Source organism: Temnothorax longispinosus, chromosome 8 (genome assembly GCF_030848805.1).
Source record: "Temnothorax longispinosus isolate EJ_2023e chromosome 8, Tlon_JGU_v1, whole genome shotgun sequence".
NCBI lineage: Eukaryota > Metazoa > Arthropoda > Insecta > Hymenoptera > Formicidae > Temnothorax > Temnothorax longispinosus.
The window spans coordinates 12,179,933-12,324,111 of NC_092365.1; the positions used below are offsets into that span (position 1 = coordinate 12,179,933).

The 144,179-nt window shown below is 36.7% G+C and overlaps 12 protein-coding genes, 7 long non-coding RNA genes and 4 pseudogenes across 20 annotated transcripts; 9 read left to right on the plus strand and 14 right to left on the minus strand.

Moving 5' to 3' along the window:
- The first annotated feature begins 1,177 nt into the window (after positions 1 to 1,177).
- Positions 1,178 to 4,028, plus strand: LOC139818300 (uncharacterized). Its single transcript, XM_071786918.1, has 2 exons — positions 1,178 to 3,823; positions 4,017 to 4,028. The coding sequence occupies exons 1-2, from the start codon at positions 1,178 to 1,180 to the stop codon at positions 4,026 to 4,028; spliced, it is 2,658 nt and encodes an 885-aa protein (XP_071643019.1).
- Positions 4,029 to 5,278: 1,250 nt separating this feature from the next.
- On the plus strand, positions 5,279 to 6,772 carry LOC139817643 (uncharacterized). Its single transcript, XR_011733286.1, has 2 exons — positions 5,279 to 5,530; positions 5,851 to 6,772. It is a non-coding gene; the product is annotated as an uncharacterized lncRNA (long non-coding RNA).
- On the minus strand, positions 6,282 to 10,332 carry LOC139817644 (uncharacterized). The gene is made up of 2 exons (XR_011733287.1): positions 7,632 to 10,332; positions 6,282 to 7,457 (listed from the first exon to the last, which is right to left on the minus strand). It is a non-coding gene; the product is annotated as an uncharacterized lncRNA (long non-coding RNA).
- A 164-nt stretch (positions 10,333 to 10,496) lies between these two features.
- Positions 10,497 to 14,551, plus strand: LOC139818138 (uncharacterized; annotated as a pseudogene).
- Positions 14,552 to 23,689: 9,138 nt separating this feature from the next.
- Positions 23,690 to 28,186, minus strand: LOC139817492 (uncharacterized). 2 transcript variants are annotated; one of them, XM_071785631.1, is made up of 8 exons: positions 27,912 to 28,186; positions 27,414 to 27,617; positions 27,135 to 27,320; positions 26,724 to 26,885; positions 26,541 to 26,624; positions 26,315 to 26,392; positions 24,000 to 24,217; positions 23,690 to 23,903 (listed from the first exon to the last, which is right to left on the minus strand). In XM_071785631.1, exons 1-8 carry the CDS (start codon positions 28,180 to 28,182, stop codon positions 23,709 to 23,711), a joined length of 1,398 nt encoding a protein of 465 aa, XP_071641732.1. In that variant the 5' UTR covers positions 28,183 to 28,186; the 3' UTR covers positions 23,690 to 23,708. The 2 variants fall into 2 exon arrangements, with proteins under 2 accessions (XP_071641732.1, XP_071641733.1); XM_071785632.1 differs by lacking the exon at positions 26,315 to 26,392.
- Positions 28,187 to 43,313: 15,127 nt separating this feature from the next.
- LOC139818301 (uncharacterized) lies at positions 43,314 to 50,501 on the minus strand (annotated as a pseudogene).
- A 1,332-nt stretch (positions 50,502 to 51,833) lies between these two features.
- Positions 51,834 to 52,424, minus strand: LOC139818302 (uncharacterized). The gene has a single exon (XM_071786919.1). The coding sequence runs from the start codon at positions 52,422 to 52,424 to the stop codon at positions 51,834 to 51,836; it is 591 nt and encodes a 196-aa protein (XP_071643020.1).
- Positions 52,425 to 58,719: 6,295 nt separating this feature from the next.
- On the minus strand, positions 58,720 to 59,202 carry LOC139818303 (uncharacterized). Its single transcript, XM_071786921.1, has one exon. The coding sequence runs from the start codon at positions 59,200 to 59,202 to the stop codon at positions 58,720 to 58,722; it is 483 nt and encodes a 160-aa protein (XP_071643022.1).
- Positions 59,203 to 60,252: 1,050 nt separating this feature from the next.
- Positions 60,253 to 62,400, minus strand: LOC139818304 (uncharacterized). Its single transcript, XM_071786922.1, has one exon. The coding sequence runs from the start codon at positions 62,398 to 62,400 to the stop codon at positions 60,253 to 60,255; it is 2,148 nt and encodes a 715-aa protein (XP_071643023.1).
- Positions 62,401 to 65,208: 2,808 nt separating this feature from the next.
- Positions 65,209 to 66,657, plus strand: LOC139818305 (uncharacterized). Its single transcript, XM_071786923.1, has 5 exons — positions 65,209 to 65,232; positions 65,499 to 65,625; positions 65,694 to 65,930; positions 66,115 to 66,291; positions 66,374 to 66,657. Exons 1-5 carry the CDS (start codon positions 65,209 to 65,211, stop codon positions 66,655 to 66,657), a joined length of 849 nt encoding a protein of 282 aa, XP_071643024.1.
- Positions 66,658 to 69,269: 2,612 nt separating this feature from the next.
- LOC139817651 (putative nuclease HARBI1) lies at positions 69,270 to 71,401 on the minus strand. The gene is made up of 5 exons (XM_071785897.1): positions 71,157 to 71,401; positions 70,867 to 71,067; positions 70,461 to 70,718; positions 69,823 to 70,038; positions 69,270 to 69,741 (listed from the first exon to the last, which is right to left on the minus strand). The coding sequence occupies exons 1-5, from the start codon at positions 71,266 to 71,268 to the stop codon at positions 69,335 to 69,337; spliced, it is 1,194 nt and encodes a 397-aa protein (XP_071641998.1). The 5' UTR covers positions 71,269 to 71,401; the 3' UTR covers positions 69,270 to 69,334.
- A 6,525-nt stretch (positions 71,402 to 77,926) lies between these two features.
- On the plus strand, positions 77,927 to 79,911 carry LOC139817649 (putative nuclease HARBI1; annotated as a pseudogene).
- Positions 79,912 to 80,315: 404 nt separating this feature from the next.
- On the plus strand, positions 80,316 to 81,213 carry LOC139817654 (uncharacterized). The gene is made up of 2 exons (XR_011733288.1): positions 80,316 to 80,416; positions 80,558 to 81,213. It is a non-coding gene; the product is annotated as an uncharacterized lncRNA (long non-coding RNA).
- A 1,070-nt stretch (positions 81,214 to 82,283) lies between these two features.
- LOC139817700 (myb/SANT-like DNA-binding domain-containing protein 3) lies at positions 82,284 to 85,340 on the plus strand. Its single transcript, XM_071785964.1, has 4 exons — positions 82,284 to 83,888; positions 84,122 to 84,232; positions 84,527 to 84,588; positions 84,674 to 85,340. The coding sequence occupies exons 1-4, from the start codon at positions 83,597 to 83,599 to the stop codon at positions 84,707 to 84,709; spliced, it is 501 nt and encodes a 166-aa protein (XP_071642065.1). The 5' UTR covers positions 82,284 to 83,596; the 3' UTR covers positions 84,710 to 85,340.
- A 1,769-nt stretch (positions 85,341 to 87,109) lies between these two features.
- LOC139817650 (putative nuclease HARBI1) lies at positions 87,110 to 89,348 on the minus strand. Its single transcript, XM_071785896.1, has 3 exons — positions 89,129 to 89,348; positions 88,459 to 88,745; positions 87,110 to 87,798 (listed from the first exon to the last, which is right to left on the minus strand). The coding sequence occupies exons 1-3, from the start codon at positions 89,332 to 89,334 to the stop codon at positions 87,215 to 87,217; spliced, it is 1,077 nt and encodes a 358-aa protein (XP_071641997.1). The 5' UTR covers positions 89,335 to 89,348; the 3' UTR covers positions 87,110 to 87,214.
- Positions 89,349 to 89,780: 432 nt separating this feature from the next.
- LOC139817653 (uncharacterized) lies at positions 89,781 to 91,102 on the minus strand. Its single transcript, XM_071785898.1, has 4 exons — positions 90,625 to 91,102; positions 90,403 to 90,542; positions 90,151 to 90,284; positions 89,781 to 90,076 (listed from the first exon to the last, which is right to left on the minus strand). Exons 1-4 carry the CDS (start codon positions 91,035 to 91,037, stop codon positions 89,786 to 89,788), a joined length of 978 nt encoding a protein of 325 aa, XP_071641999.1. The 5' UTR covers positions 91,038 to 91,102; the 3' UTR covers positions 89,781 to 89,785.
- Positions 91,103 to 91,467: 365 nt separating this feature from the next.
- Positions 91,468 to 91,961, minus strand: LOC139818183 (uncharacterized). The gene is made up of 3 exons (XR_011733409.1): positions 91,835 to 91,961; positions 91,652 to 91,742; positions 91,468 to 91,569 (listed from the first exon to the last, which is right to left on the minus strand). It is a non-coding gene; the product is annotated as an uncharacterized lncRNA (long non-coding RNA).
- A 1,861-nt stretch (positions 91,962 to 93,822) lies between these two features.
- Positions 93,823 to 95,127, minus strand: LOC139817546 (uncharacterized). Its single transcript, XR_011733260.1, has 4 exons — positions 94,993 to 95,127; positions 94,717 to 94,897; positions 94,364 to 94,464; positions 93,823 to 93,947 (listed from the first exon to the last, which is right to left on the minus strand). It is a non-coding gene; the product is annotated as an uncharacterized lncRNA (long non-coding RNA).
- Positions 95,128 to 102,830: 7,703 nt separating this feature from the next.
- On the plus strand, positions 102,831 to 103,850 carry LOC139817813 (uncharacterized). Its single transcript, XR_011733311.1, has 4 exons — positions 102,831 to 103,106; positions 103,166 to 103,344; positions 103,421 to 103,601; positions 103,671 to 103,850. It is a non-coding gene; the product is annotated as an uncharacterized lncRNA (long non-coding RNA).
- A 226-nt stretch (positions 103,851 to 104,076) lies between these two features.
- LOC139817902 (uncharacterized) lies at positions 104,077 to 105,497 on the plus strand. The gene is made up of 3 exons (XM_071786181.1): positions 104,077 to 104,303; positions 104,384 to 104,733; positions 104,819 to 105,497. Exons 1-3 carry the CDS (start codon positions 104,194 to 104,196, stop codon positions 105,460 to 105,462), a joined length of 1,104 nt encoding a protein of 367 aa, XP_071642282.1. The 5' UTR covers positions 104,077 to 104,193; the 3' UTR covers positions 105,463 to 105,497.
- Positions 105,498 to 105,893: 396 nt separating this feature from the next.
- LOC139817903 (uncharacterized) lies at positions 105,894 to 107,793 on the minus strand. Its single transcript, XM_071786182.1, has 3 exons — positions 107,561 to 107,793; positions 107,305 to 107,479; positions 105,894 to 107,224 (listed from the first exon to the last, which is right to left on the minus strand). The coding sequence occupies exons 1-3, from the start codon at positions 107,787 to 107,789 to the stop codon at positions 106,984 to 106,986; spliced, it is 645 nt and encodes a 214-aa protein (XP_071642283.1). The 5' UTR covers positions 107,790 to 107,793; the 3' UTR covers positions 105,894 to 106,983.
- A 600-nt stretch (positions 107,794 to 108,393) lies between these two features.
- LOC139817894 (uncharacterized) lies at positions 108,394 to 109,651 on the minus strand. Its single transcript, XR_011733327.1, has 4 exons — positions 109,022 to 109,651; positions 108,762 to 108,945; positions 108,501 to 108,685; positions 108,394 to 108,422 (listed from the first exon to the last, which is right to left on the minus strand). It is a non-coding gene; the product is annotated as an uncharacterized lncRNA (long non-coding RNA).
- Positions 109,652 to 109,739: 88 nt separating this feature from the next.
- LOC139817901 (uncharacterized) lies at positions 109,740 to 112,586 on the minus strand (annotated as a pseudogene).
- Between the last annotated feature and the right edge of the window lie 31,593 nt (positions 112,587 to 144,179).

Here is a 144,179-nt window from a genome sequence, read left to right on the forward strand (position 1 = left end):
AAAAAAGTAATTCGAACAGTTGAAGAAGAAGAAGAATTTCAACGTAATAAACGAGAAAGAAAAGCACAATCTCAGGCTAATAGGCGGGAAGCAAAGCGAATAAGAATTAATGAAAACTGTCAATCTTTTTCAAATATTAGTGAGATTTGTTCAAATATAACACAACCTTCTACAAGCTTTTCGAAAAATATAGTAATAGATTATCATACTTCTATTTCATCTATGAAAGTAGTATATCCAACAACTGAAACAGTTACTACTGCATTGCAAGCAATTAGTACATCAACAATTACAAATTTTCCTATAATAAGAAATAGTAATGATGTTACTGCGATAAATGATAGTATGAAATTGTTTAATGTTAATGATAATATTGAAATAACTCAGAATACTTGTAACTTAACTACTGAAGTTCTAAATAATAATATTATTTCCCCTATACCTAGCACATCAAATGAATTAATAAATTTAGATGATAATAACAGATTCGAAAATTTAGTTATTTTAAATAAAGTATCATTGCAAAATGTAACAAATGATAAAACAGTAAAACAAAAAACAATACATCCTAACGATAAACAGATAAGGTGGAATGAAAGAAATCGAGCTTTAAACAAGGGATACACAGATATTGATACATCTCACCTTACTCAATTAAAAAATGTCATAGAACACTACATAGGAGAAATGAATGCATATTGCGAACATTGCGGTGCAAAACATTTTAATTCCGAAAAAGTAGCTAATAAAGGTAATTCATTTAACGATTGTTGTAGTCATGGTTCTGTTAAGTTAGATCCTTTACCACAACCTCCATGTGAACTTTACAAACTGTTTACAAGAAATCATCCAAAATCAAACCATTTTTACAATCGTATTCGTGGTTATAATAATACATTTTCATTCGCATCGTTTAATGCAAATATATCAAATTTTAGTGTTAAAAAGACGTGGACCTTATTGTTTTAAAATTCAAGGACAAGTTTATTATCAAATTAATACTGCGTTATATCCTGCACCAAGTGAAATGCCAAGCTATGGTCAACTATTTATTGTAGATAACAATGAAGCAACAGAGTGTCGGTTACATCGAAATTCAAATCTTGATGAAGAAATTTTGCTTTTAATAGATAACATAATGCGTACAAATAATATATTTGCACAATCTTATCGAATGATGCACGAAGAAATTCAAGTACAACAGCAAACGTCTAATAATATACGTGAATTACAATTAGGATTTCTAACAAAAAGGGGAATTGATCGTGGCCGATACAATGTGCAAAAGGTAAATGAAGTTGCAGCTGTTTTTTCTACTACAGCAGATGGTGAAATTCCGGAAACTTACGTGACAATTTATAATAAATGTAACAAGACATTACAACAAGTCAGTACAATGAATCCAAATGTAGAACCATGGATTTATCCATTGTACTATCCGTACGGTACTCAAGGTTGGCATGGTAATTTACGACGCAAAGATAGTAATAAACGAATAAGTAGAGCTGCATACGTAAAATATCGAATAGCTATACGTGATAATTTTAATATTTTTGTCATGGGAAGACGATTATTTCAGCAGTGGCTTGTAGATAGTTATGTTAAAATTGAGAAGGACCGAATTAATTATTGTAAACAGAATCAAAAACAATTGCGAGTTGAGACTTATCAAGGATTGATTGATTATTTAGCACACGCTGCTAATAATAATGATGCTCACATTGGGAAGATGGTTATACTTCCATCAACATTTGTAGGTTCACCGCGTAATATGTTGCAACATTATCAAGATGCGATGGCTATTGTTCGAAAGTATGGAAAACCAGATATTTTTATTACTATGACTTGTAATCCAAATTGGCGCGAAATTAGAGAGAATTTACTTCCGGGTCAACAACCTGCAGATAGGCCAGATATATGTGCTCGTGTATTTAATATAAAGAAAGATTATTTGATTGACGTTATCGTTAGACAAAAATTTTTTGGTGAAGTTTTAGCATATGTTTACGTAATAGAATTTCAAAAACGTGGATTACCACACATACATTTGTTGATTACATTAAAACGAAACTGTAAAATATTAAATCCTGAAACAGTTGATAGATTTATCTCTGCAGAAATTCCTGATCCTAATGAAAATGAAAGTTTACACAATGTTGTTATGAAACATATGATTCATGGGCCATGTGGAGATTGGTGTCTAATAAATGATAAATGTTCGAAACATTTTCCAAAACCATTTCGACCTGAGACGACTATGGATGAAGATGGTTATCCGCAATATCGTCGAAGAAATAATGGATTGCTATATGAAAGACCTGGAAGATACGTTGTTGATAACCGATATGTTGTACCATACAATCCAACACTTTTACTTTTATTTAACAGCCACATTAATGTTGAAATAGTTACAAGCATACGATCTGTAAAATATTTGTATAAATATATTTATAAAGGTCATGACGCTGCATCCGTAATCATTGGAGAGAATATAGATAAAACAATAATTCATGACGAAATTCAAGATTTTATCGAAGCTCGTTATGTCGGGCCCGTGGAAGCATGTTGGCGCATTTTAAGCAAATCTTTGCAAGAAAAAAGTCACGCTATATTTCGTTTACCGGTTCATTTACCAAACGAACATAATGTAATAATCGATGAAAACGTTAATAATGATGCGATAAGATCTGCTGTAGAACGAGTAACAATGTTATTAGATTATTTTCAGTTAAATGCTCGAGATGAGGAAGCAAGACAATATCTATATAGTGATATTCCATCTCATTATGTATTTAAAAAAGTTACAATTAATGGCAGAACTGTTAATCGTTGGGAGAAACGTCAAAGATACTTTAATTGTATTGGTCGTATGTATTCCGTCAGTCCGTCTCAGATAGAATTGTTTCATTTACGTATACTTTTATTACATGTTAGAGGAGCTACGAGTTTTCAAGAATTAAAAACAGTTGATAATGAAATACATCAAACTTTTACCGCTGCATGTTTAGCATTAGGACTCATAGAAGATGATGAAGAATGGTATCGTGCGATGAACGAAGCGAAAATTTGGATGATGCCAAGACGACTTCGTAATTTATTCGTGCGAATTTTAATTCATTGTCAACCAATTGATCCAAAAAAATTATGGGATGAGTTTAAAAAAGATATGTCGGAAGATTATATAAGACGATTTGGGCTTATAATGGGAATAAAGAAAGCCTATAATTACATTATTAATTTACTTCAAATGGAAGGATCTAACATTATTAATTTTTCTGATATGGAACAAATAACAGAGGAACAAGAAATAAATGAAGAAGCACAGATTGAGGATATGTCAATAGGTATGCAACAATATAAACAATTAAACGTAGAACAAAAACAAATTGTTGATACTATATTAGAAGTAACAACAAGTAACAATAGTAATAATAGATGTTTCTATATCGACGGTCCAGGTGGTTCTGGTAAAACTTTTATTTATACAACTTTGTATTATTTACTTAAAAGTAAAGGAAACATAGTAAGTACAATGGCATTTACCGGAATTGCTGCGACATTACTTCCAAATGGAAAAACAATACACAAAGTTTTTGGATTACCTGTACCTCTTTTTGCCGATTCTACATCGAACATTAAAGTTCAGTCTAAAGAAGCTGAAAATTTAAAACTTGTGGATGTTTTTGTTGTAGATGAAGCTCCTATGGCACCACGTTATGTATTAGAAATAATGGATCGAACATTACGCGATATAATGCAAAACGACTTATATTTTGGTGGTAAAATTGTTCTTCTCGGTGGAGATTTTAGACAATTATTACCTGTAAAGAAAAGAGCTACGCGTAGTGAAATTATAAATTTATCGATAAAATTTAGTGTTTTATGGAAACAATTTAAAATATTTTCATTGACACAAAATATGAGAACTTTACCACAAGAAAAAGAATTTGCACAATTTTTACTAAATTTAGGTAACGGATCTTTAAATGATCACTCAGATAATGTTGATATTCCAGAAAAATGTATAGCAAACGCTAACTCAGATATGATAAAGGACATGTATGAAAACATTATAACACAAAGACGATATAAAACTATGGCTAATCATGTAATATTATCTTCAAGAAATGTCGATGTTGATGAAATAAATCAAAAAGTAATAAATTTGTTAGATGAAAAAACAGAGAGAGTTTATACAAGCGTAGATACTCTTGAAACCACTGGAGATAATGAAGATATACATGAAACAATTCCAATAGAATATATCAACTCTTTAAACCCGACGTGTCTTCCACCTCATGAATTACGTTTAAGGAAATACACTGTTGTCATGCTTATTAGAAATCTTAATATCAGTGAAGGTTTATGCAATGGTACCAGATTATTAGTTTTAGATTTAGCTAATAACTTATTACGTTGCGAAATTTTAACAGGTAATAAAGTTGGAGAAATAGTTTATCTCAATCGTATCACTTTATATTGTGAAAATATATATCCGTTTACTTTTAAAAGAAGACAATTTCCGGTGAAATTAGCATTTGCTATGACCATAAATAAATCACAAGGACAAACTTTCGACAAAATTGCAATAGATCTTCGAAAAGATGTATTCAGTCATGGACAACTGTATGTTGCGTTATCAAGAATTCGTTCTTGGGAATCATTGAAAATTTATATAAAGAATGATAATCTATCTAATAAAGTAAAAAATTATGTTTATAAAGAAATATTTCAATAATGAGAAATAAAAAGATATTTTTGCTAAATTGTTAAATTTGATCAAAAATAAATTTCAAATTAATTTTGTTAAAGAGCATTGGAATGATTTATAAAATAATTTATGAAATGAATTCTAATTTAAATTGAAATTTACTTGGATTTTATTTTGACTTATATTGAAATTAATTTTGACTAAAATTGGTTTTGACTTTGATTAAAATTAGCTTTCATTCGAATTAAAATTAACTTTAACTTGAATTAAAGCTAATCTTAACCTGAACTGAAATCGGCTTTGACTTGAATTATTCTTTGTTTAATTTGGATTGAAATTAACTTTAACTTGGGTAGAAGTTAACTTTCATTAAGATTATTGGATGAAAATTTAATTTAAATGAATACAAAAGCTAAAGATAAGTTATACGAAAATAAATTTAAGAGAAAAAAAATTTATAAAAATTTAGTCAGAAAAAAAGAAAAAATTAGTTAATTTTCCAAATAAGATAAAATAAAAATTTTGAATAATATTATGCAAGAAAAATTTAAAAGGAAATTGTATATACCCCTGGTAGAAATTTTGACTGGGCGCTTGCCTGGCACTGACCAGCGTTCCACACTGCCACTTCAGGAGCTGGCATGGCACGCTGGTAAGCGCCATCCGCGAAACGTCACGTTTTTCCCGCTAGCGCCACAGATCTGATGTGGTGCTGGCACGGCGCTAACATGGCGGCAATAAGGTACTATCATAATGCAGACATGGGGCTAGCGAGTTTTTAACGTGGCACGTGTATGGCGCTAATATGGCGCCAATAAGGTACAATTTCTAAATTTATATAATGCATTTATTTAAAGATTATTCATTAATTAGTTATTTTTAACAGACTGTCAATTGAACTAATAATATTTACTACTCCTAAATTAACTACTATCTCATAAATTAGGAAACATGAAAATAAATATGTATTAAACATTGACAAACGTGACTCTATATCAACGAGATAAAGGAAGTGGTATTAAGTTCAATAGGGTGATAAAATGACACCATTATAATTAAAAATAAAATACCTTAATATTTGGCAAATAATCACAGTCTTACATCGACAGTTTTACATTTAATAATTTCCTATGTTCCAGATAAAAACAAAAACTTTGTACTTCTTTTCACCTAACACTATAAGGCCTTTATTCACGAGTAGGACATCGCAGCGAAATTAAACGAACAAATATTCGCTGGTCTCTAGGTAGTCTTACACATCTTTGTTGCACTTGATTCGGTTTGATTTTGGTAATGTAGGTAGTGTAAAAGTCTTTGTTGAAGGATTTTTAACAGTTTATCCAGATGTACGAACGGAATCTTACATTCAATAGCCCACACCCGTAGTTTCGATATTTCTTCAATTTCTTCTACATCTATTATATTATGCTCGTCCACATCACTCTGATCGCTATCGTTATTATCGATTTCTTCATTTACAATGTGTTTGCACAAGCTCGCGCACGAGCCTGATCTCGAGAATTTGTTGAGGAAGGAAAAAATAAAAAGAATCCGTTTATTGAGAGAGAGATTGCGTTTCGTGATTTATGTAATTAAGAAAATTTAGATTGGGCAGAACTATACAAAGAATACCAACATTTGTTGCATAGGGGAAGGGAAACTGCCCTAAAACCTTCCCAGTATTCGTGAACAAAATTATACATTTGTAATAGAAAAATACAATATGAGTAAAATAAATGTATCAAATACACAAAAGAAAAAATGAATGGTTATCGTAGAACAGTCCTTTCTTTTGAATTATGAAAAAAGAAATATATTTCTTATATTCCTTGATAGAATTCTGTATCATTAGACAATGTTATTTATAAAAGGAATTGAACTTAGTATGTACGCATATAATGTATATTGACGAAGTCAAGCTCAGAATTAGTTGTTAGTTATCAAAGAAAGGATCGTTCAAAACATCGACATAACTCAAATTAAAAACATGAATATCAGTGTAGATATAATTCAAACAATCAGGGAAATAATGCATCAATCGTTTAGTTAAATCATAAATAATGGTTATCGGCCTTGTGGATAATATTCTTCGTGATTTGAATGTTAACTGAGTATTACAAAACTTGAGTATAAATCACGACAAAGGAATATTTTACCTCATGAGCTTTTACTACGACACGAGCGATAATTACGACAAGAGCAACTACAAAGGCAATGAATGCAACACAAGCATTTAATACGATACAGGTAATAATTTTCAAATGAGTGTATTGAATTACACTTTTAAAAGGCCTTCCTCTTTGATTGACACATTAACTCACCATAGAATAAACGTAATATTAGATAATTAATAATTCGCAAACTAATCACTAGGATAATATAAAGTAATTGAGTAAAAGATTTTATCGCAACGCAAGCAAACGGTTATTTGATAATGTTATTACAACGCCTGAAACGATTTATATGTATTTCGCAAGTAAAACATTCTAAGTTAGTAGTGAATGTAACGAATGTACGCAAGTTAACGTAATTAACTACAAAATATATTATAGAATTGATTATAACGAATTAATCGCACAAAAGAAAAAAGTAAAAGTTTTTCATTGTAAATAAATAGTTGCAACCAAACAATTAATTAATTTATGGACTTTTAGACTGAGCTCAGTGTTACAATTAAACTCGAGATGAAATCCTAATATCTTTTCAAAAGGCGAGGAAGTCTTCCTCTCGCTTGCTCTCGTGAATTCTGCAAGCAATAACCGCAAAGGGTAACCTTGAGAGGATTGAAAATCCCTCTCGTAACGGTAGACGATAGTCTAACGTTCTCACCTCGTAACGGTAGACGAGAGTCTAACGTTCTCACCTCGTAACGGTAGACGAGAGTCTAACGTTCTCACTCATGTATATTGATAAAAGTTACCTTTTGATTGAAGATAACATCACATAGGATGTTCACACAATGAATATATGTCGAAAGGACCAAGCCAAAAACCCATTTATCCAAGACTTCGAAAGGGCGTTTTATATCATGCCGAAAAGGCTTTCTCGAACGTTCCAGAAAATGGCTGCCTTCCTCGAGCTTTCCACGTGCCGGCAAGGCTCGCTGGGATGTATCTCACTGGCTTCCTTTCTGCGACGACAGTTGTTGTCCTTTATTTGCTGCGTATACGATCCACCGGTATATTGGCTGCTGCACATTGAGAGGCAGATCTCGGCTACCTCACAACTCGATTACAAGTTAACAGCGAAAAGATGACGCAACTAAGTATTTTACTCGAACTGATTACAACGGGTGTGTAACGCACGATGTCCGGAAGACGAATGCTCGCTCGCCCGGGCTGCGCGCCCCTCCCAACATGCTCAAGCATGCGCGGTAAACTTGCGCCTCGCCGCCTGGGACGCAACGTAGTCGGCGCCGCTTGCGCGCCTTTTCACCGACCTACGTAGAATGCGCGGCCCGACCTATCGCATTACAACTGCCACTAATGGCCGCAAAAAAACAACCTCTCTCTCTCTCTCTCTCTCTCTCTCTCTCTCTCTCTCTCTCTCTCTTTCAACTTCAAACACAATGTAAGTTTCTGAATCACTTCCATCGGAATCACTCAACACTTCTCCTACGTTTATATTGTCATTCATATGATCTACATAACAAATAATAAAATATATTTCTTCATTATACATTTGCTTCGATATTATTTATTACATGATATATATGAATTATAACCTTCTGATGTTTCTGAATCACTTCCATCGGAATCACTCAAACCTTCTCCTACGTTTACATTTACGATCTACATAAAAAATAATAAAACATATTTCTTAACTGTACTATTACATACAATACAATATTTGCTTCGATATTATTCGTGATGTATATTTAATACCTTCTGATGTTGTACCGCTAGTACTTGATTTATTACATGTATCGTATTTTTCTTCTTCAAATAATGACAAATAATGGCGTTTAAATTTTTTCATCTGGCGATATTTTTGCGCTCAAAATTTTGATTTTAATTTTTTATTACCATCCATTGTCGTGTGAGGCTACAACTACATCTATTGTAATATTTATCGTAAGCGGTCGTAACGCTCGTCGTAATCGCTATCGTAAGCTCGTCGTATGACTTGATTTAGCTTGAACTCTTTCCAATTACGACGCTCGTCTGGCGTTGCAATTATAACCTAAAGTAACAACTAACATTTATCGTAATGCTTTGATCGTGGGAATTAATGAATAATAAAGACAGAATGACATCACAAATGAGAATTATCTGAGTTTTTATGTAAATGGAAAGCAACTCTATAAACACATTTTTTTTCGCACGTCGAGAAAGCTGATAGGTTAGGTTATGTTGTAACGCCAGACAAGCGTCGTAATTGTAAAGAGTTCAAGTTGAATCAACTCATACGATAAGCTTACGATAGCAATTACGACGAGCGTTACGACCGCTTACGGTGAACATTACGATAAATGTAGTTGTTACAGTAAACATGTAAACATTACCGCACTGTTTCGACTCGTGTGTGGAATCGGCCATCCGTCGCACAGATGATGTGCGACGGATGGCCGCGCGCAATGGGCCACTTTCCACGCACTTTGTAATATAAAATAGGGTGTGTAACACGTGCGGGTTGAGAATTGGACACTCGTGCGGGTGATCGCACTCGTGTCCAATTCTCAACTTCTCGCATTTGTTACACAAATAACTATTATATAGATATATATTGGCATAGATATACGCGGTTTACGACGACTTCATTGCTTACGATCACGATCAAAGCGTTACGATGATGTAGTTGTAGCCTATCAGTTCTTCTACAACTGATTAGCGCTCAATTTAATTATTTATTATTTATTGCCGAACCAAATTATTTATTTACCATTTATTTATTATTATTTATTATTATTTATTATCATTTATTATTATTTATTATTATTTAATATCATTTATTGCGAGATAAATTAGTAGAGCTCTGCCAGCCGAAGGACCCCGGCCGCGGCAGGTGAAAGATAAAATAATCCTGTCTCAATTTTAACGTACATGTTTTAATAAATTTCTAAAAATTAAGAAGTCGATCTAGAAGCCAAAGAGAAGAATCTCGACAGCACCTAACGTGGCGCAAGTGTGGATCGCATTAGAAACTCAGTCAAATCCAGACCTGCGCCCGTTCAATTTTATGTAAATGCCATATTAGGCGCGGACATGGCCCTGATATGGCTCTTTCCAGTTTTTAGGATAAGGCTGTGGCGTGGCAAACTTGCATGGCGCTGACAAGTGTCGTGGCGCTGGCAAGGCAATTTCTACCAGGGACAATTAATAATATAATAATAAACTATATGTTATGGAAAAATATAAGTAAAAATTAATTTTAAAAAATTGAAAGAAAAAAGGGAAAAATTTAAACAACGAACAATAATTATAAAAAAGTGTTAAATTAAAAATCTTATTTTATATATTTGTAACAAAGTATTAAGAAAAAAAAGAGAGGAAGAAAGAAAGGAAGAAAAGGAACAGAGAAGAGAAAAAGGGATAGAGAAGGGGGGAAGGAGGGAGGGAGATAGGGAGGGAGGGAGAGAGAGAAAGAGAGAGAGAGAGAGAGAGAGAGAGAGAGAGAGAAAGGAGGAAAAAAAAACAGAGAGAGAGAGAGAGAGAGACAGAAAGAAAGAGAGAGCAAGGTGAAGTAGAGAAAAACAGGGAGAGAAAAAAGGAGGGAGGGGGGAGGGGGAGGGGGGAGAAAAGGAAGAAATGGGCAAAATCAAATAAAGAGGGAAGTAAAAAAAAAGAAAGTAAAGAGAGAGGAAGAGAGAAAGAGAACAAGAAGAAAAGAAAAGAAAGACATAAAAAAGAGGTAAAATCTTTCAATAACATTAAATTTTTACATATATAATAGTCATTTCTTATTAATTTCTTTTAAACAAATTATTTGGAGAGAAGAGAATTAGTTTTTTTTTACAAATTTAGCCTTGCCTATTAATTAATGAAAATTGATACTATGTTGTACCTTCTTGATTTATTTGTTGCAGGACATTACTGTTTACTGGTACATCTTCAAAAAAATGTAATAGAACTATAATTATTTATGCACATTTATTTGGGATGATTAAAAATTAAAGCAGAAAAGTAAATAAATACCAGCCAAATGGGTTCCGACAAGGTAAGTTTAAACTACTTTCTTATACATATTTACATATACATATATATATATACTTATATGTATATGTAAATGTATATGTGTAGACTACACACACACACACACACACACACACACACACACACACACACACACACACACACACACACACACACACACACACACACACACACACACACACACACACACACACATGTATATATATATATATTATGTAGTCTACATACATACTTATGGTAAAAAAAAATTTATTTTATATAATTTTATAGATTTATACTTACGTACAAAGAATTTTTAAACGGACAAAAGTGCTTATTTATTATTATATCAAATTATGTTCAATTAAACATGATTATATATGTATAAAAATTATTTTTTTTCTTCAGAAATTTTGTCAATAAAAAAGCATGTGTAAATCTATAAAACCATATAGAATTTTGTTTTAAATTATATTTTATTGATGTATTTATATGAAAATGTATTCGATAATTCATCAGATAACAGCTCAGGATTTTCAAGCTCCAGTAGTGGCTGTAGTTCCAGATTAAACTCCTTTTCAAGTAGTTTATCCAATAGTTCTGTCAGCTCTTCAGCCCGTTCCAGAGATCAAGGGAGAAAAAAAAATTATAGCAAAAGTGCTGATGCTTCATCGAGACATGACAATAAAGAGAAGAAAAGGGATAAAGAAAGAGAGAGGGAAAGGACAGAGATCGTGATAAAGAAAGGAGGAAAGGAAACAATGCTATTTCCAAAAAAACTAAACAAAAAGGACGATTCAGGTATCGTATGTTATAAAATTGATTCTTAATTTTTTTGTTTATATTGTGTTTATATTCAATTATTAAGTTAATAGTTGTTCGATGACTGATTGTTCTATCGTTAAGCTATATAATATTTTGAATTGTATTTTATTGATGCACTTATATGAAAATGTATTTGATAATTTATCAGACAACAGCTCAGGATCTTCAAGCTCCAGCAGTGGCTGTAGTTCTAGATCAAGCTTCTCTTCCAGTAATTCATCCAGTAGTTCTGTCAGCTCTTCAGCCAGTTTCAGAGATATCGGGAGGAAGAAAAGTCGTAGCAAAAGTGCCGTGCCTCACGGAGATATGATAATAAGAAGAAGGAAAAGGACAAAGAAAGAGAGAGAAAAAGAGATAGGAACAAGGCTAAAAATTGTGATAAAGAAAGAAAGAAAGGAAACAATGCTATATCCGAAAAAGCTAAACAAAAATCAACGATCCAGGTATTATATTTGTTATAAAATTGATTCTTTTTTAATTTTTTTGGTTTATATTTAATTATCGAGTTAATAATTGTTTTTTTAATTTTGCAGATCTCTTTCCCTACATAGAAAACGCAGAGAGCATTCACCGATTCCTAGACTAACAAAAATACACATCGGTCATCTAATACGGAACGTCACCAAAGACCATGTTGTACAAATATTTCCGGCATATGATCAAATCAAGATAGTTGACTTTGCTTTAGATAAGTTTCATCCCAATCCGCTATATCGAATTTGAAACTGTGGATGAAGCCAAAAATACTATGAAACACATGGACGGAGGTAAAATATGATTCATATCGATTTTGTACTTAATAGACTATTTTATGATCATGTTAACGTATCTTGTCTATTCACAGGACAAAAAAATATATATATTGTATATAGATGGCCAAGAAATAACGGTTGCTCCAGTTTTATTACCAAAACCCCGACTATTGCCAATGCGACGCATGTCACCGGATATGGGAAACGCAGGCCACCACGATGGGGTGGTTAGTGATAAGAACACCCCGCCACGTTATCGCAGATGTCGTAGACGTTTGCCGTTCATGAATCGTCGTAGAAGCTCGCGATCACCACAGCGCAGAATAAAAACTCGGTCGCGGAACCCATCAGGAAATCCTCGATATTGACGTACACCGTCATCGTTACACAAGATCCAGCTCGAGTAGTTCTCGATAATGTTTTTTTTTTGTTTCCTCATAGAAGAAACTTTAGTCATGAAAAAAAAAATTTTGGAGTTGCCGCTGCTAATGTGTTCAAAATGTTCTAAAACGTCAAGAAATTGTATTTTTAAAAAGTGTCTGTGTGTGTGTGTGTGTGTGTGTGTGTATGTGTGTATGTACAGATTTGATGTCCGTGGATGCTCTAACTTTCGTAAAATGTAAAATGATGCATTTTTTTTAAACGATAGAGCATCATGTAAGAAAGGATGAGATTGTATTTGGTGACAATCGGTAAAGGGTTTCTTTTTTTTTTTAATTTTCAAATTTTTTTAAAAATGTCTATTTTCGCTGTAACTTCCGCAAATTTTGAGATATCGAGATGATTTTTTTTTTAATGATAGAGTCATGTAAAGGAGATTAGGGTTGAATTTAATGAAGATCAGTAAAGGGGTTATTTAAAAAATGTTTTTGAATTTTTGAGAAATGTTTATTTTCGCTGTAACTTCCGCAAATTTTGAGATATTGGTCTGTTTCAAATTCCATATATAACTCATTAAGATTTGGTTGATTAGATCTAATTTTGTAAAGTTTTTATGTTTGTACGCATTCCCTGATTATTTAAAAATTTGTATCTCATGAAGTAATAAACCAAATCTCTCTTAATGAATTATATATGAAATAGGGGGGTAGAAAAGACTAAATTAAATATAATTAGAAAATTACAGTGTATTGATACTATACAATAATCTTTCATTAGTAAAAGTTCAAAGAACGTTCTTTTCTATTTTCCGACAGATTATTAAAAAAAAAATGGTGCAAATTAGAAATTTGCACGTTGCTTCCTCATCATTTCAAAGAAAGGAAATTAGAAATTAGCACATTGCTTAATCAACATTTAAAGACGCACACAAATAAGCATCCTCTATGAGGAAACCAAAATAATAAATAATAATTGCATCAAATAAAATACAAGCTTCCTCATAAGAGGAGCTTTGTGTGCGTCTTTAAATGTTGATTAAGCAATATGCTAATTTCTAATTTCTAATTTATACCATTTTTTTTATTATATTGTATATATAAAATATTGTACTAGATATGATCATTGTTGTATAGTTGTTCCACTGTACTAAAAAAGTAATGTGTAACAACTATGTCTTAAGCTACAACTACATCTATCGTAATGTTCATCGTAAACGATCGTAACGCTTGTCGTAATCGCTATCGTAAGCTCATCGTATGAGTTGATTCAGCTTGAACTCTTTACGATTACGACGCTTGTTTGGCGTTACAACATAACTTAACTTATCAGTTTTCTCGACATGTGAAAAAAAATATGTTTATAGATAATATAGATATATTATATATAGATATACGGTTTACGACGGCTTCATTGCTTATAACCACGATCAAAGCGTTACGATAGATGAGTTGTAGCTTTAATAATGATAAGGTCCGCCAATGGCAATCATGAACTCATTTATATACATATATTATAAAAGCTTCACGTTTCGTCAGAGTACACTTTTGAAAAATATTAATTTCGCAACACGTATCGATGGTTTTTCGTAATTAATACCTCCATTTTTTTTGCAAACTATTTATAATATTTACGTCATTCACAACGATATTTATAATATAAATGAAAAATGTAGAAAGAATTAATGTAATAACTTAAAAAAAATTGATATTAACTGTAATTTTTTCTAAGTTTTCCTAATTTAATGTGCTAAAAAAGGGATCATGGAATTTATTTTTTAAGTAATAATATATATAATTAATGCTATAATTTATAATTATTTCAATAATAATTATAATTATAATAAAATTATAAAGAAATTTATTTGCTGTGTACAATTCTTAGATTTTTTTTTACAATCAATGTTTTTATAAAGTAAAGAGAAGAAGAAGAAAAGAAATAAAACTTAAAAAAATTAATTTTGATCGAGAAGTTGATGTGTCTTGAGTCGATATGTATCGCGCTGTCGATATATATTATTACTATCACTTTTCCACGCGAGAGTGGTTGGTTCATTAAGATGTCGGCGAGTTCGATAAATAAAGAAATAAAGAAAAACAAAGAAATAAAGAAAAATAAGTAAATAAATAAATAAACAGATAAATATAAATATAAATAAAAACAAAATATTAGGGATGGTAAAATAATAATTAAAAATAAAAAAAAAGATGGTGGTGGAAAAGATTAAAAGAATAGGAAAAAAAGGAAGAGCGGGAGAAGGAAAAGCAAAAGGAGGTATAGTGGGATAAAGAATGCGAAAAGTATGTAATAGATTATCTTTCGATAAATAAAGGAAAAAATAAGAAAAATTAGTAACAAAGAACGAGTATGTGATAGATTATCTTTCAGTAAATAAAGTAAAAAATAAAGAAAATTAGAGGTGATGGTGGAAATATTGAAAAAATGGAAGGAGGTATAACCCCTACAGCACGAAATATTGCAGCAACTTGCAGCAACATTGCAGCAATATTGCAATATTGCTGCAATGTTGCTGCAAGTTGCTGCAATATTTCGTGCTGTAGGGGAATTAGTGAAGAAAAAGGAAGTATGGGAGAAGTAAAGCAGAGGGGATAACGAATGTGAAGTGTAAGGAAAAAAAAAAGAAAAATGAGAGCCGAGAAAGCGAAGTGTGATAAGTCTTATGCGAGAAGTAAAAAGAAAAAAGAAAACAAAATATGGGAGAGACAGATATGTGAAGTGAGCGGAGAGAAAAAAAGAAACGAGAAGTGGCGAATGGACATTGGTACAGTGGATGAGAAGGGGAATACATTTTAACGGAGAGAAATGGTGATGTGGGATGAGTGTTTTAAGGTGAAATAAAACGGAAAAAGTTTGAAGCGCGCGCGTAGCGCGCGTGTGTGCTAGTCCTTTCTAAAAAAAGGCATGTTAAATCGATACTCGCATATCTCGAAGTTTTTTGTTGCCGCTTTTCCGCGATGCCAATTGGTTCTCTCGCTGCGCTTACTTCATTTGCAGCTGTCATCGTATATTTTGACAGTTGTGTGTATCAAGAAGTTAATACTATAATAGTAATTGCATAATGTTAAAGCTAAATAGCGCGCGCAAAGTGCGCGTCTGTGGTGTCTAGTATGTGATAAAAATGTGATATAAAATAGTAATAAGTATGTGATAAAAGCCAAAGATGCAATATTTTATTTTGTAAATTATTCTTTACTTCTGTTATTAAACATGTTTTAAAAATTTTATATTGTAACATGTTGATTACAAGTAATTTTATTTTAATACTAAATGTGCTATTTCTGTATTAATTTGCAAATTTTTCTATTTACATTAATTTATAATCATATTTGTAAAATATTTTTCTTTTGTACTTTAAAAATGTATTTTTTTTTTTAATGAAGACTGGTAAATGGTAGAAATTTTGACTGGGCGCTTGCATGGCACTGACCAGCGTGTCACACTGCCACTTCAGGAGCTGTCATGGCACGCTGGTAAGCGCCATCCGCGGAACGTCACGTTTTGCCCGTTAGCGCCACAGATCTGATGTGGTGCTGGCATGGCGCTAACATGGCGGCAGTAAGGTACTATCATAATGCAGACATGGGACTAGCGAGTTTTTAACGTGGCACGTGTATGGCGCTAACATGGCGCCAATAAAGTACAATTTCTAAATCCATATAATGCATTTATTTAAAGATTATTCATTTAATTAGTTTGTAACGGCCTGACTTTATCGTCGAACGCGGACTAGTTCGCCGGATCGGGAGTTCGACTGAAAGGCCCAGAGACAATAATCAATTTGCAACGTACCAGTAACATTCACTTTATTCAACTCGGGATTCGGTATTACACACAAAGAATAACGGGACGCGGTATATTACAGTGGTCGGTAGTGCCGGTGCACTCGACGCGGTATACGGAATATCGGAAAGCGGGTCTTCAACTGGACGCGGCGTTTACAATGACGGGAGTGCATGTGCACTCGACGTGGTATCTGGAATATCGGAACGCGGGTCTTCAACTGGACGCGGCGTTTACAATGACGGGAGTGCATGTGCACTCGACGTGGTATCTGGAATATCGGAACGCGGGTCTACAACTAGACGCGGTATTTACAAGGATCGGTAGTGCATGTGCACTCGGGCGGTAGGACGGACGAACGAACGCAGTATATCACAACGATCGGTAGTGCCGGTGCACTCGGGCGGTAGGACGGACGAACGGAACGCGGTATATTACAGCGCGCTATATACAACGGAGGATCGCGGGACCCCGGGATCAGAGATGCTAGATTCAAGCCGCTTACAGCAAGCAGCAGCACAGCGCACACAAGCGAGCAGCCGTGTACGTGTGCGGCGGCTGTGCGCTCGGCGTTCGGCCAGCTTCGAGCAGCCGAAGAGCGCAGACATACATCTGCCGTCTCTTTCTTGCTCGAGCTAGCGTCGCGCGTCGCCAGCTACGAGAATCGTAAAATCCTATCGTACTCGGCTCGCGCGTCTTACTCACGTCTTCGCGTGTCCCTTTCTGCACTAGACGCGAGACATTATCGTGTCTCTTGATTATGTCACAATTAAGACGTGAAAATTTATTAATTAAATAAATCTTTTAATTATATTGAAATTTATCCTGTACATAAAATATATAAAATAAATATATTTATAATACATTTATTTAAATACATTTGAACAAATGATTTTCTTCAAATATAATATATAAGAGCCAGTAAGTTTCATTGCAATCTCTGTTGTAATAAACTTTTTTAATATATTATCTTATATACTTTTTATATATATATTCTTATGTATTCTTATATTTATATAAGTATATAAATATATAAAAATATAAGAGTATATAAGAATATATATAAAATACTTTTTATATATAATCTTATATACTTTTATACTTATATACTTATATATTCTTATATACTTTTTATTTTAAAAAACAAATTTTTTACATTTCCTCCTGACGGAAGAGACCACCACCTTCTCGCGGTTTCCGTTGAGCAACAATATGTACATATAGTCCGCGTATAGTCCATTAGTAATTATGAGAAGCATAACATTTAATTTAATTTTAATTAATTTCTTTATGTACTATCAATAAGTTATTTTTCAAAAATTAATAACAAAACTTAAAAAAAAAGACGTACATGTTGGCCAAGAGTGGATTTCTATTATTATTTATTACTTTTACTCTTCTTTCTGTTCTTCATTTCTTTAACTCTTAATATCTTTTATGTATAAAATATATTTCCATTTTATTTTTAAGTACGAAAAAGGACGTATGATATATAATATACACGTGTAGGCATGATTCTCGCAACGCGGCTGCTGGCGACAGCGCCCGAATTAGACCTGATAATTTAGAATATTTAATTAAATTTTTTTGTATTAATAATTAAAATAAAAAAGATTATTTACATAAATATTTATTACCTAGTTATGATATAGTTCACAAAAATCATATGAGAAATATAAATATATTTTTATACATTTGTCTTCGACGAGCGTGATGAAAGACAGAGTCTTACAGATATATAGATAAATATCTTTTATTTTAATTATTAATACAGAAAAATTGAATTACATATTATAAATTATCAGATCTAAAGACACTAGTAAAAGGTATAGTAAATTTAAAGTGCGACGAATATCCAATTCTTTAAAAGAAAAGTAACATTTGTAACGAGTTAATGCAAAGAAAAGAAACCCAATTTATAACGCTGATAAATTTCCTCAAAAATCGCAATCTTTCTTTCCCAATTGACAATTTAACTGAATTTATAAAATTTAATGAGAGACTCAAAGATGATGATAAACTAAGAGAATATATAGTGAGCAAAATAAAAAAATAATATTTATTAATTTGTAATTATTTATGGAAACATTATACATGTACCATAATATAAATACAACTAATTATATTTTCAAATATTGTTTCCAAAATAACAATATTTGAAAATGCTCGGAATACGTATAGAAAAAGATAAAGTTGTTATACCAACAATAAGTTTTTAATAAATATATATAAGAATAATATAATATTAAAGAAAAGAATTTTTTGCATTTTCAAATATGGATAAAATGGAGGATAGGTAAAAATGATGATAGGAAGAAAAGATAGGTAAAAAGGATAGATACAGAAAGAAAGAATAAGAAGACAGGATAGAAAAAAAGGATAGAAAAAAAAGATAAAAACGATAGAAAGACAGAAAAATTAAAGAATAGAACATAGAAAAAGAAACAAAATGCATAGAGAATGTTATAATTATTTTAAAATTACTTTAAACGATTTATAATTCACGACAGACTTCGAAACACAAAATTCTATTTAAAAAACACTTGAAAAATTAGGAGTATATACATATATATATATACACACATAAGTATATATATGTATATAGATGTGTGTATGTGTTTATATATTTATATATACACGTCCATAAATCACATTTAATGTTTTCTATATTAAAATTACAAATTTACAAATTTTTGCTTAGACATTGTTTTCGATTTATCACATGTTTCCATGTTGAAAGAAAAATAGAATATAATAGAAAAAACGTAATAGAAAAAAATATAGAAGTTAAGATAAAAAAAGGAAAGAAAAAGAACTGTGAAAAAGAACGAAGAAAAAAGAAGAAAAAAGTAGAAAAATATGAATATAAGAAAAATAAATAGAAATATTAAGGAAAAAGACAAAGAAAAATAAAAAAAGAACTAAAAGAATACTGAAACAACCTAGCTTCCGAAGCGCGGATTTAGCTCGCGGCTGGTCAGGGTTCGGAGTAGGCGCGGAGGAAGACACAAGACTCGGTTAAAATATAACAAAACAAAATAAGGTATTTATTCAATTACGCGTGAATACATAGAGATGCTCGCGGGAGCGGTGAATATGTACAAAAGATCGCGGTCGCTGCTACGATAGCGACGGATTACAGTGATCGCGGAGTCGATGGCTACGTGTGATAGACCGCGGGCGCGGTTTATAATGGCGGTGAAATGCAGATATCGCGGAGTCGCTGGATACGTGTAATAGGTCGCGGACGCGGTTACAATGGCGGTGACATGCAGATATCACGGAGCTTGCGGACGCCTGGTAAAGCGACGATACACGGAGATCGCGGAGTTTCGCGGATCGGCGGGCGTGCGGGCTCGCTGAAGTATTTCGGCGCGGGTGACGCGGTATCGCAGGTTTGGATAACGGCGGCAGTGAGCGCGTAAGGCGCTGGATCGCGATCGGACGTGATATCGAGCGGCTAAGACCCTTAGCGGAGATAGAGAAGTACTCTCTATTTCCTGGCGCATCGATTCGTGTAGGCGGGAGGCGGCACCGGGTGGCCAAGACCCTTGGCGAGTAAGAGAAGAACTCTCTTACCCTGGTTCACTTCGGTGTCACAGATGTTCGTAGGGAAGTTCGAGTCAACCGCCCAGATGCTTCACTCGGCAGAAGCAGAGAATACTCTCTACCTCCTGGTTGTTCGATTGTGGGATTTCGGGATCCGTGAGCAGCGGAGAATCGGTCGGATCGGTTTGCTGGCTCACGGTGGAATCTCAAACCTAGCAACATTGCTCGGTTTATATACGCCCGCGGTGGCGTGTCGGCGTGGCGGGGGTATACGCGACGGCAATCGCGCGCGCCGGGATGGAGCGGTGGAGCGTTCAGGAAGTACGGCGCCCCGACGCCGCGATTGCGTTTGGTGGCTCTCGGCCGTTTTCGGCACCGCTCGGCGCTCCGAGTCGGTTGCCGCGCTAAGTCCGTTTGCGGACTGATATGCGAGATGAATAGTTTAAAAAAGGGCACATCGTGCCTTGTCTCGCCCGGCGGGTGTTCGGCCGGGCGGCATCCGGCTGATGCTCGCCGGGAATGATGCGTTTTGGGGCGCATCGTTACAATACAAACAGAAATCTAAAAGATAGAAATTAGAAAGATTGCAAATACCGTGAAATTTATGAATCGAGCTCTCTATGCCAAGGATAAGATGCAGTCACACAGAAGTCTGGATGACGACAAAACGTGAGTCTAGAAATTATTTAGAAATTACGCCGTTTCACGGATTTGCTGATTCGCTGTCGCGAATCGAACGATGGAAGGGCTGAGTATACGTCATACGAAAGAAAGGGCTCATTGACTCAGCGACTTCGACAAACATTAGCCTAAGCAAATAAGTTGTTCACGGAAAATCACACGACTCGATTGCCATATGGAGCCATGTCGATAGATTGACGGCAAAGAGAACACCTAATTGAAATCACGAGAGAACCTTACAAAAATTAAATGTTCTATTGCTTTCCATTTCTTTATTAATTAATGAGAAGCTATACAAGTGCAAAGAATTAATAACATAAATAAAGCAATGTACTACACCAATATGTAAAAGAATTTTGTTTATATTCTTACATGGAGTTTACAAAGTATAAGTTTAACAGTTTAATTATAACCCATTTAATTTAATTTTTAATTCCATTTTTCTTGCACTAACAAAAAGTTATTTTTCCAAATGATTGATAACGGAACATTTTTAAGAAAAAAGTGTACATGTCGGCCAAGAGTGGATTTCTATTATTATTTATTATTTTACTTTTTTTTCTGTTCTTTATTTCTTTAACTTAATATCTTTTATGTATAAAATATATTTCCATTTCATTTTTAAGTACGAAAAGGGACATATAAGCGGTGAGATATAATATACACGTATAGGCATGATTCTCGCGGCGCGACGGCGCGGCCGTGGCGGCTGGCGACGGCGCCCGAAGCCGGCCAAGCGCGCTCCGAAGAGTCCGAAGCCGGCCGAACGCCGAGCGCAGCGGCGGCTGGCGACGGCGCCCGAAGCCAGCCGAGCGCGCTCCGAAGCCGGCCGAACGCCGAGCGCACACGTACACGGCTGCTCGCTTGTGTGCGTATGCTGTAAGCGGCTTGAATCTAGCATCTCTGCCCGGGATTACCCTCGCGAGAACCCTCGCTACGAGGCCGAGCACGCTCGACCTTGTTGGGCCGTGGCCGTCGGGAGTAAGTGCGATGGAATCCGGAGACACCTGAGAACGCTCAGTCGAGGCCCATACTCTGGACCTCGTTTTGTGTGTCGCCTGGGGATCGGGATGGTAGGCTTCGTCGGAGATGGCTGAAGGCCCGTAGGAGACGAAGTCGCTATCTCTTGCCGTGGCGCCGGCTTATATACCGCTCGGCGCGGCGGGTTCGGTGGGAGGGAGGCCGATCGTCAGGCGGGTCGCGCGGTAGTGGGATCGGTGCGGTCCCGCGCGCCCGTCCTCGGCGTGGATCGGCTCCCTTCGGCGTTTATCGGCGCCGCGCGGGGAAGGCACCGGTGCCGTGTTTTATGTTTAAAAGAATCGTTCGGGCGGCATCCGGCGGGTGGTGCGCGGGAACGATGCTTTGAAGACGCATCGTTACAAGTTATTTTTAACAGACTGTCAATTGAACTAATAATATTTACTACTCCTAAATTAACTACTATCTCATAAATTAGGAAACATGAAAATAAATATGTATACAATGACAAACGTGACTCTATATCAACGAGATAAAGGAAGTGATTTAAGTTCAATAGGGCGATAAAATGGCACCATTATAATTAAAAATAAAAAATACTTTATATTTGGCAAATAATCGCAGTCTTACATCGACAGTTTTGCAATTATTAATTTTCTATGTTCCAGATAAAAACAAAAACTTTGTACTTATTTTCACCTAACACTATAATTATAAGGCCTTTATTCGCGAGTACACCTAAATACATTCTAGCTCATCCTATCATATTGTAAAAGTTCATGATAGAATTTCAGTGGTATACCCCAGTACAGAAATCGATAAAATTAAATTTTAATAAAAAATAAAAAATGGAGCAATTTATGAAATTAGAAGAAAAAACGCAATTGAGCGCATCTTGCGTCTCCCTTTGTCTATCAATTAAAAAAAAAAGCAGTCGAGTGTATGTGTCCGTCGACTATTAATTACTGATTGCAGTAAGTACGCAGAAGCAGCGAGAAGACTGTACTTTAAACTCTCTCTCTCTCTCTCTCTCTCTCTCTCTCTCTCTCTCTCTCTCTCTCTCTCTCTCTCTCTCTCTCTCTCTCTCCCTCTCCCTCTCCCTCTCCCTCTCCCTCTCCCTCCCTCTCCCTCTCTTCTCTCTCCTCTCCCTCCCTCTCCCTCTCCCTCTCTCTCTCTCTCTCTCCCCATTTTAACGGTATGTAAATTTTAACGTCGACCCTATTTTTGCATTTAATTCTACTATGTAAGAAACTGTAAAGGAGGGAACTTGCGAGGCAATTATGACGCGCACGCATTTGCTTCTTCCACTTCATGCAAGACTTCCGTTGATGCTTCATAAGCCAAGTGTTCGCAGGGTACGAGAAAAGAGAACCGCCGGCAAGAGTAACAGCATTGAATCGTGCAGAATAGACAACGTTAGAAAATGCTCGTAAGGAGAAATATTCGTGTTGTTATAACTTATACCGCATCGGACTTGCGTATAACAAATGCTTATCGGTTCTAATAATTTTTGGATGTTTAACGCGCAGAGCAGTACAGAAGTTATTTAGTTATTTGTTCGGTTTCGTTGATCAACAATGCGGTTTAATAGAACTTTACATGTAGATATACACGCTTTTGGTTTTTGAAACAAAAAAGAAAGCAAAGACTAATCGACACGTTGTCGAAAGGCCTGTCAATCCTTCGTCAACGTTGATCTCCAGCATGAGTCTTATCAGGTGCAAAGTAACATCTTCATTAAGTAGCGATTTATTGCATCATGAATTAAAATCGATCGCGCAGTTTTGTTTGATTCAATACACGTGTTTCTAGCAACGGAAAGAACTGAATGCGGAATCAATTAAAATAGGGCGAGTTTTTAAATGTTTGTAAATAGAACAGCAAAATCATTTCAAGAAAATATTATTTATATAATATAAAATATGTACCTTCTATACATGAGTAAAATGGTTCATCTTTCATTGTTTTCTTGCCAAGCGCAGTTTTAGTAGCAGTATATGTGACTGCTATATCGCGCGTTACACAGATTTTTAAAATCGTTGTGATATTTTTTGTTAACGTTGAATTAAATTCAATATAACGATAAAGATGCTCACACTAAAAATATAATTAATTTTATTATTTTTAACGAAATAATATATATACCCTTTTTCAAATAATAATAAATTATTATGTTTTGTAAAATAAACTCACAAAATTGGTTCGAAATTCCCTATCTTTGTCTAATTTAATATTTATATGCCCAAATTCTTCGTTTGTTTTTGCAGGTAATATTATTTCATATTTTTTAAATATGTTATCTGCATCCACGTTGATAGATTTACTGGAACTGCCTTGGTTTATTGTTTGATTTTTTATGGTTTTAGTATCAAAAAGTAGACTTTCCAATTTTTCTAATATTAAATCTAATTCTGTGAAACAAAAATAACAAATTAAGTTACTTGTACTGTGACGTTGCGGCTCGCCGCACCGTCGCGGCGCCCCGCCGCCGTCACAAGGCGCGGAATTTCGCGCCCAGGGACGGACCAAGGAGGCAACGACGAGATCTCCAGGGGTCGTAATTAATCGCGTTTCCGCATTTTGATTACCTTCTTTTGTTTTTTTTATGCAATGTAATACGCGCGGCACCTCACCCACACCACGGCAAACCTTCGAGGGAGTATTTGGCGAAGGAAATCAAGGACGATCGATAACCAAGGAGGGGTGGCAAACACGGAAGCAGCAGAGATCACGGGCTGGCGAGAGCAACGCGGCAGGCGTGCGGCACATGCGGCAGCGACGGACGAGGCCGCCGATAGCGGGGCCCCAAGCGCTTGGGTAAACACCCGGCTTCAGCAAATGATCTCCACAAAACATCGACCTACGGGGTGACTGATCACCGCCCCAAGGTCAAACCGGAGGCACACCGGCGAGAACCGAGTTCCGTCCGCTGCTAAGGACAGAATTGAGGAGTCGTACGCCGCCGAGGGACCGTTGCACGCCCCCGAAGGATCTCGTATCGACAGCCCTGCGCCGGGACACCGCGGGCTTGCAAGCTCGCGCCCGATTGGCTCGCGCGCCCCTCAGGAAGGGGTACCGTATCGATTCCGCAATCGAGCGGGTCTAGCGTTTTCACTCTCTGGTCGTCCGTCGGCGAGATACTAAGTTTTGCTGAGATACGCGATAGCCACCCCGAGTCGGGTATTTCGATATTTATCTGGCGGATCGAGGATCGTTGGTGGAAGGTGACGGCGAGGAGCCCAGAAGGAGGCGTATCACCGGTGAGGTTGCCCGTAAATCGCGATATGTAAAGCCACGACACCGCCCTCCGGTGCACGCTCTCGCTCGGGATAACGCATGTTAAGATCGAGTGTAATTTCGCGATCGATAACGAGAGCGAAGGGCCTCGGGATGGTATCGTGGCCGCGGAACCGTGGTACAAGCGTTATGGCGAATCCCTGGAGATCGCGATAGGCGTTAATGAGTTCGATATCGCGAGTATATTGCGTTGTCCTCGCGACCTTGGTGTACGGCCGCATACGGGCCGGTATTTCGTCAATTGCGTTACCGTTTCTTCGCGCCGGGAAATTCTTGTGTTCGAGCGTCGGTGTTAGCGTATCGATTTGTGTTCGGATCTCGTTATTACGGGTTGATAATTGTGCTCTCGCGTTGAGAAACTTCGCGTCCGGTATTACTTGCGTTGCGTCCTATACTCGCGTTAAGAAATTACCGGCGTTCACACGTTTCGTGCGTTTAGATGTTACTTGCGTAGTTCTTCCTGGCGTTCCGTGATTATTAGCGATATCGCGACTTGATTGGTTAAATGACTCGGCGCCTCCCCGTTGCGCCCGAGCAGAATCACTCGCGTTAGGTTAAGATATTATTGCGACAGAGTTTTCGTACGGTTTTCGACTCGAATTATTAATTGTTTGAAAATAGAGCCTTCAGCGTGTTTATTAGAGACTCAATTAATACTCCGTGGGTGTCTCGCGTCCGCATTAATGTTATTTCTGTTAGATGAATTCAGACACCCCGCCACCGGCTATTCTTGATTTATTTATTGAATTTATCTTGTGTTTGATCGAAGCCGGATGGATAAACGTTGTTATTTTCTCGACAACCAGTACTCAATAAATGTTATTTTCTTTGTTATCTGACTGAGTATGAAATTAACGTGTCACCCCGCCGAATATCGCGCTGCCCTTCATTAACCCCGCCCGTGATTAGGTCAAGCTAGCCGATTCCACGCACCTCCACACTTCGTTTTGCGTCTCGTTTAGGTTTTCGCGATTTCGTGGACGCGAATGTACGCGTCTGGCGCCCAACATTCGGAACATTTCGTGGAGTATCGGAGGTGCGAGGAAACCACTGGAGAGGCCAACCATCCCGCTCTCCTAAGTCCTTTTGATCCGGCACACGTCCCGGAGCGGTCCGGGAGTGCAAAAAGTCGTGACAGTACATACATAGACATTTTAACAAAAATTTGTATATATTTGAATAATATATCTATATATGTTTAAAAATCTTACTTTTATTCAAGTTTTTCGAATCACTTTCCAGCATTAACAATTTCGACCAAATTGCATTTATATCAACGCTAAGCGGATCTGAATCAATTAAATTTTGTTACAATTATTAATACTTACAACAATTAATGTCATTGTCATTACTGTCATTAGTCTTTATAATAAATATAAAATTATTTATAATAAGTATAGATTTGAACATTTACATCTTTACAAAAATATTGTATACCTTTATTGTTTGTATATTTTATTAAGTCATTTTCAGATATGACAGGTAATTGCGTATCAAGCAACATTATAGAAGGTAACTGATCTGAAAAATGGTAATTTTTAGGATAAATGTAGTCTGTATGTATGTGTGATATTGGGAGGTGTAAAAAAAATAAAAAATAAGAAAGAACAAAAAACTCACTATTTGATAGTCCTGATTCTGGTTCTAGTTCTGATTCAGATGTTTTTGCAGTTGGTACACTAATACTTTTTTCCGTAACATTCTTCTCCAATAATTTTGACCTTACAGCCGTAAACTTCTTCTCCGACAATTTTGATGACTTCATAGCAGATTTATGTTCATCTACAATTAATATAATGTAATATTAAAGCCTGGATTGTGTTTAGTTGATAAATGTACTCTGTGGCCCGTATTCAGAACGCGCTTACAACGATGTTAGCGCGAGATGTTAGCGCTCCTAGAACGCTCCATTGGCTAGGACCGCTAACATTTCGCGCTAACATCGTTGTAAGCGCATTCTAAATACGGACCTGTATGTATGTGTGATATTGGGAGATGTAAATAATAAAAAATAAAGAACAAAAAACTCACTATTTGATAGTTCTGATTCTGGTTCTGGTTCTGATTCTGGTTCTGATTCTGATTCTGGTTCAGATGTTTTTGCAGTTGGTACAATAATACTTTTTTCCGTAACATTCTTCTCCAATAATTTTGACCTTACAGCCGTAAACTTCTTCTCCGACAATTTTGATGACTTCATAGCAGATTTATGTTTATCTACAATTAATATAATGTAATATTAAAACCTGGATTGTGTTTAGTTGAAGTTAAGTTAAATAATATTATTCTACATTTTAAAATGCATCAAACCTGACTGACTGCAAGATTTTTTTGTGAGCACAGGAATTTCATTAAAAAGATTTTTAATTTCATCTGCATTTTTTTTCAACTTTTGTTGTCGGTAAACTGTCTCTGCTTTCTTTATTTTTTCTTCGTCGTCTTCCGAATCCTGCGAAAAAGCAGTCTCAGTTCGATCAAGAAGTATCAAGCGATCCATAGCTTCTGTGAATGTCTCTGAAATAATTATTTTATTACATTCATTGCGATTAATTAATAGAAACCTATAAGTTAATTAGTTTACCATTTTTAACTAAAATAAAATTTTTAACTACATAAAGGCATTTACAGATTGACGCAATTTAATTATAGATTTAGAATTTAGTTTTAATTTATGTGCATCACCATTATGTGCGTTAGCTGTGATATGTTGGATCGAGCTAGTCTGTGAACACCTTTGTCAGTTCGGATATAATATTCATAAGATTCTTTTATTAAAAAAAGGAAATATTATTTGTACATACTACATACTTGCTTGCCCAACAATGTCAATATTGTAGAATGGCCATGAGTCTGGTACTTCAGATTCTTGTTTCACTATATCGTGGAGTTCATTGATGTTCTTTTTTGTATATGGAGGAGGAAGAAACGGAACTTTTAATCTTTTTGTTTTCTCGTCCCAGTCAATCCAGGCTGAAGGGACAATATCAATTTCTTTCGTGAGACCTTTTCTTCCACATTTAACAAATCTCACAATTTTAAATCGATAAATCATTTTTTCGCCGTCGTCGCTTTCAGACATCTGTATAAATTATCCCTTGCATGATGTATGATAAATTTTTGATGTATATATTATATAGCAATGCATGTAGCAAATATATATGTATATGTGTGTGTGTGTGTGTGTGTGTGTGTGTGTGTGTGTGTGTGTGTGTGTGTGCGCGCGCGCGCGCGCGTGTGTGTGCGTGTGCGTGTGCGTGTGCGTGTGCGTGTGCGTGTGCGTGTGCGTGTGCGTGTGCGTGTGCGTGTCTATTGAACTTGAAATATCACTCAAGGTGAAAGAGTGCTGCGTCACGCTTGGCGCGTTAGAACTCGACGTCCGAAACAGCGAAAGGGTTCTGTCGCCAATGTATAATACGCTCGAGGAAGGCGCGGGACTCTAAACACAACGCTCAATATCGTGCGATTAATATTGCACCGGTATAAGGCTGCGTTCGGAAACATCATCCGAGTGCACACGAGCAATACTCCGTTCCCTTTCTATCTCAGCGAGTTAGAAGAAGAAGAGAGTATACCCGTGAGTACCCGGATGACGTTTCTGAAGCTTAACACGCGCGACACTCTCTTAATCAAACTCTAGTACACGGCAACACTAATTACGACGCAAAATAATACACGAAATGGTACACGCGGTTGCAAGCACAAAAAACGCGAAAAATGGTAAATTCGCGATCTCGAAATCAGGTCGCTGCCACGTAGTCGCCTGCGTCCCTTCCACGGTCGCGAACTCCAGGAGCCTGCAATCTCAATCCGCGATCCCCCGAAGCCAACGAGGGGCCTCTCGCTCTCCATACCGACCACCAACACCAAAGTAAGCCTTCTCGGCAGTTAACGCGAATTATGTACGAGTCGGTACGAGCAAGAACGCGCGACCCGGAGGGCGGTGTCGTGGCTTTATTCACGCGAAATGTTCACGGCAACCTCACCAAAAATGTGTTCCTCTTTCACATCGGCTCGTATCCGTCCGGGCTTGGGTCTCGAGTCTCGGCAGCCAGCAGCAGATAACGGCGCGATAATCACCAAAATTTTTACGTGTCAACGCCGGAGAACGACCGCAAAAATGCGCTCGATAGAGGAATCGATGACGTGCGACGCGCCCCTCCCAGGCGCGCGGCTTTTCGGCGCGATAGCGCGGGCCAATTAGGGACGGGCTCGCAGGCCCGCGATATATCCCCGCGCAGTGCTGTCAGCAGCAGATCCTGCGGGGGTGCCCTATGGCCCCTCGCTCTCGCAGCCTCCCGGGATTTTTAGGCAGCGGTCGGGACACGTTGATTCCTCCATGAACCTCCCTTGCGGCCCGGAGATGGTGGCCAGCCGCCCCGGAGTCCGGTTTGTAGTAAGGGTTAGCCGGAGAAATTTGTTCTCTCCCGGCGCCGGGGCCCTGCTGTATCCAGCTCCGTCCGCTACCGCGTCACGCGCCGCGCGCGTGTTTTCCTGCACCCCTTGATCTCGTTCGGCGGCCCGCGAGCTCCGCTAACAACCGCTTCCGTTTCGATATATATATTGTTGCGCCCGCGTTGAGACACCCGTTGCACCAACGGAAGTCGAAGATCGTCCCTGACGACCAGCTGTTTATTGATTGATTTACTACGACTTGTTGTTGTTTGTTCTGAGCCTCCGTCTCCGAGCGGACGTGACAGCTCGATTCTGTGTTCAAATCCGTTTGCTCTACTTAATAAACGAGTCTATCCTTTTCTTACATTGTGTCGTCTCATTGACCGCGAGCGCCGGTTGCGCAAGTGAGAGAGAGTGCGGGGTAACCCAAAATGACCTGGAGACGCCGTCGGGAGATCCGGGAAGAGTTTTCTTTTCTGTATAAGCGTTCGAGTTCCCTGGAAACCTCTAGCAGGGAGATAGGGTTTGGAACGCGAAGAGCACCGCAGTTGCGGCGGTGTCCGGATCTTTTCCTCGGACCTTGAAAATCCAGGAGAGGGCCACGTGGAGGTGTCGCGCCGGTTCGTACCCATATCCGCAGCAGGTCTCCAAGGTAAAGAGCCTCTAGTCGATAGACTAATGTAGGTAAGGGAAGTCGGCAAATTGGATCCGTAACTTCGGAATAAGGATTGGCTCTGAGGAGCGGGGCGTGTCGGGCTTGGTCGGGAAGCGGGTTTGGCTGACGTGCCGGGCCTGGGCGAGGTGAACCGATCGGCGTTTTCGCGCCGGTCCGAGCTCGGTCCCGTGCCTTGGCCTCCCGCGGATCTTCCTTGCTGCGAGGCTTCCGTGGCGGCGCGAGCCGTCGTGGTCGTCCTCTTCGGCCGCCATTCAACGCTCAGCTCAGAACTGGCACGGACTAGGGGAATCCGACTGTCTAATTAAAACAAAGCATTGCGATGGCCCTCGCGGGTGTTCACGCAATGTGATTTCTGCCCAGTGCTCTGAATGTCAACGTGAAGAAATTCAAGCAAGCGCGGGTAAACGGTGCACCCTGTGCCCTTTACCCATAAAACTGCTGGGCTGCTGCCCAATCCCAGGTCCTATCAGCTGGGTAACGGATGCAGCCGGTAGTACTGAACAGGGTAGCGTTTCGCGAGGCGAGCGCGGCGTGCTCGTGCGTGGGAAGTGCCCAATACGAGCGGGGTATATGGCGCACCACGTGCCGTATATTTCTAAGGCGCGTCGACTGCTGCCGAATCCCGGATCTCCGGGCAACCGATGAGCGACGCGTTAATAGCACGGGGTGACTTGTGCGATTACGTGGTAGCTGGGGGCATGGCACCAGCGACGGCGACTCGTCAAAGAGTGAGCTAAGATCGCTTGACACGAGTACTACGGGGGTAGGGAGCCCCGCCGAGAGGCTACCGGTGCCCTACCAGATGGTGTCGGACTCGTAGGGGCAGAGGATTCGCATAGCCGAATGAGCGGCATGGAGGGCCTAGTGTGGGTCACGCTATGAAGCTCATGTTGCGCATTACCTATAATGGGGGTGCTATGGCACCCCAACCCTGTCAGTTGGGCTGATCTAATCCGAGTGGATCACGCCCGCTGCAGGAACCCTGCTACCTGGGGAACACCACAGGTACAATAGTGAGTCATGAGTGCGTTACGGGAAGGGTCGGCTTGTCCGGGAGTACGTAATCGTCAGGTATGGGCTCTGTAAGGGGGAAATCCCCGGTGTCGGCTCTGATTCTAGCGTGAAGGGAAGTACTGCTGACGTTGATCGCACTCCGACCACGGGGAGGATTCTGGGGGGGCTAACCGCCCCCCCAGACCCCCCGGTGCGGTCGTATCTATGACTCTCATTATGGTAGCCAAATGCCTCGTCATCTAATTAGTGACGCGCATGAATGGATTAACGAGATTCCCACTGTCCCTATCTACTATCTAGCGAAACTGCCAAGGGAACGGGCTTGGAAAAATTAGCGGGGAAAGAAGACCCTGTTGAGCTTGACTCTAGTCTGGCACTGAGAGAGAGTGCGAGTAAACGAACGACTCGGCGAGCGCAACATTTTGGGGGCTCGTCCGGGATTGGACAAGCGAGGATTATACGAGCGACGAGCGACGATAGGACGGGCGAAGAGATTGGACGAGCGACGGACGAGACGATGACGACGGCGCCGACGAGAAAAAGGGCTCGGGCAGGCACCCCAGAGTCTTCCGCAGAAACGACGTTGCAGGCCGCTCAACAGGAGTTACGCCAGCTGCGAGAGGAGCAAGCGCGGAAGGAAGCGGAGTTCGCAGCGACGTTGCTACGGCAGGAAGAGGAGCTCCTGCGTCTTAACCAGTTAAGTCTTTCTGGGTTAAGAGCTACCGGAGACTTTTGGGGTCGCGAGTTGCAAACGCGGGGGATAGAAATGTTGCACTGATTTGGGCTATAAGCTTGAGTTTATACCCAAACGGCGATATATTCGATGGGACAGTTTTGCTGCGAAAATTCTTCTCGCAATTCAATTTAATCGCGCGCGCGAATCGCTGAGGTGGACGCAACGAAAACTGTGACGTACGTTGGCCTCTTGCTTACGGGGAAAGGTGCGTTCAATTTTAGTATCAATAGAGGACGTCGAAGAGCTCGCGGAATTAAAAAAAATAAAATTGCGTTTTGGAGAGGGAAACATGTCGCAAAATTTTAAGAAGAATTCTGAAAAGGGTAGAATGTTAGGAATAAATTAAGATTGTGTTGTTCCTTGTTACTGCGTGTTGTGTTTTGTTCTTCCTCAGAGGTAAGTCTACGGATCTGGGAGAAGATCTCACCTACCGTTTCGCAAATCATCTGCGAAATCTCTTCGAGGTAGAACCTTTTTTTTTAAAAAAGAAGACCGCCTGTTCACGGTTTTTGACCCGTGGTTTTCCCGTGAGCCATAGGGCAAATGCCGGGCGGGGACCTGGGGAGCTGTCACGTCTGACGGTATAATCACCGCTATATTCCAGCCGCATAAATTTTTCGATTTCTATCTTCATTGCCCAGCATCTGAAAACAACATTATAATATAATTATCACTCTTTAAAGTAATTGTCACAAAAATCATTACTCAGCTGCGAGCACGCGTTCTTAAAGTAGTAGACACAAGTCTAGAGAACATGGCCGCCTTAAGGCCTCCTTTCAAGCTTAAGCCCCGTTTATCATGAATCACACTATAAACTTTTGGATAAGCACTTATCAGAATTCCCTAGAATCTAAAGTTACTTACAAATTGCTATTCAATGCTAATACAGGCTTTATGAGACCCTTTATGCAATATAAATTCAGTTTAACACACGAATAAATGCACGTTCCATAAAAATAAACTCAGAAAATTAAAATAAAATATAAATAAATAAATTAAAAACAGATTATTCATGAGAACATAACCTTTTGTGCCTAAAAAATATTATCACGCTAAAATAATAATTATCTTACTAGCATTTCTCAAACATGATTGTTATAAACAATTTAATTATATTATTAACAGACCTAGCTAATGTGACTACTGGAACTATCACAAAAAGTCAAACAACTTTTGGTTATAAATCATTATTGGATCTCTCAAAATAAACTAATTAACAATAAAATTTATCATAAAAATATTATTAAAGATGATGAATAAAATTACTGCAGACACTCAGCAGAGCATGTCAAGTAATCTCACAAAAACCCTCGCATCATATCTCTTCTTAATTCCGAGATATAATTAAAAATTACGGAAATCCATAAAACACAAAAGTTTTAAAGAACCTAAAATAAAGCCTTTAATTATTTGGATACAACAAAAGAAACCCCATCTCTCTACTTCTTACCGTTTCTAAGTTATAAATTATTAAAGTTTTACGTCCGCCATTTTGAATTTCTTACCTTTTAAACTTACAAGGACCAAATCACTTTTACATTAATATTTTAGTCTTTTATACATTTTAAGATCAAAAAATTTCATTTCTGAACGAAAATTTTGACACTTAATTATTATGATAAAAATGGAATCCGTCATGCTCCTAAACACCAGTAGCGTTAACGCCAATTTTCTATCTAAATTAATTAAATTAATAAACGAGATTGAAAATTGAACATTCACTCCATGAAAGACGAGGATAGTTTAATACTAGTTCACAGAGAGTAAGACAAGGATAGCCATATAGACTCTTAATAAATTAAAATAAAAATGAAAACAAATAGACGGAGATAAAACAATTATAGAAATACATTCTCTTATATTTATGGAAAAACACCACATTGAAATAACTATTATCTTATTAATATTTTTCAAAAACAATTGTTATAAACAATTAAAATTATATCATTATCCATCTTAACTAAGTAGAACATAAGAATCACCTCAAAGAACCAATCGACTTTCGTATATAAGATATTTTCATTCCTTTTAAAATAAATTAATTAACAACAGAAATTAATAACAATGTAAAAATTACGAAAGTACGTTTGCGCACATGACATTATTGCGCACATACACTTTGCACACATGACATTATTGCGCACATACACTTTGCACACATGACGTATTGCACACATATAATAATAACTTTTATTTTTACAATTGTTCATTTACGAAATATTTATAACAATAAAATAAAGAGTGCTCATAAACGAGATGATATTAGAAATTCAAAACCTCTTAATTAAAGAGAACATAACAATATCAATATGCGAATTAAAAAGTACCAATTTATTTAATTAATAATTTGTTATTAACAAACACATATATTAATGATGAAAATTTCCAATGCTATATTATACTTTAGTGAAGGTCCTACAATATATTTCCTATACACTCCTACCAAATTCTCAACCATTCGTGAGATATAAAAATAATAAAAATCTCATTATACATAAATAATTTAATTTCATTGATTTCCTGTACTAATGAAAATGCTAACTATTCCTACCTGACACATTATTAACAAGATATTAGAAACGTCACTACCACTGTTAAAATCACTTTTATCCATATTATTATTATTAACAAAATATATATATACTTACTAAAATTAATATAAATTTCGAGCGTCAAACGTCGAAACGTCACCCACGAACCTGAAAAGATAGAATTGTATATGCGTAGCATAAGGAACGCGAATCCGAGCGAGATGCGAGTATTGTACAATCTGAAGAAGAGAAAGAGAGAGTTTGATATACCATAGTAACTGTTAGACAAAGAGAGCAATATCTTTTATACTTTAGACATGCTAATAATGACTTTAATTGTACTATTGAATTATTCTACTGTATGTATAAAGTATGTCTGAAGAAACTTAAATAATATTCAACATATATTTGCACATTTTAAAATTAAAATATTAAAGATTTCTTATATTCCTTTATGTTAAAGGTCATATCGAAATTTTATGACGAAAGAAGGTATCGCTCTTATTACAAATCGCTGTTAGAATAGAGAATAGAAATAGAATTCAGATGAGTCACCTGTATGACTCATTCGAGTGAATCTAGTCCTCGCATAGACCATATATGGACATGTCAAAGCAGAGCGCAACGCATGACCATATAAGGTAATGAATTTCAAGACACCATTGCTGGCAAGCGAGCCACACCACTAGAAGTAGACTCATATCCGCTAGACAACGCCCTATGACTCATTGTAACGAGGTGCGGTCACCTCCCACTACCGTTTCCAAAATTGTATAAAAGCGGAATCTTTCACCCTCTCGACGGAGAGTGTGGAACGAGCCAGGAAAGGTCACATATCTTATACTTGTTCCATCCTCCCATATAAACCACTTGTATCGTGAAAGTTCTACAATAAATATCATATTCTTTTATATCAAAAGAAAGATAAAGATTATTGAATACCTACCTTCAACGAATCCAAGGAGCCATAATCTGCATCGCCGACCAACAGCTAATTATCCTGGGGTTTTACCCTTTTAACTGCAAGAAAAAGAACCCATCAACGGAGACGTTCTGCCGGATCGAGCCACCTCGCATCACCCAGGACGTCACAGAGCCCTGCGGGGCGCAGGGTCCACGGGAAGTTTTCCCCCCCTTGTTCGAAGATTGGAAGGAAGAGCGGCGACGACCGGGCCTGCGAGGGAGAAGCTGGAAGAGGGTCACCCTAGAATCGGCGTAGGGGAGCCTTGCCAGTTCCCCCTGGAAGTGCCGAATGGGGACCTCTTCTGGTACCGGCTGGGAAGAGGATACGAGTCCGGAACTTCGGGCGGATTGGGCTGGGAAAGGATCGGCGCCCGGTAACCCGTAGCAGCAGCTCGGGGTAGGGCAGGAAGCCGACCTGATGCCCTGGAGTCTGTGCCGAAGAAGAGCCGTTGTCTCTCGAAAACTGCCCTCCAGGATTGTCGGGACGACAATCTTGAAGAAGGGGGCCTCGCCGAGTCGTTCGTTCACTCGCACTCTCTCTCACTCGCGCAACCGGCACTCGCGGTCAATGAGACGACACAATGTAAGAAAAGGATAGACTCGTTTATTAAGTAGAGCAAACGGATTTGAACACAGAATCGAGCTGTCACGTCCGCTCGGAGACGGAGGCTCAGAACAAACAACAACAAATCGTAGTAAATCAATCAATAAACGGCTGGTCGTCAGGGACGATCTTCGACTTCCGTTCGTGTAACGGGTGTTTCAACGCGGGCGCAACAATACATATATATATATATATATATATATATATATATATATATATATATATATTTGTATGTACGTGTATATAACAATTTCTTTTTTTTTACAGAGTTTATAATAGATATAAATACTACTAACAAGTTTGTATAAAATTTTACAGAGAAAGACAAGTGTATAACCCATTTTAATTAACTAAAATATAATACAGCACCATGGTTTTTGGTACAAAATCATTGGGACGTATTGCAAAGCTACACTAAAAGAAAAGATTGGCTGCAGTAGTCCAGTCACTATGTACATTTAAAAAAGACATAAATCTGACCCAGGATTTTTCTTTTGGGGGGTGTTGGGGGGCTCAAGAAAAGCTTAATCTCAAGTTTTCGACCTCTGTTTTCCGCTTGCTTTTTTTACGGGAGTAAAAAATGTGAAAAAATGGTTTTACCGCGATAATTCGGTTTCTAATAAAGTTACAAGGTCGAATCAGAGCTCATTTTAAAGCTTTTTTTACGCTCTACAAATTATGTCGTATAACATTTTTACGTATGATCGATTGTTTTCGAGGCATCGAACGAGATATGGAAATAAAAAAGTATATTTAGTTTTTTTCTTTTTACTCATTATTGTCGTCCGAAATTGCAAAAATGCTTCAAATGAAACTTGTAGAGCGTAAAAAAACCTACAATTTTCATTTGTTATTCATTTCATTTAATTGAAAATTACGCTTTGTAGAGCGCCTCAAAGTGGAGAGTCGTCGCCATCGCGTCAGCGGCGCGTTGGTTACGTCGATACGCGGCACCGAACGCTTTCGCTAAGATTTCCGATTTCATTGACGCAAAAAAGTTTTTTTTCTATTTTATCGTTTTTCGCACACGAATCTGTATAAACGCTTCAAATAAAACTTGCACAGCAATAAAAATCGTAAAATGTTTTTATTTATTACTTTAATTTCGTTGAAAATTCCATATTCGCACTACGCCTGCAAATAAATCTTGCAAAGCCTGAAATTATTATATTTTGAAACCGTCAAGTTTTCTTAAGGGAATCAAACACGTATTTGACATTGCAGATAGTTGTTTTGAAACGAAAATTACACTTACCGTTTCATTGAAGAATACATAAAAGCGTGCAGTTTTATATCTAAGTGACAATATTCTGTGAAGTAAGTTAATAAGAAAGAAATACTTTATACATTTTGTTCATTACTTAATAAATAACAAGTTGTTCATGTCTTGAACGTTTTGGTCGTGGCTGATTGTCGCCATCGTCTTTTTGAAGTTGAACCTCGTTCGGGTGTTGCTCGTCGTCTTCGTCGTCGTTGAAATAGTCATCCATCTCATTTGCCATGATTTCTGCCGGAGTTATCGAATTCAGGCATGTTTGTCCGGAACAGTGATAGCAAATATACAGAAAACGACTGGCAAATGCGATAAAAAGGACCGGCGAGCAGATGTTTACTATAGTAAACATTTGCTAGTATGTTTACTTTATATAAAACAATGAAAAAAACATTGAAGTCTGAAATCTTAGCGAAAGCGTTCGGTGCCGCGTATCGACGTAACCAACGCGCCGCTGACGCGATGGCGACGACTCTCCACTTTGAGGCGCTCTACAAGGCGTAATTTTCAATTAAATGAAATCAATAACAAATGAAAATTGTAGGTTTTTTTACGCTCTACAAGTTTTATTTGAAGCATTTTTGCAATTTCGGACGACAATAATGAGTAAAAAGAAAAAAACTAAATATCATACTTTTTTATTTCCCTTTCTCGTTCGATGTCTCAAAAACAATCGATCATACGTAAAAATGTCATACGACATAATTTGTAGAGCGTAAAAAAAGCTTTATAATGAGCTCCAATTCGACCTTGTAACTTTATTAGAAACCGAGTTATCGCGGAAAAACCATTTTTTTCACATTTTTTACTCCCGTAAAGAAAGCAAGCGGGAAACAGAGGTCGAAAACTTGAGATTAATACCCTCCAAAAGAAAAATCCTGGGTCAGAATTATGTCTTTTATAATCCGTTTTTTTGTACATAGTGACTGGACTAGTAGCCTAGAATTGGCTGCGTCAGCTTTTAATGGTCAAATATGGCATTGCATTTCAGTCGGCTGTAGCAACCAATTTTCAATGCTGCTATAAGCTTGGCTGGAGTTAATACGTGACTTTGCTGCTACAACCAATTGCCTACTTTACAGGGGTTTGCTGATTGGCTACTCCCTAACCAATAACTCCCGCGCGATGGCCTACTAGTTGGTTGCTCCAGTCAACTTACTCCTGCATGGTGGCCATCCTGAGCATATTGTTACGACCATCTTTTCTGATTGCGCAAACCATCTACACGGAAAAAAAGTTATAATATATGAACATCTAAAAATATTACAACAATTTTTTCCGTGCAGATGATTTGTATATAATACAATCAGATAAGATTATAACAATATGCACAAGATTGAAGGCAACACCAAAATGCTTTAATCGGTTGATTGTCAGTTTTATTTAAGAACGAACAGTAAAAAATAAACAAATTATTTTCAAATTACATTAATTTATTTTCGAATGCATTTACACCGCATATTCTAAATTAAGGTAATTTTATGATAAAACATTAACATATTTGTCAGTACTTACTCATGCCTTGTAGAAATAAAGTATTTGCCATCATTCATTTTGACTGAAATAGCTAGAATGTGATCAAACAAATCATCAATGTTGATATAAGAAATTTTAGCACTCATTTGAACTTCATATGCATGCATAGCATATGTTCATCAAAGCCAATTGTTTTAAAAGTAAAGCACACAAGGCAAACCTTAAGGGGATGCTGGAGTGAAGGCCGAACTTTTTCGATGTCGATAATGTCGAACATTTTTAATTCTGTTCTAATTCGTTTTCTATTATTTTCTATACAGATTACCAGCCTATATCTGCCCTTGTTTAACGAGAGGCATCTGTTCTTGTTTCGATTGCTGCGCCATCTCTCGCTACACGCAATACTATTCCGCACGCATACATACATATGAGATTTTCAACGACAATTTTCTCTTATACTAAAACTTCTAAGCTTATATTTCCGAAAGCACAACATTATTTTTTTTTTGCAATTCCGAGGGTGCTGTATGCTTATTTTATACGTACAAAGTCTAAATTTTTATGTGCAGCAAATGTTGTCACGTCATACATATAATTTTTTTATTTTTTTTTTGTTTTTGATGTAAAATCAACGCTAGCATTCTTCGTTTTTATACGTATTTTAATTCTGTAAAAAAGTTTTTTCAATTCCGTAAAGCCAATTCAAAGTTAAGTGTCAGCAAAAAAATGTCGGTAATTGCTACTACTCCAGCAAGCCCTCCGTGCAATATATCCTTTGAATCTCACCAAAGATAGGCAATTCAAAATTGTCTGAACCAAGAACAACATATGTACCAATTTTGTATTTTGTTTTCTTATAATTAATCCATGGAACTTTTATGCAAGTTGCTTTAAAATCAACAGAGATGGACGAATAATCTAAATTTTCGTTTTTAGGCAACTCGTTTAAAATGTTCCCTGGCCCCATTTCAAATTTCCGAGTAAATTCTAGTTAACTTACTAATCTATAACACATTTGCAGAAATTCTTTGAACGCTAATGTAAAAGTAATGTTTCTTCTTGAGTATGTGGCATGAGCACAAATCTTGTTAAGCCTGTTCTTAGATTCTTGTCTTATTGTACTAAATAAAGCTAATGGTCTTGACATTTCAAGCATTATAGGAAAGTGTAGCATAATATGATGCTTAGGTTTTAGTTTATCTTTAAAGAGTTCCTGGTACAATGTATGGTGTTCAAAAATGAGCTGCTCCAACAATATCGATATTTCAGTCTGAATGTTAATGGCAGCAACAATATCATATATTTGGCGTAAAACAATATAAAAATGCCAGAATTTATTATCACACGGCACAAATTCTCCAACTAAAAAACGTTAAAAACGTTAAAAACGAACGTTAAAAAAAAATTTATCATTTCAGTACCCGACATACTTAAATGTTTGTTTCTCACTTCCACCTCTCTTATAAGTGGCGGCCTGTTCGAAAATCCGTTTATATAATAATCAAAACTTTTCATTCTTTTATTAAGCTCTTGAATTACAAAATGTTTCTCATTGAACATTAAATGATATAATAATATAATAATATAATGATATAATAAATATCGCAGACAACCTTCTGCCATCTCATGTAACAAAGGATATGAAACAAAGTTTTCATAAACATGAAACCCTTTAACTTCATTCCAAATTAAATATTCATTTAAACCAAAGTTGGATAGACCATTGTAACGAACGGCGCATTTTATATGGTTGCGTGTTTGTGTCGCAAACGCGTATTCTGTTAATAATGTCGACATTATTGTAAAATAATTAGTAAAACGTCTGTTAAGGATAGCGTAAAATAGTATAAGTATATTGTATTGTAGTTAAAGTATAATAACTAAACTAGCATATAAATTGATAAGTTTTTTTATTAAGCGTGTAATATTCATAGTTTGGACCGGCACACGTCGCTCTCGGAAAATTACGCGATACTCGGATGGTCTCACGTGATTTTCCCGCGTACTGTAGTCCTTTACCCCGGGACGCCACCGAACTAGGGGTATATATACAGGCCCTGCGAGCCGGTTTTGGGCTGTCTGTCTTCGTATTCCGTTTTTGGCAATCGTTATTCGAGAGCACCGTGAGCCAAAAAACTTAGCCGCGAGGGCTTTCATCGCCGAAAGAACTTAGCCACGAGCGCTTTCATCGCCGAAGGAACTTAGCTGCGAGCGCTTTCATCGCCGAAAGAACTTAGCCGCGAAAGCGTTAATCTTTGAAGGAACTTAGCCGCGAGAGCTTTCATCGTTAAGCTGTGTCTCATAGTCGCGCGCATCGTTGTTGATGCTGCAGAGATACCATCTGTAAAAAGAATAAAAGGATGGTTAGCAATAAATCAGTTGTATTATATTCCATAAATAATTTTGTTCTACTTACCTCTCGACGATCTTAACTCCGATCCTCGCGTCGATGCGCGCCTCCCTCAGGGCGTTCTCGACAGGTCCTTACCTAGATGGGCGCCTTCCGCAAGGCGTTCTCTGATCTCCGCTGTTCCTTCCTCGTTTCTATAGAATAGAAATAGATTACGGAATACCGATTATCGAGGAATTAACTACACGCTAGCGCTAAGGGTTACACACACTTCTACACTGGAACGAGGACACACGCACACAAGCTTGCATACGATATAAACACGAAGGAAGTCGAAATACACATACTAAACAGGAGCTGGAATTATAGTGAGCCATCATAAAGTAAGTCTGTCGTCACCAATGGTACGCTCGAGGCGGTTGGGACAGGCCCACCAGATAAAAAGGCTTCGGCGAGCCTACTATACGGCCGGTGAATTTGACCCGAGCATATTTTACACCGTTCCGTCACAGGCTGTAACAGCCGAGCCTCTCGCCGACGTTCATGACGTCCCCAATTCGCGACAATCGCCCCCGGCTGTCGAAGAGCGTTTGAAACCTACCATCATTCGATCAGAAATTTTAACTCATCAAATTCGTCTCCTCCTTCGAGAGTGCAGCGCGACCCAAAACGCAAAAGAAATTAAAACAGAGTCTCACTTACCTTCGCGTTCGTCTTAAGATATTCTAAACGGTTTAACATTTTGTTTCACGTAAACCCACTCCGACGTCCCGATCGCACCCCGGACGTAACACCATCATGGATATCGTTTAAGTACTTTTCTCTTCTTCTCAAATTTTCTTTTCGTATAAAGCAATCTTTTTCACAATCTTCCTTTCGGGTAGTGAAAAAACGACAATAAGTGGCATTAAAACCCTTTGAATAGCCTAATATTGTATTGAGTCCAAGATTGTCTCCAGTTAATAAACCAAGAGCAAAGTATACCTTTTGATCACCCTGTGGCAAATGTAAAACAATACCATAGTCCTGAAGAAAATTGATTTCATCTACTAATATGCGAAACATAGCTTCATTTTTAAAATGGGCTCTATCAGATGCATGGAACAATAAAGTAACAAAAATTTCATTCAATGTAGAACGATATTCTGGTGGAATACATGGAATAGTAACATAAGTTCCGCCTAGCTTTTGAATCGTTTTATGACTCCCCAAAGGATTATTTACTTCAAAGTCATCATAAAAGAGGGAAAACAATTTTGTCAGAAAAATAATCTGTTTTCTTTTTTCTCCACAATTTACCCTGAACAAAGTTAGATAATACAGCTGTCTCTTCCATTAGATATACCATGTAATTATAAATGATGTCAAACACTCCTGGAAGGCTAAAGCTTTCAAAATTGTACGAAGAGGTAGGACCATGTATGGGTACAATGTCTTTAATAATTCGGCTATCAACTCTTTTTTTCACTTACAACATTTCCAACAATATATGGTTGAGGCTTAATAAAATGATCTGTTGCCTGTAAAGTTTTTATACGCTTATACTCAGAATTGAAATTTGTAAATAATTTAAGAACTGTATCAAATAAATCAAATATATTCCATACTGTCTTCTCAATAGATTGTTTCATTACACATAACACTTATAGCAGGCTTCAGAGATGATATAATTCTAGAAAACAAGGCAGCTGTATTATCCATTACAATTTGAACATAGTTTCGGTGCAAAGTTGGATCTGCATACAATTTCGCAATGTAACGTAGCAAGTAGTTGTGAAGTTTGTCATTAATAGATTCTTTTGAGACCGATATATCCTGAAGAAAATCTGGAGAAAAATTAACATCTTCAGAGTCTGAGTCTGACGATCGTAAGTTAATTAGCTCTATTACTTTTTTTAGCACTTTGAATACGACTCTTAAGGACAGAATTAGCTGGAAATTTATGATAGGATATAAGATGTTTTCGGAATTTTCTCCATGAATTATAATCTGATAAACATTCGGTAATCTCATCAAATTTATGAGCAGTACTTAAATGCAAATGTAGAGCATTGACAGAGGTCAAAGTTAAATTACAATTTTGCCCTACACACTTTATTATTGTAATATTTTATTTTTAAACATTTAAAAATATCTAAAAATTAATTAAAGTTTAATGCAAAACAAAATTATTCCCAACTCAAAACTAAAGTAATTTAATTATCTGTTAATTGTAAATATTTATTCACCAATGTTGCTACACTTGGTACATGTTCATCCCATTAAGTTTTCAATTGATAAATAGCCTGCTAAAGAAAAAGCCATGGCTGATTACTCTGAAAGGGATAGGATGCATGCAAAGCCTGATACGCTTTGAAACACACATCTATTGCACGTAAAGGGCTTTCTACCTTATACGGAAAATTGTCGATATAAACATACGATTCTGTTATGTTTGCTGTTTTCACCAATGATGACAGGGAACGGCTGAAGTTGTTTCTTAGCAGCAAATAGCTTCTGATTCATGCGTTCCACTTGCACTTCCAAGTAAAGCCTAAAAAACCAGTTTAAATTTGACAAAAACATTTTTCTAGAAGTCAACTAATACGACGTAAACATTATAGAGAAAAGTCTCACACACACTATATATACAGGGTAGGCTATTTTAATCTACGCACCAAAATCTCTCAAAATCAGACCATGCAAATTTCTCTTATTAAACTTTCTTGTAACTTCGACCAGTTGCAAAATATTTACCCGGACATTTATGGACGGACACCCTGTATATATATTTTTTTTGATAAAAAGTTTTAAAGTTCAACATCCCCAAAGACAGAAATATGTATTACCTTGATATGCAGCAGGAAACCAGCACTTAAATCTGCAGCCGTAGGACGCCACTTTCCAACATTTTTTGGAGAGAAAAGTGTTGGGATTGCTAGCAACACTTCCACAGTTTCCTCTGAAAGTAAATAGACCTTGGAAAGAGTTTCTATTGAAAAGAGGGAGGAAAGCTAAAATTTTTTGAATGTATTATCTTCAGAAGTTGAAGATTTTATGTTAGTCTTTAAAAGACTTTTTATTCTTTGAACAATTTTCTCCCAATTGGACAAAAGTTGCATTGAATTATTAGGGTACAGGTAGCTGAAATCTTGTTTCAACTGGAATTGGACAAACACACAATTTTATTTTCAAATATTTAAAAAATAGAATAATAAAATTTTAATCCTAGCAATTTACCAAAATATAACCCCAAGGCTGTCGCAAAATATGAAATTCATTGAAGTAGTTAGTATTGCACCAATAAAGTGTTTGCCTTTTTTCTGTCTGTATTCTGTATTTGAGTTTCAAAAGTCTTATGAAGGCAGTCTCTTTTCACTTTATAATAGCCTCATTCTATGGCTCCAGGCATCTCCGTAACTACTGTAGGTTATCTAACTGTGTTTCTGAAAAGCCCGCTCCTATGTGTGGTCATAATATCATAATATATAATATATATAAAACTGTCATTCATAATATATCATCATATATAATATCCTGTAGTCATAGTATCAAATGAGTGTCAAAGTGGGCTTAAGAATTGTTTAAAATTCAAAATATTGTTTCTATACCATTAAAGTCATGAGAGTCATTCACGTCCTGCTCTTCTTCCTGTAAATTTCCACTCCGAAGCTCTGTTTTTCTAAGTTTGCCCATTAATTTCGTGTACTGATCGTATAGCTTTCCTTTAGGTTGTACTGCTCGATCAGTCCTAGTAGTTTTCTTTCTTCTTGGAATATACCAAGTATCTCATTCCAAATAAAATAGAATGTAACATAAATAAAGAAAGCATAGAAGTCTACTATTAAAAAATTAAAAAATAATAAAAAATATTTAAAACTAACTACAATTTATGTAGGAAAAAGTTCTATGATTTGTTGACTAAGTCGCTTGAAATCATCCGAAGTAATTCTGTAAGAAATATATATCAATAATTTTATTTATATTCATAGTAACTAGTAATTACTAATTACAGTAACTGTGAAATAATTCGAACTGCAGATTATTGCACCACACTCACCGTTTGTTCGGATCACTAGCTAACTCTGCTGTTACTATGTATTTTGCTAAATCTTATCTCAGAGCGTTGTTGAAGCCTTGTTTTTTATACAGACCAAAATAGCTCTTGCCATAACTTGTTCAAGATAAAGCCTTACATCCTACAACAATATTTAACTTGTAATTTTTTATTAATTTAAATAATGGCAATACTTAAGGTGGTTCGATGGCTACAACAAAGTGCAGAGAATTTCATGAAATTTTAATATGTTGTTCTGCAATGCAAAATAGAATTATGTGAATTTTTTGGGAATTTTTCACCGTCCCGTTTTGAAAAAAATCTACTCCAAAAACCTAAAAAGTACAATTTTAAGAATAGATTTATTTCAAAACGGGACGGTGAAAAATTCCCAAAAAATTCACATAATTCTATTTTGCATTCCAGAACAACATATTAAAATTGCATGAAACTGGCTGCATTTTTAACATAAGTTCTTATGGTTTTTATGGGAAATGACATATATTGCATACCTTTAGAATGAAATAAGTGCAAAAAAAAAATGCAAATGATAAGGAAAATACACATGTAACTTAATAATTTACAAATAAATGAGCAAAAGAAAGGGGAAGGTTACCGCACATTTCGTAAAAAAATTAATTATTAAAGCATAAATTGCTTGATTTTTCGTCTGCTACAAATGAACGCAAGCAAATAATGGCAACTTGGCAACAGCGCAAATGAGTATAGTAAAGGTTATACGGCGAGGCATTTGACGATGGTAAAATGATGGTAAAATGATAGTAAAATAATGATGAAATGACAAAAAAATCATTTTGCCGTCATTTTGACATCATCGTGTATGAAACATTTTTGGTTATGTTTATCGCAGTATAACCTATGTATCAAAATAAATACTACTTTCTTATATGACATTTTTTGTTTTATTTATTACAGATTGAATCATAAAAAGTTAAGTAATACTTGTTCAACATCTTTGGTAACATTTTTCGTATCATAACTTATATATTAATTATAACTTTTGATTAATTATAACTTATAAATAGATAAAATTTAATTTTTATCAGAATCACATGCAAAATCACATCAAAATCACATCAGAATCACATCAGAATCACTTGCAAAAGAAAAAGAATTTAAGTATTCTGAAATATTGTTCAAAATCTTTTTAGATTTGATAAGTTGAGGTTTTCCATTAATCTCATTTCTTAAAAAATGTATTGTTTTATCTTTGCCTTCACTACGATATTTATTAACAAGTATATCATAACTTATGCCAGATTCGGCTAATCTTTTTTGCATACTAGCACTTATAACATTATTCATAGGCTTAAACGAAGATAATATTTTCTTTGTGTTTGCATTTTTTTCTATCCTTATCAAAACTTCTTCAATTGATTTTTTTGACTCTATTATTTCAGCTATATCCAAAAAAGTTACAGACAATTTTTCTAATAATTCAACATCGAATCGTGCATCATGTGCATCATCACTTGACAATGAAAGAAGTTCTGTTGCTAGAGTGGTTAATTTATAACCATTTTTTCTATTAGGATATTTTTTTCGAAACAGAGATAACGTATCAGAAAATCCTAGAATATAATTTTTATATTCATATAAGAGAGACAACTCTTTAATTGCTAAAATAAAACGAATAGAATCAAATGAACAATTATGAGCTACCAGGATACATTTCTTTTCTATATTTTTAAAATATTCCAATAATTTAAGAAATACCATTCGCCAAGGGAAAGTAACAACTTCTTCTCCATTATGGAATAATTGTTTATTGACTCTACTCAAGCCATTAATTTTTGTTGCTTGATTGTCAATTGCTTTTGTAGGAGTAATAAACGAATCGAATTGTAGCTCTTCGCATTTCATACATATTTGTAAAATTTCACGAGATAAGTCGAAGCCTCCGGTCTCTAAATCAAAGAAGACTACAGCAATATCATGCGTATTGTAATTAAAGTTGTCACCAGTCACCTTCTTTATGCAATTTTCTATACCTAATGTTTCGTTAAACAATCCCATATTACTCTTGTACGTATCACCTTCTATTTGCTCTTTTCTATGCCGTAACTGGGACCTTTTAGATTTCAATTCTAATTGTCTTTTTTTAAACTGTGGCTTACTTGCATTTTCTTTTTTTCTTAATGATATTTTGAGCGTTCAACATATTTATTCAGTTGACTATTCCAGGGAAAATTAATCGCATCCATTGAACGCCGCAGGTAGTCTTTGCCATAATTTTTTTCAGCAACAGTGCAAGCAAATCGATAGTCAGCGGATTCAGAGGTGCTGTATGAAATCCGTTTTGGTGCCTTACTACACATTGAATTATTCAGACTTTCATTTGCTTGGCTGCTAGCTGCTGCAGCAAATTTTTCTGCGTTATCTGCCAGTTTTGTAAATGTATTTTTCAAGACCTCGAAAAGAGTCGCATTTTTCACTCTAATACCAGTATAATTTTCTTTATCAGCATTATCTTGACACCATTGGCTACAATTTTCGTGATAACCAAAAATATGATATGGGATGTTCTTTAAAGCAGCTTGAACTTTCGATATATTACCTTGATTCTGTTTGACTGCGTATGTGAAACATCGCTGAAGGTGTTTTATAGTATCATTAGATAACTCACGATCAGGATCTGAAACTTTACTGTTATGGATTTCATGCAAAGTATTACCCACACCTTTTGTAGTGTGATTCATATCAGACTGCTTGACTATTTCGTAATTTATTGCATTTTGAATAGAAGCTATACAGCAACTATCATTATCTCCTATAAAAACACCAACTTCAATATTAGCGGCTTTCAGAATATTGCTATTTGTAACTAATTGTACTGCACCATCAGCTTCTATAGCTTTCAAACTACTATAACAATTCAACCTACAATCATGTTCTTTTATTTTTCCATTAACAAGTCCTAAATCGCAAATTCTACATTTTCTGTTTCTAGTGCAAAAATCAAGAATTTTTCCTGTTTTTAATCCTATAATTGCACAGTATCCATTTAAGCTATCATATGAATATCCGTTGCTTCGTTGACTCCATCCCATGTCATATGAAGCGAAAATTCTAACAATTTTTCCTTCTGGATTACTTTCCGATGGTTCTATGTTCAAAATTAAAAAACCGTCTTGCAGTTTTTCAGGTCTGTAATAAAATATATAATTGCAATATATGTGCAATGTTCGAATTTTAAAAGTAATAAATTTATTCATTTTTGTATAGATAATTACAGAAGTACATAGGCTATAAAATATGTAGAAGTAAAAAATATGTAATATATAAAAATTATTGATTACACAAATATTTATAGGTTTTTTCTATTTAATATTCAGTTTATTAATAATTTATACAAGTATAGAAGTTAAGCACTATTCAATTAATCGCATAAAAATAATTTTAAAAATAGTTAATTATTTGATTACCGATAACTTAATTGTAACTTATTTATTTATAAATCATTTTAGAGATGTATAAATTATATATAATTTGCAATTGATTAGATTAAACACGATAAACGCTTGACTTTACCATATAAAATTACTCTTATAAAAATAGGTATTAAAAATTTTTACCAATTACGTTGTCTATGATCATAAAGTTATTAACATAAATCAGAACAATATTTATAGCGAATTTGATTGGATACACCAGTGCGCACTCATTGTCAGTGCACATTAACGCCATCGTACACAAATCCACGTAAAGTGTATGTTTACTATAAATGGATTAAGTCACGAAATCCTCAATATTCTTTATTGTACTATTTGCTAAAATATGTATTAGGCATTTTATCGAAATATTTGCATTTTACTTCAAATATTAGAGATTAAACAACAGCTTTAATGTGCATTGAGTGTGCACTGGTGTATCCAACTGACGTCGCTATTAATGAATTTAGTGTTAAGTTCACTTATGTAATAATTAAATGGAAGGTAAAGCAATAACCTAATACACAATTAAAATTTTAATAGAATTTAATTTGTAAAAGAATGTGAACTCAAATACTTTCAAACAGTAATCATTTGCTAATGATTATGTGATTGTACTGTAATCCCATTTTACTTTCTTATAATTTCAATGAGCATATACATTAAACTTACAATAACTTTTTCAATTCTATAATATTTTCTAATGTGAGCGTGCGTTCTGCTATTGCTGCTTCTGAACAACTTTCCTTAGCTACAAATTCAACAATTGGTCCGATTATTCTTTCATGTTTCTTGAAAAGTTGGTCATTTATATTTGGCAAATCCATACAGTTAAAAATCTTGTTTAGCTGAGATGAACCTGCTCCAGCATGTAGAACTCCTAAAAAGGGTATTATAAACAATGAGAAATAATATAAATAATTGTTTCAATATATTTAAAAAAAGCTTTTTTTATTTTTTATGTATTTATAATTTTTATATTTTTTTTACTATATATATACAATATATATAATACATATTTATTTACCTAATGCAGTTTTAGTGTTTATCGTAAAAAGGGGTCTTCCTGTTGATGGATTTGTATACTCTTTTCCACTTTTAACAGTATTCTTTTTTAGACAATTTTTGCATTGTACTTCAAAAATTGATGCTACGCCTTTTACTATTTCCTTCGTAATATCCTCAAGATGCAAACGTTCTTTACAAAATGAGCAGTGCATGTTCTTCGCTACGTGGTCAGTGTCAATTATTCGATGTCCTTCAACAATGTGTGAGAATTCAGGTTCTTTTTTCCTCTTTTTGCCATTTTCAGACCTAATTTTCATACATTTATATTTTTTTTCAGTCACGAACTTTCCTTTCCATTTATACTGATTATCAGTCATTTTTAAGGTTACCGTTTGACAGACGCAGCAGCACGCACTATACACGCGACGAGCAATGCCAACCCACTCCTACTACTTCAAACGTGCGCTGTTGCCAAGTTTTCCTTAGAACCCCCCGCGTCCCACTACTCCCCCCGATGAAGCCATCGAACCTCCTTAATAAGGACTGACATTTGAAACACAAGTATGTTTTCGGTTTTCATTGAAAAAATTTTTCTTGCAACGTTTTACTTGCTGTGACTGTGATACCTCAATCTGTATTGACACATCAGTAGGGAATTTCTCATTAACTGGTAATTCTTCAAAAACTTTTTGTTTTTCAGGTATATTTGCAACGAATAATTATTCAACAAGACTTACCATCGGCAGCAACAATGGTATTTATTGTCTCAATAGCTTTATCTTCAAGAATTTCTGCATTCTCAACCTGAAATAGAAAGTAAAAGCGAAAAAAGTGAAAGGTTAAATAAATAATTTAAAACTAACAGAGGACATATATTTTACCTTCATTGATGAAGACACTAAATTTGTCCATCAGTTCAAAAATTTAACTTGTGGGCCAAATAGAGGAATCAAAAGACGTATGTGCTCTTTCCTTAGTTTTAAAAAGTTATTCTTATCTATTTCATGTTCTAAGAGAAAGTTTACAATAAGACAAAGAATTTAAACAATAAAATAAGAATGTAAAGCATTGTTCCAAATTATTAAAAATGTTTAGTAATAATATTATAGACAGACAAAAAAATACAAACAATCTATACTACAAATAATATAATATATAAAAAACCTGCTATCGAAAAACTTCCATATAAATTTACCTTTAAATATTGCTTCATAAGATGAAAATTCCCATTTCTTTAATATATCAATTGTCCACTCGTCTGCCATAATGGTGATTGTCACATGGCAACGTTCAACAGAAAAAACGAAACGAATAATTACGAATTACTGCGAATCGCGCACAGTCTGGCACCACACTTAGAAATACTTTTCCGCCGGTCTCTCTCTCTCTCTCTCTCTCTCTCTATCTATCTTTCTCTCTCTCTCTCTCTCTCTCTCTTTCTCTTTCTCTTTCTCTTACACTGTTGCGTATTCATGTACGCGAGGCTTACGCCTCTTCCACGCGTGCCCGAGGTTAGGAATGCACAGGAGCGACGTGGTCGAGACAGACTGAGCTTCTCTGAGTTATTTTATGTTTGCCTTCGACGAATAAGACTTGGAGACTATTTGTGTGGTATAACGTCTTTATTTTAGTGGAAAAAACGCTGACCGTAACCTGTGCGGTCTTTACTGCACGACTGCTGTGCGAACAATACAATACGAATACAACGCCCTTCTTGGCGGTAACGCAGCGCGCGTACATTAACCAATGGTAGCGACGAACCGTTCCGCGACCAATAACAGGACTCGACGACGCTCCGCGACCAATAGCAGGACCCGATGAATCGGATACGCGACTGCAGATAAGCGCGACATATGAAAAGGTCCGGACGACCGATCGAGCAATTCTTTACGATACAACGCCGCCCGCCTTGAAAGATCCTTCTTTCAATAAATTGAAGTGATGTAAATTGCACATTACTAAATGAGTATTTAAAAACTATGAATACAAACGCCGGTATAACTTATATGCTAAGTATAAAACTAAACTTAAATGCAACGCTTGACTCGCTAAAATGGATTACACGTAACAATAAAAACGAAATTAATGCTCAGCGTCCAACGTTTCAATCGGTAATATCGCTAATTTCGACAGAGGCTTTGTATAGGAACCCTTAGCGGTTTTTACAGTAGCCGTTCGGCCAACTCTATCTGCTCCCGTATGAACCTCCTGAATTCGACCTAGTGACGGTAAAGCGGAGGTAAATCTTGCTGCCTGACCAGCACGAGTTGACCGACCGCTAGCTGAGTACCCTTTTTAATTTTCCATTTTGAACGCACTTGTAATTGATGGAGATATTCGGAACTCCACCGACGCCAGAAATGTTGTCTTAACTGTTCTACGCGTTGCCATCGCACTAACCTATTTTCGCTTACATCATTTAAATCATGGCAAGGGAGACTATTCATAGTAGTGCCCACTAAAAAATGACCTGGACTCAAAAACGCAAAATCATTTGAATCTGCGCTAAGTGCTGTGAGAGGTCGCGAGTTCAAGATCGCTTCTATTTCGCATAGTACAGTTACCATTTCTTCAAAGGTTAAATGAGCTTTTCCTACTATTCTGTTCATATGATACTTTGCGGATTTTACCGCTGCCTCCCACAGCCCGCCGAAATGAGGTGCGTTAGGAGGTATAAAATTCCAAGAAGTTTGCTGATCGCGAAGGAATTGTTTCACATCATCTTGAACTTGCTCCTTATTTAAAAAGTCAAAAAGCTCACGAAGTTGATTTTTCGCGCCGACAAATGTGGTCCCATTGTCAGAGTACATGCACGAAGGTTTACCTTTGCGCGATATGAAACGCTTAAGCGCGGCTATGAATGTATCGGACGTTAAATCGCTCACTAACTCTATATGTACAGCCTTGGTGGCAAAGCACACGAACACTCAGAGAAAAAAATGAGAGCTGCAACTATAAAAATGTGAACAAATAGCACCTCAACTTTTTTTTATGGGTTATAGAAACCAAAATACTATAGTGAATTGAAATATATAAATATTGTCAGACTTATTAAATAACATGATTAATGCAATTATATTTATAACGTTATAGTTGTTTTATGACATTATTATGCATTATTACCACACTATATTTTTATGGTCATTATTATGAAGACATTTAGTTGCTTGAAATATAATGTTAAGGTATTACGGACAGTTAAAATTTACCTCTCAAAATTAATTGGTCTTCGGGCATTCCTTAATATATATATATATATAGACCGTGTATATAAGCAGATCTCCCTGCGAAGCAAAAGGCATGGGGTATATTTGCATTGCATGCACTTTTTGCACTCAGCATCTTATATAATTATATAAATATTGTACAAATATTCTCTCTCAGAGAGAAAGCGAAGATGCTAAGTGCAAAAAGTGCAAGCAACGCGAACAGACCCCATGCCTTTTGCTTCGCAGGGAGATCTGCTTATATACACGGCTGGATGTATTTTAAATGCGAGAAAACTCTTCTCGCCATACGCTATCTAGTGGCGTTATTGTGAACGTTGTTGGGCTACGCCGATCGTAAATAAGTCTAATAATATTTACATATTTCAAATCACTATAGTATTTCGATTTCTATAAGCCATAAAAAAAAGTTGACGTGCTATTTGTTCACATTTATATAGTTACAGCAACAATTATGCAACAAATTTATGCAAAAATTATTTATTAGTTCTCTTAACCACTTACTTTAGTTGTACTAATTATTAAATAGTTCGTGGAATTATAATTATATAGTCCATGTTATTTCTCCAATAAAGTTTGTGCAACAATTATATATTAGTTCTCTTAACCATTAAATTAGTTCTCTTAACCATTAATTTAGTTGCAATAACTATAAAATAGTTCATTTAACTATATAAAATAATTCTATGAATACAACTTGCATAGTTGTCACCTTATAGTTGCCATGACAATGATTTTTTCTCTGAGTGAATATATTAGGTTGGCAACTAAGTTCCCGCCGTTTTTTTTAATTTTAACATTTCGCATGTCATTAAATGTTTTTGGCATAATGTTTTAAATCATTCGAGGTTCAGAAGTGTGGAGCATGGGTTCCGCATGCTTTAAGTGACAACAACAAAAATTAACGATCCAAAATCTCATCGTATTAGCCCGACAAGATTGTCAAATCTTCTCGCAGAAAGTAGATATTCATTATGTACGCATGGCTCTGTATTCCATGTTTTTCAGACCGAATGGTGAGCTTCCTAAGGGATCTTTTTAATATCTCAACATTAATTGAACAAAAATATGAATCAATTGGTCTATGTTTCTGATACTTTGAATCAGTAAACTCACCATACGGTAAGAGAACGTGTAACTTAACTTCTGTACCTACTGCTGAAGATGGCTCAAAGCTGAGCCGAAACGTACGGATCGATGTAATGTATCAAAACGACGAATAAATCAGTTATTTCTGATATTACGCACTATGATCTGCGTCTGACCCTCATAGCCTTGACTTCTCCTATCAAAATAATTAGCAAATTGAATTTTTGTTTTAATTTTATATTCTTAACTAAAGAACTGAATAATTAGAATTTAAAATATTATTTATTTTAAGTAATATTATCAAGAAAACATTTTTTATAAAGATCATCGTTACTTAAAAGAAGAGAAAACTGAGTAATTGGTTTTCTTAGCACTAGAATGATATTTTTTTACGTGTGCGTATACGGCACGCCATTTTACTATTTAATGTCATCATAAAAATTCTATCAAATTAAATCGATACTAAAAAAAAAAAAAATTATTATGTCTAGACATACTTATAATTTATCGAATTATTATTAAGCTATAATTGAAAATGCAGAATTACAATTATGTCTAGACGAAATATTAATTCTGAATTTATTTTACGTTATGACATGAAACATTTTCGGGAAATAAAATTATGTACATAATTGTAATTCCCGAATTTTACTTATTTACGCAATTTTAATACTTGAATTTCTATTATGTACGCACAATCGTAATTCTGGAATTACTTTTTTTCTTTTGGTAAGTAACGGGGTTCTTTAAGAAAGAATATTTTTTTGATAATAATCTTAAAATGTATTCATCACAAATTTTAGAAAAAATCTTTATCATGTACTGGAAAAAAAAATTTATACTCCTTCAAAGAACATTATACTATTTTATCAAAGAAAAGCCAAAATAATAAGCAAATCGAATTTTTGTTTTAATTTTATATTTTTAATTGAATAGTTAAACAATTAGAATTTAGAATATTATTTGTTTTAAGTAAAGAGAGTGATGAGTGTATTTTAAGATTATTATAAAAATGAAATATTCTTTGCGAAGATGACCGTTAAAAGAAGGGAAATGGAGTAATTGGTTTTCTTATTTTTTGCTTATTATTTTGACTGATTAAATTGAGTAATCGCTTTTTTAAGCAGCACAATTGATATTTTCCTGTATGCATGTACACACGTATGTACATACGTACGCACAAAAAAATGTTCTATGTTGTTAGAAAATTTCATGTCTATTTAAAAAAAGTAGAGAAACTATCATCGCTTAGGACAGGGGCCCGGCGTTACGCGCCGCTCGTGCGTAATCATCGCCGCTTGTAGTAAACAACTGCCCGCGCGCCGACCGCGGGGCGGCCGCATCTCGCCGCGCGCTTGGATTTGGCGGAGGGCGGGCTAATACGGCGATTTTTAATCATTAATAATTCGTCAACTATTGCGAAAATTGCAAAATGGTACATGACTTTTCGACTCAGTTTGGCTCGCTCTATCTAAATATGAGAAAAGTACCAAGAATTCAGGGGCACCCTGTATACAAGCTCCGTACGCATTTTGACTAGCGTCACAGAAGCCGTGTATCTGAATGTCCTCGTGATTGGTACCGAATTTGACGCGCCGCGGGATTGTAAGCTGATTTAGTTCGGGCAGTTGCGACTTGAGCCTTGACCAACGGATGTATATATCCTGTGGAACTGAATCGTCCCAGTGAGCGCCGCACAGAGGTCATTTTGATTATTCTAGCAAATAATAAATAGTATCACATTTAAATTTTTATTTGTAATATATTTTTGTTATATCTTTGATTTTTACAACTAATACTTTAGCGTGGATGTTTTGGCTATATAGTGTACTAAATTAAAATTCATTTTCAGATACACAGGGTGACCCAGAACACCCGTATCACCCGATTTTTTCGTAAACGCGACAATTTAGAGTAAAGTGTTTCATACGTATCGTTTGAAAGGGCATAAAAAAAGAAAATTTCTGACGCAAACCAGAGGTCGATACGTTGATCCGTTCGGCAGTTATTTAGGGTCAAAGTTCAAAAAAGTCAATTTTTTACTCTAAATAACTCCTGAACGGGTCAACGTATCGACCTCTGGTTTGCGCCAAAATTTTTCTTATTTTGTGCCCTTTCAAAAGATATATACTATAATATGGGGAGTTCCATTTAAGAAATTGGAAGTGACCTTCATGTGATCTCAAACGACTATCCAAAGTCAAACTAAATGACAAATCAGACAAATGCTAAAACATTAATATTTTTTATTTTTAATATAATATTTTATTTTATTAATCAAACATGTTATCTTCATTTTCACTCGAAATCAACAAATCCTTCTGTAATTCGGGCTCTTGTAGTAACTGCAAAACTTCCTTATTTAGTGCTTGTTTGTACGATCGATTTCCAATGCATTGTGATAAAGATGATATCACAGGGTCTGACGTTACAAGAAGTGCATTAAATAAATCTTGCATTGTTTCCTCCCTAGAAAACTTTCTTGTGTTGCACTCTCGATATTTCCGAAATTCTTTGTTTCGGGACTCAAGAGCTTCCTCGGAAAACAATCCTATTGGAAGTGTAGCTGCCTTTATAATGTCTGGCCCGTGAATTAGTATACGGTGAAGACTTGAAGGCATATTATACCACGGATAAAGTTCCACATACTGTTCAGCAGTAGCCTTTGAATATTCTGCAAATGCTTCTGTGTTGATTGCATATCCACATGACAATGTAGTTAAAATTGTATGCAGATGTTTTAAAAAGTCTGCGTTAAGTCCGGTTATAGACGATGATAGAGCATATTCCCGGAAAAATTTTCGCGCGGTGTTTCCGTCATTAGTCGTTCCGTAACCTTGCTTTGGAATATCCACTAATAAACTCATTTCGGATTTCAAGTTCTTTATGATTCGCTTCTTCCTTTCTTTCACCAGTTTTTTGTCTTCATCATCGCGAATCTGCCATTTTTTCACATCTAGCCGATATGAAATGTGTAAGCAGCACTCTAGGCACCTTATCCACGCATGAAGATTGGAAATTCCATAGCTATATAATTCAGAGTTAGGCTGGAGGTTCCTAATTTTATTAAGCTGATTCATTATTTTTGGTGTGGCACCACAGATTCCACAACTTTGATTGGATGAATCACTTATAACGCCAAACGTTTTCCCATCAATCATAGTCAAGTTGAAACTGTGTTTTACAATTATTTGGTTGTTGCCTATGACACAATTCGTAACTTGAATTTTGGTAATTTGGCTTTTTACATTTTGAATCTCTTCTTTAACTAATTCTGGAGTTTCCTTTTTGAAAATCAACTTGATGGGTCTGCAATATCGTGTGGACGAAGATCGAGGATTTTGCCACAGTATATGCCCATTTTCGGTACAAAGACGCAATGGAACTAGACACACAGCAAATAAATTTGCATCACTTTTACTATCACTGGTCTCTTCATTGAAATGTTGCTTGTAAGTAGACTGTGAAGCACTGCCATCACATCCCCATTTGTACAAAAGTATCACTCCGTTCGATATCTCAGATAGGAATTGTTTAATAACATCACTTTGCACTTGTATGATTCTTCTTGCTGTGTGATTGACTAGTTCCTGCAAATTAACCTCCGCTGAAATATCTGTTATGATAATATGTTCTTTGTCTGGATAGCACTTCTTTTTCTCGTGTAAAATAACATTATAGTTTGGATAAATATTCGCGTTCCTTGATTTAGCTCCCTGCTGCATCATTATATATGATTTTTTTGTACAATGGCAATCAACAAACAACGCAAGAGCTTCTTCTGGTGTGTACTTAGTAGGCAATGATACAGTAGAATGGTAAGCTTTTTTAATCTTAGTTGCTCTAGTGGGCGAAGATGTGGTCGCTTCTTGTACTATTTTAGCAGCATCTCTCCTACCAGAGGTTTCAAGGCTTTTACGCGTCGCAAAAGCTAGCTCTTCAGAAGAATAGTTTTTTAATAATGGTAAAATTTTTTGCCTTTTGCTTTGATTGCCAACTTCACTGAAATCTTTTGAAGGTCGACCTCTTTGCGAATGACCTCTTTCACCGACATCTTTACTAAAAAATTCGATGTTTTCATCAAGCCATTGATGGTGTCTCTCTTCAAAAAACTTTAATGTACGATTACACTCCTTCCACATTTGAGCTACCTTGCTGTTAAAACGACAAACATTTTTTCTAATGGTGTTGTATTTTTCATCATTAGCACACTCTTCTACACCAAATTTGAAAGATACAAAAGCCAAAACCGATAATTCTTCTGTTTAATTGTCTTTTCTTTACGCCAAACTTCGAACAATTCTCTCTTATTTAGCGACATAGTACCTAAAAAAAATATAAATACTAAGTCACTGGCATTTCTTGGCAAAAAAAAATACTCGGATTGAAATGCTGACATATCTAGGTATTAAAAAAAAATTAAAACACTACGAACAAACACGAATATATGTATTGCGGGTTTATTTTATAAATGTAAAAACGGAAAAAACGACATTCATCAAGGTTTTTCTAAATTTTTAATATAATATGTGACGAGTACAGTAATTTTAAGAATCAGTATATACCTTGAACAAATAATATCCAATAAATAAAATAACCAAGGCTGTGTGATAGATTTTTCACAATTATTTTTTATGTACGGTAACAATATCTTAATAAATAAATAATAGAGGTTAGGACCGGTTAAAACGAAAGTAGCGTTTTTCAAACGAGTGTGAAGTTTGCCGCCCGAGCCGAAGGCGAGTACCAACGTAATCTGTAACATGGTGATAAATTGAATTATTAATTCCTAGATAAATGAAAATGACCTCTGTGCGCCGGATCGCCACAGATCTTGAAGAATAAGCTTTGCGATGACGATGGTCGGTCCGAGTAGACCCAAGGGGTCGAATAATTTGGACACTTCAGACAATATAGTCCGTTTAGACACTGCGTTGTGGTCTGTATCTGGCTCATACGAAAAATGGAACGTATCCGTGACTTGGTTCCACTGTATACCCAAAACGTATGAATTGCCTCCATCGTCGATGTTGATTAGGTTGCCCTCTTGATTATTCACCGACTTCAGTAACTCTGGGCAATTTGAGGCCCATTTTCCAAGTTCGAAAGATCCCAGGCTTAATAATTGTATCGACTCGTCTCTGATGGCCATCGCCTCCTGGAACGTGTCCGCCCCGGTGAGTAGGTCGTCGATGTAAAAATCCCTGATAATATGTGCTGAGCCAATTAGATATTTCAATTTATGTTGCTCGGCCAAATGCATTAGGCACATCCCTTATAAAAATGTGCCCTTCATTGCCATTAAAAAATGCCATTGAATTCCCATTGTTCCAGACGCAATGGAAATGAAGGCATTTTTGCCAAAGATAAAAAGTTCCACACAAAATCCCATTGGTATTGCTATTGGTATTGCCACTGGTTTTGCCGTTGGTATTGCCATTGGTATTGCCATTAGCATTGCCATTGGTATTAACACTGGCAATACCAATGGAATTTTGTGTGGAAATTTTTATCTTTGGCAAAAATGCCTTTATTTCCATTGCGTCTGAAACAATAAGAATTCAATGGCATTTTAATAAATGGTACTATTTTGTCTTCAATATAAATGCCTTCATTTCCCATTGCCTTTGGTTCAACAGACAATCTAATAGGAGCTCTTGCCTTAGGCGACTAGCGCCTGAAAATATCTGCCTCGGTGTCCCGTAGGGGGTCTCATACATATACCAGTCCGTCCCGAACCTTGAATTTGAGAGAATGCATGAACGATGCGACGCCTAGCGCCGTCGATGCGAACTGCCGGTAATACAGTTACCGCGCGGGCGTGATGATGATGCATGTACCACTGGTGGCGCGAACCGCCACATTTACCATTGACGAATTTCCATTACAATTCACACTAAACAAATTAGCTGAAGGTAGAAAAATTCCATACAAATTTTATCTTTCATGAGTCATTGGCAGTTTCCATTACGCCTGTATGGAAAAGGTTGTCATTCGAATCTTGCCATTGTGTTTCCATTCATCTTATTGCCACTCAATATTTTCCATTAACTTTTCCATATAATTCGCATTGCAAGTTCCATACACAAGTTTTAACCTTCATAAGCCATTAGCAGTTTCCATTACGCCTGTATGGAAAAAGTTGTCATTCGAATTTTGCCATTGCGTTTCCATTCATCTTATTGCCACTCAATATTTTCCATTAACTTTTCCATATAATTCGCATTGCAACTGTAGGGCAACCATACATTCCCACTGACCGCCATTGAGCACTCAAGGGCACATTTTTATAAGGGATGATTACAAGAGCCTGTGCTGCAGATTAACCGTATGTGATTGTAAGCAAATCGTAGATCTCAATAATTGAAGCAGGATCTGGTCGCCATAATATTCTCTGCATGTGTGTCTGCGAAGGGTGTACCAGCACTTGTCGATACATTTTTATTATGTCTGCTACCAAGACGTATGCAAATATGCGAAAGCGCATTACAATTGACATCAGATCTTGTTGCATGACTGGGCCCACTCTGAGAATGTCGTTTAACGATATGCCAGCGCTATCCTTGCACGAAGCGTCAAATACGACGCGTATTTTCGACGACTGCTTCGAGTTCTTGAAGACGCAATGGTGAGGAAGATATATAGCCTCTTCATCAGGTTGCGGGTCCACTCGCTTCATGTGTCCTAGCCTTAAATATTTGGACATAAAATTGACGTATTGAGCCTTCAATTCGGGATCGCGACGGAAACGCCTTTCTAACTGGATGAGACGCTTCAAGGCAATATCCCTGGAATTTCCCAACTTGGGGATTAATGATTCCTTGATCGGGAGCTCGACGATGTATCTGCCTTCCGGAGTCTGTGATACGTTGTCCGCGAAATGTTTTATGCAGTAGGCCTCCTCCAGTGTGTGACTAGAAATGTTGCCGACATCCTCGAGCTGCCAAAAGTGGGATAGCAGCTCATGCAGTTGCGTGTTAGTGATGGATGCATGTAGCGATTGTATGCGTTGTGTAGATTTTGACGAATTGCCCAACCGCCCGGCCAATATCCATCCTAACTGAGTCTTTTGAAGAGTGGGATGTTCGATGGATGACTTGACTTGACCCACGCATAACAAGTCCCAGAATAGCTCTGCCCCTATGAGGATGTCAATTTTTGAAGACACGTTAAATTGTGGATCTGCCAGTTTAACGTTACGAGGAAGATTGTATGCGTCCCGTTTAATGGTGAACTCTGGGAGCTTGCCGGTGATTTGATCTGTAACAATACACTCGATGGTGGCCGTAAATGAATTAAATCGCGATTGCAATTTTACTCGGACTGCCTGCGTGGATTTTGTTATTGTTTCGTTTATACCGGATATTGAAACATCTAGCGAACGTGGTTGTAATCTGAGAGCGTTCATGTATTCTCTCGTGATAAAGTTCGCTTGGGATCCACAGTCCAGTAGTATGCGGCATCGCGTGGCTATTCCCTGAGTGTTGAAGACATCGACCACGGCAGTTGAAAGCATGATGTGCTCCCTGTCGCTGCTGTTTGAAGCATGTGTTACCAATGCCGTTGAAGAACCCGCTGCACTGGTTTCCTTATTGTCGCCCGAATCCTTGGCGCTGGGTTCGGGCTTGCTGTCCGTTGCATGCAGCAGAGTGTTGTGCTTTGCCTTGCATATCCTGCAACCTCTTGACGTGCATTTACTCGGCGCGTGAGTCGATGGACGTAGGCAATTGACACAAACCTTTCGATTGCGAACCTCCGAGGTTCTCTGAGATACCGATAAGGCTAAAAAATCCTTACAGTAATACATAGGATGCTCACCGTTGCAATAATTACACTTAGGTTTAACGGTCGCAACGCATGACGCTTGACGCTTGGCCTGAGGCTGCGCTTGTTTATTTGATTTGCTTGTAGATTCAAGTATTTCACAACGGTGTGTGACAAATTCGCTAAATTGCTTGAAGGTGGGAGGGTCTGTACCGACTATAGAAGATTGCCATTCTCGCATTGTGAACGTGTCTAGTTTGGCCGCCAGAATGTGCACTAGCAAATCATCCCAATGGGACGTGGGACGCCTCAGTGCCTGAAGCGCCTGTATGTGCTTAATGGCCTCGTCCGCGATTTTCCGTAACTCACATGAGTTTTCCTTGGCCATGGTTGGTAAGTCCATGATTGCCTTAATATGCGTATTTACGATAACGCGCCTGTTTTCATAACGCTCCTTTAGAAGATTCCATGCAACTTTATAATTTAGTTCAGATATTTCTAAGAAGCTAGTTATATTACTCGCATCGCCGGTCACGGAGGCCCTCAAATACTGAAGCTTCTGTATATTGCTAATTGACGTGTTTGAATGTATGACGGAGTTAAACGTGTCAAAGAATGGGAACCACTCGTCGTATTTTTCTGTGAAGTTCGGCAGATCTAACTTAGGCAGTCGCACGCGAAGCTGAGCTTCCGATTGATCGGACATGTTCGAGGTAGACGGAGGCCGTGGCGTTGCACCGCGCACGAAAAGTGTAGGATTCAATAATTCGCGTATCTTGGCCGACAACGTGTAAAATGCCTCTTCAAAAATCGCGCGATCTACTATCTATTTGTTTCATTATCGTCGCGCAATTCTAATTGCGATTGCACCTCATTATACTGAGACCAGTATTCCTTTAACCTACATTTACGCTCCTCGATCTGAGCCGCGATGAACGATGTGACGGACCCAATTGACAATGAGTCTACGAACGTACTTACTCGCGTGCACGATGCCTTAATGGTCGCGCGCCTTTTCTTGAGAGCGAGAATCTCTTGTTCGGCCATATTGAATAACCCTACGCGGAATATACACAGATTTGTTGGGCACTACTATGTCACCTTCACCTGACTGTACAATGCGTATTGAAAGTTCCTGATATCGCTGATGCGGTCGTCGACTGCCTCTCTCCTCTCTATGTTGAAATGCACCGGAGGATGTCCTCTGCATGTGCCACAGGAGCCCCTCTGTCGTCGCGCTCGAAGGCGCGCTGCTGGTTGCGAGATCCTCTGCACGTCGCGCTCGAAGGCGCGCTGCTGACTGCGAGATCCTCTGTGCGTCGCGCTCGAAAGCGCGCTGCTGGCTGCGAGATCCTCTGTGCGCCGCGCTCGAAAGCGCGCTGCTGGCTGCGAGATCCTCTGTGCGTCCCGCTCGAAGGCGCGTGGTGTTGCGAGGGTCTCTGTACGGTCCTCGTGGCCAGCTCGAGCCCCGAAGAAGCTGCTTGCGCCACAGCGTACCGCCGATTGTTCGCAAGGTCCCCTGTTGCTCTCCGCCGAAGGTCCGGATGTATGGGTATCCGGCTCGAAGGACCAATATGTTTGTTGCGTATTCATGTACGCGAGGCTTACGCCTCTTCCACGCGTGCCCGAGGTTAGGAATGCACAGGAGCGACGTGGTCGAGACAGACTGAGCTTCTCTGAATTATTTTATGTTTGCCTTCGACAAATAAGACTTGGAGACTATTTGTGTGGTATAACGTCTTTATTTTAGTGGAAAAAACGCTGACTGTAACCTGTGCGGTCTTTACTGCACGACTGCTGTGCGAACAATACAATACGAATACAACGCCCTTCTTGGCGGTAACGCAGCGCGCGTACATTAACTAATGGTAGCGACGAACCGTTCTGCGACCAATAACAGGACTCGACGACGCTCCGTGACCAATAGCAGGACCCGACGAATCGGATACGCGCGACTGCAGATAAGCGCGACATATGAAAAGGTCCGGACGACCGATCGAGCAATTCTTTACGATACATACACTATTTACTGCGAACGTGCGTGCGATTTCGTCTCTCCGATAGATCTTAGACTGGAACAGGCTAGAGTACCATGGCACGTATTTTTCGCGTAATGCGTAACGCGCAAGGCTTCTGATCGGTTACGTGGTTATTTACGCGGGAGAGAGTCCGGCGCCTCAGCGGCCCGGCGAGCTTCACGAAAACAAACTCCTATCGCCGAGCGCTTGCACAACAAATGAATTTGCTAGCCCGGCCAATGTCTTATTAACCTTGTCGGTAAGGTTACCGCAGCTAAAAAATTGCTTAATGAACCAACTACTTACTACCCAGATAACTAAGCGTGCGATTCCCGCTCAAGATACTGCTACCGTATTATTACTGTACTGCCACGAGATGTCAGCGTACGGCGTAGCTGTACAGTACATACCAATACAAAAAGAATACATGATACTGATACAGCGTACTATTCTATTACCATCATCGTACCTGTACTGCGTACTGTTCGGTTTATATGCGCAATAGGAACTGTACTATACCAGTACAGCGTACTGAACATGTATTGAAATTTAAACTATTATATATACTTTTTTGCAATTATATAATTAAATTATTTAAATACGAATAAGCTTATATATATAAAAGCTTCAAATTTACATCAATTTAGAAAAACCAAAACCCATGGTCGAAATGCCTTGACAATTTAATCTTGCAATTTGGTCGAATTGTCATGACGCGATGATAACCAATTGCAGTCGATCGATTAAAGAGTTTATGCAAATACTTAACCTTGATATAATTAATGTGCATACGTTGTTTCGGTACCTTTTAAGTGTATACGTGGGTCTGTCACGTTCAACGCTATTTTCCCCTACCTTAAAGTACTTTAAAAAATATCTAAAAAAATTCATGAAACATTTGTCTACATTATAGTTTACGATTTTATAGTCATTTTGATAAACATTGTTTATTTAATATCTTCTGACAGGCTTGCAAGTTTTATTGTTACGAGCAGATATCACTTTATAGCTCGGACATTATAGACCCATGTATGCAAAATGTATTAAGGATTAATTATAATTATTTTTATAATTAATTAATTAATTGCAGTAAAAACATTTTTTTAATTATTATTTTATATAATTTTAAATTAATTTAGCAATAATAATATTTATTCCTAATTGATTATAATAGTGGGAGTTTGCGGGTTGCTGTTTAAATTGGGTCCTAAAACGTGACAAACCCACGTATCACAATAGCTCGGACACGTAGACCAAGGATGCCAGACTCGCGGTTTTTGCCAGCCACAGCCAGCCAGTGGTGGGGATGCGCAGAGATGCAACTTTAAGGTGCCTACTGATGGACGCGGCAAATGCCGCGCGCGGCAGCGCGGCAGTTCAGAAGGAACTAGAATCTAGGGGCTTCTGAACTACTCCTACGTTGCCGCATTGAAATTAGATCAATCCAACTTCATTTGCGGCATCGGCGGCATCGCACAAGTGAGCGAAATTTAACGATGGCCGGAGTGGAGATTCCAAAGGTTAGTGTATATTTATGTTTGTATAATGATTTTAATAAAAAAATGTTAAGATAGCAATCATAAAAGTAATATATATATATATATATGTATGATTGTTTATAATCATTAAGATTGGAGGTTAAGTATTTTTTTTTTACGTTTTGGAAAACAAACATACCGTAACATGTGCAAACAAATCATCTATTTCAATTTTTATAAATATTTATGACTTGGAACCGAACTTTCGAATGACAAACCAGATGATATTGATATTTTTTTTATTGCAGAAAGTACACACATGCGGAATGTGCGAGACAATTCTCGAGGAGGAAGAAATACCGTCCCATGAATGTTGGGCAAATTATCCAGGGATTGTTTGTGACGAGAACACCCTCTATTTGTACCCCCAATGTGGTAAGTAAAATATGAAAGGAATGATATAATATTATTTAAGCAAATGTAACAATTTTAATATCTTATAGAGAATGGAGACATTGTGTGTCGAAGTGCGATTGACGGAGCAGAACTGTTTGTTACAAAGTCGCATCTTCCGACAAGCGAAGAGCTGCTAACACCGAGCCTGGGGCGAAACCTTGAGGAACTAATAATTGCAGAAGTGTCGGCACGAGAGCTGTTGTGGAACCAAAAAATAAATATAGCGAAACGTGACAGACGAACTGTACAACAGCTTTGGGAGCAAGTGGCTGATGCGACAAATGGTACGTGTGTGTGTGTGTGTGTGTGTGTGTGTGTGTGTGTGTGTGTGTGTGCGTGCGCGTGCGCGTGTGCGTGTGCGTGTGCGTGCGCGTGTGTGTGTGTGGGGGGGGAGAGAGAGAGTCGTAGAAAAAAACAATACAATTTAAATGATTTAACAGTACAAAATGTACGATTTTATTATTACAGGCGAATGTTCTGTCGATGAAGTAAAGAAAAAATGGAAACACTTGAGGGATCGCTACATGAAAATTATTTCCCTTGAGAAGTTGCCAAGTGGATCAGGAAGTAAGTCATCTCGTAGGAAGTGGCAGTATTACGACTTGTTGTCTTTCTTACGGGACACTTTTTTTGGAAAAAGAGTTAGTATATTTCACAAAAGTATTCACTGAAATATTGGAGACAGTTAGTATTTAGTATCAATATATTTCATTTTATTGCATTTCAGGACAGTTTCAAATATGCCGAGTCGTGATGAAGACCTCAACAACGATGATGTGGAAATCCATGTGGACGGAGAAGTCAACGATGCCGTTGATGCATCGAAGGGTATGTTTCGCTCATAAGGTGTATTATCACAAAACAATAGAAAAACTTTTAAGCGATATTCAACATGAAAAGGAGATAAAAAATGAAATACAAACACAGTTAGTAACGGAATATAAAGCAATGAGAAATACATATGAACAATCAGTGAAAAATATAGAGGAACAACTAATAAAGGCAAATTAATTGAGAGAAGAAAGAAATGAATTGTTAAAAGAAATTTATCTGAAAACAAACATTAACATAAATAAGCATTAAAAAAGTTAGAAAGTTAAAAATGTACCGAACTTTCGAATGACAAACCAGATGATATTGATATTTTTTTAGCTATAACTATAACTATAACTCAGCAAGAGTACAATTTACAATTTGTCCAAGAGTTCAACGCAGTAAATAAATGCGTGAAATTTTATTTTAATTTAATTTTATTTTTTCGGATTCAGCGAAATTGTCCCACACAAGTTCCTTGCTTTAAGAGCAATCTTATAAATAAAACGTTATTAATGGTTAAGAAATGTTTTGTTTTACATATATATACGCATATATTAATATGCATTGTGACGTTGCGGCTCGCCGCATCGTTGCGGCGCCCCGCCGCCGTCACAAGACGCGGAATTTCGCGCCCAGGGACGGACCAGGGAGGCAACGGCGAGATCTCCAGGGGTCGTATTTAATCGCGTTTCCGCATTCTGATTACTTTCTTTTGTTTTTATGCAATGTAATACGCGCGGCACCTCACCCACACCACGGCAAACCTTCGAGGGAGTAATCGGCGAAGGAAATCAAGGACGATTGATAACCGAGGAGGGGTGGCAAACACGGAAGCAGCAGAGATCACGGGCTGGCGAGAGCAACGCGGCAGGCGTGCGGCACGTGAGGCAGCGACGGACGAGGCCGCCAATAGCGGGGCCCCAGACGCCTGGGTAAAAACCCGGCTTCAGCAAATGATCTCCACAAAACACCGACCCACGGGGTGGCTGGCCACCGCCCCAGGGTCAAACCGGAGGCACACCGGCACGAGCGAAGTTCCGTCCGCCGCTAAGGACAAAATTTGAGGAGTTGTACGCCGCCGAGGGACCGTTGCCCGCCCCCGAAGGATCTCGTATCGACAGCACTGCGCCGGGACACCGCGGGCTTGCAAGCTCGCACCCGATTGGCTCGCGCGCCCCTCAGGAAGGGGTACCGTATCGATTCCGCAATCGAGCGGGTCTAGCGTTTCACTCTCTGGTCGTCCGTCGGCGAGAAAATACGTTTTGATTAAGATACGCGATAGCCACCCCGAGTCGGGTATTTCGATCGTTATCTGGCGGATCGAGGATCGTTGGTGGAAGGTGACGGCGAGGAGCCCAGGAGGAGGCGTATCACCGGTGAGGTTGCCCGTAAATCGCGAAATGTAAAGCCACGACACCGCCCTCCGGTGCATGCTCTCGCTCGGGATAACGCATGTTAAGATCGAGTGTAATTTCGCGATCGATAACGAGAGCGAAGGGCCTCGGGATGGTATCGTGGCCGCGGAACCGTGGTACAAACGTTAGGGCGAATCCCTGGAGATCGTGATAAGCGCGTTAATGAGTTCGATATTGCGAGTATATTGCGTCGTCCTCGCGACCTTGATGGACGGCAGCATACGGGCCGGTACTTCGGAAATTGTGTTACCGTTTCTTCGCGTCGGAAAGTTCTTGTGTTCTCGCGTCGGGTGTTAGCGTATCGATTGTGTTCGGATCTCGTTATTACGGGTTGCTAATTGTGTCAAACTCCCATTGGTGTCGATGGAGTAGTTACGTTAGGTTTGCTCTCGCGTTGAGAAACTTTCGTTCACAAGCCCCTGGCGTTCGGTATTACTTGCGTTACGCCCTATGGCGTCCTGCCCTGCTCGCGATGACCTCGAATTTTACGTTAGAAATAGTATTCCTTGTATTGTCACAAATCTCGACGCCTCCGTGTTGCGCCCATTTAGAAAATTCTCGTGTAGATTAAGATAGCCTGGCGATGGAATTCTCGTACGGGCGTGGTGTTCACGCGCATCGAGCGTGGTGCACCACCATTTCGCGACATTTTTCGTTACTTTTCGTATCTCGCGTTAGTATTATTACTATTAAGTGTTTGAGAACTGCGCCTTCCGTGCGCCTACAATAAGCTTTGCTTCGCGTATGTTTAATAGCCGCGTTAAAGATTGTTTCTGTGGAATAAATCCAGGCATCCCGCCACCGGCTATTCTTGATTTGTTATGGGCTTTATTTTGTGTTTGATCGAAGCCGGATGGATAAACGTTGTTATTTTCTCGACAACCAGTACTCAATAAATGTTATTTTCTTTGTTATCATACTGAGTTACAAAATTTACGTGTCACCCCGCCGGATATCGCGCTGCCCTTCATTAACCCCGCCCGTGATTAGGTCAAGCTAGCCGATTCCACGCACCTCCACACACTTCGTTTTGCGTCTCGTTTAGGTTTTCGCGATTTCGTGGACGCGAATGTACGCGTCTGGCGCCCAACATTCGGAACATTTCGTGGAGTATCGGAGGTGCGAGGAAACCACTGGAGAGGCCTACTATCCCGCTCTCCTAAGTCCTTTTGATCCGACACACGTCCCGGAGCGGTCCGGGAGTGCAAAAAGTCGTGACAGCATGTACAAAATACATATAATAAATTACAAATGTTGCATTAAGCGTTTGACTTTTATTTGCTCTATTTTTTGATTTGTTTACTTTTTATTTAATTTTATGAGCCTTCTCCTTTTTATTGTTAAAATAATATATTTGTATTATAAAAGATAAAAATAAAATAGAGGACAAAATAACAAGAAAAGCAATTGTTTATTTTTTTACATTAATTTAATTGCTGAGATTATTACATTTAATTTTATTGAGATAGTAAATGACATAATTCGTCTCGGATATGCACTCCAGTTTTATGTTCTCTTACTGCTTCATCAAAATTAACACGCAAGTTTTGTGCTTCCATGTCAGGATACTGGTCATTTATTGGCTCTTCAAGATATTGCAAATCTTCAATTTTTGCAATATTATGAAGTACGCAACACGCATGTATCACGCGTACCATACGCACCATATCGCGCAATTTGAAATGATATAGTTGTCTAAAACGTTGCTTGAGACACCCAAATGCGTTTTCAATTATTACCCTGCAGGAACTTAGTTTCTGATTAAATATTTTCTGTGCACGTGTCAGATGTCCGTTATCCCTGTATGGTACAATTAATTCTTTCAAACATGGGTATGCGCTATTTCCAAGCAAAAAATAATTATCTATAAGAAAATGTATAATTTTAAAATATCAATTTTTTATTATTAGCCTACTTATATTATTTATAGAATTTTTCAACTAGCCTGTACACAATTTATGTAAATCGTTACGCAATGAAGAATTTTTGAAAACCCTTGCGTCGTGGACAGAACCAGGATATCCAATGAAAACATCAATAAACTGCATTTTATGATTTACTGTTCCTTGAATATGCAAGGAAAAGTATTGCTTTCGATTAATATAAGAATCTGGATCTTCTCTGGGTTTATCTATTCTAATTTGTGAACCGTCAATAGCACCTGAAAAAAAAAAACATTAGAGCTCAGACACAATGAGAAGAATAAAGAATAAGAAAAAGGAATAAGAAACAAAGAATAAAAGTTTATAGTCGTATCTTATTTCAATACACGTATATTGAAGTAAGATGCGACTATGAATTCCTATTCTTTGTTCCTTATTCTTTTATTCTATTCCTTATTCCTCTTACTGTGTCTAAGTCTTTAAAGTATTCAACATCTTATAGCTTCTGCACACAGGACGTGGAAATGCTTGCCATTCGGTTAGAAGTAACGCAGTAGCCAATAATTTTTTGCTCTTATAGAAAAGCGAAAAAAAATTTAGCTGCGTTGTAAGCGTTTCTGCGTCTTGTATGCAGAAGCTATTACATGCATAAATATAAACATAATCAATGATATAAGGAAATCTTTTTACGTTACATTACTAATTATACGAGGGAATCCTTTTCTTTCTCTATAATATGTTGCAGTTTCTTCTTTTTCAGCTAATGTTGGATATTTAATGATGTCAGGTGCTAGTAACATTATAAAATTTGTTACTCTCGTTATTATATTGTACAAAGTACTCAGTGTTATTCCAAATCGATCAGCTACTTCACGATATGATGCAGTTTGATGTCCTACGAACCACAGGTAACACAATAAATGTTTTTCAGCCGTTATGTCAAGACGTCCAGCATCATCTAAATGTAAATGTCAATTTCCTTCATGTCCAAAATAACACATTCTTGTTATAACACCCACACACGTGCGCGCGCACACAACAGACATATTTTTTATATACATACAAATATTATTATATAAAATTTTATATATACATATAATACATACCTTGTAAAGAAACAAATATCTCAGATATTCTGAATCGATTTATCAGTTCATACGTCTTTTCTCTTGATATCCGAAAGTGCATAATAAAGTCTATCTCATTATAATTCCGAACAATATCTTCTACGTAATTTTGTATTTTTACATGCTCAATTCTTTGAATCATTCCAAAAATTGGATGTATTATTCGTAACTCGTTATGATCTGAAATATAATTATATTAGGTTAGATTGTAGATGATATTTATTTTGTTAACATTAATCAATTTTGCCACATGAAATAATAGTAATTACCATCATCATCTTCATCCCAGATAGGTTCTGCGTACAATAACAGTGGTGGTGGTGGTAAAACAAAATCTTCTTCGTCTGATAAATCAACGTCTTCAATTACGTGTTGCGCCATGTTGATTCTTGCACTGTGCCGTTCTTTTCCTTCCTCTCAGTATTCTTGCACTAGAAAAATTTCTGCTGTACTCGCTAGTTCTAGTTCAGAACCAGTGCAGTACCAGTGCAACTGAAAAGAACAAACCTATTATATCGGCGCGCGACACAAATTATCGATGTATTTTTCTATTAATAAATTTAAAAAATTATTATATACATTGTTTTACATGTTAATACAAAAATTTGGATTAAAATATAAAAATTCACTCTTGGCCAATATGTACGTTTTTTTATTTAAAAAGAATCTGTTTATTCAACAATCTCTATTTAAAGAATTAATGTCAGCGCAATGATATTATTAAGTACTGAAAAAAATTATAGTTTATACTGTTCTTTTTCCTGTTTTTGAATTTATTTTCCATTAAATGTATAACGTACCGTACATATTGTTGCTCAACGGAAACCGCGAGAAGGTGATGGTCTCTTCCGTCAGGAGGGAAATGTAAAAATAATTTTTTACATTTCCCTGTGTGTGTGTGTGTGTGTGTGTGTGTTGTGTGTGTGTGTGTGTGTGTGTACACTACACATTAGGGTGTGTCATTTTGGAGCAACTTTTTTTTTCATTTCACGAATAGCATATATACTTGCAGGAAGGTAAAATAAGATACCTGTTAAAATTTTAGCCTTTAATATTAAACAAAAGTCGTTTTTGTTCGACCCAACTGGCCAAATAATTAATATATTTAAAATTCACAACGTTTCAACCGCAATTTCGGTCCTTCTCAAGTGATTCATCAAGCTATGCATCCTCAAAAACCGCGTACAGAATATCGATTACGTCGCTGACATCGTGCCCTAACCACATCATGCACACGTAAAGCTAAAAAAGTGAAATAAATTCAGGATAGTCAAAAAGATAAAAACGCTCAGAAGTCATAAAATAAAAAGTAAGAATAAAATTGAATTGTTAAGTTATAAATAATGTACAAAGTAAAATGAAAAGCTTACATATTCTGTGCGTCAAAACGGAAAATGAGAACGGTAGCGCAGAACGAAGAAACGTCGCAAGCCATAACTGCAAACACATCAGTACAGCGTGACAGACGAAGTCATACTAAATGACCGATACATAACAAATAAATAGATGTGTTCACAGGTGGAAACGAACAGAACAAAAGTGTAAATTAAGTGACGCCAATCACACGGTTGTAATTCGCGGGCAGACTTTCTGTGTCTTTTTGAAGATTGATTGCGCAACCGCATTTTTTAATAAAAAACATCTCAGAGATTTCTCGTTTCTTAAAGTGTCGCTCCTTATATAAAATTTTTGGTTTTTGCCAATTGAAATCGTGGTTATGCGTGAGACGGTGCTTACTAACCACAGAATGATTATCACTATTCTTCCTAATATCACAGAAATGTTCCTTAACACGTGTCTCTAGGTGCCTTTTTGTTTGACCAATATATGCAGCGTTGCAATTAGTACAATCAATCTCATATATCAACTCCGTTTGCTTAAGCTTCGGTAGCGCATCCTTCCCTCTTCTAATAATACAATCCAACTTTTTCGGAATGGTGAGGAGAACCTTAAATTCTGCATCACGCATTGTACGGCCAACATCGTCACTGAAACCCTTAATATACGGTATAGTGATAAATTTTCGAGGATCCCGGGCTACATTGTTACTGCTAGAGCTATTATTGTTGTTATGACGTGTCTGTAACTCGTTAAGCCTGATGTTAATGTACTTGTTAATTAATTTTGTTGGATAACAATTATTTGAAAGAATCTTTTTTATTTCGATTTGATTAGACTTATGAAAACGTACGCCAGATAAAAGAATAGCTCGGTCAACAAGATTACGTATAATATTAATTTTGTATTTAAGAGGGTGATTCGAAAAATAGTTTATGTATCGCCCCGAAAAAGTGGGTTTTCGATACCAATTCGTAAGCAACACAGTCCCCTCTCGAATCACTGTTGTGTCAAGAAAACTTAGAGAACTATTCTTTTCTGTTTCAAATGTAAATTTTAATCTGGTGTGATAACTATTGAAAACTCTAAGTAACTCGTCAATACCAGATCTAGGAACAATCGCGAAAATGTCATCAACGTATCTTTTGAAAAAGGAAATATGAAAACTGAGCAATTGCAAACAATGCGTCTCAAGGTCCTCCATGACTATATCCGCTAAAATCGGAGAGAGAGGGGAACCCATCGGACTTCCGAAGATTTGCTCATATACCTTTAATATTAATATTAACAGGTCGCTCATCGCGATTTTTTATTTTTTATTTAGTAAGATAGAAAAAATTTTATAATTATCTAACAAACAGTAATACAGCATTGCGTTACATAGATTTTCTGTAGTAAATTTACCGCTCTACAAAAAAGATCTCTTATCATTTTTTCATAAATTCAACCGTTCAAAAGATATTCAAAGTTAAAGTTTAATAAATTTTATAAAACTTGTTTTTGCTTCTTATGAATTTTGTATTATATCGACTATCAAAAATTATGAAATAATCAATACATATTTTTGTAGAAAATTTAACAATCTACAAAAAAAGTCTCATATTTTTTTCATAAATATAACCATTTAGACGATATTAAGGTTTACACTTTGAACTTTAAATGATCATTAAATGATGTTTCTCTATCAGTATCGAATAAACTTACAGAAGGTTCAAACACTTGTAATTTTGATAAAAATAAATCATTCACAGGTAACCTTTTACGAATTTCTTCTGCAGCAGTCACATAAAACGTCAAGCAGTTTTCTTAACACTTGTCACTGCGTCTTTGTGCCCTTGCATCATTAATTCGTCAAGGTATTCATCACATTCTGATCCTAGCTAAACTAACTTTATTCTGTATGTTTCTTTCGTATCTAAAACTATCGGCGGTTTTGATCAAATTGCTTTAAAAAAAGAATGGATTGCATTGCCATTAGATTATACAATAAAGGAGAAAGAAAGCCTTTCTACATTAAATTTCGATAATATGTGAAAAAAAATTTTGCAATGTCAGCACTCAAATAATATTGCTAAATATCCAAGCTTGACAAATGTTCTGAATGCTGTCCGATCACTTCCAAATTCAAATGCCGATGCAGAGAGAATGTTTTCCACTTTAACTAACTTAAAAACAAAAAATCGCAACAAACTTTTGTCGGCTACCGTTAATGCCATTTGCGTTTTTAAGTCAGCATTGAAGGCAAAAGGAGAAACATCTATAAGCATGACGATTGAAGACAAACATTTGTCTCTTATGTCGACGGACAAATTATACGCTAGTGCTGTTAAAAAAGACCACAGTACTTTAAGGCTGCATGCTGCGGATGATTAAATTATTAACAATTTTAAAATTTTTTATTCCTTCGGCTATAATTGGCACACAATCGTGACGATTCGACCATTGGTTTTGGTCCTCGTTGTCAAGACGTTAATAATCTTTGATACTTATTGTGACGTGACAAATGTCACGTCCCTCACCCCAGGTGGGAGCTCGGCCGAGGGAGGCGTCAGGGATGGTGCCTCCGCCCGGGGCGGGCGGAGAGCGAACTTAGGTCAGGCTTAAGATCTCTTACGAGCGTTACAGGTCGAGGGAGTGCGGAGCAGATGGCCAGGGTCACGGAATTGTAACGGTGTATGCCGAACCGAGGGACTTACGGCTGGAAAGCAGGGAGCTTCCAAGGACGGACGGTCGACGGACGGGTCACGCTGGAGCCCACAGCCGGAACAGCCGCTGGCCTGTCAAAGCACCTACATAGCCCGCACAACAGCAATGCAGCCCGGAAACGGAGGACCCGAGAGGGGGGACGCCCCGACGAAGGTCCCCGTCGAGGAACGGGGTCACCACCGGGAAACCGCCACCGGTCGACGAGCCATGGCCCGTCCAGCCTGGCCGTCGAACAGCCGGATGATGAGTCGCGGCCTGGACAGCCGGTCTCACACAGGCGGGCTTTTAAACCACCGCCAGCGGACGACAGCGGATGCGAGGGGCGCCCTCGCAGGGCGCGGCGATCGCCTAGAGGGATCGCTGGCAGGCCAGGGCGCAGCACCGACCAGGCTAGGGAAACCGGCGCGCGCAGGCGCCCGCGGGCCCAGCGTGGTCCCGCAGGACCGAGGGAACGTTACTGTCGTGCGAGCCGCCATCCCGGCAACATCCAGCCCTGCAAACCGAACGACGAGCTGCCGGAACCAGGAGGAATTTGTAAGGCCACTGCTCAGCCTTCCTCGAAGTAAGATCGCGGTAATACCTAGGCCCTCCCGGGAGTCGCGTTGTGCCGCGGTAATGTATGAACTCAGCCGTAATTGAAGAATACCGAGTGCCATACCGCGGGAGGGCCCGCGCGACAAAGTGATCGCGAGTGCCCGTCTCGGGGATGCGAACGTACGGCCGCCGACAGTCAGCGTGCTTGTGGTTTCGTTTCGTATGATTTCGTTTCGTGTAATTTCGTTGCGGGTGATTTCGTTTCGTGTAATTTCGTTGCGTGTACTTTCGTTGCGGGCAATTTCGTCGCGTGGAATTTCATGATCGCCGTTGGCTTAACCGTGCCGTAGTTTTGAGAAGTGGCTCTCGCGCGTGAGAGAGTCTCGTAGTTATCGTTGCCGGTTAAGCTCGTGCCATTTGTAATTAGCTGTCCGTGCGTTTCATCGGGATTAATGGCCCACGGTTGTGGCGAGTTTACGGGTGAGGCCATTCGTGCGTCTCGAGGGGAGAGAAGATCCCCAGCGTTGTCGCGGTAGACCGTAAGGAAATTGCGTTAATTGTTTAATTGGTAGACGTAGACGTTTCGAGTATTTCGCGTTTGACCGTCCGGGTAGAATTCGCTGCAACTTATGTCGGGGAATACTCTTGTACGAATTCGATCGGGATTGCCGTGCAGTTCAGCGACGGAATGAGTATCGCGCTCGTGGGGTGACACGTGGCGCGTACTCGAATTCTGCTTGTTCGCCGTAGAACACATTTACCTTCCACTTGTTATCTGCAGTACAATGAAATATAATTTTATGTTCTTTGTTATTTGAGAGTGATGATTGTGCTACGCTCCCTCTCCTATTCCAACCGCGGTTGATCAAAGAAGCCCACGCCTGAGAATACTGCGATCTCGTGTATCGTGGTGCGAGGAATCGCACCTGGCGCTCAACATTACATCTTAAAAATACTCAGTCGAGCTACCATCGGGGTTTCGGAGAGAAATATCGCGAATTATAAAGAGATCTATAGTGAAGAAAGCGACGGCGCGCTCCTCCACGGCCGGCGAGACCGTGAGGACGTCGTCGTCGCATTATATATAAGCATTTCATATTTAAAATAATTTAAAATTGCAAAAAATATTACCTCAGCCAGGGTTCGAACCTGGAACCTCCCTCATTCCGTGTAAGGCGTCGTACCAATAAAGGTATCAAAGATTATTAACGTCTTGACGACGAGGAGCAAAACCAATGGTCGAATCGTCACGATGATTGTGTGCCAATTAATTATAGCCGAAGTAATGAAAAATGTATTTGTTTATTATAATGGCAATGTACGAATGTACTTTAGGTTTTATTATACACCGCGGCTGAATATCGGTGTCTCCATCTTATTATTGTTTAGTGTGTTATTGCGATAAATATTACCACATGCCTCAGTGGTCAAATTGGTACGACACCCTACACGGAATGAGGGAGGTTCCAGGTTCGAACCCTGGCTGAGGTAATATTTTTCGCAATGAATTGAATAATTAAATTAAATTTAAATTATTTTAAATATGAGATATGCTTATATATATATATATATATATATATATATATATATATATATATATAAGTATCAAAGATTATTAACGTCTTGACGACGAGGACCAAAACCAATGGTCGAATCGTCACGATGATTGTGTGCCAATTATAGCCGAAGGAATGAAAAATTTATTTGTTTATTATATTGGCAATTTTGTCTATAAAAGACATCACGCTTCAAAATGATAAGCGTGTAAAACATCTTGTCCGTAATAGACATCACGCTTAAAGAGTATAGCATGTAATAAATAATGTCCGTAATGAACATCACGCTTAAAAATTAGAAGCGTAAGAAATCTTTCCGTAATAGCCATCTCGATCGCTTGTAGAACATAAATGCATGTGTAGTGTACACACACACACCCACACACCCACACACACCCACACGCGCGCGCACACGCACACACACACACACACACACACACACACACACACACACACACACACACACAGGGAAATGTAAAAAATTATTTTTACATTTCCCTCCTGACGGAAGAGACCACCACCTTCTCGCGGTTTCCGTTGAGCAACAATATGTACGGTACGTTATACATTTAATGGAAAATAAATTCAAAAACAGGAAAAAGAACAGTATAAACTATAATTTTTTTCAGTACTTAATAATATCATTGCGCTGACATTAATTCTTTAAATAGAGATTGTTGAATAAACAGATTCTTTTTAAATAAAAAAACGTACATATTGGCCAAGAGTGGATTTTTATATTTTAATCCAAATTTTTGTATTAACATGTAAAACAATGTATATAATAATTTTTTAAATTTATTAATAGAAAAATACATCGATAATTTGTGTCGCGCGCCGATATAATAGGTTTGTTCTTTTCAGTTGCACTGGTTCTGAACTAGAACTGGCGAGTACAGCAGAAATTTTTCTAGTGCAAGAATACTGAGAGGAAGGAAAAGAACGGCACAGTGCAAGAATCAACATGGCGCAACACGTAATTGAAGACGTTGATTTATCAGACGAAGAAGATTTTGTTTTACCACCACCACCACTGTTATTGTACGCAGAACCTATCTGGGATGAAGATGATGATGGTAATTACTATTATTTCATGTGGCAAAATTGATTAATGTTAACAAAATAAATATCATCTACAATCTAACCTAATATAATTATATTTCAGATCATAACGAGTTACGAATAATACATCCAATTTTTGGAATGATTCAAAGAATTGAGCATGTAAAAATACAAAATTACGTAGAAGATATTGTTCGGAATTATAATGAGATAGACTTTATTATGCACTTTCGGATATCAAGAGAAAAGACGTATGAACTGATAAATCGATTCAGAATATCTGAGATATTTGTTTCTTTACAAGGTATGTATTATATGTATATATAAAATTTTATATAATAATATTTGTATGTATATAAAAAATATGTCTGTTGTGTGCGCGCGCACGTGTGTGGGTGTTATAACAAGAATGTGTTATTTTGGACATGAAGGAAATTGACATTTACATTTAGATGATGCTGGACGTCTTGACATAACGGCTGAAAAACATTTATTGTGTTACCTGTGGTTCGTAGGACATCAAACTGCATCATATCGTGAAGTAGCTGATCGATTTGGAATAACACTGAGTACTTTGTACAATATAATAACGAGAGTAACAAATTTTATAATGTTACTAGCACCTGACATCATTAAATATCCAACATTAGCTGAAAAAGAAGAAACTGCAACATATTATAGAGAAAGAAAAGGATTCCCTCGTATAATTAGTAATGTAACGTAAAAAGATTTCCTTATATCATTGATTATGTTTATATTTATGCATGTAATAGCTTCTGCATACAAGACGCAGAAACGCTTACAACGCAGCTAAATTTTTTTTCGCTTTTCTATAAGAGCAAAAAATTATTGGCTACTGCGTTACTTCTAACCGAATGGCAAGCATTTCCACGTCCTGTGTGCAGAAGCTATAAGATGTTGAATACTTTAAAGACTTAGACACAGTAAGAGGAATAAGGAATAGAATAAAGGAATAAGGAACAAAGAATAGGAATTCATAGTCGCATCTTACTTCAATATACGTGTATTGAAATAAGATACGACTATAAACTTTTATTCTTTGTTTCTTATTCCTTTTTCTTATTCTTTATTCTTCTCATTGTGTCTGAGCTCTAATGTTTTTTTTTTTTCAGGTGCTATTGACGGTTCACAAATTAGAATAGATAAACCCAGAGAAGATCCAGATTCTTATATTAATCGAAAGCAATACTTTTCCTTGCATATTCAAGGAACAGTAAATCATAAAATGCAGTTTATTGATGTTTTCATTGGATATCCTGGTTCTGTCCACGACGCAAGGGTTTTCAAAAATTCTTCATTGCGTAACGATTTACATAAATTGTGTACAGGCTAGTTGAAAAATTCTATAAATAATATAAGTAGGCTAATAATAAAAAATTGATATTTTAAAATTATACATTTTCTTATAGATAATTATTTTTTGCTTGGAGATAGCGCATACCCATGTTTGAAAGAATTAATTGTACCATACAGGGATAACGGACATCTGACACGTGCACAGAGAATATTTAATCAGAAACTAAGTTCCTGCAGGGTAATAATTGAAAACGCATTTGGGTGTCTCAAGCAACGTTTTAGACAACTATATCATTTCAAATTGCGCGATATGGTGCGTATGGTAAAATGACCAGTATCCTGACATGGAAGCACAAAACTTGCGTGTTAATTTTGATGAAGCAGTAAGAGAACATGAAACTGGAGTGCATATCCGAGACGAATTATGTCATTTACTATCTCAATAAAATTAAATGTAATAATCTCAGCAATTAAATTAATGTAAAAAAATAAACAATTGCTTTTCTTGTTATTCTGTCCTCTATTTTATTTTTATCTTTTATAATACAAATATATTATTTTAACAATAAAAAGGAGAAGGCTCATAAAATTAAATAAAAAGTAAACAAATAAAAAAATAGAGCAAATAAAAGTCAAACGCTTAAGGGGATCCTATAGCGAAGGCCGAACTTCCTCGACGTCGGTAATGTCAACATTTCTAATCCTGTTTTCTATGTTATATATCTATATCTGTCCTTGTCTAACGAGAGGCATCTGTCTTTGTTCGATTGCTGCGCCATCTTTCGCTACACGCAATATTGCTTATCCTATCAACCTGAATGTGCTTTTGCTTAATAAAACTTCATTTTACAAAATCTTTTTTTCTAGACGTTGAATCTTAGTTTTATTTACACGATATTGTTCCTACATGTTGTACCCATGGTGTAAAAAACAAGGTGAAGCATTGCGCATAATGGCGGCAGCTTTGGCGGTTGAACCAATCAGGAGGCGACCCATTTTGTTGCGCTCACTTTAAGGTGAAGTTCGCTTATAAGAAATAAAAATGTGTGAATCATGTAAAATTTTAGATAAAACCTTAAATAAATAAATAAACTAATGACAATTAAACTTACATTTATTAGTTTATTTATTAAACTTCTGTTTTAATTCTGTTCTAGTTTGGTTACGTAATTTGATTAGAGTCAATTAACCGCACGTCCACAGTGTAGATTCTGAATTATAGTGTGAGGAAGAAGGGTTGAAACCTCGGTTGAAACGCAATTTACTTAAATAATAATAAAAAGACATGTAACGAAAAAAATAAATATTTTATTCAAACAGAATAAAATTAGGTAACGTTTTTATACTGTATACGAATTCAAATGATTCTTGAAATTTACCGCTGTTTATGTTTAAATTTTCTTCTTCTCGGTGGCAAGCTTCGAGCCATTTTTCTTTTAATTCGCGATTTTGCGGAAATGGAAAGAACTTGATGTCTTTCGTTTTCGTAGCTCCACCGGAACGACTTTTGCAATTTCTCACACAACAAGTCGACATGATTCCTAGATGATCATAATACAACGCACATAATACGACGCATAATACATAATACATAATACATAATACGACGCGAATTAATTATTTTAAAAAACTGTAAAGAATTTATTGCGAAAAATATTACCTCAGCCAGGATTTGAACCTGGAACCTCCCTCATTTCGTGAAGAGCGTCTGAGGTAATATTTTTCGCAATAAATTCTTTAATTTTTTAAAATAATTAAAAACACATTTTTTTTAATGTTAAAAAAACGTTTTTTTACAATGTTAAAATAAATACAGCAAAAATAAGAATTTAAATTGCCAGTGAATAATGAAAAAATCAATAAAATAAATACTTTTTTAATAAGAAAAAAAGAATCTGTTCTATTAATTTAAACGTTTTTTAAATATTTTTTTTATTACTAAAAATGTTTTTAAAAACGTTGAAAAATATTTTTTTGCAACCGGGTTATTTAGCAAATATCAACCAATATAAATGCTTCTCAACATTAATTATATTTACTACTTACTGCGTATGTTTTATTAAAGTCGCAAAAGTTGAACACAAAATATTTCCCGCACAACAGACGCACGCGACGGATAACGGACGTAACGGACTACGAATTGATGGAAGCAGCCATATTGCTTTTCTCGCAAAAAAGGTCGCGCGCTGATTGGTTCAAAAACTGAACGAGTGCGCAGCATCGGGAATGCTTCACCTGTCTATTTACACCATGGTTGTACCTACGTCGCCTTGGTGTCATTATATATATATAAACTGAAGTAATTTTGTTATTGTCGTCAGATGACAGTTGTATATGTGCCCAAATTAGTAAAATTTTTAATTTTTTTTTGTTTCCGATATGAAATCGTATAACGCGATGTAGATTTTTGTGCGTACTTTAATTCTAGACCAAAAACTTGCAATTCTGTAAAACCAATTCAAAGATTCCTTAAAATGAAAAAATGTCGGTAACTACCGCCACTATAGGATCCCCTTAATGCAACATATGTAATTTATTATATGTATTTTTTACATGCATATTAATATATGCGTATATACAGGGTGTCCGAAAAATCGCCTACTCCACTTCGGGAGGTGATTCGGGACCCAAAAACAAGCAAAAAAGTTCATACAAACATAGATCCGGAAATGAGCCGTTTCCGAGTTATAGCCACTTTTATGTTCAAAAATCGTAATTTAGAATCCGCTTGGCATCCCTCTTTCTTAATTATTTCTTAAATTAAAAATTTTTATTTTTAAATATTTTTAATTTTTTTAAATTTATTTTTTTTATTTTTTTTCAATTTTTCAATATTTGTAACAATTACATTATTTTTAAAAGAAATCAGTTGTTTTTACGGCTACTTGAAATCAGTTGTTTTCACGGCTATTCAAAATCAGTTGTTTTCACGGCTATTCAAAATCAGTTGTTTTCACGGCTACTTGAAATCAGTTGTTTTCACGCCTATTCAAAATCAGTAAGTAAATCACGGCTTTTCAATGGCTACGTTTACACCCTGAAATTAGGCCGCGGCCTGTACCTCAAATTCGACCTAAATTATTTAGCCCGCCTGCTGTAAACAGTTGATAGACGACCGGACCTGGCTTCAGATCAGGCCGCGTATTTTAGTGACCCGACCTGAAATCGGCCGTTATCATTTGCGATGTAAACGCGCGATCAAGCGCGACGCGTCCTAAAATGACCTAAAAGCTTCATTTGCTTGTTCGGATTCGCTGCAATTCAGGGCGATCCCAAATACGATCCCGTCAATTTTTAGGTTTCTTTCGGTGTAAACGAATGATGACTAGACCTATTTCGGGTCACAATATAGGTCAGGCCGCGATCAGGTCGCTGGGTGTAAACGTAGCCAATAAGTTTCAAATTATTATTTAACAACACCTTACTTTTAGGTTGTATCTAATCTTTCCGTATTCATCAATGGATCGTTTAAGTTTTAATGAATTAGCTGATATGCATCTTATGTATGGTCTTGCTCAAAGTAATGCTGCCGAGGCAAGAAGATTATACATCCAGCCTTTTCCAAATCGAGATGTACCGGGAATAGCGTCTTTTCGAAATGTAGACAGAAACTTGAGAGAATTTGGTAATTGTAATTTAAAAAAATTGAAAATAAAAATTTACGATTTTTGAACATAAAAGTGGCTATAACTCGGAAACGGCTCATTTCCGGACCTATGTTTGTATGAACTTTTTTGCTTGTTTTTGGGTCCCGAATCACCTCCCGAAGTGGAGTAGGCGATTTTTCGGACACCCTGTATATGTAAAACAAAACATTTCTTAACCATTAATAACGTTTTATTTATAAGATTGTTCTTAGGCCCAGTTCCACAAATCTAAGTTTAAACCGAGCTTAGCTGAACAGCCGTTATATCTAACGCCATGGTTAAACTCGTATTGCAATCCACAATGTGTTTATAACTGCAGTTTACGTAAACCTATAGTTTATACGAAGAAACTCTCGAAGATTTCTCTTTCTTCTCAAACATAGAATGTGATTGGTTAATTCAAGTAGGAGAACGCGCGAAAATAGGTGCACGCTGGTCGGTGGGATCTTATATGTAAAACAGGTTATGTGTGCATATCGTGCGTATCAACGGTATCAACGGTATACAGTTTTATGTTGTGTAACAATCTGAATACAGCAAAATATAAATATGGCAAAAGTTCAATCAAGTCAAAAGAAGAGACTACCAAATTTCTCAAATTTGGAGAAAATAAAATTAATAGAAATAATAGAGCGAGAAAGAAGCATTATAGAAAATAAAAAGACTGACAATGTCAGCCTAAAAGACAAAGAGAATTGTTGGCTAAACATTGCAAAGGAGTTCAACAGCAATTCCATCTCAGGACATCGGGATGTCGGATGTCTGAAGAACTGTTGGGATAACCTAAAGAAAAAAACTCGGAAACATTTTGCTGATATTCGTAGTGAACTTTTCAAAACAGGTATTATATCATAGCTGTGTTTCAATATTTACTGCTAGTACTAAAAATCTACAGTTTACGTCATGTACACTATAAATTTTCAGTACTGGCAGTGAATATCGGAATGCAGCCCATATAATATTTTATTAAAATATTAATTCAATTTATTTAGTGTATATTTTAAAAATAATAATATAGATTATATACAGGTAAGTTATATCTACAAGTATATTTTATCAGTAATTTGTATACAGGTGGTGGAAAGATGAATATCATTGATGATCCTATTGCTGAGAGGGTCAAAGGTATTATTCAGCCATCAGTTGAAGGTTTACCTAATAAATTTGACAGCGATTACATGCCAGGTATGCTATAAAATAATTTTATATATTCCTTAGAACATTTATACAATTAGTAAACTTTAAAATTTGCAATTAAAATAAAAGAATTTAGAAATTGGTGTATATATATGCATGAACATTACAGGGTACGTATTATTTTCTTAAATATAAAAATTTGATAATATATATGATTCAATTTTTTGTTTACTTAACAAAAAACTTTTTTAAAGACATAACATATAAGAAACAAAGAATGTCATTGATTTTTATGTTAGGATTAATAAATATATACTTATGACAGCATAATATGTATTACAGGCATAGATGAGCCACAGAGCAACGAACAGTTGGACGATAAAGACGTTTATCAAGTGGTTGAGGTATATATATCGAAAATACTTATGCCATATATCTGATATTTAAAATATTATTAGAAAAACTATTGTCTTAAAATATTTGTTACAGATACTTGAAGAAGAAGATTCAAATGCTGCAAATTAGGCTCAATGGACACCAGTCAAGCTAAGTTCTGAAAAGAGCAAAGAATTGCAGTTCTCAAACAACAATAAAAATGAAGATTTATTGACTCTGAAAGATATACAAACAGTCCTACCGCAATCCTCCAAGGAAAAATCCAATTCGTCAACAAGTAGCGCATCAGGATCAAATTTGAAGCGTAAGAAATCCAAACAGTTTCAAGTAAACGCTTCCAAACGAAATGAACGGTATTATAACCTTGCACAATCCAAATTGGAATTAGTAGAAACAATGAAGGAAAATCTTTGTGAAAAAACGGCAATCGAAATAGCAATTTGCAAAATGCAATTAGAAAAAGAAAGACTTCAAGTAGAAGTTCTTAAGAAACAATTAGATTCTTTTGAAAAGAAACAGTTAAATTCTGTTGAAAAGAAATAATATCGTTCTTTTACTTTTATATTATTTTATAATATTCTTTTACAATTTCATTATTTTCTATTTGAATTATATAAAATACGTTTTTCGTTAAAAAATTAATGCATTTATTGAAACCGTTGTATTTTAGTTTATACTACTTGTAAGAGTACTTAATACTAAATATGAAAGAAATAGTATTTCACATTATATGAATAGAATACATTTTTAATATAGGTAACACAAGACTCCACTTAAAAGAGTTCCTATTTAGATTATATATTAGTTTCTATTTAGATTAAATATTAAACACTATGTCAAAAGAATTAGTTCTATATGTATGTATACATTGAAGTTGTCTTGTGTTATCTATATTGTTATCTACTTTTAAATTGTTACTTTAAAATACCAAAGAAACAAGTGCAAAATATATAGAAATACAAGTTTATTTTATTATCGTACATGATATTATTTTATTATCGTATATTGGGAATTGTAACAATATTGATAAGGTACCAAATATGAAAATTATTTAAATAAAAATTATAATTTTTTATCGACAGTTGCTCCACTTTTTATTTCTCCCTTTCTAGGATTTCTTCACTTATGCCAACTTGCGATGTGTATTTTTTGTGACTATATACTTTGGTCAATTTTGTAGTATCAATAAAAAACCGTGTAAAATATCAATATTTTATTTCAAGATACAATAGCAGGACTGCAAATACTATTCCTCTATACTATAGTCACTTTTTTCATCATGGAGTAGTCCAAAATGTAGCACATTTACCACCTGATTATTCTACAATAAGCTGCAAAATAATGTACTATGTTTTAATAATACTGTTTATTAGTATGTACGGATTAAATTGATAATAAAATTATAATTTCCAGAAACAATGAAAACTAGTAACTTATCATTTGTACAGCATTATAAAAATAATATCGGAAATTTGATAACAATGTATTCTGTCGCATTTAACTATGAAATATTAAGCAGTTATATCGTTTTTGAAGTATACTATTTATAAATTAATAAATAATTTACCATATAATTATTTTCTCACCTTTGGAAATAATCGTTGATTATTCCCTTACAAAAAAATATTACTAGCTGGTTAGTAATAAATACTTATTTTGTGTATTAATAACACTAAAATTAAGTATTTATTAGTACTTGAATCACTGTGATCCAAGTATTGCACAGTATTTTATTACTGGCCAGTAATTTATGAAAGTAGTATTTAATACAGGACGAGTATTGAATACTTAGTATTAAATTTCTGATGAGAAAGCATTTAATACTAGGTGATAAATACTTGTGTAATAAATACTTGTGTTGAATTATTGATGAGTATTTTAATGTTAGTACTGAAGTACTGGACCGAGGATTCCATGTGTAATACACATTGGCCAGTATTTTAATGTTAATACTCAAGTACTGAACTGAATATTTCATGTGAAATTTATCACTGACCAGTACTACAATTTGTATAGAAACATTATAATGGGTAATTCCTGATAATATTAAGGAAGAGAGATAAAAGTAATGCACAAATACATTTTATATAAAGGTCTGTACTAATTCGTCGTGATAAAAGTGTACAAGTTTTGAAATAGTATTGCGGATATTATTCTTATATCCAATTCAAAATTTTATTACTTTTTTTAAACTGAATTTGTTTCTTAAGATGATTTTTGAAAAATTATATATTTGCGCTGGTTATGACACATGTAGACTATATATAACACTTACATCAAATTAAGAAGTAGTCTACCACGTAAGGCAGTTGGCTCACGATCCAGAGGTCCCGAGTTCGAATCCCACCAAGGTAAGTGTGTTTTTCAAATACGAGAAAATATTTATAATTATAGACTGCATCTTAAAAAACAAATTTAGTTATAAAATAGTAATTGAATTTTGAAAAAAATAATTTTTTTTATACCGGGTAAATATCAGAAATCAAAATATCGGTGAGTAATTCAATACTAAGCACCAGTAGTTTTGTGTATAGTATTAATCACTACCTATAATATTTATCACTACCAGTATTTTTCCAGTATTTCCCAAATAAATATTGACAGTATTAAATCACTGAGATTTTAAGTATTTAGTCAGTAATACTTTTCTGTAAGGGTTGCATGCTGCATGCCATTGTTACCGGGTCCATCATGTCTATAAGCTATATTTCCTTCTTGTAAAAGATTTTCCCATGGAGCAGGCAATACTAATTCAGGATCGTTTGCTGGTACTGGATCTCCAGCACGTCGAGCAATATTATGCAACACAGCAGTTGCAATAATAACAAGTAGCACTTTATCCACTTTTTGAAATCGGGACCCAAGTGCTAAAATAGGGAATCTTTTTTTCCATATTCCGAATACACGCTCGATGGTATTGCGTGTTCGTATATGTGATTTATTATATAGATGCTCCGCACGAGTTCGTGGATTTTGTAAAGGAGTCATAAAATACGAGCGAACGGCATAACCACCGTCACCTAATAGCAACGAATTTTGAAATGTTCCAGCTTCGAATAAAGCACGTATTCTTGAATTGTTGAAAATTGTAGCATCGTGCACTGATCCTTGCCAACGAGCCACAAGATCGGTTATCTCTAAATTTGCATTGCAGACTGCTTGAACATTTACAGAAAAGTAACCCTTTCTATTCCTAAAATATTCAGCATCGTTTCCACCTGAAATAAATAACTTTCAGTTGATCTTTGTTATCAATACATGAAAAAAAATAAAGTTGCTTTAATTAAACGCAACGTCACGGGCTGCCACAAACATAAACAGTTAATTCAATTGGATATTATTTGAACGAAAACATCAGATAGTTGTTTTAATAATCCAAATATTTGGTTCAAGCAATATCCAATTGAATTAACCGTTCATGATTGTAGCAGCCCGTGACGTAGACGTTTAATCGAAGCAACTGCATTTTTGTCTGTGTAGAAATTTTTGTAAAACATAAATCAAGATAAAATATAAATCTAATTAATCTATTCATTACAAACCAAAAATAATTAATAAGAAATAACATTTCGAGAGATGTAAAACCTTTTGTATAAAACAATGAAGGTATATGAGGTATATAGTGTATGAAAAAACACATGTTTTACTGATTGAGATAAATTACAAATTATACATAACATGTAAAAAAATTGTTTTTAGATTTATTGTAGGATATCATACATAACAAAATTATCAAATTTAATCTGTAAAAAATTTATTTTTTAATATATAATTTAAAGAATAATTCGTGTATATGTGTGCGTGTTACGCCTATACAAAAATATACGCTAATAGTTTTATTGTTAACATATTTCTTTCAAAAGTTGAATATTACTCACCAAATGACTGTACTTTTATGTGAGTGCAATCTATGCAACCTATTACTCTTGGGAATCGTGCAATATCAAAAAACTTCATTTGTTCTCTCTTTATTTCCTCGGCAAGCATAGGAAACTTTATATATCTTGGTCGAAGACGAGCAATAGCAGCAGTCACCCGATGAATGATTCTGTGAGAACTTGTTTTGCTCACTCCAGAATAATCTCCTGCTGATAATAAATGACTCCCAGTTGCATAAAACCTTAATGTCAGAAGAAGCTGCTTCATTGGAGATATAACATTGTTTCTGGCAAAAAAATTTTTATTATTTGTATTAATCGTGTTAGCTCTTGCTTATTTCATATCCAGTAAACACCAAGCAATAGTAACATTGCAATGTTTTCACTGCACAATTTAAATACAATAATAATACATGTGTTATATTTATGTTGACGTTTACTGGATAGTGATCTGAATGTGTGTTAAACATTTATACAAAATATTGTGCACTTGAACATTTCAGCAGAATTATAAATTTATTAATAATAATGATCAATTATTTTACATTATTGATTTGATTAATGTTGTTTTATAATAACTGATTTTTATGTTATTGCTACTCTGTTCTATTATAGAATATAATCTGTCAAAGTAATAATCCAATATTTTAAATCAACTTTATCAACTTACTGTTCAATTTTATAAGAAATTTCCTGCTCAATTTCTGCTAGTACTGCAGTAACAGATTCCTTACTCAAACGAAATCGCGCATGAAAATCAATGTCGTCGTATTCTTCAAAGTATAATGGTCTTCTTCTTATAACTTTCGGACGTCGATACATTATATTTTCAAACTCTTCATCTTCAGATGAAGATAATATATATGCTAGTTCCATATTTCTTTAACAAATTAAGTTCTCACTTTTTGTTTATATTAATTATTTTTAAGCAATAAATGGAAATACTGTAACAATTCACCATAACCTGTACGCAACAAACTTTGACGTTGATCGGCGCTGCACTAGTAAACCTCGTTTATATTTACTAAACGCCCAAAATTCGGCGTTCAACTTTAACCGTAGGAAATCGACGTTAACCGAAGTTTATGGTAGTTGTGGAATGCAACATTTCCTTTAAACTAGGTTTAACGATTAAACGTAGTTTAAAGTTAAGTTGTGGAACCGGGCCTTAAAGCAAGGAACTTGTGTGGGACAATTTCCCTGAATCCGAAAAAATAAAATTAAATTAAAATAAAATTTCACGCATTTATTTACTGCGTTGAACTCTTGGACAAATTGTAAATTGTACTCTCTTGCTGAATTATACATTTTTAACTTTCTAACTTTTTTAATGCTTATTTATGTTAATGTTTGTTTTCAGATAAATTTCTCTTAACAATTTATTTCTTTCTTCTTTCAATTGATTTGCCTTTATTAGTTGTTCCTCTATATTTTTCACTAATTGTTCATATGTATTTCTCATTGCTTTATATTCCGTTACTAACTGTGTTTGTATTTCATTTTTTATCTCCTTTTCATGTTGAATATCGCTTAAAAGTTTTTCGATCGTTTTGTGAAAATTTTCTGTAACTCTTGTCGTTCTAACCGTTTGTTTTCTGTGCGTACTATGTGACAATGTCTGCAATACATATATGTTCTACAGATTACATTAATATTAGTTATATCAATAGAGAGGATGTATAGCACACTTACTTGATTTGAACAATCATTTTCAGTGTGGCTTGCATTTATTTCCGATGTAGTGTTCCTTGAATTTGATGTTGATTCTACATTTACATCTGTATTTAAATTATCTCCATTTTGATTATTCATATCACAGGTATTAGCTCTGTAATATGTATACAATGGATAAATAAAACAGTTATGTCTTATCATTAAAGTAATAATAAATATAAATTATAAATATGTAGAATTTAATATATCTTTTTAAATAATATTTCGTACTTATATCAGTCTGAATCTCAAGATTAGGAACATGCAAAGCTGTGCTAATTTGGACATCATCCCTTAAAAGTAGACCTTGCTTTCCAGATATTGCCAATGGTCGAATGTTGTTCTTATGACCCAGAAGTTTAGTTAACTGTCTGTAAATATTATCAACGCATTGTACTTCATTGCATGTTATCCATAAAGTTACATTAAGTTTGAAATAAATTTAATATTTACTGTTCATATGGACATGACATGCGAGCTCTGCCTGTTTTATTATTATTTAAAATCATATTTTTGAACGATCTCTCTAAAGACTTATATTTATTTTCAACTTGTACAAGTGTCACGTTGTATCCATGTTTTTGCATACTTTCTGTTATCTTTTGCCATAATATTTTCTTGGTTTTAATTTTTCTGTTCACTAAGAGATCACTGTTTTTCTCATATAATTCCAAAAACAGTTTAGTTGTTGCATCATCCCAAAAAAATGTCTCTCTTCTATCTTGGTTTGTTCTATTAGCATTATTTTCATAATTAGCATTATTTTCATCGTTACCATTATTTTCTTGACTACAATTTCCATCATAACTATTTATATCATTTGTTTGTTCGTTCTGTTCCACATTTTGACGTAATGTAATAAACATTAATTTATCATCAACATAACATTGCAACGTATCACAGGTAAAGTCAATATCTTTATATTTTAAATAAATTAAATATTTTAAATAATAAAAATATTTTAAATAATTTTACACCATCTGAAAGAATAAATAAATAAATAAATAACATAAAAGACACGATAAAAGGATATAAACATGCATCGTATAAACGCATATAATTAGGTAGAATTATAAATCACAAAAAAACAAAATAAGATAATGAAACATCAAGCCTAATCGAAAATATCCACAGTAATTACTGTATTAACATAAATAAAGTAAATGTAACGTAGATTTGGATACTTATTATATATTTACACATTATTTTTAACAAAATTAATTACTGCAGATTTTAGATTAGGCTTGACGTTTTATTATTTGTCTTATTTATATATTTAGATAAATTTTGACGTACCTTTGGATTCACAAGTAACATTTCCATTTCCATCAACCAAAATATTTTCAGCTGCATCCCTTTTAATGTATGCACTTCCCGTTGTTTCCATTTTTTAATATTCTAAAAAATATTCATTTTTTAATATTCTAAAAAATTAAAATTCTATAAAGCTCTCACTATACATCTGATAATAATCATATACCTGATTGCGTTGGTGGGCGTTATCTCCTTGACCAGGACTCAATATAGCCTCCTTAATTTGACTATTAACACCCTTCGGATCTAATATAGCGCTATAAAAAGTAAAACTTTAAAATATAAAATACATATCAAACATATATTTATCCTTTATATTTACCCTTTTAAGTTACGGCACTAAACTAACCTCTGAACTAGTGCAGCAGTTCAGTTGAAAAGAACCAGGCCATTTCAGACTTTCCACCTTTGCACTGCTTGCACTTGCTCAAGACCTGGGGCAAGCAGTTCAGTGAACTGTTGAACTAAGTTCTGTTCATGAAGTAGTATAAGGAGACATGACTCCGTAGTCACGAAGTGGTCACGAAAAATGTTCCGTATAGAGGAATGTTCGCTGAACGGAATAGCTTGCAACATTTTGTCGCCATCTTGAAATTGTGACAGCTGTTGAGACACGAAAAGGTTAGAAACACATGATCACACGTGTATACGGTAATAAATGTAAAATATATCAGAAATGTGTTTCATAAGTAAATATAATATTTTATAAACGTATAAAAATGTTTTTCATTGGGTCTATACTAAAATAAGTAATAATACGCGTAAGTATATATAATTATAAATAAGCAAAAATAAATGTTGAAATTAAAATGAAATATATAATTTAAATACGTTTACCTTAATTAAAATTAATATAATTAAATATATTTCAGAAAGACAAATCCCGGATAAAAGTAGAGAAACATAAGGAACGTAAGAATAAAACACAATGGAACATAAGAATGATGGACATATATATTTTAAATATTTGCAAGATAATTTGGAGTTGATAACTCTTCCGTCTACAGATTGGAGTTATTCAAGAGGAAATGAAAAGTTTTTTGGTTTCCAAAAAATAGAAAGTGATTATAGTGTAAAAAAAAGAATTGCTTTTTTATCAAATGGACAGGTTAATATTTATATAAATTCGTTAATATTTATATAAATTCGTTATATAAATGATGAAATTCATTCTCTTTCAAAATTTATTGTAATTGTAAATATTGAAGAATTAAATGAATTGTTACAAATTGTTGATAAATTATAAGAAAAAGAAAACAATCGTGAAATTAAGATAGCTTAAATGTAAATTTAATTGTAATATGTAAATATTTATTTCGATAGTTTAATTCATATTAGATACTGAAATTGTTATATTTGTACGATACAAAGAGTATCATATCAGATATTATGTTATTTTAATGTAAATTATGTATACATATTTACGTGTATGTATATAATTATGTATACCTATATATATATATATATATATATATATATATATATACACATATGATTTTTATAAAGAAATTGGAAATTAAATAAATGTTAGACAAATTGTATTATAAAATAATTGTATTGTAAAATAAAATTGTGTGCTTTAATTTCTAAAATAAACATTTTGTTTAACTTGGTATTAAACTTACAAAAAAATATATGTATTAAATATATGTATATTATAATTATAAAAAATTAATGTTTTCAAAAAACAAGTTTTTATTATTATTTTAGTTTTATATTAACGCATTTTAGTTATTTCTAATATTTGTTCCAATTTTACGCCTTTTTCCATTATTCATTTGTATCACAGTTTCAATTGCATTTGTTTCTTTAATTTGAAAATCCACATTTGAAACATTTGGACCATTTAAATGAACCAATTTTGAACATTTTCTTTTTTCTTTTTTAGTATTATCATTTTTATTCGCCTGCTTGACCAGAAAGAACATTCGTGTTATTAAATAAAAACAGATAATGTTTTTAGTAAATTCGTATAATTATGTTTTTCACAGCCCAGGAAAGTTATAGGATTTTTTTCTTCGTCAATCAATTCCATTACTTCAAATAATGTGTTAATATTAATTTCTCCACATTTTCTTCCTTCTATTACTCCTTTTTCTAGACTTGAAAGCAAATTAAACAAAGCTATTGAAGGATTTATCAAATATCCTTTCGTTTTTATTTCAATTAGTTTATGTCTCTCTGGTATTTTATCATTTGGCTGTAAAACCCATGTCTTTAAACATTCTTCGCAAATAAAATTTTTATTGTTTATATCTTTACAAAATCTATTTCCTTTTCTTGCTACATATCCAGCAACATATGTCAGAACGTAATCTGAAGTAGTACATGTATGCAAATCATGATCATTAAGAATTGATGGAACATATGCTAAGATTTCAGTATTTCTTCCTCTGTCCAGTACAGTATCTATCTGAGCCGTCCATTGCTCTTCTGCTCTTCCATAAGATAAACATATCATTCTACAAAAAAAATTAAATTTTTGTTTTGAAATAAAATAAATAACGTAAAAGGCATGTTTGTTTATTACTGACAGTTCATTGCCAGTAGTGTAAATCTATAGTTTATGTCATGCACATTATAGATTTTCAGTACTGACAGTGAACTGTCAGTAATAAACGAATATGCTTAAAGTAAATATACTCTTAAGCTTATGGCACACAATGCTATTTTGTCTGCTTTATTACTTGCCGGCTCCTGTGCTAGCGAATCAATAGACAGAGTTGATAATCATTTTGTCTGCCAATTCGCTAGCACAAGAGCTTGCAGGCAATTTAGCAGGCAAAAAAGCATTGTGTGTGCTATAGGCTTCACTGTTTTTTATTCTAACTGTAGAAAAAACTTGAAACGAAGTACTTTTTTGAATATAAATACTTACTGTACGAGGTGTAAACAAACTTTTTTTTTCGTTTCCTTTTCTGCCTCCTCTGCTGCTGCATCCTTTAACGCAACAGGCCATTTTTTCAGAATTTACTTTATCTGTAATGTAATCAAAATTAAGAGCATTAAACTTGAGACATCTAAAGTAAAACATCTATTATGAGTAAAAAGTTGAAAATATTAATACCGCAAAAATATACTATTTATATTAATGTGTGTTTGCACTTAGAAAATATACAAAATCTAATTATTAATAACAAAAAAAATATTGCTCAAAGTTAAATATTAATAATTAGTTAATTTAATTTACATGGAAATAATTTTAGGTTATAAAAGCTTCTTCTTCCTTACCTCTTAACGAAGCTGGCACTTGATCTCTGTCACACAAGATGACACAATACGGCCACAATTTTTAAGTCCTTTTGGGACGAGTTGACCAAATGCGGTTGCATCAGTAACCTTCACAAATTTCCTTTGATGAAACACATTTGCTTCCAGTTTGTGACTTGGGTTGTAAAAGCTAAAGCAAAATCTGCAATTTTTTAAAAATCTTATACATCATATGATAAAAAATTTAATTAGACTTGCTTTAAAATGTAATATTAAAATTAATGGAGAAATACTTACAAATCAACAGATTCACACATTGCACATATAAAACCTGTTCGTTTTCATTACACTTTTGAACTAGTGCAAGTAAGTGCAAGTGCAATAAGTTAGAATGAAACAAATATACTTTTCTCTCGTTCTAACTTATTGGTGGAAAAATGGCGACGAAATGTTGCAAGTTATTCCGTTCAGCGAACCTCCCCTCTACACGGAACATTTTTCGTGACCATCTTTTGCTTCTCGACACTATCTAGTCATGTCTCCTTATACTACTTCATGGTTCTGTTGTACTACTGAAAAGAACAGTAACTCTTGACGTCACTTCTGGTAAAAAGAACGCTTCAGTGTACACTTTTTGAACTAGTGCAGAAAGTTCTGCTGAAAAGAACAAACCTAATGTCACGCGTCGTCTGGTCGCCTCGTCAACTCGGCATTCACGAGATCCGAAATCGCATAGCCAATAGCCGAGAGAGAAGAAGAAGACAGCAGATCTGTCTATCCTCTTCTATCACTGACGCTCGAAGCTGGCCGAAGCCAGCCGAAGCCCTCGGCTGCGTTGTTGAAACGTAAAGTTGGCATCTCTGCGCATCCCCACCACTGGCTGGCTGTGGCTGGCAAAAACCGCGAGTCTGGCATCCTTGCCGTAGACCCATGTATGCACCTTAAGGATTAATTATTATTATTTTTATAATTAACTAAAGTAATAACATATTTTATATAATAACTTTACTATATTTTGGCGCGCGCAATCGACGCAAGTGCGGCCAGACGGGATGTGATAGCCCACATTGCCAATTGGCAAGTTAAAAACGCGATCTAATTCTGATTGGTCAACTGTGCTGGTTACACCTTATGCCGCCTTAACCCCTTCGTTGGCAGAGAGAATTCGACAAAAAGTGTCCAAAATGGCAGGACAATTTTTTATCCTGAAAATTTGTACCCTGGGGTTTTTGAGGGCCCCTGATTACGAATCTGAACTTAAAATTCGAAAATTTAAAATGGCAAATTTCATCCCAATCAAGTAATTTTTTGCATTTTTATCCGCCATTTTGGATCCGCCATTTTGAATTTGCAAATTTTGAATTCAGATTCGTAATCAGCGACCCCAAAAACCCCCGTGTATGACTTGGATGCCAAATCGAAGCAAGTTATAGGAAAAAAAAGGTTGACGCACTTTTGCGTCAATGCCACACAGGGCACGGAAAAATTTGACGCACTTTTGCGTCAATGCCAACGAAGGGATTAATGGAGAAGTTCGTGCAGTGTAAATCCTCCATAATAACGGAAAGTCTCCTCCCAACGGTCAGCGCGGCTATTTTGTTTTTCTCTGCGCTATATATTGTTTTTTTCTGCAATAACGTGAACCCGTATGGACATGTTTTCCTTACTTCCGTAATTTTTCAAGTTATTACGGAATATTCAGGAGGTTCAGGAATATCTTAAGGATTTGAGAATCATTGTTATTCATTCAGTATCTGAGGTAAGTAATTTTTCATGTAACAACTCACTCTGTATACATATATGCATATATATGTTTTAAGTTTACGCATGTTATTTTGTTAACAATTTTAATACATTTGTTGCGATTATTTTTTATATTAAATAATAACATTTGCGGCGTTCAGAAAAACAATTTAACTGCTGCATTGTCTTGTCGACACTCGACATTGATTTCTTTGTTATAAATTTTAAAAGTAAGAGCTAATCATTAATTGCTACTGAGCGGTTTGTTCTGCTAAACGTCTATTAAGTGTGATTTGTTAAAAAATTAAACATCTTAGAAGCGTGTTAATTTTAGTCTTACAAGGGAGGGCTTACAACTGAACTCCGCCGATTTTGATGAAACTTGGTAGGATTACAGAGAAAATTTTCTTAAATGTAATAATACCCCAATTTAGGTGCCAACGGTTAATCGTTTTCGAGATATTTTAATAATAAATATAGCGTTTTTAGAGTAGAGTTTATTAGGACACTTACATACAAGTATTTGGCGTAGTGAATAAGTAATTGCTTCATAATTTGTAAACTCGAGTTTAAATCCCACAATCAGTTAATTTTTTTATAATAATGTTTTTTATAACAATGTTTTAAGATAACAATAATTATATTGTTAATATAAAAAATAAATTTTTTTTATATAAAAAATGTATATTATATAAATTATAATATCAATCAATTAATATATTTATTTGTGTCAGGATTAATTTCCCATTACAAAGGGGTTAGGCACAGCCATAATTACAATATAACAAAAATAATAATTTCACCTAATTGCCATACAATTACAATGCGATATAAGTAGTAAAAAGAAACATAAAGGATATCACGCAGTCGACAAGTGTATAGACCAAAGTATACAAATTAAAAGTAAAGTGCCACGAGTAACCAACGCAACAGACCTAAACTGCAGTGCGTAAAATAAGAAATTATACAAATTTTTTGTCGCCGCAATCGTTGTGTCCATAACTATTACACTATATATAGCGTCTTGAACCTCACAGTCGATATGAAAAAAACCAAAAAAATAATTGCAAAGTGACGCGTAAAAAGGGCATCGCATAATAATGTGTGGAAGCGTTTCATTTTCACTCAGACTACAAAAACAACACTTTTCCCTGGCATACAATTTAAACGACTTCCTATTCATAACAAAATTACAATAATAATTATTTGCTAATCTAGTTTGAGCTTTGACTTTATATAAATTCAGTGGGCATTTTTGCGAGTATGCCAAAATACCATGATCTTCAGAATTTCTGCTAAAATGAAATTGACTTGACAAAGATTTATCATATTTCGCAAAATCCCGCTCTCTGCAAAACAATGTGTATCGCATAAGAATATCCTCTCTGTAAGATTGCCATAAATCTGTGTTCAAATAATCCCAAAGAAAGTCATAATTCAAGGGCAATAAAACAGCCTTAAGTTGAAGAACCCAGTTGAACGGAAGAGCCTCTTCCATGTTTACAACATTTTTTGCTAAGCTAATGAGTCTATTAAAGCATTTCTTCGGGAATCTTTCATTTTCCATCTTGAGCAAGCAAATAACCCAACCCAAAGCACGCTTTAAAACTTCAACGGATATATCTTTAAGATCTAATACAATTTTTAACGTGCTCGTTGACGTATTTCTAGGTAAGCACAATAGTTTCTTAAAAAAATAAGTTTGAGCACTTTCTAAAAGTTTTAAATATCGTAGACCCCACATTTGCGCGCCGTACAAAAGGACAGAGGAGACCATGGAGTCAAATAATTTCACAATACCAGTCCAAAAATCTACTTGTAATCTTTCTATCATTGCTATTACTGCATCCGACGCCACCCTAGCCTTACATATCGCAGCTTTCGCAGATAAACGGCCTACAGAAGAACTAGAAAAGGTTGTTCCTAAATATACATAAGATTCGACCACTTCAATATTCTTTTCATTACACTTAAATTGTTTGACTTTATTACTCACTCTGCCCGAGCTTCTAAAGATAACTATCTTGGACTTGCTCTCATTCACCTTAAAACCGTTTTTGCTACAATGTTTGTCAACAGTTTCAATTATATTCCTCATCTCAGCAGCAGTTGATGCGAGTATAACTAGATCATCTGCGTATAATAACATTAACAAATCAAAATATCCATCAATCGGAATTCCTTTGTAATTTTCAGATTTTAAGCAATATACTAAATCAGCAATATAAAGGCAGAACAAAAGAGGGCTCAATATTTCACCCTGCAAAACTCCTTTTGTGACTTTTACTTTGTTTGTTAAACCATCCTTTTATAGTAACTACCTTTTATAGTAACTACCGCACACTCGTACAAGCTTTTTATTACATTTATAAATTTGGAGCTTACTCCTAGATCTGATAATTTTTGCCAAAGTTTTGAGTGTGGGATTGAATCGAAGGCTTTTTCAAAATCGACAAAAAAGCAAAAACTTTTCTTCCTTTTAAGCGTTGCTCAATTGGCATTGAATAGCAGTTTGCAGGGCGAAAATATTGTCTAGACAACCCCTATGACGGCGAAAACCCGTCTGTTCCTTCGGAATTTTATTATTTTTTTCTGCCCAATTCATCAGTCTATCTCCCATAATCTGAGTAAAAATTTTTGCGATATGATTAACGAGAGCAATTCCTCTATAATTATTTGGATTTAAATGATCACCCTTCTTGTGCAACATAAAAAGCGTAATCTCTGCCCAATCTTTAGGAACCACCTCTGTCGCAAGTATTTTATTAAAAAAAGACACTAAATAGAGCTTCCAATTTTCCAGACACGATTTAAAAAACTCATTTGTAAGACCATCACAACCCGCGGCTTTATTAGGTTTTGTTTTCTTTAAACTGCGTTCTAATTCTTCCAAAGTTATTTCAAAATCTAACTCTGCGACTTTTACATTCAGTATTACCTGGTTGGAAGCTTCTATTTCAGGGTATTGTTTTTGGTAAAAGGAATACCAGTCTTTCGCAGGTAAACTATGTACTGTACGACTTGGGGGTCTAACACTTTTAATTGTACCCCAAAAATCTTTTGAATTTTTTATACAAGCAAATTTGTCTGTAATATTTTGTTTATAATCTTTCTCTTTGTTTCTTAAAAGTGTTTTATATTCTCTTCTATGGCGTATAAATTCCTCGCGAATTGACTTATCTAAATTATTTTTAATAGATTTTTTTAAAAGCCAATTTAATTTCTTTTTGGATGTTCTACAGTTCTACACTCCATATCAAACCATTTCTTTTCATTTTTTTGTGCGTGATTTAAATTACTGTTTACTGTCATATGGGAACTTTTTGCAGCTTCTTTAATGGCTTCTTGCATTTTACTATTTAATTCATCAACAGTTAAAACATTAAAATTTGCAGCTATATGACGTGACCATAATAGATTATTTTGAAAAGTCGACTGGTTATTCGGTTTCCATTTATATTTATTACATTTCTTTTCAGTTGAGGTCGTATCTAGATTTTTTTCCCAAGGTAACCAAACATCAACAAACAACGGTAAATGATCTGAGTTAGTAATTAATTCTCCCACGAAAAAGTCTTTAATAAGTGCCGCTTCAGATATATTACACCAGACTATATCATTCACGCTAAATCCTTGGTCGCCAATGAAAGTAAATTTAGCAGGTCTATCACTAATAGAACGGCCGTTTAACATTACAAATCCATTATCAGTCATTTCAACTTGAACTCCTCTGTTATTTTTTTCTCTATCACATAAAACACTATTACTGTATAACGATGTGCCTTCGATTAAGTCCGCTTGTATATTATTAAATTCGCCTAATCTAACGTTAAAATCGCCGCCAATTAGGAATAATGAACATGGAAATCTCTCTTTAATATCAAAAATAATTAAATTCAGATCTGAAAAAATTGCGGTTAATTCTAAATTTGGCTTGAAGTAAACAGAGTAAATAATAATATTAATATTATTATTATAAATTCTGGTAACTATCCATTCTTTTGTAACATTTAAAATTTCTACCTCGAAAGCTTTATTCGTTAACGTAAGCAATCCACCACTACCTCTACCGCGAGAATTAATGTCACCAGACGCATTTGACGATACATAATTGAAATCATTAGAAAATTTTGCAATTCTTTCCTCTTTAAATTTTTTACACCAAGTTTCTGATATATTTAAAATACATGCGTTTGAAAAATCATCTAATTTTAAGAGATTATTTATTCCATGTGCATTCCAAAACAAAATCCTGACACATGTTAGTTTTTTTTTACCATTTTTGTTTACAATCGTGTTATCGTGAGAAATTTTCATATTATTAGCAATGTTAGACGAAGTCATCATGGCGCAGGCTGCCCCCCGGTTTTGAAACTGAAGTGCAGTTGCAGTACCCTCTAAGTTAGCATCAGATGCGGCAGTATTGGATCGGGTACCAGATGAATATTGGTCTTTTCTAGATGGTCTTGCAGATGGCTTCAGTTTCTCCTGCACGCTGTCCCAGTAGTACCAGATTCTGTCTATTTGGATTTTATTAAACCCAAGTTTGATGTCCGCTTTCCCTTCGTCCTTCAGACTTCGTCTCATATCCCTCAGGTGCTTCGTAGTTGCCGCATCAGCTTGCGACAGATCATCATTGATGTAATACGGCTTTGTTCCCAAAATTGCTTTTTTTGGTTTTCATAATTGTTTGCTTCGTAGTATAATTCGAAAGTTTTGCAACGATAGTATTTCATTTTTCATTCAATAACCTGGCTTCAACAACACAATCTGAGATTCCGAATTCTGTTTCGAAAAATCTTTCAACATCCACCTTAACGTTAGCGTTAGAACGATTAATTCCTCTGACAATAACATTGTTGCGTTTTAAAGTTCTATCGTGTGCAGCCAATAGGTTCCGAAAATCAGATATCTCAGATTTATAGCTGGAGACTGTGTGTTTCAAGTCAGCTATCGAGCTATTTACTTCCGTCAATTTACTTCAGCAGTCGTTGCAGCACGATCTCTTGCTACATCCGAAGCAATTTGGAAGTGAGCTGCCTCACACGCCGCTACTCTGTTTTCGAAAGACTTTAATAAATCTTTCCATTCTTCGCTTTTTTGATCTATAAGGCTTCGTACTTCAAAGAATTGTTTTTCATTCGAAACAAACATTGTCTGAATTTGATTCGAGAAGGATTTTTCCAATCTCTCCGTCATTTGATCTATTCTGGAAAAAATAGCTCAATTTGGATCTTGGTTCGCGTCTCCGCTTGATCTCTGTGCCCAGATAACAAGATACTTCCACAGAACTAGTACGTCTGGGTGAACGTACGTCGTACTTTGCGTATCGGTACTGTAGCTACCACGTACGTGCGTACCGTAGGCGTACGTTACCAGTACACCGTATTTGGTACGCAGTACGGCTACCGTAGCGCTACTGTGCGCTTGATGTAGGGTTATGATTGTACGCTGTACTCTCACGGTACCAATAGTGTATTAGAACGAGAATGCATTATCGTACTGGCTTTTTTCGGTTTTTCCCCATCCCATTATAAATTTATAAAGGTTATACGTTTAAAAAAACATTATTTCAATTTGTAATTAAATTATACAGAATTTATTCATTTAAACACACATATATATATATATATATATATATACATAATAATTCACATATACATGATAAGTACAAAATTAAATTTTCATATTAATTATATAATATTATAATACAAAATATGTATAGTATATATAATTAAAAAGTATAATAATTAACAACTATATATAATATATACAAATCAAATAATTAGGACTCTCGATAATGAACAAAATAAAATTAGATCAGGCCATGAGAATCAACACGGTTATTTTTGTGCGTGATTAATCAAAATTTATTTAATTTTTCTTAACATCTTCGTCCAAGCGTTTCGGCTCCGCATTGAGCCATCATCAGCGGCATAACAAATACAATTTAATACTCTCACGATCTTAAATTAAATTGTATTTGTTATGCCGCTGATGATGACTCAATGCGGAGCCGAAACGATCAGAAAAAAATGTTAAGAAGAATTAAATAAATTTTGATTAATCACGCACAAAAATAACCGCGTTGACTCATGATTTGACAATAAGAGTCAGCACGGTAAATTGTGCGCTTTAAGGTTGTTCTACATAGAGGTTGTAAGCTGGTATTAACGCAGTAGCAGTACGTCTCAGGGAAGCGCTTTTCGGTGTAGCAGGTCGTAACAGTGGTAGTAAGCGAAGTGCTACAACCGCACATATTCCATATAGAGGTTTTAAGCAGTTTTAAGTTGGTATTAACGCAGTAGCAGTACGTTTCAAGCATAGACTATAGAAGATCAAGAAAGCGTTTTCCCGGTGTAGTAGGTCGTAACAGTGATAGTAGTGAAATGAACCAAATCCATTTCTTACGGCGTACGTTCTACGTCGTCAATGGCGGGACACGCTGCGCACAGTCACGGCCTGTCAGGGGAAGTGTTTTTGCTCGGCATCTTGTATCGACGAAGTTAATGACTGAACTGGCGCCTTTCGAGGCCCTCTATCCTGGGGATTTTACTACTATACGACGAGTGGTTCGCCCTGGCCTATATTTGAGCAGCGCTCGACGGCCATCAGAAGAAGAAGAAAACGGAGAAGTGTTGACACGTGTTGGATCGTCGTGCTATCAAGTAAGTATATTCATATATATATTTGTTAAAACATAACTAACTCCAATTAATCGGAACAGAGAGAAGTATCACGTGGATCTGTCTGCAAGTCACATCGTTCGTTGTGCTGCTTTCGAGAGGTTGTCGTCGTCAAGTTGCTAGAAGTTTGAATCACGTGAATAAGTACGTTGTGAATCGTTTGTCGTGTCTGCATGGTCTTCGCTCGAGTTTATTATACGAAAGTCCTCGTGCTATCACAGTAAGTATATTCAAACATATATATATATATATATATTTTTTTTTTAAACGTAACTAATTCCAAATAATCGGAACAGAGAAGAAGTATACACGTAGATCTGTCTGCAAGTCACATCGTTCGTTGTGCTGCTTTCGAGAGGTTGTCGTCGTCAAGTTGCTAGAAGTTTGAATCACGTGAATAAGTACGTTGTGAATCGTTCGTCGTGTCTGCATGGTCTTCGCTCGAGTTTATTATACGAAAGTCCTCGTGCTATCACAGTAAGTATATTCAAACATATATATATATTTTTTTTTTTAAACGTAATTAATTCCAAATAATCGGAACAGAGAAGAAGTATACACGTGGATCTGTCTGCAAGTCACATCGTTCGTTGTGCTGCTTTCGAGAGGTTGTCGTCGTCAAGTTGCTAGAAGTTTGAATCACGTGAATAAGTACGTTGTGAATCGTTTGTCGTGTCTGCATGGTCTTCGCTCGAGTTTATTATACGAAAGTCCTCGTGCTATCACAGTAAGTATATTCATATATATATATATATATATATATATATATATATATATATATATATGTTAAAACGTAAATAGCATCTTATAAAGGTTTTTAATTTAAAATAATAATTGGAACAGAAATATGGATATTTTGAGAAATACCGGTCTGTGGCATCTATACCTTTTAAATTGGAACAATTTGATACTGCTGCAATACGTCTTGCTGAGGAGAAGAAGGAGAGTGACTCATCGCCGGTGGTGGGTTCGGCCGGTAAATCGGGTGAGAGACGTCCAAGGTTTCTACTGTAACCTCGTCAGAGAACTTATTGATACTGATCACGAAGAATTTTTTGGGTTGTTCCGAATGTCGCCTGATCAGTTTCATCTTTTGGTTGTCCTCCTTCACCCTCGTCTTAAAAAGCGAAGTAATCGCACACCACTACCAACAGACCTTCGTGTTGCCGTCACATTGCTGTAAGTTTGTTATATAGTTTTTTTAGCCTTGCTTGTTTCTGTTCAGTCTATTTTAATGTCATCTGTGATAAACTTTGCAGGTACTTGGCTCAAGGAGATACAGCCAAACTGAAACATGCTGAATTTAGGATTGGGACATCCACGGTGTACAAAGTCATACACGAAACTTGCAGAGAGATTTGGAACGTACTTCAGCCTTATGTTCTGAAAGTTCCCAGCAAGGAAGATTGGAAGACAATTAGTGATGGTTTCATGACATCCTGGCAGTTTCCCAACTGCCTAGGGGCCATCGATGGTAGACATATGAGGATTCAAGCACCCAGAAATTCAGGATCAAATTTCTTTAATTATAAACAGTTCTTCAGTATGGTTATGATGGCAACATGTGATGCACAGTACAAGTTTACATGGGTGGATGTCGGACAGTTTGGTAAGTGTTATTCTTCATTGCATTTTCTGTAGCTATAGAATGATAATCGCCAAGTGGAAAGTTTGAGTTGTTTTCTTTTTTTTAGGTTCCATAAGTGATGGCGGCGTATGGGCCAACACTGATTTTGCTGACGATTTAGCATCCGGAAATGTGTCTTTGCCTGATCCCAGCCCAATTCCAGGAAAAGAGAGACCCTTCCCCTATGTGTTTGTAGGGGATGAAGCGTTCCCGCTCACAGAGTATATGATGCGACCGTACCCAAAGAGAACACTGACCGATGAAAATAGAATTTTCAATTACCGTTTGTCCCGAGCACGGCGGGTAATTGAGAACACTTTCGGAATTTTGACTGCACGATGGAAGATCCTACATAGACCACTTGCCATGTCGCCTACCAACTGTGAAAATATCTTCAAGGTCCTTCCCTGTCTTCATAATTTCATTATGATGGGTGAAGAAGGAAAAAATTGGAATGATAGACAGTACTGCCCCAGAAACATGATTGATGCGGAAACAGAGGATGGGACCATCACATACGGGGAATGGAGGAACTACTGTTCTCAACACTTTGCCAGGCTTGGCCGAGTCGGGGCTAATCGAGCTGGAGATACTGCTAACGGGATGAGAAATTATCTACGAGAATACTTTTTGTCTCCTATTGGAGAGGAACAGGCACCTTGGCAATATGACCGTGCTTTCAGGGGAGATGTCATCAACCCTCCGAAGTAATCAACAATGACCAAACGTCTACAACGTTGAGTTTTATGTAAGATGATACGTGAAACTATATATTCACACACATTTTATCTCTGGCTTATAATAATTGAAAAGATTTGTGTAATATTTAGTACAATTAAATTATATTAATAATGCAATTTTCTCATTTCAGGTCGGTCTGGATTCAGCAAAGTGTCGATGCAAAAAATCATGCATACAATGTTGGCTCAACGTTATCTTTCATGCGTTCCATTGATCTCAGTTACATCACATCAGCATCACATATTAATACGCGTGTAATTAATCATTAAGGATTCCTCATTAAAAGTGCGCATGTCGAGTCTAAGGGTAATATATTAATATATTACCCTTACAATATATTAATAATCGATAATATTAAATAAAGGTAATGATAGTAAAAGTAAGAAAAGGGATATGAAGAATATAAAATCTGAGCATTAGTATTACCTATACATGTATAATTAAAACATTTTTAATACATTCCTTATCGCTTTCGATGAAGGTCGGAAAGATACATTATTATAAGAATAGTTTATAACCTTAATCTATATTTTTATAAGCATGCCCGCACAATTAAACTCCAATATTGATAGATTAGTATTAATTTATGAATTAATTTGATGACAATATGAAAATGACAATATAATAATAAAATTACTCCTGTATAATTAAAACATTTTTAGTACATTCCTTATCGCTTTCGATGAAGGTCGGAAAGATACATTATTATAAGAATAGTTCATAACCTTAATCTATATTTTTATAAGCATGTCCGCAAAATTAAACTCCAATATTGATAGATTAGTATTAATTTATGAATTAATTTGATGACAATATGAAAATGACAATATGATAATGGAATTACTCCTGTCGACCCTTAACATATTTTTCATTGATAATAGACAATAATTCCATTATGCATTCCAGGTGCCTTTCAACAGGCACACTTGCACTCTTGCGCAACGACCCTCACCCACACCCTCGCCACCTACATTTAGGTCTCTTGCGCAACGACCCTCACCCACACCCTCGCCACCTGTATTCAGGTTACCTGAAGCTTCGGGGTCACCGTGGAGCAGTGAAAACGATTTGTTTCTAAGTACAGAATTCTTTCGTAATAATTGGCCTAGATTACACCAATCGTTTAGTACGCGTACCAAACGGTTGGTGTAAACTAAGCCACTATGAAAGAAAATTAACATTAATTGTTGATCATGTTTGATTTTTTCCGTAAATGAATCTGATACTTCAGATAGTCGGAGCTCACGTATTGAAGAGGAAGCTTCAGTCTCGCCAGGTGCGAGCCAGAGCTCGCCATCTGAAATCGCTGTTCTACAAGCCATACAGGAAGCCGGCTTTAAATCAAAAAGGATTATACCTCCGCCGGATAATTTTGCCGTTAAGAAGAAGAAAGATGACGATTTGCTCAGTCAGGCAATCATAGACCAAACGAAGCAGCTGTCCTCAGTGACAGATAAGTTAAGTCATTCCTATGCAGTCATAAATCCTAATTCAATTCTTGGCGCTGTCTCCATTGACAAGGTCATCGTACAAATCGTTTTCACTGCTCCACGGTGACCCCGAAGCTTTAGGTAACCTGAATACAGGTGGCAAGGATGAGGATGAGGGTCGTCGCGCAAGAGACCTAAATGCAGGTAGTGAGGAAGAGGGCCGGGCAAACCTTGATGCGGCTCCGCCAGCTTGAAATTTGGTCACAGCTGCAGTCTTCTGAATATTGTAGCTACTTGACGTTCTGGAAAACAGATCAAAACATGATGTGACCCAGTTTTGTCAAAATATTTGTATACTACGCACATGAAACAAAACACATACTTGCGTCCAACGATGTGATCTGCCAAAAACAAACAGTCTTCGTATAACGGCCATGTAGGCACGTATGGTGCCTTCGCTCTTTGGCCTGATTTACCCTTTAATGAAGCAGCCACCTGTCGCCTTTCTTTCCCAAAACGTTGGCGAATATTGTAAAAAAGTTTGGAAGCCTTTGGTCCTAAAATCAAACAAATATCAACCTGCTGGCAGAGCAACCTAACTAACCTCTTATGTCACAAAATATAAAATGCTCAGCTACCTGACATGGGCTTTGAGAGACACGATCCTAAGCTCTGCCATGCCAAATCCTTGTCAAATCCTTTCCCACAATATTCCTTGCTTGATTTGGCGTACAAAGCCGGGTTACTTTGTACCAACTGAATCAGCTCGCGCTTATCCAACCACTCCAGATCCTCGTCATCGTCCTCGACATAGTCGACATATTCTTCTAAGTCGGCGACGTTTTCGTCAACTTCTTCATTCGACATGATTATCTGACTGATGAAAATGAGAAAATAGAGACGATAGCACACTGACGATACAGAATAGAGCAACTCGAGCAAAAATTATGCAGACAGACACGATAAACAATGTGACTTGTATTCAGATTCACATGTGTACATCTGTCTGTTCCGATTATTATTTGGAATTAGTTACGTTTTAACAAATATATATGTATATATATATGTATGAATATACTTACTCGCATAAACTCGAGCGAAGACCATGCAGGCACGACGAACGATTCACAACGTACTTATTCACGTAATTCAAACTTGTAGCAACTTGACGACGACAGCCTCTCGAAAGCAGCACAACGAACGATTTGACTTGCAGACAGATCCACGTATATATTCTCTGTTCCAATTATTATTTGGAATTAGTTACGTTTTAACAAATATATATGTATATATATATATGTATGAATATACTTACTATGATAGCACGAGGACTTTCGTATAATAAACTCGAGCGAAGACCATGCAGACACGACGAACGATTCACAACGTACTTATTCACGTGATTCAAACTTGTAGCAACTTGACGACGACAACCTCTCGAAAGCAGCACAACGAACAATGTGACTTGCAGACAGATCCACGCCACGTGTATACTTCTCTCTGTTTCAATTATTATTTGAAATTAGTTACGTTTTAACAAATATATATGTATATATATATATGTATGAATATACTTACTATGATAGCACGAGGACTTTCGTATAATAAACTCGAGCGAAGACCATGCAGACACGACGAACGATTCACAACGTACTTATTCACGTGATTCAAACTTGTAGCAACTTGACGACGACAGCCTCTCGAAAGCAGCACAACGAACGATGTGACTTGCAGACAGATCCACGCCACGTGTATACTTCTCTCTGTTCCAATTATTATTTGAAATTAGTTACGTTTTAACAAATATATATGTATATATATATGTATGAATATACTTACTGTGATAGCACGAGGACTTTCGTATAAACACTCGAGCGAAGACCATGCAGACACGACGAACGATTCACAACGTACTTATTCACGTGATTCAAACTTGTAGCAACTTGACGACGACAGCCTCTCGAAAGCAGCACAACGAACGATGTGACTTGCAGACAGATCCACGCCACGTGTATACTTCTCTCTGTTCCAATTATTATTTGAAATTAGTTACGTTTTAACAAATATATATGTATATATATATGTATGAATATACTTACTGTGATAGCACGAGGACTTTCGTATAAAAACTCGAGCGAAGACCATGCAGGCACGACGAACGATTCACATAAATTCACGTGATCAACCTTCTAGCAACTGACGACGATAACCTCTGTCCTCTCGAAAGCAGCGCCTTTCAAATTCACAACCGCCGTTCTCAATTCTCATTTCTGATTGGTCTTCTTCTTCTTGGTTTGATTGGCTCCTACCTCTTTTCCGAGGACAATATGGCTTTTCTGATTGGTTAATCTGCTACGCTGTACGACCTATCTACGACCTACGAAGCCATTGTAGACGAGCCTGGCCGCAAGAAATTGCGCTACCGCTTGCGGCTTACAACCAGTACCCTACTGCCACTGCACTAAAACCTCTATGTAGAACAACCTTTATATTTTATTATAATTTAAATACTTAAACAATACAAACGTTATTAACATCAGCGTTTCGATCTTTTTTTGGATCATCTTCAACGCATACTGATAATGAATTAAAAATTTATATTGTCTATATTGTTTAATTACTTAAATTATAGTAAAGTATGAAGCGCACAAATTGCCGCGCCTGGATGTTATTGTCAAATTTATGTATATATTTGATATAATTAATAACTGTAATAAAATTGTAGTATTAAAAAGTCATGTGAAAGAGAAAGGGCCCCATCCCCGCCCTTTCCTGTGAGGCACAACCAAATATTTGCCAGCTTCCATACCATTTATCCTGAAAAAAAGAAATGAATTAGGGATGAGAACGGCCCCACCCCGCCGTTCTCTGTGAAGCACATCCAAATTTATTACTGCTTCTCCAAGCAAAAAAACACAAAATACAAAAAATACATACCGCTAATAACAGCCTGGTGGACTGCTAAAAAGGGTTATGTCATCATTACTCTCATCGTCGTATAGATCTGGAATTATATTATTTATTAATAAAAATTAATGTTTTATTTATTTGTTATTTAAGGCTCCTGGTCCCTGCCATGATGTAACAAGATGATAGGTGTAGCATTTCCAAGGATGCGCAGTCGTCAATTTTCTTTCACCAATAAAAAATTTATCCGACATGCAAGAAGGAACATGGCTCCTCCCCTAATATATGCCAACGTGTCAATTTTTCGGACAAAAATTTGATTGGTTGTTTCCTATTCTTCGGCCATTATTATGCGCAATGCTACACCTTCTAATTGTAGTGGTCCCTGCTACAACTGTTTTTATGTAATGACGTCAGAAGCAAGAATGACACGTTGAAAATCTTTGCATGGTATTTCCAAATAAAAAGATATTTTGCACAAAATAACACTTCAGATTACTTCAGCACACTTCAAAAATACTCCGAGTTTTATCCATTTCCCTTGACAATTAATAAACAGTCATAAAATGAATGTAATACGAAGCCTAACTATGCACGTTTATGTACCTGCGCATAAGCCTAAATTGTTAGGCTTTGCATTACATTCATTTTACGACTGTTTATTAACTGTCAAGGGAAATATGTAGAACTCGGAATATTTTTGAAGTGTGCTGAAGTGATATGAAGTGCAAAATATCTCTTTATTTGGAAATACCGTGCAAGAATTTTCAACGTGTCATTTCTCGCTTCTGATGTCATTAAATAAGGATAGTTATAGTAGGGACCAGGAGCCTTAAGATTAATCATTTAAATTTAACATTTTATAATTTATAATTAATATAATTTTATAATTTTTTATAATTTATATTATAAATTACTATATATTATTATACCTATTATTTATTTACCATTTTCTGACAAATATTCAGACTCGTCGTTGTCCTTCGTTCCATCCGTGTCCTGAGTGTCCTGGGTATCCTGGGTGTCCTGGGTGTCCATATCATCGGCGTTTTCTCCCTTTGTGTGTTGGGTCTCCTCTGGTTCGTTGGCGTCCTCAGCTACCTCCTGGATGTTTTCAAATCCCGTGTCCTCTTCCGGGTTATCCATTCGCTGGCGTCGATTGAGTGGGACTCCTCATTTTCTTCCTCATTTTCTTCCTCACTTTCTTGATGAAGTCGTCGTTTTCTGTTGTAACGCTATTTTCTAGTTTTAAGGCTTTTTAAAGCCTTCTCCAAAGCGTCATAAAATTCGACCTTATTGGGGCTGGGAAAATGTTTGTTGGCGTTTATGGCATCTGGAAAAATTTATGAGAAACACCTTAGTTATCGTCGTGTATATTTAATATAGAATATAAACACGAACGGTATTTTTTTACGAACCTTGACATGCTTGAGCAAAGCGACTGTCTCGCAATTTGCATCCCCCTGGTCCTGTTCTTCCATTCAAGGTGAGGTATGTAGAAACCTCCTCATCTTCGGGAAATACGCTGCAAAAATACTCTGCAGCGCAATCGACTGGATTGGTCCGTCCAAGATAAACAAAGTATCCCACCTGTAACAAAATTTTTGTAGTAAACTGAAATAAATATATATTTAGAAAAAATTCTTACCAAATCATTATAAATGTCATCGTCAACTTCTTCAAAGGCTAAGAAATCGTCCACAATTTTAAATAAAACTCCTTGTGGCTTCACTGGTCTTCTTACTGCAGACTCTTGCGTCAGTTGTTTGATGGCTTTGACATTTTCACTGCAGGAAAAAATAAAATTATGGAATTAAAAATTCCATATAATACGTTGCTGGCTATTCTTCAGTAAATTCGTTAATACTTACTCGATTTTCTTTTCAATCAAAATTTGTCGCTCTTCCATCCGATTTAGTTGCGTCACAATCATTCTGAAATAAAATTAATGTCTTTATCCGTGCACTAGATGACTATTATTGTAATCCTTCTTGAAACTTACTTTACAGAATGTATTATATCACAAGATGTTTCCCCGTCTTTTGTCCACTCTTCTTTATGTCCTTGTCTGGTTGGAGATAGGCGATTCCGTTGTACAGATGATGGTGGTGGTTGTGATAACGTTTGCTTATGTTGTGGTGATGGTTTTGATGGTGGATGACTGTTTTGTGTAAGTGATTTTGTGGCTGGTGAAGAAGAGCGTGATAATGTTTGTTTATGTTGTGGTGATGGTTTTGATAATGGATGACTGTTTCGTGTGAATGATTGTGTGGCTGGTGAAGGAGAGCGTGATAATGTTTGTTTATGTTGTGGTGATGGTTTTGATAGTGAATGACTGTTTTGTGTGAATGATTTTGTGGGTGGTGAAGGAGAGCGTGATAATATTTGTTTATTATGTGATGGTTTTTATAGTGAATGACTGTTTCGTGTGAATGATTTTGTAGCTGGTGAAGGTGAGTGTGATGAGATGAGTTTATGCTGTAATGGAGCTGATGGAGGGGGCATGTGTTTATGTAATTGTGCAGGTGAGAGTAATGATGATGATGATAAAGCATGCAGGGATGATGATGCTGGGGATTGTGAATGTTGCTGTGGTGCTGTCTGTCTTTGTGTAGTTGTGATGTTTTGTGCAATGTGTCTTTGTGTGTTCTTTCCGGAACGGGATGTGCAATATTTTGCAATATCCGCATCCAGCGATTGCAACTCTTGGAGTTTGTACGTCTTGTCTGCTCCTCTTCCTCTCCCTCGTTGATTCATCTAAATAATGATTTGAGATAACTCACCTAATGAAGGCATCTTAATCTATAGTATGTAGAATGACTGCAACTATCCAGATGTCAACAATAGGATCTGTATGGCCTTCAGTGTGCCAATAAGGCATGCGAAAACATTTACTCTCCACTTCATTAAGATCTATAACCTTGACTTCATCAGATAATAAAGAACATCGGAAGACACCTACTGATGACGATGGCAAACCAACATCGAAAAAATCTTCAACTCTGCAAAACTCTTTAACCGCCAACTGATAATGCTCACGCGAGAGAATGATGCTTTGAACAAGACAAACCTTTGAATTGTGTAATATTACCGTATTATCCTGATTCTTCACCGATATACGAAATTTTCATGTGTCTAAGATCTGAAATTGACGACTATCTAGGGGAGTATCAAAAACTACAGGACTAACCCAGGGTCTACTGGAACGTATCACTTCTTCAGTTACATTATGTACGATGTTTTGTGAAACTTGTAACTTTTCAAGTCGCCTATTTACGATTTGCTGCAAATGTTGATGAGGCTTCCGGCAAGCTTTGCGGAAATACGTCATATTATTTTCATATGGAAACATGGACAATTCATTCAATGAGCCAAAGCGTCTCGCGTCATCTACGAGATGTAAAAGTCAATGAGTAATGTAAGAAAGAATTTCTGGACCATAATCTTCTGCTCTATTTACAAAAATGTTTATTGCTGTGTGTGCAAAATTAAGACGGTCTTCTGATAAGGAAAAACTAACCAGAATTTGAATGGCGGAATGTAATAGAAGAAAATGTTTATATGCAGCAGGATTCATAAGTCCATAATAAACAACTGGAGCAGTATACAAAAGAAGTTAGCGATTTTCCGTAGCTTTAAACCCTCCATATTTTTTTATGAATTGCGGTTTTCGTGAAAATTCCTTAGGGCAGTAATTCTTAACTTGCTGTAGACGTTTAGTAATAATGTCAAGTGATCTGGCTGAAAGTTTTAAATTTGGATTATATTTCCCATCAACAAAGACGCTATTTATTTTTGGGACGACACCAAGAAAAACAGTGTGCATCAAGTCGAAGACCGTTTGAGTTACCAACCCTATCCCTAAAGTAAGCAGAGCAGAGTTGTCAGAATCTGTATGATGTTCTCCATCAATGCGCTGTCTGTATTCTTCGTCTGTACGGGGCCTGTGCTGAATACCACGATAAGCTACTGCTCCACGACGAAGCCAATTTCCCCGAATCCAACATTTTGAACACGGAAATATACTGCCATGGCCTTTATGACCCAATACAAAAGCTCGCGCAGGAGAATCTGCTATGAAACATCTCAATTCAATTACTTTCAATTGATTATGAAAAACAACTCCACGATTTAATACATCCTGAACTTCATCCACAAAATATTGGAATAATTCCTGCGCATTACTTGGTTTTGATGACCCTCGCCAGACGCCTACAATTTCTGGTTTACTTCAACGAATATTTGCAATCCTAATTTGTATTGGCCACATTTGAATTTTGCCCTGTCCATCTAGTGTTGCACCATCTGTACTAAAGTTTACCATCAAAGTGTCAAGTGGAATCAGTTCCGGAGAGGTTTGTTGAAGAATGGAAAGAATTCCTGTCTCAAATCCTAAATGGAGATATTCACCCCCTGCAATGTTAAGTGTGGGATGCGCGGTACGTGGAGTCTTTAAAAGCGTTCTACTATCCTTTGGCAAAGTAGATAAACAAAGATGTGTTCGAACAACCTGTAAAACAGCATTTATTTGCGAATGAGACATATCACTGCGTACGAAGACTTCAGCAAGGCGTTCTTGAAAATTATCAATAGTGTCTCGAGGCTCAATATCCACCGCATCATCATAATCTGAAATGGATTCAGCATCGTCTGAAGAACTTAATACTTCATCGACCTCATTAAAAGCACATTGCACATCATTAACTGATGCATCAGAAGATACAGAAATTTCATCTTCTTCAGTCTGACTGCATTCTGCAAGAATTTGACCTTCGTCAACAAAGTCTGAATCGGCTCTAGCATCAGGAACATCTAAATTCTGCTGTTGTAAATATTCGTATTCATTACGTGCAGCTCTTTCCAATTTTTCCAAACGACGACGATGTACTGCAGATAGTAAATGATAAGGCTTGCGACTGCGCCTGTTTGCCAAACGCAACATATTGATAAAATGGAATATGAACAAAAGAAATAGACAAGACGACAAAAATTACAACTCAAGAAAGAGTAAATAAAGTCTGAGGTGAAAAAGCCTAAACCAAAAAAGACAAGTTTTTTCTATAATACTCAATGATATGTAATAAAACCCTGAAAAAAATATAAATGAAATTATGTATACCAATGTATTTGCAAGTGATTGACGAAAATAATTTATTATTAAGAGTCTTTCTGAAAATAGTCTTAATAAAGAAGAATAAAATAAATAAAATACCTGCACCAAATTATACAAACCTCGTCCGTTGTAATTACTTCAGCAATCTGACCTGTAGATTAAGAATGAAACGGTGTAAAGCATAAAATGATTGAAAATACGTACAATTAAACAAACACATTTGTTAAATTAAGTTTTTATTTAACCATTAAATCATTATTACAAATTAAAGATTTATAATGGTGTATTGACAATATAGACTGAAAATTAAACTATCCTGTACTATGAAATCTTAAAAGGGAAGGCTTAGAACTGAACTCTGCCAAATTTGATGAAACTTGGCAGGATTACAAAGAAAATTCCCTCGAATGTAATAATACCCTTATTTAGATGCCAACGGTCAACCGTTTCCGATATTTTAATAATCAATTTTAATATTTAGTAGCGTCTTTAGAGTAGAGTTTATAGGTGCGATTTTATTGACGCTAGAAACCAGCGGCAGCGTCAAGAAAATGTAGTGGGGGAAGAAGTTCCGTTGAATTTTGCGTACGCTAAAAAGTTGAGACGGTCTGAACTTCTTCCCCCACTACATTTTCTTGACGCTGCCGCTGGTTTTTAGCGTCAATGAAATCGCACCTTATTAGGACATTCACAGACAAGTATTTGTAGCGTAGTGGATATGGTAACTACCCTCATAATTATTTTATACGTTATTTTTTATTATAATTATTTCTTTACAATTTATATAATATACATTTTTTTTATCACACAAAATAATTTATTTTTTATATCAACAATATAATTATTTTTATCGTAAAACATTGATGTTATAAAAAAACATTATTATAAAAAAATTAACTGGGATTTAAACGAGTTTACAAATTATGAAGCAATTACTTATCCACTATGCCAAATACTTGTATGTGAGTATCCTAATAAATTCTACTCTAAAAATGCTATATTTATTATTAAAATATCTCGGAAATGTTTGACCGTTGGCACCCAAATTAGGATATCATTACATATTTGAGAAAATTTTTTCTGTAATCCTGTCAAGTTTCATCAAAATCGGCAGAGTTCAGTTCTGAGCCCTCCCTTATTGTAAGACTAAAATTAATACGCTTCTAAATTTATCTTACTGTTCATCTAACAGTCGTTTGACTTCTAAACGATGAATTAGATTTAAGAAGTTTTTTCTTTAAATAGTTCGACAAGTTCTATATGAATAAATATGTCAAAAATTATTAATACACCAAAAAAAGAAAAAATATTGAAGAAAAATAGATATTTTAATTTAAATTATTTCCCCTAAATTAAATAATTTTACGATTGACTAAGGGTGTTTAGAAATTAGAAATTAATGAAGAACTTCAGAGTCACAATCTGATATATATCTAGTACATATATATGTTACAATATATATATAATGTTTAATTTTTTAACAAGTCACACTCAATAGACTCCTGGTAACACAATCTGATAGCTCAGATACGTCCCGAAGAAGTGCGCAAGAAAACAGTACAAAATTGCGATAGGACGTGCATAATATATGTGATTATAACCTGTGATAAAGTTTTATATATATATTTCACAGTAGCTTCTTACAGCAAACACTGTTGCAATAGTACAGTAAGTACTCGTTTAATCACAGATATTATGCACATCTGTCGCAACTTTGGACTGTTTTCTTGCGCACTTCTTCGGGACGTATCTGAGCTATCAAAGTGCGTTACCAGGGACGTTTAACCGCTCAGTAGCAATTAATGATTTAGCTGTTAAACTTTTAGAATTTATAACAAAGAAATCAATGTCGAGTGTCGACAAGACAATGCAGCAGTTAAATTGTTTTTCTGAACGCGGCCAATGTTATTATTTAATATTAAAAATAATCGCAACAAATGTATTAAAATTGTTAACAAAATAACATGCGTAAACTTAAAACATATATATGCATATATGTATACAGAGTGAGTTGTTACATGAAAAATTACTTACCTCAGATACTGAATAAATAACAATATATGATTCTCAAATCCTTGATATTCCTGAACCTCCTGAATATTCCGTAATAGCTTGAAAAATTACGAAAGTAAGGAAAACACGTCCGTACGGGTTCACGTTATCGCAGAAAAGAACAACAATGCGCAGCGAAAAACAAAATAGCCGCGCTGGCCGTTGGGAGTTGGGAGGAGACTTTCCCTTATTATGGCAGATTTACACTGCACGAACTTCTCCATTAAAGCGGCATAAGGTGTACCCAGCACAGTCGACCAATCAGAATTAGATCGCGTTTTCAGCTTGCCAATTGGCAATGTGAGCTATCACATCCCGTCTGGCCGCGCTTGCGCCGATTGCGCGCGCCAAAATATAGTAAGGTTATTATTAAAAAATGTTATTATTTCAGTTAATTAATTATAAAAATAATTATAATTAATCCTTAAAGTGCATACATAGGTTTACGGTGTCCGAGTTATAAAGTGATATATCTGTTCGTAACAATAAAACTTGCAAGCCTGTCGGAAGATATTAAATAAACGATATTTATCAAAATAATGACTAAAATTGTCAACTATAATGTAGACAGATGTTTCATGAATTTTTTTAGATTTTTTAAAGTACTTTAAGGTAGGGGAAAATAGCGTTGAACGTGATGACAGACCCACGTATGCACTTTGAAGGTACCGAAAAAACGTATGAATATTAATTAAGGGTTAAGTATTCTAGGTTTCCAATTAAAAAACTCTTTAATTGATCGACTGCAATTGGCTATCATCGCGTCATGACAATTCGACCAATTAAATTGCAAGATTAAATTGTCAAGACATTTCGACCATGGATTTTGGTCCTTCTAAATTGATGTAAATTTGACGCTATATATATATATATATATATATATATATATCTTATTCGTATTTAAAATTAAAAAATAATAAATTTTAGATTTCAATACATGCTCAGTACGCTGTACTGATATGGTACAGTTCCTATTGCGCATATAAACCGAACAGTACACAGTACAGGTACGATGATAGTACCAGAACAGTACGTTGTATCAGTATCATGTATCATTTTTGTACTGATACTGTACAGCTACGCCGTACGCTGACATCTCGTAACTGTACAGTAACAATACGGTAGCAGTATCTTGTGCGGGAATCGCACGCTTGGTTATCTGGGTGGTGATAACTGAGTTTATGCAACACGTGCATGGAAAGTGCCCCATTACGCACGCTACGCGTGCGTGATAGACCAGTTTCCAGGCACTTGCAACATAAAATAGGGAGTGTAAGTCGTGTGTAAAGATGAAAATTCCCGGGTGCGGAGTTTACGCACGAGCCGAAGGCGAGTGCGGTAACCGCACCCGGGAATTTTCATCTTACGACACTTGTTACACAAATAACTATTTTGACTTATCTCCCGTACCTGCCATGTTTATATTACCAACAGCCTCTTTCAGAGCAGAAGATTCCTTTCTTATCGACGCTATAAAGGCGGAGCCAAAAGTGATAACAGTAAAACTGGAGACGATAGACCAGACAATGACGATGATTTTTTCTTTTGATACCCCAGAAAATGTGCACCAGCACCCTCGTCCCTTTTCCTTTTCAGATATGGTGTCAACGAGCAGTCAGAATTGCTCCTGTGTCTTCCCAATGCCACCGCGTTTAATAGCCTACCTTTTTTGAATTTTGTTATATTCTTCCTTTGTTCACTATTTCTTGGAGAAGAGGTAACAGGCGTCGACCACGCTTCCTGGGTAGTTATAGGCAATTTCCCTGGCTCGGCCGAGTGGCAAGCATTATTTTCCAAAGCAAAATTAAATTCAGGAGAAAATAATTGTTCTTGGTCGCTCATTGGGCCACATAACCTCCATAAATTATAATATAAATAGTTATAATATAAAATAACGTATAAAATAATTATGAGGCAGTTACCATATCCACTACGCTACAAATCCTTGTCTGTGAGTGTCTTAATAAACTCTACTCTAAAGACGCAACTAAATATTAAAATTGATTATTAAAATATCGGAAACGGTTGACCGTTGGCATCTAAATAGGAGTATCATTACATTCGAGAGAATTTTCTTTGGGGAATCCTGCCAAGTTTCATCAAATTTGGCAGAGTTCAATTCTAAGCCTTCCCTTGTTAGATTTCATAGTACAGGATAGTTTAATTTTCAGTCTATATTGTCAATACACCATTATGAATTTTCAATTGGTAATAATGATTTAATGGTTAAATAGAAACTTAATTTAACAAATGTGTTTGTTTAATTGCACGTATTTTTAATCATTTTATGCTTTACACCGTTTCATTTTTAATCAACAGGTCAGATTGCTGAAGTAATATCAACGGACGAGGTTTGTATAATTTGCTGCAGGTATTTTATTTATCTTATTTTTATTTATTAAGACTATTTTTAGAAAGACTTCTAATAATAAATTATTTTCGTCAATTACTTGCAAACACATTGGTATACATAATTTTATTTATATTCTTTTTAGGGTTTCATTATACGTATTGAGTTTTCTGTTAACCATAAAAAACTTTTGTTTAGGCTTTTTTACTTCAGACTTTATTTACTTTTTCTTGAGTTGTAATTTTTTTCGTCTTGTCTATTTGTTTTGTTTATATTCCATTTTATCAGTATGGCACTGCCGAGCGCTACCGACACACCGATAGACCGAGCGTCACTCTGTGTGCGTAGTGGAGGGGGCGCGCATGCGCAAAAAACCGGGCCGGATTCACATCACTGGTTGCTAGTGCTAGAACCGATTCAGACTTTGTTGACGAAGGTCAAATTCTTGCAGAATGCAGTCAGACTGAGAAAGATGAAATTTCTGTATCTTCTGATGCATCAGCTAATGATGTGCAATTTGCTTATAATAAGGTCGATAAAGTATTAAGTCTTCAAACGATGCTGAATCCATTTCAGATTATGATGATGCGGTGGATATTGAACCTCGAGATACTATTGATAATTTTCAAGAACGCCTTGCTGAAGTCTTCGTACGCAGTGATATGTCTCATTCACAAATAAATGCTGTTTTACAGGTTATTCGAACACATTCTTGTTTATCTACATTGCCAAAGGATAGTAAAACGCTTTTAAAGACTCCACGTACCGCGCATCCCACACTTAACATTGCAGGGGGTGAATATCTCCATTTAGGATTTGAGACAGGAATTCTTTCTATTCTTCAACAAACTTCTCCGGAATTGATTCCACTTGACACTTTGATAATAAACTTTAGCACAAATGGTGCAACATTAGATGGACAGGGCAAAATTCAAATGTGACCAATACAAATTAGGATTGTAAATATTCGTCGAAGTAAACCAGAAATTGTAGGCGTCTGGCGAGGGTCATCAAAACCAAGTAATGCGCAGGAATTATTCCAATATTTTGTGGATGAAGTTTAGGATGTATTAAATCGTGGAGTTGTTTTTCATAATCAATTGAAGGTAATTAAATTGAGATGTTTTATAACTGATTCTCCTGCGCGAGCTTTTGTATTGGGTCATAAAGGCCGTGGCAGTATATTTCCGTGTTCAAAATGTTGGATTCGGGGAAATTGGCTTCGTCGTGGAGTAGCTTATTGTGGTATTCAGCACAGGCCCCGTACAGACGAAGAGTACAGACAGCGCATTGATGGAGAACATCATACAGATTCTGATTCTGCTCTGCTTACTTTAGGGATAGGGTTAATAACTCAAACGGTCTTCGACTTGATGCACACTGTTTTTTTTCGTGTCGTCCCAAAAATAAATAGCGTTTTTGTTGATGGAAAATATAATCAAACTTTCAGCCAGATCACTTGAAATTATTACTACACGTCTGCAGCAAGTTAAGAATTACTGCCTTAAAGAATTTTCACGAAAACCGCAATTAATGAAAAAATATGGAGGGTTTAAAGCTACGGAAAATCGCCAACTTCTTTTGTATACTGCCCCAGTTGTTTATTGTGGACTTATAAATCCTGCTGCATACAAACATTTCCTTCTATTACATTCCGCCATTCGAATTCTGGTTAGTTCTTCCTTATCAGAAGACCGTCTTGATTTTGCACACACAGCAATAAACATTTTTATAAATAGAGCAGAAGATATATATGGTCCAGAATTTCTTTCTTACGTTTCTCATTATCTTTTATATCTCGTAGATGACGCGAGATGCTTTGGCTCATTGAATGAATGGCCCATGTTTCCATATGAAAATAATATGACATATTTCCGCAAAGCTTGCCGGAAGCCTCATCAACATTTGCAGCAAATCGTAAATAGGCGACTTGAAATGTTACAAGTTACACAAAACATCGTACATGTAACTGAGGAAGTGGTACGTTTTAATAGACCCTGGGTTAGTCCTGTAGTTTTTTATACTCCCCTAGACAGTCGTTAATTTCAGATCTTAGACACAGAAAAATTTTGTATATCGGTGAAGAATCAGGATAATACGGTAATATTACAGAATTTAAAGGTTTGTCTTGTTCAAAGCATCATTCTCTCGCGTGAGCATTATCAGTTGGCGGTTAAAGAGTTTTGCAGAGTTGAAGATTTTTTTGATGTTGGTTTGTCATCGTCATCAGTAGGTGTCTCTCAATGTTTTTTATTATCTGATGAAGTCAATGTAATAGATCTGAGTGAAGTGGAGAGTAAATGTTTTCGCATGCTTTATTGGCACACTGAAAGGCATATAGATTCTATTGTTGACGTCTGGATAGTTGTAGTCATTCTACATACTAGAGATTAATATGCCTTCATTAGGTGAGTTCTCTCAAATTATTATTTAGATGAGTCAACGAGGAAGAAAAAGAGGAGCGGACAAGACGTACAAACATCAAACATTGCAATCAATGAATGCGGATATTGCAAAATATCGCACATCTTGTTCTTAGGAAGTCGGAAAGAACACACAAGGACACCGGGCACAAAACATCACAACTACACAAAGACAGACAGCACCATTACAGCAACATTCACAATCCCCAGCATCATCATCCCTGCATGCTCCATCATCATCATTCTCGCTTATACAATCACATGAACACATGCCCCCTCCATCAGCACCATTACAGCATAGACTCATCTCATCACACTCACCTTTACCAGTTACAAAATCATTTACACGAAATATTCATCCACCATCAAAACCACCACTACAACATAAACAAACATTATTATGCTCTCCTTCACTAGCTACAAAATTATTCACACGAAATATTTATCCACCATCAAAACTACCATCCTAACATAAACGAACATCACGCTCTCCTTCACCAGCTACAAAATTAACACAAAATAGTCATCCATCATCAAAACTACCATCACAACATAAACAAATATCATCACGCTCTCCTTCACCAGCCACAAAATCATTCACACAAAACAGTTATACACTATCAAAACCACCACAGTCATCACCACAACATAAACAAACATTATCACGACTATCACCAGCTAGACAAGGATATGAAGAAGAGTGGACGAAAGACGGGGAAACATCTTCTGATATAATACGATCTGTACAGTAAGTTTCAAAAAAAATTACAACAATCATCTTTTTTTTTTACGCGGGGAAATCTACTATTGGGATCCCGGGTCCGGTTTGCCCAGTAGCCCCCTCTATGGAGAGGGAAGACCCCTCGCCCCCGGAGAGAGGCGAAGGAAGTGCCGGATTTTTACCGGCTAAAACCCCGCGGGTATCCTTCACGGCGCGTTTCTTCGGTTAAGAGAGCGGGCCCCGGGTAGCGCAATGATTCGTCCGGGACCCCCCCCCCCCGCGCCGCGCCCGATAGCTGGGCGCCTATCCCGGGGCGTTTAACGCCCCGCGGTCCTAACAAAGACCTAATTCCGCGTGGCGGGTTGAAGGGATACCAACCCTTACCCGCCAACGCGGGTTATTGCAACGGACGCGCGGTTACCTCGCCCGCACGCCCGTGCCCCTCGATTGATCCTCCTGCAATATGTGGACCGGACCAATTCCTTACATATCCGATGTCGCCCCCGAGTGGAGGCCAAACTCCAGCGTAAAGGAGAGGGGAGGACAGAGTCGCCGGGTGGCGAGCGCGGTGCTCTCACTTCTAAGAGGTGGGGGGCAGGCCTCGAACGAGTCGTAAGGCCCGCAGCAACCGCGTCGCCCCTACTAACGGATGTCCATCCCCCAGTCCCTATCGTCATCCGTCCTCCTCGGTTGAGGAGGACGCTATAGGAGGAGGATGTCTGCCGCGTAATCGCGGCAGTCGCGGTCCCTCTTCGTAGTTGTCGCTGTCCGTCCCCATCAGGCAGAAGGCGGCAGCAGCGGCGGGGGTGACCACCGTCTCCGGCCTCCCGTTCTGTCACCCACGCCACGACGGAGACGCTGGCGTCGCGGCGATGGTGGTTGTCCATCGCCGCCACTGTCCTCACTATCAGGAGGGGTAATCTCCCCCCTCTTGACGCGTTCAGCCGCCTTCTTTTGCGACATTACTCGGCCGCAGAAGGAGGCAAACGCCTTCCACTTGTCCTCCCCCCGGGGGCCGACCGCAGCTAGCAGTATGGCCTGGGGGGAGAGATCGTCCCCTATCGCTGCCCGGAGAACTCGGCGCTCCACCTTCCACGCTGGACAATACTCCAGAGTGTGTTGCGCCGAGTTTACTTCCTCCGGGCAGTGGTGGCAGCCGGTGGTGCGTTCTTTACCAATGCGACACAGGTACTCACCGAAACATCCGTGTCCGGTGAGCATCTGTGTCGCATGAAATGTTAGTCCGCGTCCCCTTCTCGCCACCCAGTCCCGTAGGACTGGCTGGACGGCTTCGCGTACCCTCCTCCCCGAGACTAGCCGAAGGTCTAGGAGCTTCTCATTCCACTCCTGAAAAAGTCTCCCTTTCCTGTAGCCTCAGCGCGGCCCTCGCCCTGGGTATAACAATACCCATCTCCGCCTGTATCTCATTTGTCAGCCGATACACCCTTGCCTGGCATTTGGCGAGAAGATTGATAGGCAGAATACCGGCGAGGGCCGTCACCCCCACGTGCGAGACGGTCCGGTACGCCCGGGCTGCCCGGCTTGCAATGAACCGTTGGACAGCCACGAGCTGGCGGCAGAGGGTGGGGTTTTCCGCCACCCTCTCCGCCCATACGGGCGCTCCGTATAAGAGAACGGAGTGGACCGTCATTGCGTAGAGGCGACGAACGTGCCCGCCTGCGCCACCCAGATTGGGCAGCAATCTGGCCGGACTATTGGCCATAGTCTGGGGCTTTGGCACCGTTCGGCCAACGTGCTCGCTGAAGCTTCTGGCCTCGCCCAGCCACAGTCCCAGATATTTTAGTTGGAACTGAATTGGGACGCGGACGCCCTCTATGTCCAGGCAGAGACCCCCAGGAGGTGCTTTCCGCAGAGCCCGCTCGGCCCCGGCAGGCACCATATTGTACCCCCTGGCGGGTCGAACCGGTATACCCGTCAGAATCCTACATGGCCTGCCAGGGCCGCGCCGTAGCCGGTTGAAGAACCAGCAGGCCTGGGTCTTCTGCGGGGCCACCCGGAGGCCCAACTGCCTGATTGCGCGCACCACCGTGGCTGCCGCCACGTTGGCCAGCCTAAGTGCTTCCTGCCATGTCTCCCCACCGACTCCCAGGTACACACACATCGTCTGCGTACCCAGACAACCAACAGCCGGCAGGGAGAGCAGCCCGCAGGACCGAGTCATAGGCGATGATCCACAACAGGGGCCCCAACACAGACCCCTGCGGGACACCGCACCCCATAAGCTTGATCCTCAAGACTCCCTCTTGGTTCACGTACGTGAGCCCCCTATCCCGGAAATAATCGGCGATCATTCTAATTAAGTAGGGTGAAACGCCGAGTCTTAGTAGGGCCTCTCTTATCACCGGCCAGGGTAGGGAGTTGAATGCGTTGCGGACGACAAACCCCACGCCCAACGTTACCCCACCCTGGTCCGTGACCTCCTTCGTGCGGGAGACGACGCGAAGAATCGCGTCGATTGTCGATTTCCCCGCACGAAAGCCAAACTGGTCATCGGAGAAGCCCTGATCGTCCCTCCGATATAGGTGCTGGACGAAGCGTTCGGCGATGATTCTTTCAAAATTTTGCCGACCTCGTCCAGCAAACATATCGGGCGGTACGCGAACGGGGAGTCCGCGGGCTTTCCGGCCTTGGGTAGGAGCACCAAGCTGGCCTCTTTCCATTTCGCGGAGAATCGACCGGACTTCAGGCATTCGGTATAAATCCGCAGTAGCCTATCAGTCAGTCCCCCAGCGGCCAAGGTCCAAACCCTCCCGGGGATACCGTCAAGGCCAGGAGCGTTACCCATCCTGACCCTGCGGAGAGCTTGCTCCAACTCTTTCCCTGTGACCCCCAGCTCGCCGCTCCACTCCGGGACTTTAATCTCCGGAAAGTGGACGGTTCCTCCGTCGCCGGCAGGAAAGAGGGTGCCCACGATTCTGCCGGCAAACTGGGGGTCCAGGGATACTCCGTCAACGGAGGCGCCCATGGTCTCAATCGGTTGAGAACTAGTTTATATGCGCGCCGCCACGGATCCTCGTTGAGCGAGTGGAGGAGCTCCTCCCAGGAGCTGTCCTTGGCCGCTCTAATCGCGTTGGAGAGGGCCTGGCGGGCAGCATGCCAGGCCCTCCAGCTTCCTCTACATCGCGGTTTCCATAGCCCGTCCTGGCACGGAGCCATTCCCTCATCCGATGAACAGACGCCCGCCTGAGTTCGGCGATGGCGACCGTCCACCAATATGCAGCGCGCCTCGGGAGGAGCCTCTTGACGCGGGGCATCGCAGCGTCGCACGCTCGCGACATTATATCCCGCAATTGCTCGGCCTCCTCGTCGACATCAAAAGCCCTCCCCCGCGTCGGCGCGCGGTCTTTCTTCATCACCCCACGTGAGGCCAAGCACGGCCGCACGGAAATGATCCGGGCTCAATTTCTTGAGGGCTCATTTCCGCTTAAGCTTCTGAGCGTCCTGGCGTCGGGCCCGCACTGCCGGGGAGGCGGCGCCGACCATCACCTCAATGTAACGGTGGTCGGACAAGGTCTCTAGACTCTTTGCCACCTCCCAGCCACGTATCAGGCGCGCGGCAGGGGGACTTGCCAAGTCAGGTCGACAATTAACGACCCCTGCCGGCGCACGCATGTGGCCTCGCGTCCTGTTTTCACGATACACAGGCCGAGGCCCGACGCCCACCCCTCCAAGATACGATCCCTTAGGTCCGCGGCGGGGGAACCCCAAAGTGGGTTTTTGGCGTTAAAATCCCCCGCCACGATAACCTGACGGGGCGGTGAGCGGAGGTGCCTGCGCACGCACAAATCTAGCTCGTGCAGCACCCCTTCGAACTCGGCCCGGTCTCTATTCGGAGAGGTGTAAACGCTCACCACAAAGATGAGCCCCCATCTAACTACGACAAACCCCCTCCTCGTCTCGCATCTCGAGCAGGGGGGATTGCGGCAGGTCCCTCCACGTTATGGCAGCGGAGCCTGTGTCGTCCACGGCCCAGCAAGGGTGGTTTGCCGGGACCGTGTACGGCTCCGCCACCACTCCCAAACCACACCCGCGCTCCGCCATAGTGTGTAAAACAAATCTTGAGCGGCGCGGGCGTAGTTCAAATTTGCTTGTAACAGACGGAGGGGGGGGGGCATTATTGTTGTGAGCTCTTAACGAGGTCCTTTCCTTCCGCCTCCATTTCATTTGACTCCTCTATAGCGAGAGGAGGAGCCGTGTTCTCTGAAGACTCTTGCGCGGGTTTCGCGTCTATTGGTTCCGCTGTATTCACCAGCGTCACTTTATGGTCAACAAGAGTTACTTCCTCCCTCACAGTAGCCTTGGAAGGGGCATTCTTCGTAACCTTCGTCGGGGGGGGGGGTGACCGACGCCACCGACGGCTTGCTAACCTGCTTGCCAGCGTTATTTCCGGCCGGCTTCTTTGCAGAGGCTTTGCTCTTCCCCTTGTTCAAAGGTGGTAGAGGGGCCACGCCGTCGCCACCCTTCTTTCTAGTCTTAGGGGCTTCCTTTTCCTCTTACCGGCGCTTTGGCAGGATTTACTGCCGACTTTATGTTGGCATTGGCGCCCTGCTTCAGCGCACAGAATGCACCTTACAGGTGCCTCGCAGTTTCGGGCTACGTGACCGATTTCACCGCATCGGTAGCACATGCCCTTTCGATCGACTGCGCTTTGGCACTTGGCCCTCGTATGCCCAAGTTCGAGGCATTTGAAGCATTGCATCGGCCTCTTTTCTAGGAACTGAATTCCAGCCCTATTCCAGCCGATGCCAACCTTCGTTTCTTTCCCTATCCTATTTATAGCGATGAGGGGGCACTTTACCAGCACTGTATTCATGCCGTTGAGTGCCCGCCTCATAAAACAAAAAATAAAGAAATAATTATACAAGAATTAGTACAAAAGAATGAGGAGTATAATAATAATATAGGTGGTAATAATGAGATATGTGATGGCAGAACTGGGGGCTGTGATTAATCGCAACCTGGTCAAACGGGACCCTCTCCCGTGTACATATGCAATACGGCCGTGTGCGCAATACGCTGTATGCAATACGGCCGTGTGTGCAACACGGACGTGGGTGCAATACGGCCATGTGTGTAATACGGCCGTGTGTGCAATACGGTCGTGTGTGTAATACGGTCGTGTGTGCAATAAAAGCCATGTGTGCAATGCTCTGTGTGCAATACGGTCGTGTGTGCAATGTGCTGTGAGCAATACTGAGCAATACGGTCATGTGTGCAATGCGCTGTGTGCAATACAGCCATGTGTGCAATGCACTGTGTACAATACGGTCGTGTGTGCAATGCGCTGTGTACAATACAGTCGTGTGTGCAATGCGCTGTGTGCAATACGGTCGTGTGTGCAATGCGCTGTGTGCAATACGGTCGTGTGTGCAATATAATCGTGTAGACAAAGCGACATGTGCGCAATAATGCCTGTAGCCAATTGCTCTGTGGGCAATTTGAAATGTGTGCTATCGGGATTGTGTGCAATGGGTGTGTGCAAACGAAGCTGTAGGCAATCGTTTTGTAGACAAACGGGACCCTCCCTATAATATATATGTGATCAAAAATTTCTTGATAACACAGGCCCACAAAAAAAAAGTATATTGCTCTGGGGTTGAGACCACATTATTCCTATGTATTTTGACCCGCTGAACACGAATCTGCAATAAAAAATAGGAGTCGCACAGTGAATTGCAGAGATAACCTCAAAAAACCGTTAAAAAACACGTTTTTTAGTGGTAAAGGCTAAAAAAAAGAGAATATAATTTGTCTCAGGTCAAGACCAACCAGAATTTTATTGGTAAACGCACAAACACACTTGTGTCAGTCTTTCCTGATGTTTAGACTGAAGACAACAGCAGGCTGAAGGCGAATCTGAAGATGGTTATACCTTTGAGAGCGGAAAAATTTGGCAATACTTGCACAGTTATTGTCTGTAAGTCCAGTTTGGTGATCAGAAGATTTTATACTGTAAGGGAATTTAGTGACTGAAGACCTGCATGAGGCCTTAAATGAAGGTGATTTTATGAACGAGAACTAAATTGGTTTACGCTTGCGTATGCGTTTGTCATTGAACGACCTATGTAAAGGATTTCTACGTCGCTTTTTGCCTTTTTGTTGTGTTTCTCTTTTCAGCATCCAGCAATAGTCCGCCATCATATTCACGCCCCAGTTTCCTTGCCATCTACGTTCAAATTCCTTCATATCCTGATGAAATCTTTCGCCTTGCTCTTCACTGAAATCCCCAAGGTTTTGTGGAAATTCATCAAGGTGCGAATCAAGAAAGTGAAGCTTCAAATTCATTAAGCAGCCTAAGTTTTTGAAGTTTTCTACCATATTTTCTACGATGCTCCTATAGTTTTTATCTTTGTTATTTCCCAAAAATTTTGTTGCGACATCTTTGAAGCTCAACCAGGCTGCCTTCTCTGTATCATTCATACTTTTGACAAACTTTTCGTTTCTAAACATTTTGCGAATTTGAGGTCCATCGAAGATACCTTCCTTCAATTTAACTACAGTTACATTTGTAAAGACGCTTTCCAAGTATTTAAAGCAACGACCTTCTTTATCAAGAGCTTTAACAAATTGTTTCATCAATCCAAGTTTGATATGCAGAGGAGGTAGAAGAATTTTGCTAGGATCTACAAGAGGTCGCTTAACGAGGGGGTTCATTGCTTGAACCAGGGGTGAGTAATGGCCTGGCTGGCCATGCTTTTATTTTATAATGATTCGCTCTATCTCGACTATCAAACATGCATAGATAGCATGGGTACTTAGTGAAACCTGATTGTTGCCCTAGTATCATGGACAATATTTTCAGGTCCCCACAAATTAACCATTCGTGCTCAATATATTTTATTTTGTTTAAGACCATTTTGATGTTAGAGTATTCTTCTTTAAGTACAGTTGAATGAGCCAAAGGCAAAGAAGCATACATGTTTGTATTGTGAAGAAGAACTGCCTTTAGGCTTCGCTTGGATGAATCCATGAATAACCTCCATTCTTCTGGTTTGTATAAATTTGGTTTGAATTCATCGATAAGTCCTTTTACATCCGTACAATACACTATATTAGATTCCTTAGTGAAGTATTTACGAAACGCTTCTTCTCGGTTTCGATAGAATGTAACGTTCTTTTCTAATACATTAAACGCCTTCAATTCTGAGGCCATCAATTCCGCTGCATCCTTGGGTAATCCTACTCTCCTAAACATATCATTCAGTTGAGATTGAGAGATCTTTTTTGGACTTTGCTCTCTACCGACATGAACATATTTCTCTTCAGTATCCGAACACAGTTCTTCTTCACTTTCATCGGTTTCACTTTCTACTTCCGCCACTAACTCACATTCCTTAGCAAGACTTTCTCTTTGGACAGACTTGTACTTTGGACGGGATTTTCACATTGTTCTTCCGGATCTTCATCAACTTGCATAGCATCAAATCCTTGTATAAAGCTGTCTTGTGAATTCTCATATATAAAACCTTCGACTAATTTTATCTGTGGACGCTGGATACTAGGTACAGATGCATACACTATTTTTTCCTTGTATATCTTATTTATCCCATTCACATTTGTCATACAATAGTAACAGTCACTTTTGTCCAATGGTTTTTTCCAAATTGCTGGTTTTAGAAATTTTAGTTTATTTTTATTCGGATGTTTTTCAAATCTTGTCAACATACTATAACAAGCAGCACATATTACATGAGGTACCCAATTCGTATCTTGTGTAAATCTTCTATACCAAAACATATTTCGAATAAACATCTGATCTTTTCTGTAATATTTTTCCTATTTTTTTTCAATATGTATTCAGCACAAACGTAACAAAAACAATCCGGATCACCTGTACAATTGTAGTCAATGCCCTGCCTAGATCCGGAAGGATCAGGTGTAATATTTGTATTTTTTTTTACCCATAGACTCTATGAAAACCCGCACGCTAGAAATCCTGTCCCGATCGCAGGTGAGTCCGCCGTCCTAGGGGTGATAACCCTCATACCTCCCCAGGTTTAAGTATGAGGGCTTTCCGACTTTGGCGAGGACAATGTCAACTCGTCGTCGGACACACTATGGCATCATCCTCACATCTTAGCTCCCCTGCAGGACAGCGCGCCTCGCTGGCTTCGTTACCACGGAAGGCTGGAAGCGAATCATTCTACACATCCCTTTCGGGCAGTTGTCATCGTTCCAGTAGCTTCCGTGGCAGCAGGATTTGATGGTACGTGTACCATATTTTGTAAGTGAAATTTTTCGTTTGACTTTTCAACATGACACAAGTGTGTTTGTGCGTTTACCAATAAAATTCTGGTTGGTCTTGACCTGAGACAAATTGTATTCTTTTTTTTTAAGCAAACTTGGATTGATGAAACAATTTGTTAAAGCTCTTGATAAAGAAGGTTGTTGCTTTAAATACTTGGAAAGCGTCTTTACAAATGTAACTGTAGTTAAATTGAAGGAAGGTATCTTCGATGGACCTCAAATTCACAAAATGTTTAGAGACGAAAAGTTTGTCAAAAGTATGAATGATACAGAGAAGGCAGTCTGGTTGAGCTTCAAAGATGTCGCAACAAAATTTTTGGGAAATAACAAAGATGAAAACTATAGGAGCATCGTAAAAAAAATGGTAAAAAACTTCAAAAACTTAGGTTGCTTAATGAATTTGAAGTTTCACTTTCTTGATTCGCACCTTGATGAATTTCCACAAAACCTTGGGGATTTCAGTGAAGAGCAAGGCGAAAGATTTCATCAGGATATGAAGGAATTTGAACGTAGATGGCAAGGAAACTGGGGCGTGAATATGATGGCGGACTATTGCTGGATGCTGAAAAGAGAAACACAACAAAAAGGCAAAAAGCGACGTAGAAATCCTTTACATAGGTCGTTCGATGACAAACGCATACGCAAGCGTAAACCAATTTAGTTCTCGTTCATAAGATCACCTTCATTTAAGGCCTCATGCAGGTTTTCAGTCACTAAATTCCCTTACAGTATAAAATCTTCTGATCACCAAACTGGACTTACAGACAATAACTGTGCGAGTATTGCTAAATTTTCCCGCTCTCAGAGGTATAACCATCTTCAGATTCGCCTTCAGCCTGCTGTTGTCTTCAGTTTTTCTTATAGTCTAAACATCAGGAAAGACTGACACAAGTGTGTTTGTGCGTTTACCAATAAAATTCTGGTTGGTCTTGACCTGAGACAAATTATATTCTTTTTTTTAAGCCTTTACCATTAAAAAACGTGTTTTTTACGGTTTTTTGAGGTTATCTCTGCAATCCACTGTGCGACCCCTATTTTTTATTGCAGATTCGTGTTCAGCGGGTCAAAATACATAGGAATAATGTGGTCTCAACCCCAGAGCAATATACTTTTTTTTTATAATTAACCATAATTCGTCACGCTTTCCACCCATATTATTATACGTTACGATGATACACATACAGTTATTACGAGGTTTGCAAATCTGTATCTATTTTAAGAAATCAGTTGCTCGCTTCAAATTTGCACTTATTAGTTTTAATATTATTGAAGTAAAGGAAAGATTTATTATAAGTGAGCAACAAACATGGAAAATGTAATATTTCAACGCTTTAAAAGGAAGATTATTATTTTTAATTACATATATTTAATTATCATATCGCGATTGTTTAACTTGTTTTATAAATATTTATAATTTAACAATTTTGTATAACTCCGAGACAAATTAAATGTTGCAGTATTTCCTAATTTTACGCAAATATTTATATAAAATTATACAATAAAACACATGTATTAAACTAGTCAAGGTTCTGTGTATCAGTTGCTGAATTTGACTAATTATATAACATATAAATTTTTATAATAATTGTTGAACAATCACGAACTCGCTAATAAATATTTATTATCTCCTGTCTTGACCAATCATGGCGTTGCTTTTAATTATTAATTATTATCATATATGGTATGTTATATTTTAAATAACTTAATATTTATTATATTCGTCATCGCTAGGAGAATATTTAATGCTCATTCTTCAAAGACCAAATACACAAATTAAAATAATATTTTTTAATTATTTTTAGGCAGTTCTGACAAGGACATCGACAGAGCGCAAAGATAACGGATAAACGAGTAAAAACATACAATATTGACAATCTATTTACTTTAAAGACAGTTCTGGCAAAGACATCGACAGAGCACAAAGATAAGTGATAAATAAGTAAGAACAATTAATAATCTTTAAAAATGCCAAAAATAAAAAGTATTATCGACGAACTAAAAGAATATCAGATTCAGCAATTAATATTGTGCAGAGTATTTGTAATTCGGCTTCATTAGAAAGCATTTCCCCAATTTCAAGTAATAATAATATTCCGATATATAGAAATGTCAATAATTGCGTAGAAGTATCAAATCATATCTCATTAGAACAGAACATTCATAGCAATAATTATCAGTAAAACGACGATTTAGATAATCCTAAACAAATAAATAGTGATTCTAATGATTTTGAAAAAAGCAACAATGTTTTAGAAAATGAGCTAATTCTAATATTAACAAAATAGTTAACAATATTGTTAATACTCCTGCATCTGATAACCTCGTCGATGATTCATTTAATTTTGTTTCGTGGCTTCAAGAATGGGCTATTGAAAATCGCATATCTCATGTTGCATTAAACCAATTAATGACAGGTACAAAACCTAGATATCCGGAATTGCCTTCAGATGCTCGTAGCTTATTGAAAACTTCCAAAAAAGTAACTGGTGTAAGATCAGGGCAGTATTACCATTTCGGTTTACGTAATTGTGTTAAGCAACTTTTATCGCGGTATTCTGATTTTGAACATTTGCAATTTGTCCAAATTAATATTAATATTGATGGCTTCCCTTTATTTAAAAGTTCAAACGGTCAAGTATATCCTATTTTGCGCAGTTTAGTTGAAAATTACAATGAAGTAAATATTGTTGGAATTTACTTTGGGAATGAAAAACCTGCAGATGCAAACGAATTTTTCACGGAAGGAGCAATAACTTTAACTACGCATGGCATAACAATTAATGATCACACCTATCCATTTAAAATTAATGCTTTCATATGCGACGTACCTGCTAAATCTTATATTACATTTACGAAAGGTCATTCTGGTTATTTCTCATGCACAAAATGTACAGCAAAAGGAGAATATATTAAAGATCGAGTGAGCTATCCATATTTAAATACTTTTCCTTTAACAACAAACAATGATTTTAGACTAAAGTTACAGCCAAATGTGACGTCCTGGGTGATGCGAGGTAGCTCGATCCGGCAGAACGTCTCCGTTGATGGGTTCTTTTTCTTGCAGTTAAGGGGATAAAACCCCAGGATAATTAGCTGTTGGTCGGCGATGCAGATTATGGCTCCTTGGATCCGTCGAAGGTAAGTATTCAATAATCTTTATCTTTCTTTTGATATAAAAAAATATGATATTTATTGTAGAACTTTCATGATACAAGTGGTTTATATGGGAGGATGGAACAAGTATAAGATATGTGACCTTTCCTGGCTCGTTCCACACTCTCCGTCGAGAGGGTGAAAGATTCCGTTTTTATACAATTTTGGAAACGGTAGTGGGAGGTGACCGCACCTCGTTACAATGAGTCATAGGGCGTTGTCTAGCGGATATGAGTCTACTTCTAGTGGTGTGGCTCGCTTGCCAGCAATGGTGTCTTGAAATTCATTACCTTATATGGTCATGCGTTGCGCTCTGCTTTGACATGTCCATGTATGGTCAATGCGAGGACTAGATTCACTCGAATGAGTCATACAGGTGACTCATCTGAATTCTATTTCTATTCTCTATTCTAACAGTAATAAGAGCGATACCTTCTTTCATTATAAAATTTCGATATGACCTTTAACATAAAGGAATATAAGAAATCTTTAATATTTTAATTTTAAAATGTGCAAATATATGTTGAATATTATTTAAGTTTCTTTAGACATACTTTACATACAGTAGATTAATTCAATAGTACAATTAAAGTCATTATTAGCATGTCTAAAGAATGAAAGATATTGCTCTCTTTGTCTAATAGTTACTACGGTATATCAAACTCTCTCTTTCTCTTCTTCAGATTGTACAATACTCGCATCTCGCTCGGATTCGCGTTCCTTATGCTACGCATATACAATTCTATCTTTTCAGGTTCGTGGGTGACGTTTCGACGTTTGACGCTCGAAATTTATATTAATTTTAGTAAGTATATTGTTTAAAATGTAAAAAGAAATGGAGGAGAGATCATATAGCCAACATATAGAGCTATTGTGTTCGTATTAACTTAGTCAGATCGAGACATGTTAGATGGCGATACGAGCGTCGTCAGGTGTGTTCCCGCGCGCTCTGCGCTGGACGCGTCGTAATTTGAGAAAAGAATTGTGTTGCGCGTGCGCGAGGAGGAAGCGTGCAGCCTACGACGAACCGAGCGGGCATTCGTTTCCGGGCGTTGGTCGAGGTAACAACGTGCTCGTGCTTCAGACGTACCGGTGTTAGAATATTCGAGAAGCGAGAATCGTAGCTTTGGTAAATACCGATTGTCGTATAGACGACGTGATTTCGGATATCTGCTACATTGATAGCAGATCTTTTCAGCGAGAAATAGACTTTACGAAGCATACGCTACGAGATTATACCGGCTCAGAGATCGACCACGCCTTTATAGCTGCGTGCAAAGAAGGAAGGACGATCCGCCATTACCGTATCGTCGTATCTCACAAAGGAATAACCGCTGTTAAACGACTTGAGATGTTGATGGTCTATCAGAGAGAGGAGAATAGATTCTTTGTTTAAGAATCTATCAAACAAACAGAGATTTCTTCAGAACAAAGGTAACTCTTAGAATTCTGAAAACCACAGATCCTTATCGATTCTCGAGAGTCACTCGTATCCTCGAGTGCTACGGCGGATTAATATTCCCGTCTCACCTCTATTGAGGCGTTCATGTAAATGGCCTTAATGTATGTAGCAGCGTTACAACTAGTTCTGCGTCATGTATGTAGACCATATGGGTTCTCCCCAAGGTCCTTCTTTTATCTGAATAAAAAAAAAAAAAAATATTCCCGTCTCTTTATGGCGATCTTAGTTACAGATTTCGGGAGAAATAAAAGGAGGCTAACGTCCTCAGATAACGATGCCTATTGTCTGCCGACAAGCCTGGCTTCACATGTAAAGATAAAAATCGATTCGAATCTGAGCTCAGTAAAAATTCTTAGATTGATTAGTTTATGGTTGCAACCGATACATATATGATAATCTTTTTTTTTTAACATGTAATTAATTAAAGTCCATGAAAAATTGTAGTCATTTTAACTGAGAAATACTTTAAATATAAATAAAATTACTTGCTTTATTTTATTCATCATTTGCGTTCCGTATATTTTAGATTCTTTGCGTCATAATTATTTAGCGTTATATATATTATTACATTCCTGCGCACGTTCGCGTATATTATACTTTGGGGATACGTATGTCGGTGTTGGTAATGGATGATAGTGATGGAGAGGAGTGTATGTTTTTGGATGTATGATGGTAAGTGGAGGATACGTCCCCAAAAATACCATGCGACTCTCTGCAAGTCGCGATGGTGCCACTCCACTATATGCCCGTCTAACTCGTCGTCCGATGAGATCGTCGGTGATAGTGTCGATCGGGGCAATGGATGTTGTTACCGAATTTGTTTATATATTAATGTCGGCGCGGACGAGCGCTCGCGAGAAAATGTGGCTAATGTGTTGCCGTCTCGATAGGGGCGCGCGCGACCACCACAATACTATCTTCATTTCGAACGATGCAAGGCTGAAGCGGTTATCGATAAAATAACTATAGATTGATACGTCTTTCCTTAGAAAATGGGATATATATTAAAAGGTGACGTATAATATTCTGCATAATGTTTTGCATATTCTCGACTATCTTCTGTGTTTACTGTATATTTCCAAAGATATTAGCCATTAGAAATAGAATGAAATTACATCACATAGTTTAATACGACGTATCAATCTATCCATTCCATGTTCTTTATTGCTATGTATTTATGCTTCTTTATTTTGCGTGACTATTTACTTTATTTCATGTATTATCTGTTTCATACGAATGGTCTAATTACAGGAACTTAATACGATGTAAGCTATATTATAGTCTTACAAACAATAATTGAAGTTACATCCAGTCCTGAGAAAGATTAAAAGAATATTACTTCTTTTGAGAGATCAACCTTCAAAAAGTTATTGTATGATCTGAATATGGTGAAGCGTATCTGCTTAGGCAAATTGACAAAGGACCATTCGTCTGAGACGTATTATATTTTATATGACTTGCTATTTATGTTATATGTATTAATTCAAACAAGTTTGCTGAATTTTACTTTGGAATATTCAATTGTATTTGTCAATATATGATCTCTCCCTCGAAGAATAAATTGTATGTGTCGTTTCATCTATTCATTAAATCTCAAGCCTAGGCTCCTGCGCGAGCTTGTACGAAACATATATATATATTTTGTTAATAATAATAATATGGATAAAAGTGATTTTAGCAGTGGTAGTGATGTTTCTAATACCTTGTTAATAATGTGTCAGGTAGGAATAGTTAGCATTTTCATTAGTACAGGAAATCAATGAAATTAAATTATTTATGTATAATGAGATCTTTATTATTTTTATATCTCACGAATGGTTGGGAATTTGGTAGGAGTGTATAGGAAATATATTGCAGGACTTTCACTAAAGTATAATATAGCATTGGAAAATTTTTATTGTTAATATACGTGTTTGTTAATAACAAATTATTAATTAACTAAATTGATACTTTTTAATTCGCATATTGATATTATTATGTTCTCTTTATTTAAGAAGTTTTGAATTTCTAATATCATCTCGTTTATGAGCACTCTTTATTTTATTGTTATAAATATTTCGTAAATAAACAATTGCAGAAATATAAGTTATTATCATTTTTCGTAGGTGTACTCATGCAGAGTTTACGTGCGCGGTCAAAATTCGTGTTTACCCGAACGAGTTTTCATCCACATAATTGTCAATCATATGGACGAGTGCAGACGAATGTATGTATTTTGTTAATTAATTAGGTGTAGCGAGTTGTTAAAAATTATGTTTTTTATACGGGCTTGAAGAGGAAGGTTCAAACTTAATTTACATGCAAACGGGGTATTTTTAGCAGGCGTAGTGTAAGAGATATTAAGGATCGAAGTTCGATCCAGTCGAATTTTCGATATTTAGGGCGTATAATATCAATTATATGGCACAACTCCCATGCTAAACCGTTATACCGGGTGTTTTTCCCTTTGGAATTTTTTGTAGCCTCAACCAGAGGAGTGACGAGGTTTTGACTTATACAAAAGTTATTGTGCATAACCTGGGGCACATGTTAACGGCTATTATTAGTGTGGTTAATTATTTATTTATAATTGTTTATAAAAATAAGTTGCAAAATTGAACAATCTTGTAGTAAGTATTTTTTCATTAAGTCGATCGGTTTTTCGAGATGATTTTGATGACGTAGTTAGTATAATAGTATTAATATAATTTTAATTGTTTATAACAATTGTTTTGAAAAATATTAATAAGATAATAGTTATTTCAATGTAGTGTTTTTCCATAAATATAAGAGAATGTATTTCTATAATTGTTTTATCTCCGTCTATTTATTTTCATTTTTATTTTAATTTATTAAGAGTCTATAGGGCTATCCTTGTCTTACTCTCTGTGAACTGGTATTAAACTATCCTCGTCTTTCATGGAGTGAATGTTCAATTTTCAATCTCGTTTATTAATTTAATTAATTTAAATAGAAAATCGGCGTTAACGTTACTGGTGTTTAGGAGTATGAGAGATTCCATTTTTATCATAATAATTAAGTGTCAAAATTTTCGTTCAGAAATGAAATTTTCTAGTCTTAAAATGTATAAAAGACTAAAATATTAATGTAAAAGTGATTTGGTCTTTGTAAGTCTAAAGGGTAGGAAATTCAAAATGGCGGACGTGAAACTTTAATAATTTATAACTCGAGAACGGTAAGAGATAAAAAGATGGGGTTTCTTTTGTTGTGTTCGGACAATTAAGGGCATTATTTTAGGTTGTTTAAAATTTTTGTGTTTTATGGATTTCCGTAATTTTTAATTATATCTCGGAATTAAGAAGAGATATGATGTGGGGGTTTTTGTGAGGTTACTTGACATGCTCTGCTGAGTGTCTGCAGTGATTTTATTCATCATCTTTAATAATAATTTTATGGTAAATTGTATTGTTAATTAGTTTATTTTGAGAGATACAATAATGGTTTATAATCAAAAGTTGTTTGACTTTTTGTGATAGTTCCAGTAGTCACACTAACTAGGTCTGTTAATAATATAATTTAATTGTTTATAACAATCATGTTTGAGAAATGCTAGTAAGATAATTATTATTTTAGCGTGATAATATTCTTTGGGCACAAAAGGTTATGTTCTTATGAATAATCTGTTTTTAATTTATTTATTTATATTTTATTTTAATTTCCTTAGTTTATTCTTATAGAACATGCATTTATTTTTGTTAGATCCGTGTATCAAACTGAATTTATATTGCATAAAGAATCTCATAAAGCCTGTAATATTCATTCACAATCAATTTTAGTGATTCTGGGGAGTTTTAACAAGCAATTGTCCAAAAGTTTATAGTGTGATTCATGAAAATGGGGCTTAAGCTTGAAAGGGTACCTTAAGGCAGCCATGTTCTCTAGGCTTGTGTCTACTACTTTAAGAACGCGTGCTCGCATCAGCTGAGTGATTGTTGTGACAGTTAATTTAAAGAGTGATTGTTATATTATAATATTGTTTTCAGATGCTGGGGACTTCTAGCAATGAAGGTAGAGAATCGAAAAATTTATGCGGGTGGAATATAGCGGTGATTATACCGTCAGACGTGACAATAGCCATTCAACTTCAGGTTCTTCTTCGTCTTCGTGTTCATATTCACGTAGCTGAATATAGATCTCATTATCGTTTAATCCTTCCATCGGTGTTTTCATATTTGTTTCACGGCAGCTGTCACACTTAGTTTTTTCGTAACCGTAGCGAGCAATATACCCTGCAAAATATGCAATTGCATTTCCTTCATATGTCCCTGGTGAATTGAAGTTGTTCTCGTCGATCGTATTCATTACTGGATTGTCGGAGTTCTGTTCTGAATACCTAGTAATTTCTTCAAAAGCTGTCGCAATGAGATCATCATTACCGTCGTCAATATCCATTTCAATTGGAAAAGTAAGTTCTTCTTGTAATGGGACAGTGTTAGCTTCTATTTCACGGACTATCGACGTACCATCCGTTAACGAAGAAGTTTCTGGACAAATTACATTGTCTCTGTTGCTTCCATAAATATATCCGCTTGATAAAATATGGCGTAACGTTAACCGTACCATTCTCGCAGTGGGATTACGGTTGAATCCTCCGCGTCCTCTAACTTTTCCAAATGTATGCTCTACGGAATCCTGGTTGCACAGTGCAGTGGCGAGCTTGAAGTCTGGATTATACATTTGTTTGATAGAACGATACTTTAATAAAATTGCTCGTACAGTTGTAATCATTCCATCAAAGCACGGAGGTCCGGTTATCTTGTTGGGAGAAGTACTCCAGTTTGAACACCATTCAATAAAAGACGTTAATATTTCTTCAACTATTGTATTATCATTTGATAACGGTCCCTTTTCTCCTTTCCAATTATTTAAACGATATACATTCATAGCATCTATTACTTTATTCATTTTGTAAGCAAAATCCGCGGATGCTTTCCATGAAGTACTTTTCAATACATTACTTTGGCCTGCTGTCGATATTACTGCAGCGAATCTTGCACTTAACATTTGAAAAGCTCTTTTGACATTCATGGCTTCAAAATTGTTGGGATAAAAGTGCGTGTAAGTTATGTGATTCAATAAATTTGAAGTACTTAACTGTTTGTCAAATTGCCACGTTGCAAATAAGTCATTAAAAGACATAATTACTTCTCCATTAATATAAATATATTTATGCGATCTCAATTGGCTAATCAATCGCTTGATAAGATGGGGCCAATCAAAGGAAGCAAAATAAGTTTCATTGTTCAATGAAAAAAACGGTTCTTCTGGTGAAATTTTCCATTGACCGAAAGCTTTTCTATTTGGTCCACCTTGGTCACATGTAATCAATTGTACATTTGCCCCTACATTTTTTAATTTTTCTAAACATATCTCGGTGAGTTGAACAATCTCCTTGTGCGTTAAATTTTTTCCGGTCAAAAAATACGCTTTTATTTGTCGCCAAGGATTTTCCGCATTAATACTATCAAGACAAAATAGTAAAACATGTACCGCTGGTTCATTGCTTCGTCCCAGGGGTCCGAGATCTGCTAATCCTTCAATGAGGTCATATTTTATGCTGTATTCTTGAAATTTTTTTATCGACATCTCATCGAATTTTAAACAGCAAACTGTCTGAGAAGGTGGTAGTTTGGAAATATTTTCTTCAATTTTTGAAAATATATTATCACAGAATCCTGGTCGAATTTCTGTTTCAGAAATCAAATTTCTGACAGAAGATTCTGACGGGAGATTTAATCCAGCTTTTCTAATTCGCGAATATCCTCTAGCGGAATAATAAAACATGTGTTTTGCAAGATCTTTTTCTTCTTTCGTATATTCTGATTTCCCCTTGTGCAGTTGAAGTTTTATCATGGTTCTCGCAAGTGGTTTTCGACACTTCTTTCCATCTAAAAATTCATTGACACTGTGTTTGCAAATGTTCTTCTTTTTTAGAGCTTCAATATGACGACGTTTTAACATAGCAGTGGTATTTTTTGTTTTCTTTTCTTTTCCATAAGAAGCGTTTTCAATCTCAAATTTTCTTTCTTTAATTTTTCGATTTCAGAGATTTCATCTTTAGTATATATTTTTTTGGGGGCTGACTTCTTTTGCCGTTTTTTTTCGCTTTTTCTGAGTGTTTGCTGTCATTTCTACTTCTCCCCGAGAGTAATTATCATGAAATAATGGAAATGGATTTCCATTATTGAGCCATTCATCGTTGTCTGCGATTTTATCTCCAAAATTGCAGAAAAGTTCTTTTCCAGAAGGATAACATTTCCTAGGTGTCGTCATTGTTGCTGTAGCGATTTCTTCATTTGTATTCTCGGGGGTCTCCGCAATCTCTACTTGAAAGTCGGTGTATCGACTTCCATCGGAGTGTATTCTCGATCATCTGTATGGTCAACGACATTTTCTTGTACAATTTCTTCAATAGTTATGGTTTCCTCTGTTGTATTTTCATCATTATCCTCGACAGGAGAAATCCCAGTATCCTTTGGGATCCATGGTATGGGGTTTCTTCCAATGTGCAACCTTGTACGGCTTTTAAAATCGTGTTTATTAAAGTGATCTGCGCATAATCCTGCTTTTTGAATTGATGCCGGGGACCACTTAAGTATTAAATTTTCATTACCTGTTTAAGCATAAATGTAGTTTATATACACAAAAAAACATCACGCATTTTCAACACGTTGCGTAAATAAATTTTATTTCATTAATTAAATAACAACAACACACAGATCGACGAATGGCTCGAGGTATCCTAATCACTCTTTTATGAAAGATGAAAAATAATTATAATGAAATGTATTAAATGTATGTGAAAAAATTAGTAAATTTTTCAAAGTAATCTTTATTTTGTACAATTTAGAAATTCAAGAAGCCTCTTTTACGCTTGGAAAAAGTATTGATTTTTTTTTAATGATGCTACTTTAATCTGCCTTAGAAAGAGCAACAAATTCAAGATTTCACGCTGAAAATACCTCGAGCCATTCGTAGTGGCTCGCAACGGGACAGCAACTCGCGCGCGGATTGAAGCGTCCTGGAGATGATATTTTTTTATATATCTTTAGGTAGAACGTATGGTTTCTATAAATTTTTTCCTGCAGAATTCGAATTTGTCGAGAACATAGTTTAACACATATCGTTTTATAGTTATTTCAACCTAAAAAAAAGCCGAAAAATGGTCTTTTTGGCACATTTAAGTACAGATATCTCCGAAACCTGACGTGATAGAGCAATTCGGGAAACAGATTCGGTTTCAGCACGTCAAAATCCTTCGGAAACAACTATTGAAATCTGAGGGTGAAAAAAATCGAAATTTGTCGGCTTGTGTATAATAATACTATTTAATAATGATTGCAAGAAAATATTATTTGACACTACAAGATATAAATAAATCAATAAAATTTGTACTTATTTTTTATGTGTACATATTGTTACTCTAATATAAATAAATGTATGTTGTCTAAAACAAGTACTCCGATAGGAAAACATTTACAAAAGTGTGACGAGAAATCTGAATGAAACTTCAAATGCTGCAATTATGTGTATACATCATATATTTCGAATACATGTAGAAATGTAGTCTTTTAATTACATATTGAAAAATATTTACACAATGCATTTTTAAATAATACGTCAGCACTGAACTTTAAGACTGTGTTCGGAATCAAATCTATTACACCGCGTGAAAAATAAATTAGTAATAAATTCTTCGCTTCGAATATTAATGTATAATTTCTGTTTCGTAATATTAAATGTAGTAGATATTTCGTTCCGGGAATAAACGGCATATTCCTTGAAAATAGGGGTTGAAAACGTTGTTTGTTTTTGCCTGTGCCGGCTCTTCCCTGTGTCTCGAGGCCTCAATGCGCGAGGTAAACACTCGGGGCGAAGCGAAAGACGTCGGCGAAAACAGCTGATCGGCTGTCGACCCCGAGATCAGCTGAGCCGTTGACATTAGTCAAAATTACCGTTTTCTCGGGCTGTCGACAGTTGATTAACCCTGCAAACTTTTTGGTTCGTTTCCCCGGGTCCGGAGTTCGAGAAATGTCGCGACAATAAAACCTCGAACTTTCGCGCGCGGGTTGCACTCGATCTAAGTCTTTTCTCGGTGCAATTACAAATATGTGTTTCCGTATTCTAATTGTACGATTCCGTACTGAAAACATATCCTTTGTTGAAGCTCACGCTTTCGCTGCTCGCGATAATTGCGCTATTCAACCGTGTTTTTTTTTTCGATCATCGCCGTTCGCGTAAAATCTATCGCTCGATTAATTCTGTTGGTCGCGGAATATGAACTTTATATACAAATTTTGTAGAGACATACGATTGTAATCATCGTCAAATATTTTTAGTATTGTCAAGAATTTTGTATTTTTACTTACCACAGTTTTTTATCCAAATGTCAAATCTTGTATCAGTCTTCCGTGGAAAACGAAACAGTTTACAGTTCTCTGATCTGACATTATTACAATCTTTATATGCGCATTTGTCGAATACCGTGATTTTCTTCACACTATTGTTATCCATTTTTATCTATGATTAATCAAATACCAACAACAATCTAAAACAAACCCCCGACTGTGAACAAAAAACGCCGAGAAAGCACGCAATCTCCGCGAATTTCCACGAATCTTGTGATTTTTCTGAAACTACGTTTTAAAACTGTAGATCAGATCACTGCACACTTCACGTCACAAATTCCGATAACACTTTTCAGTAATTACGATAAAAAATCGCAAGAAACTAAAAATCGGAAGTAAAATATCTCACAAGCACTATGAAATACGTTCTGATGAGACAGTCAGTATGCGGTCACTCAAA

Bases quoted from the DNA above. Each gene is read 5' to 3' on its own strand.
- LOC139818305 (XM_071786923.1), top strand. From the start codon at position 65,209: ATGGCCGGAGTGGAGATTCCAAAG. The intron at 65,931-66,114 runs GTACGTGTGTGT...TTATTATTACAG, and splicing joins AGTGGCTGATGCGACAAATG to GCGAATGTTCTGTCGATGAA. The intron at 66,292-66,373 runs GTATATTTCACA...ATTGCATTTCAG, and splicing joins TTTTTTTGGAAAAAGAGTTA to GACAGTTTCAAATATGCCGA.
- LOC139817651 (XM_071785897.1), bottom strand. From the start codon at position 71,268: ATGGCGCAACACGTAATTGAAGACGTTGATTTATCAGACGAAGAAGAT. The intron at 70,719-70,866 runs GTATGTATTATA...ATTTACATTTAG, and splicing joins GATATTTGTTTCTTTACAAG to ATGATGCTGGACGTCTTGAC. The intron at 69,742-69,822 runs GCTAGTTGAAAA...ATTTTCTTATAG, and splicing joins TTTACATAAATTGTGTACAG to ATAATTATTTTTTGCTTGGA.
- LOC139818304 (XM_071786922.1), bottom strand. From the start codon at position 62,400: ATGTCCGATCAATCGGAAGCTCAGCTTCGCGTGCGACTGCCTAAGTTA.
- LOC139817492 (XM_071785631.1), bottom strand. From the start codon at position 28,182: ATGTCTGAAAGCGACGACGGCGAAAAAATGATTTATCGATTTAAAATT. The intron at 26,625-26,723 runs GTGAGTTTTTTG...ACCATTTTTCAG, and splicing joins AGAATCAGGACTATCAAATA to ATCAGTTACCTTCTATAATG. The intron at 26,393-26,540 runs GTATACAATATT...TAATTGATTCAG, and splicing joins AAAATATACAAACAATAAAG to ATCCGCTTAGCGTTGATATA.
- LOC139817700 (XM_071785964.1), top strand. From the start codon at position 83,597: ATGGCAAAAGTTCAATCAAGTCAAAAGAAGAGACTACCAAATTTCTCA. The intron at 83,889-84,121 runs GTATTATATCAT...ATTTGTATACAG, and splicing joins TAGTGAACTTTTCAAAACAG to GTGGTGGAAAGATGAATATC. The intron at 84,233-84,526 runs GTATGCTATAAA...TATGTATTACAG, and splicing joins TGACAGCGATTACATGCCAG to GCATAGATGAGCCACAGAGC.
- LOC139817653 (XM_071785898.1), bottom strand. From the start codon at position 91,037: ATGTTTATTACATTACGTCAAAATGTGGAACAGAACGAACAAACAAAT. The intron at 90,285-90,402 runs GTACGAAATATT...CATATTACAGAG, and splicing joins TGAGATTCAGACTGATATAA to CTAATACCTGTGATATGAAT. The intron at 90,077-90,150 runs GTAAGTGTGCTA...TATGTATTGCAG, and splicing joins AAAATGATTGTTCAAATCAA to ACATTGTCACATAGTACGCA.
- LOC139817902 (XM_071786181.1), top strand. From the start codon at position 104,194: ATGTCGCCTGATCAGTTTCATCTTTTGGTTGTCCTCCTTCACCCTCGT. The intron at 104,304-104,383 runs GTAAGTTTGTTA...TAAACTTTGCAG, and splicing joins CGTGTTGCCGTCACATTGCT to GTACTTGGCTCAAGGAGATA. The intron at 104,734-104,818 runs GTAAGTGTTATT...TCTTTTTTTTAG, and splicing joins GGTGGATGTCGGACAGTTTG to GTTCCATAAGTGATGGCGGC.
- LOC139818303 (XM_071786921.1), bottom strand. From the start codon at position 59,202: ATGTGCCTAATGCATTTGGCCGAGCAACATAAATTGAAATATCTAATT.
- LOC139818300 (XM_071786918.1), top strand. From the start codon at position 1,178: ATGCACGAAGAAATTCAAGTACAACAGCAAACGTCTAATAATATACGT.
- LOC139818302 (XM_071786919.1), bottom strand. From the start codon at position 52,424: ATGTACTCTGACAATGGGACCACATTTGTCGGCGCGAAAAATCAACTT.
- LOC139817903 (XM_071786182.1), bottom strand. From the start codon at position 107,789: ATGTCGAATGAAGAAGTTGACGAAAACGTCGCCGACTTAGAAGAATAT. The intron at 107,480-107,560 runs GTAGCTGAGCAT...GTTTGATTTTAG, and splicing joins TCTCTCAAAGCCCATGTCAG to GACCAAAGGCTTCCAAACTT. The intron at 107,225-107,304 runs GTATGTGTTTTG...TCTGTTTTCCAG, and splicing joins GATCACATCGTTGGACGCAA to AACGTCAAGTAGCTACAATA.
- LOC139817650 (XM_071785896.1), bottom strand. From the start codon at position 89,334: ATGGAACTAGCATATATATTATCTTCATCTGAAGATGAAGAGTTTGAA. The intron at 88,746-89,128 runs GTAAGTTGATAA...TTTTTTTGCCAG, and splicing joins ATTTCTTATAAAATTGAACA to AAACAATGTTATATCTCCAA. The intron at 87,799-88,458 runs GTGAGTAATATT...TATTTATTTCAG, and splicing joins CATAAAAGTACAGTCATTTG to GTGGAAACGATGCTGAATAT.